Here is a 144,179-nt window from a genome sequence, read left to right as displayed (position 1 = left end):
GCTCAACCCACAGGCTCAGAAGCTAGGCAACATTTCATGCTTCCTCCTTATTTGGGCCAATATTTACAATACAAGTTCTGGTCCCAAGAAAAGTCTAAGTCTTGAAAACAGGTTGGTGTGACCTCTATTAGCAAGTGCTTTTAAAGCATTGATCTTAAAAAAAGAATTAAAAAAAAAAGGAAATCAGACAAAACTGCTTGTTTGAAAAAGGCCCATTTCCTTAGCTGAAGCATTATATCAATACCAACCTCTCTCATCAACTCCTACTGCATGCCAACCCCTAGTGGAAGAAATTCCTGACATTTCCTCCTTCTAGTCTATATTTAGACTTTATGCAGAAAGGCTGTTTCTGAAAAACTTAAGAAAATTTACTCAGACACACAGGGCACTGGCACACAAGGTTTCCTCTAGGAGTGTTCCAGAGCATTCATTGCCAACACTATTTCCATTATATCTAAATGCAGAATGAAATGTTACATTCTCCTCCATGAGACCTATTTCATTCTGGTAAATTGACAGATTAATTCTTTCACTTTAATGTTGGGAATCTGTCTTTGCAAGAGATTATTTTTTTTTAGCTCTGTCAGGGTTCCTTCCCCACTCTGAACTTTAGGGTACAGATGTGGGGACCCGCATGAAAGATCCCCTACACTTATTTACCAGCTTAGGTTAACAGTAAGCTGCCACCACCAAGCGTGTTCCAAATCTTAGGGGAGAGCCACTTGGAACTCTGCCTTCGCCCATATATTTCCCAAGTCCCTAACCCCGCCTTTCCTGGGCAGATTTGAGACTAATTCCTCCTCCCCAAGTCCTTACACCCCTTTTTCTGGGTAGGCTTGAGAGTATACCCTCACCAATTAGTCCTGGTGAACACAGATCCAAAACCCTTGGATCTTAAAACAATGAAAAATCAATCAGGTTCTTAAAAGAAGAATTTATTAAAAGAAAAGGTAAAGTTCATCTCTGTAAAATCAGGATGGAAATAACTTTACAGGGTAATCAGATTCAAAGAGCCCAGAGGAACCCCCTTTAGCCTTAGTTTGAAAGTTACAGCAAAACAGGGATAAACCTCCCTCTAGCAAAGGAACATTTACAAGTTGAGAAAACAAAGATAAAACACGCCTTGGCTGGCTGTTACTTAAAGTTTGAAATATGAGAGACTTGTGCAGAAAGATTTGGAGAACATGGATTGATGTCTGGTCCCTCTTAGTCCCAAGAGCGAACAACACCGAGACAAAGAGCACAAACAAAAGCCTCCCACCCCCCAAGATTTGAAAGTCTCTTGTCCGCTTATTGGTCCTTTGGGTCAGGTGTCAGCCAGGTTACCTGAACTTCTTAACCCTTTACAGGTAAAAGGATTTTTGGTGCCTCTGGCCAGGAGGTATTTTACAGTATTGTATACAGGAGGGTTGTTACCCTTCCCTTTATAGTTATGACAAACTCATTCTGGGATTTTCTTTGTTTGAAAGGACTGGCTGAGTCTTTATCTGACATACTGAACAAGGATGTTATCCATTTACACTGGCTGAGGAGGCTCACTCAAACTGTATGCAGGTGATCTGTGCAGAAAGTACCATGAGATTCTGAAGTGATGAACTTCATCTGCCCTCCTCCATCACAGGAGGGCTAGCTGCCAGAATGCTGAAAGCATCTCCAAGAGACCCCCAAAAAATCTTGGAGGGTACATATCAAAATACAATTCATAGTTTTATGGCTTGAAACAAGAGGGCAAGGCTATATAGAAACAGAGATTCAGAGAAATGTAGAGCTGGAAGGGCCCTCAAGAACTCATCAAGCTCAGCCCCCTGCACAAGAGCCCCAATGCCTTGCCCTATTGAAGTCAGTGGGAGCATTCTCATTGAGTATTATGGGGAGGAAGATTTTTGCCCTCAGTGGGCAGTAACTCTGTTAGTCTCAGAACTACTGGATCCAAATTTCATTATATCGATCATGAAAATAGTTTAAAAAAAGATGATCCAAGACCAGTCTTCACTTTGGAGGAACAGGCAGGGCCTTTGCCAAACATATCTTGGCTCTTGCTGCCTTAAGAACAGCCAGCCACACACTATTCCCACTGTGGCCAGGCTGACTATGCTGTAGATCTGCTTGGACTAGCTGCTCATCCTGATGGAGGCCAAACCTGAGTGCGCTGCAACCCCATGCACCAGGTTTCAATGTCACTCACTCAAATCTGGCCCAGTATCCCTCTGTCATGTCCAGCACTCGAAGCAGCAGCATGAGCAGCTGGTCCCAGCAGATCTACAGCATGGCCAATCCAGCCATGGGGAGTATACAGTATGGCTGTTTGTTGGGTCCTGTCCTGCTCCTCACCACTACCCATGACTCTGGGCCATACACCTGTTTCTGAGAGTAGAGGAGGAGTGGGTTTTGTTGAGAAATAGAAGAGTATTCCCATTTGAATAAAGTAGCAATTAAGGATAGAAATTGTAATATTGCACCCTGAAGAGAATGTATGGTATTTTGATGAGGTGGTTTTGTTCCCGCTGATTTATGTATGTTTCATATTGGTAAGACACTCATATCAATTTAGTTTTCATAGGATCTGACCCAGCACGGAGAAAGCTTTTTTGCTTTACTAGTTTTATTTCTTTGAAGTATATTCTTAGGAAATCTCAGAATTGAGCTAAACACAATGGTTTTCAGCTGTTTAGTAGTTATACATAGCCTACTGCTTTTAAAAGCTTTTAAAAGCAGTAGGCTGAGTCTTTTTAGAAACTGTGTTAATTATATTTATTTTATACATACTGTATGCAATTTAGAGCTTTAAAACATTAAAAGGTCAAAGCAGCACTAAGCCAGAAAACCATAATTTATTTATTAGCATAGGAAAATATATTGCTGTTTCATTAAAGAAAATGAACAATTCCTCATATCTCCATTTTTTCCTTACAAGCAAGAGGGTGTAGAGGAAGAAATACCATCTAGAGGCTGAAGAGACAAAAAATTGCATAAGTTCACTAGTACATATCAGTTAATGGTATGGACTTAAGTAACATATTTAATAGAGGGGGTACTCAGTACTTCAGTGTGTATTTAGAATTTATCCACTGAATTTACACTGTTTGGGTAGTAACAATAGAAGCATCACAACACTGAGCCACAAACCTCACTTGAAATACAGAAAGTGAAATATTACTACATTTTTATGCCTATTCATTCAATCCATAGACTCAGTGCTAAGACTGCCAACTAGGGACAGTTGGAAGAGCTGCTTTTTGTGAAGTGGCGATTTGATCAAACATATGAATACAAAACATATTAAAACATATTTGATCAAAAAGATATGAATATTTAATATGAAAGGAATTCACCTTTTCTTCACATGTGATAATGTGTCACAGAATTACACTTAGAAAGTGCTTTGTAGAATAAAAACTGCTCTTTTGGACCAATGTCCTTCAGCTCACACTTTATACTCTAGCCAATGGCTACTAGGTACTTTGTTCCTCCCATAATAATATTTCATTTCTTCCTTGTAGGAGGTACTCTGCCAGTGTTCTGTGGATCATTTCTAATTTAGCATAGATTTTTGAAATTGAGACACTGGAGAACATTTCCAGAATACATAAGTTGTCTTACCTCTGTAGTACAGTGTATTTATATTACTCCAGCACACTTAACTAGATCAAGTGTTGAGAGGTAGATTTACAAAGTTATTTTGTTTTCAACATCTGTATTTCTACAGGTCTTCATTAGAGGAAAACATGTTACTAAAACTACTGATATAATTGAAGAATCTCCCAGTCAGCTGAATCAACCGCATAAACTAGAAGCTAAACAATCAACTGATGCAGTCAAATTTGCCTGGTTTTAGCTGAAATTCTGTAAAATAGCCCATTAGCCCAGCTGAATTTAAACTGTGAATTTTGACCTAGCAGGCAAGTTAGGTTTCATTACAAAACTAAAAGTAGTAAGAATTTAACACGTTTTGCACAGTTCTACACACAGAAGTCATCTTTGTGTTAACTCCTGTAGTGTAAGGTTTTATAATTCCATCGTGCACCTGAGAATCTGTTATTGCATGAGACTACTGTACATGAAACCTAGGACACAGTACATGGAAGAGTAACATTTATTGTAAGGTAAGCTTGTTTCTCATGTCATACACATGTTCCTCAAAGCATGAAGTCATTAGGATGCAGATCTCTAGGAATGGTGCCATATCAGCAGAATACCCAGGTACTTATGAACTGAAAGCTGTATCAGAATTACAATATTTATGAAATCAGGCCTGTAAACATAACAAAATGTAACAAAACCTGGGTAGTCTTCTTTCCCTTCAGTGTATGAGTATATGCAAGAGACAATTTTACATTAGTAATATAGTTTCTGAAACCATTCCAAGAACTATATTAACCACAAGGCCAAGTTCATATCATACCTACTTTATTCAACAAGCATCCTTCCAAAATCACATGCTAGAGGAATTTCAGCTTTAAAATTTAACAATTCCTAAATAATCCCTTAAAAAAACCCTGATATTTGAGTCAGTATCACAATAGGAAATCCTTCCTAACCACCTCAAATACAAAGTTCCTACTAGCACATTTTAGTAATGTCCAGCCTAGAACAAGCACCACTCATTTCTCCTCAGGAACTTGCAAATGCTCCAGGTTGATCCTGTTCTTCTCACAGTCATCTTAGTCCTTTCAAACTTCCCCTTGCTATTATTGTGACTATCCTTCTAACATATTGGAGAAGCAGATCCACTATCCACCCAAATGATGGCAAAATCCCCATTAGCTCAAGACTTCATCTTGCTAACACTTTTTGTAACTTCTGACGACTAGAATGAATAGTAGAATTATGTTACTCTCATCCCTGTGTGTAGTATTTGCACAGAATTTAAAAAATAAGAATTAGAATATTGAAGTTTTTATCAGTGGCAATGCTGGGGTAATAAGCTGAGTGCCTCCCACACCATGGGATTTTATAGTTCACAGAAAACATGAGTAATTTTACAATTCACCCTGCTTGAAAACTCATTTCATTCACTAAACCTATCAAAGATAACTCATGTCAACAAAATATCACTGCTCCCATTCTCTCTATGCATGAGAACACAACACCCTCTGGGCCTCCCAGTGTGCTTGTTTAGTTTGAGTCCTAAACCATCTGCTTTTCAGGGCAGCAATTGTCTCATATGTTATGTATGCTTAACATGTAATAAGCAATTGGGGGGGTTGCCCCGGGCCCTGCAGGGGCCCCCACGAGAATGTCGGAGGCTCTCCCCTGCCCCGTCTTCCTCCTTCCCCTGGCGCCTCAGCTCGCCGCATCCAGGAGCAGCCCTGGACAGAGCTAAAGCGGCATGGCTCGGGCGGGGCCTGAGCGCCTCCCGCTTGGACCCGCATGTTAAGCGGGTGGGGCTGTGAGCTGTGGCCAACTGGCAGGACCTGAGCTCCCACCAGAGCCAGGCCGCTGCAGCGCTGTCCAGGGCTGCTCCTGGATGCAGCACACTGAGGCTCTGGGAGAGGGGGGAGGTGGGGGTAAGCAGCATGGTAAGGGGGCCGGGGGGGCTGGATAAGGGGCAGGGAGTCCTGGGGACAGTCAGGGGACAGGGAGGGGGCAGAGGTTCAGGGGGGAGGGTGGTCAGGGGATGGGGAATGGGGAGTTGGATCATGGTTGTTCCGGGGGTCTATCAGGACTCGGCGGGGGAGGGATAGAGATTGGGGCAGTCAGGGGACAGGGAGTGGGGGGTTGTAGGGAGTGGCATCCCGGGGGGTGGTTGGGAGGTCTCAGGGGAGTGGTCAGGGGACAAAGAGAAGGATGGGTCGGGGATTCTGAGGGGAGCAGTCGGGGGGCAGGAAGTGGGTGGGGGTCAGATAGAGGGCAGGGCCAGGCTATTTGGGAAGGCATAGCCTTCCCTACCCTAAAGCTCATTCAGCAGTTTGATGCTTGCAGACAGCTATTTAACAGAAAGAGCTATTTTTTTCCCTTAGGGCTATCATCCCTTTCACTTCTCAAATGTCAAATTATAGTCTATATTTAATTTTAGTGCCATAAGGAGATTCATGTCAGGGGAGGGTAGCTTCATTTAAAATTAGCCACTTTAGATTAACAGTGATAGAGCAAAGAGAGCCATGGGGGAGGGATCACATGTGAAGAGCAATATCCTACACCACCTACCTCCTTCCCAATCCTACCAAGGGAGACTCTCCTCCCCTGCATTCCCTGAGGCTCCAGAGGGGTTAATTCAGTGGTTCTCAAACTTTTGTCCTGGTGACCCTTTTTACAAAGCAAACTTCTGAGTGTGACCCCCTCCCCTTATAAATTAAAAACACTTTTTTATATATTTAACACTATTATAAATGCTGGAGGCAAAGCGGGGTTTGAGGTGGAGGCTGACAGCTTGCGACCCCCAGTAATAACCTCGTGACCCCCTGAGGGGTCCTGACCCCCAGTTTGAGAACCCCTAGGTTAATGTAATTTTAGCACCCTGTGTCCATTCACATGCATGTGCTATTTTGAGCATTTCAGTTTTCATAACATAGGCTCATCCCAGATTCTGGAACAAGCTCAAATGCTCAATTCGTGGAGTATGTACATAAGCTATACTAAAGACAAACCCACAGTAACTGTCTCCAGTTTGTGAGGGACCCCATGGAGCCAGTCTCTAGGAAACAGATATATTCATGGAGGTTAAGTCCATTAATGGCTATTAGCCAGGATGGGTAAGGAATGGTGTCCCTAGCCTTTGTTTCTCAGAGGGTGGAGATGGATGGCAGGAGCGAGATCGCTTGATCATTACCTGTTAGGTTCACTCCCTCTGGGGCACTTGGCATTGGCCACTGTCGGTAGACAGGATACTGGGCTGGATGGACCTTTGGTCTGACCCAGTATGGCCATTCTTCTGTTCTAACCTAAATGAACCCAAAATTATGGAGACAGACAAGGAAGCCAGCAGAGTTTGAGAAACCTGGAAAAATCTCTGACTGGATGGGCTCAGGCATTTGGTCACAAGCTGAGGTGGTTCAAAAGTTTTGGATCTTTTTTAAGCAGAATTTTTTTTATTGTTTCTTTAAACAATCAAACACAGCAAGCAGCAAATATTTGGCCACACACTTCTGAAACCCCAAACCATGTTCAGGTTTTGGCAGACTAATTTCAGCTTTTCAATTAAAAAAAACCACAACAAATTTTGAAGAAAAGCAGACATTGTCTGTGATTTTTTTTCTGCTTTTTAAAAAAACCTAGTTTTCGATCCAAAAAAAGTTTTGACGGCACATATTTGTCCAACCTTTTTAATGAGCTTTAGTGCCTTTTAGCACTAGCTGATGCTAAGAACCAGTGATACCTTGTAAAAGTGACTTGAAAAAAAGTTTTCTCAAAACTGGATTTGTGCCGAGATGCGGAAGGTTTTTAAATGTTTCTTTTTCCCAGGGCCACCCGGCGGGGGGGGGGGGGGGAGGCGCAAATGGGAGAATATAGTATTCTATAGTATTGCAACTTTTTTTATGGAAGGGATCCCTGAAATTGCTTTGCCCAGGCCCCCGAATCCTCTGGGCGGCCCTGTAAGCAATAGGATTATTATGGCCAAATTAGCTGCTGCATTCTGGCCCCTTTATCCTGCTTTAGAGGGTCTGGCCGACAGGGACAACCCTGATAGTAGAGGAAATTCACCAAGTGGTTTCAAAAACTCCATCCCACCTCCACAACCACTAGTGTAGGCATGGGGCTGAAGGTGAGGGGATGGTCTCTGCACTCAAGCTATACTCCACTGTTGGAGAAGTTTTTGGGGGCTAGAGGAAAAAAACTGCAATCAGAATGTTTCAGTACATATAAACTTAATACACACTTAGTAGAGAATGTGTATGAACATCACAGTGGTGGAAACAAGTGTAGTAAGTACATCTATTTTATGTAAGCATCCACTGAATGCAGCAGCTAGTTGACACCTACTTGAATAGTTAGAAGCACATTTTATTAGAAGTTGATGTGGAGGAGGATCCCCATCATCCTCCTAGAGGAAAACACACCTACAGCTGCAAGTGCCTTTAGCATGTCAAAATAATTGCACAGTTCATGAGGGAGGCTGGAGTGACAATATAGTGGTTTGTGTATATAATTTAGTTATTATGACTCCATCTCTAGATGAGCCCCACTTTCAGCTTCTGGAAGTATTTTTTAAAATCCTTTCCCCCTGTAACTATTAACATTTCAATAAGTTTATTTTAGATTAACTACGAATGCTGATGCCTACCTTATGAAAGCAGCTGCCTTTGGTGCTTTAAGAATGGCCGTCTCTAATGACTATTTAAGGCTGCATGCTTTTTCCTCTGACATTTTTATCACAGTAATAAAAGAGAAATGTGTATCTGTATTCTCAATAGGCTACTAAAAATCAGCCAATAGTTTTACTACTGGAAGCAACTGCTTATCAAACCCATCAGGAGAATTTGGAGATGTAGGAACAACTGTAATTCCCCCCACTCCCAAACTGATAGCTCTTCTTAGTTGTATATAATCTACCATTCCATTAATGGTGTCTGTGACGTTGTGCAGTCTATATGGTTTTATAAAAATTTAATAATAAATGAATAAATGTAACTGAGATATGCTTCATGCAAAAGGTCTCATGTAAGGTATCATTACAAATCTTATAATCTGAGTGTAATCATCCTACTTGTATAAATGTACCACTCTTGTATCTGAAACTAGAAATATGAAATAGAACTCTGAGGGCCTCTTGTAATTATGTAAAGTGTGGGCCATTAAAGGTGGTTGGAATCTTGATGACTCCCATTAACTAGGACTGTTGTCTGCAAATGGCTGTTTTACCTGTAAGTCTTCCTGTATAGGAGTGTGCTGGCAAGTGGGTAATGAATTCTTGCAGTGACATGTTATCATGTCACCTGTACTGGAATCCATCTTTAACCTGGTGTCTTTCCATTGAGAAGGAGGGGGTGGGAACTCAGAGAGGGACAAAAGGATTCCCACCTTATGCAAAAGATATATAAAGGGGTAGAACAGAACAAAGCAGGAGAGGAGCCATCATGAAGAATCCCCTAAATATCACCTGAGCTGGAACAAGAGCTGTACCAGGGGAATGAATTGTGCCCAGGCTTGGAAGGTGTCCAGTCTGAGGGAAAAACTTACTGAAGCATTTCTGAGGGTGAGATTATTTGTATTCAGTTTGATTAGACATAGATTTGCGCATTTTATTTTATTTTGCTTGGTGACTTACTTTGTTCTGTCTATTACTACTTGGAACCACTTAAATCCTACTTTCTGTTTTTAATAAAATCACTTTTTACTGATTAATTAACTCAGAGTATGTATTAATACCTGGGGGAGCAAACAACTGTGCCTATCTCTCTATCAGTGTTATAGAGGGCAAACAATTTGAGTTTACCCTGCATAAGCTTTATACAGAGTATAACGGATTTATTTGGGTTTAGACCTCATTGGGAATTGGGCATCTGAGTGTTAAAGACAAGAACATTTTAGTTAGCTGCTTTCAGGTAAACCTGCAGCTTTGGGGTAAGTAATTCAGACTCTGGGTCTTTGTTGGAGCAGACTGGAGTGTCTGACTCAGCAAGACAGGGTGCTGGAGTCCTGAGCTAGCAGGGAAAATAGGAGCAGAGGTAGTCTTGGCACATCGGGTGGCAGCTCCTGGGGGGTTTCTGTGATCCAACCCATCACAGTGTCAGTAAAAGTATATTAGTATATTAAATGATAGCATTGTGAATTTGTTATTTTTGTAATTACATTTTTTTTTACACTACAGCAAGCTGATTAGATAAATATATCATTTTTAGGATGAACTCTGCTTAAATCACATTTGTTTGATTTATCGGTCATCTCACCTGTACAAGTTTATCACCACAGATGAAATCCAACTGGATGGAATCTATCCCTGATATGTCATCTATTCATTCTCACATATGGATGTGGTTACAGATGGCATAGTTATATCACAATTCTAAGAATATCCATGTGCAGTAATTATGTGCCAGATGCTGGAGTGTGCAGCATGGTTCAGCTTTCTGCTACTCCTCTGTTTGATTTCACACATAGGAAAGACTCCATGACACAGAAACGAACATCATAGAAAAAGAGCAATGGACTATGCTCAACAGAATAGGAGGTTACCTATATTAATTTGAAAAGCTGCTAAGAAATAATTTAGGTATTTGAATAATTATGATCTACCCAGAGATATAAGTAATAGTTTGAGAACCCTCATTCCCTCTTCACATAACTTCACAGGGTTTACATGGAGAAGTGATGGCGTCTCACAGTTTAAAAATACTTTTTAAGGAACAGATCTCCATTCCAATAAGTTTCAGATTAAATCAGTGCTACACAAGTTCACAGAGTTGTACATAACTTAGTTTCTCATTCTCAGAATTTTCTGAAGAAACTGTAATTTCATTTTTAACAATTAGCTCTTTTAAAGCCCCAAAATGCAGTGTTCTGCTTTCTCCGTGTTCTGCTTTTCTGGTGTCTTGACGCCCTTGTGCCTGTCATTAAAGGGAGAATTCACTGAACGGCAGAGAACATAGCAGCATAAAACCATAACAGCATAAAACTATGATTTGAGATTTATTCCTAGCACAACTCCATTGAGCATAATGAAGGATAAATTTGACCCACATTCCTCTCCACCATTCCATTGATTTGACTGAATTTTCTAAAACATAAAATTGAGTAAAAAAAAAAAGCATAAGAATAAATAGTACAAAATACTGAGTATAGGCATTTTGACATATACATATAGCACTACTATATAAAACATAGAAAATTCACATTTGTCAACATAGCTAAGGCAGTAAGGTGGCCATTGTCTCCTGAAACTTTAGGATTAGTTTCTTAATATAAAATTTTATCTCATCTATTCCGCACCCACCCACCCCAATTATTACTACAAAGTTTTCCATAACTACTTGTCTATTTTACTTTGAGTTTCTATCTTTTGTAATAGACTGTTCCAAAACCCATTCAAATCAGTGAGTGTCAGACCATACCTACATAAAATATTTAGAACTGCAAACAAAAGTAAATATGTTGAGCTAACATTAAATTAGCCTTAATACTCCATCTACACAGATCAATATATTTTTTTCCTATGTTTATGCAAAGTACATGATTTTCAACAGCAATTTTCTTGGAATTTCTAAAGTCAGTCTCAGCCTTCAAATTTAAATAGATGTATTTTTCCACTTAATTACTATTGCCTTTAGCACTAATACATCAGCGCATTTACCCATTTGTACTGTGTTTGTATAGCTACTGTCTTCTGTGTTTGTTGGCATAGTGATTGATTTAAGAAAGGATGAGTGATCTTGTTTTCTAGTACACCTCTACCCTGATATAACGCTGTCCTCGGGAGCCAAAAAATCTTACCAAATTATAGGTGAAACCGCATTATATCGAACTTTGACCTGCCAGAGTTCACAGCCCCCCCCCCCCCCCCGGAGCACTGCTTTACCACACTATATTCAAATTTGTGTTATATTGGGTCACGTTATATCGGGATAGAAGTGTAAATCAGGGGTTGGCAACCTCTGGCACGCGGCTCGCCAGGGTAAGCACCCTGGCAGGCTGGGCCAGTTTGTTCACCTGCCGCGTCAGCAGGTTCTGCGGACCGCGGCTCCCACTGGCCACGGTTCGCCATACCAGGCCAATGAGGGGCGGTGGGAAGTGGCGCGGGCAAGGGATGTGCTGGCTATGGCTTCCCGCCACCCCCATTGGCCTGGTATGGTGAACCGCGGCCAGTGGAAGCCGCGATCAGCCAAACCTGCCGACGTGGCAGGTAAACAAACTGGCCCAGCCCGCCAGGGTGCTTACCCTGGCAAGCCGCGTGCCAGAGGTTGCCGACCCCTGATTTAAATGAATGATTAGATCTAGGTTCCAAGATATAAAAGTCACTGAATGACTACGTGGGAACGTATAGGGTAACAAAATTATCAGATATCAGAAAAGGGTAACCCAATCTGCTTCAATCTACACCAGAGTTGTTAGGTCTGACTAACAATATCCTAGAAAATGTGTCAGAGGACTTATTTCACTTCATAAAAGGTCCCACCCCTCCTAACTTTTCTGTCATTCTATTATGAATTTGTCTGTTAAAGAAGTTTATATAGTGTTTTGTTTGACTAGTCATACCTAAACTTTTAGGTAAATGGGCATAAAAAAATCCAAAATGTGCTTCAGTTCTGGAGAACAGTTTTCTTAAGTTGTTTTCTAAATGTTGAGTGAGAGTAATCCACATCTTCTACCAAAAGGATTATAAAATTAGCATCACTAACACAACTGTTTGAGGTCTTCACAACAAATATGACTGAATTCCAGATATCTAGTTAAATGTATCATTTAAAAATGGTTAACAAATATTCTGTCAAAATAGCTTCCCCCTCTCCCAAAGACATCAGGTTTATGACTAAAAAAGAATTTAAATGTCATAACTTTCTGTGGAAAACAGATTTTTCCACCAGGAAACTTCTACTTAATGAAAGTAGCATCAAAAATATTTGTTTTCAGTTTAACCAACAGCAAATCGACACAGTAAATTAACACAGTAAATCGATCCCCGATTGTTCTGCCGTTGACTCCGGAACTCCACCACTGACAAGAGGTGGAAGCAAAGTCGACGGGGGAGCGGTGGCAGTTGACCCCGTGCTGTGAGGACGCAAAGTAAGTGATCATAAGTTGATCTAAGATAGGTCAACTTCAGCTATGATATTCTCGTAGCTGAAGATTCATATCTTAGATCGATTCCGCCCCCACCCCCCCAGGGCTCATTGTTTATAAAAGTAAGCCACATACACACTACTTAGTTCCCAGGTCCTCCTCCTATCCCTCTCCTCTGGGCTGTGGATTTGCTATCAAGCAGCAACTCCTGCTTCCAGCACCTACAGAGGCTCCACTGCTCATTTATCTAGTCTGTTCTTTTTCCAGACCCCCCACCTCAATGATTTTATTCACTTTTAAAAGTGTTTTTATTACTCCTAAGGATTATCAAATCATGCTCTACTCACTGCCCGCTGGCCACATCTGGGGGATTAGCTCTACCAGAGCAGCAACAACACCCCTTCTTGCAGTTGCATTCTCTCTCTCTCTCTCTCTCTCTCTCTCTTTCAGGACTCAACTGCTCCCACTTCATGGCTTGTCCTTCAGCCAGATCACTGTGGCTTTCCCCTTCTGGGTAAATTACATACATGTAAGTGTCTCCAGACCCACTGCCTCCTTAATGGCTCCACTTCTCCAGGGGAACCCAGGCTCTCCCTCCTCACTGGGTTCTTGTCCAGAGACCCTATAACTAGCAGTCAAGGCCTGGCCAGTACTAGCCTTACCACTGTATTCCTGGGCTACTTGCAACTTTGCTTTCTCACCCTAACAGTGACTATAGCCTCACTCAGCTACTGGGATTTATACAGGCCTCTCTTGTTAATGGCCAGCTGAGCTTCATCTTTAATTAACCCTTATTATGCCCTGGGTCCTCCTCCAGGTGCAGCATAGGTGACTAATTGGCCTACCTAGCCACCTTAATCCCTTTGTGTTTTGTGTGAGGTAGACACCCTATTACAATGATCTTTCTTACAAGTGGACTATATTGGAAGTGATGTAGCAGCATTCCCATTTGATATTTCATGGATAAATCCCCCCCCACACACACACACACAAGCTGGCTGATGGATTAGACTTTAAGCATTCATCTGAGTCTGTTTTCAGTGAATCAGATGAGACCAAGGGGAAGGGATGCCTGAATTCACAACAAATAGCTTTCCCACTTTCATTTTTATTGACAGAGTCAGATTCGCTTTGCTAGAAATTGGTGCAATTCCCTTCAATTTAATTAAGTTTCACTTACAAGGACTGAACTTGGCCAGAATAGCTTACTGCATTTGAGAATTTCTTTAGCCAACATATTCTATGTTCCATCTCCCTTTCTTCACATTTTTACCAAGCCTGCCTTTCTTAACAAAGAATGGTATTGACAAATAAAATGACAATCATGAAGTTAATTCCTTTGCTACAGAAATCAGAATGATCTTGCTTCCTTTGCTAAAAAAAACAGCTGTAGCCCTTAGCCTTGTGTTGTACAATTACGTTGCTATTATTACGTTAGTTTAATAAGCTGCCCATTAAGCACATTTTACTTGTCACCTTTTGTTTTCTTTGTTAAAAGTGAACAGGCTTTGCGCAGCTACCATACTCTAATGAGATTATAAAGGATTTGAGAAAGCACATTTTTATAAATTTAAAATATTTCTCATTTATTTGTAATTGAGCTTTTTTCTAACGATCAAACAAAACATAACTACGTAATTAACAGTTGCTCTTCATGGCCCCTTCCGCCCCACCCCCAATCATTTTTCACTCCCACTGAATGGCTGAAATCATTAAGATGATAACTTTTAAAAAGCTTTTCCTACCGATAAAATTGCTGGGCACTTCCAGCTCCGAGTTTGTTGTAATTGCAGTACTACTCCAAAATGCCAGAGGCACTTAAGCTAATAAAGTCATTAACATGAAACAACCACCAAGAGACAAGGTTCATAAATGCACACTTTATTTTATTCTGCATTTTATTGTGATAATATGAAGCTGAATTCATTCCCTGTAGTCCTGATGGCAGCTGATAACAAAATAGTTCTGTAATCCCTATACATGAGATTTACTTTGCTCTTCATTTCTCTGATAAAGACCTTTGTCATTTGTTACATACGATAAGAACAACAGAATTTGTTGTATTACAGTCAGTAAAATTACTTTCATTCTTACTCTAATTATTTCACTCTGACAGTTCAGCAGTTACATATGAATAAAAGTAACAAACTAAACATTTGAGGCCGACTTTTCAGATCTAGTGAATGATCTTGTCAGTGTTTTTCTTTAAGACTGACCACACAGAAACATTCAGATTTGCAATGGAGAGTTATAGATTATACTGAGGGTTCCATGTATTGTATTAATCCATAGCTGCCAGATTTGTCACATAATCCATGTTTCATCACATAGTTGTGCTCCAGAATCTCAACTTTCATTTAAAGGAGGTGGGGGGTGAAGAGAGTATCACCAAAGTAGCCATATCTGCCTGAGTCTTCAGACAGTTCAGTTATATGATCTGTCACATTTCATATAATGGGCTATCACTTGATGTCCAGGTCAGCTTTTACTATATCAGTGCTTCATAAACTTTTTTTTACTAACACAATCCTTTTTTGTGACCCATCCACAGCCCAAATTTGTGGGGGTGCACAAAATCATAGGTCAACTTCCCCCTCCTCACTCAGCTGAAGGGGCACTGACCACTCACAGCAACACCTTTTCCCCTGGTACTACAACAATCCAATACTGTCCCAATGCAGAGGGAAAACCCCTGGGGTAGGACTGGAGAGCAAGCTCACCCCACAGCTGTAGCTCCTGTCCCACAGAGTGTTCCAGGCATTGCATCCTGGCTCATGGGATTACAGCATCACTCAGGTTTGGATTGGCTGCCCCTCCAACCTGATGACGGGCCAGCCAGGTCGAATCTGAGTGAGTAATGTTGTGACTTTGCACACAGGGTCAGAGTGCCACTCCTGTTTGCACCATCTGCCCTCCATTCTGATGGAGAGGTAGCTGGGCCAACCCTGAGTGGCTCTGCAAATCCATATGCCAGGTCAAAACATCGGGACAGGGGTGTTGGGCCCAGCCCCATGGGACAGACGCTGCGGCAGTGGGTTGAGTGCAAAGCAGACCAGGCCCATGACCCATCACCATAGGCGCCAAATTTCCCCGGCACCAGTGGGCGCTCGTGCCCCCCCCCAGCCCTGCCCCGACTCCACCCTTTCCCCACCCTGTCCCGCCCCCATTCAAACCCCTTCCCCAAAGTCCCCAGCCCAACTCCGCCCTTCCCTGCCCCTATTAGATCCATTCCCCAAATCCCTGACTCAGCCCCGCCTTTTCCCCGAGCATGCCGTGTTCCCCCTCCTCCCGCCAGCGCTTGTCGCGCGAAACAGCTGTTTCGCGGCACATGCGCTGGGAGCTGGGGGGGAAAGTGGGCATGCGGTGCACTCAGGAGAAAGCAGAAGTGAGCTGGGTTGGGGAGCAGCTGGTGGGTGCTAAGCACCCACCAATTTTTCCCTGTGGGTGTTCCAGCCCCAGAGCACCCACGGAGTCAGCACCTATGCCCATTGCAATTAGAATGGTTCTGCTTTTTCCAAAAACAAAGTTAAGGGAAAATATTTTCTTTGACCATATTAGAAAGTCTTACAACTATTTGAGAAGCTCTAACACATCCTTACTTTGGAGCAACGTCCTGATCTTTGGAGTAGAACTAGTGGGGCTGTAATGTGATGACATCAGTCTTTTGCTGTCCCCATGAAATTCACCCAAAGTTGGCCAACTTTTATGCCACTGCAAATCTTAGTTCGCACATGCTCAATTGAGAATTGTTAAAGTTTGACAGCTAAATTCTCTGCAGAGTCCTTCTTCACTGAGCCTACTCCATATCTCCCAGCTCATATGTTCTGACTGAACAGCTGCACCATCCTCACAGAGCAGCTGATCATGGTTTAACCCAGGACTCTTGGGCCAAGCAGGACTTTTCAGGCAAGCAGCAGACAACATATATTTAGTTGACTTACTCTATCCTCTGTACACAGATGCACATCAAACACTATTTGAAAGCTGATTATATCTACTTTAAGATGAGGTATGATGTGGAGATGTCAAGTAGTGCCATTACCATAGAAACTGGATTAAATGATGACACCATCAACACATTAAAATAACCACTTTAAATATTTGCATTCATGTGATAGTTTAATGACTCTATGTATTATTTCAAGACATAACATTGGATGTATTTGTGACCTCAATTCATCATAACAATTTAAAGGGTAAAAAAAATCTAATAATAATATTTATAGGTATTATTGTTGTGTAATAGAGCTGGTGACATTTCTAGGCACTATCATTATCTTATTCATCATTATGATTGCTGTTGAAGACTGTGAGTTACTACAGTCTTCATTGCCTTGGCAAGTGCACAGTTCCGTGCAGAGAAGATTGTTCTGAGAACAAACACAGTTGGTTGTGCAGCAACCCCATAGGCGGCAGGTTTGTATAATTTTTGGTGGGGCCCAAAATGGTGGTGCCCCCCCGCTCCCGCCCTGTAAGCCGATATAAAATGAAGCTACAATGCGTCAGTGCCACAAGATTACAAGGGTCAATTAAAAGTGGAAAGTCAGAAGCAGCACTTGCCTACTTCAATATACAGTATTATATTTTGTTGCACCTGTTGTGATGAAGTGGGAATGTTCTTAATATTTTCTCTGAATACTGTGTGGGTGCCTCAGTTTCCCCTGCAAGATGCCAACTGAAGGTGTTGGGGACAAAGAGATCAGGTGGCCTTCTTGTCCGGAAGAGACACAGAGGCCAAAGGAGGGAGTGTCAGTTTGGAGCTGGCTGGGGAAATGGGGAGAGACTCAGAACTTGGTTCTGGGCTCCCCACCCTGCAAGATGGACCTGACAGAAGGGTTTTGTTTTCTGTACCAACAAGCTCTGTTTAAACTGTGTTCCCGTCATCTAATAAACCTTCTGTTTTACAGTCTGGCTGAGAGTCACATCTGACTGCGGAGTTGGGGTGCAGGGACCTCTGGCTGCCCCAGGACCCCGCCTGGGCGGACTCACTGCGGAAAGTGCATGGTGTGGAAGGGCATGCTGAATGCTCTGAGGTCAGACCCAGGAAGGTGTAAGCTTCTTGCCCTGGAGACAGTCTGCTCAGAGAGGAGGCTCCCCCAGAGTCCTGACTGGCTTTGAAGGAGTGGTTCCAGAGCATCCCAGCATCCCCTTCCACCCCATGCACTTCCCAGAAGTCCGCAAAGGCACTAACACTCCCTCCTTTGGCCTTTGTCAAGAAGGCTAACAGCATTTTGGGCTGTATAAGTAGGGGCATTGCCAGCAGATCGAGGGACATGATCATTCTCCTCTATTCAACATTGGTGAGGCCTCATCTAGAGTACTACGTGCAGTTTTGGGCCCCACATTGCAAGAAGGATGTGGAAAAATTGGAAAATCCAGTGGAGGGCAACAAAAATGATTAGGGGGCTGGAGCACATGACTTCTGAGGAGAGGCTGAGGGAACTGGGATGGTTTAGTCTGCAGAAGAGAAGAATGAGGGAGGATTTGATAGCTGCTTTCAACTACCTGATAGGGGGTTACAAAGAGGATGGATCTAGACTGTTCTCAGTGGTAGCAGAGGACAGAACAAGGAGTAATGGTCTCAAGTTGCAGTGGGGGAGGTTTAGGTTGGATATTAAGAAAAACATTTTCACTAGGAGGGGGGTGAAACACTGGAATGGGTTACCTAGGGAGGTGGTGGAATCTCCTTCCTTAGTGGTTTTTAACGCCCGGCTTGACAAAGCCTTGGCTGGGATGATTTAGTTGGGAATTGGTCCTGCTTTGAGCATGAGGTTGGACTAGATGACCTCCTGAGGCCCCTTCCAACCCTGATATTCTATGATACTCTAAACTGACCACCAAATTTAAGTTGCGTGTTTTTCCCGTCAGGTGAGGACTCTGGGGCAGGGCTGGGGATAAGGAACTTGGGGTGCAGACAGGCTGCCCCAGGGCTAGGGCCAAAGAGGACTCCCCTCCACCCTCCCTGGCAGCAGCAAGCTCCAGGGGAGGGACCCCTCCTCTCCCCCGCAGTTCACTGCACATGCTCCTAGGTCCCTCTCAGGTCCAGAAAGCCCACTCGCCTCCCCTATGGTGGGTACCGAGGGGGGAGGTTGCCATCACGTGTGGCCTCCCCTGCTGCCACCCCTCACCATAGCCTCACTGGGGATGGGGCTGCCCCTTGCCCAGCATGGTGCAGGAGTGGGGACTGCAGGGTGGTAGCTGGGGAGGGGCACAGTATCACAAAATTCACCTAAGCCCCAGCTGCACAGGTCTAGGAAGCTCCCCTCCCCAGTGGTGTAGCCAGGTTCTAACATCAGGGGGAGCGAACACGTAAAAAAAGATGCCAGCCAACATATCCAATTACTAATCAGGTAGTTCTATAACAGGCTATAACAGGCTGCCCTGGACCCCATCACCCCCTGAAGCACAAGGTAGGGGTAGGCACCACCATGTTGTGCAACAAACACTTGACAAAATTACTGGACTTAGTGATGGACAATGCGGGCAGGTAGGTATTATGTCATTCAATCATTCAACCCATAAAATTGCACACATTTTGCCTCAGTGAAATTAAATATCCAGAGAATTACTGGGCCTGTGATGATGACCAGGGCTTGCTCACCTGTGGCTCCCCCTCCCTGTGCTGTGGAGGCACAACCAGGCAGGTCTGCATCTGCAGGCAGGCACCCTGCCTCAGGTGCAGCTCACATGGGCCCTGATAGCCACTAGACTGGGAGCCTCCCGGCCAATGGAATGTGCTGGGCTGGGGGGCGGAAGGCAAAGGGGGAGATTGTAGGGAGCTTTGGAGGAGGGAAGGCAGTGGGGGAGGGGAGTGGGCTGGCACAAAGGGGAGGGCTCTCTGGAGAGGAGTGACAGGGGCACAGGGGTCATTGGGAGTCTCTCGAGGGGGCAGAGGGTTGTATGGATCTCTGTGGGGCAGGGGGCTGTGATTGGCAGAGCCAGCTGCAACCTGGGTCTGCTCTGCGGGGGGTGTTGCTATAGTCCCCTCAGGAAGCTCCCCCCATCCTGTGTATTTTATACCAGCCCCGGGGTGCCCATTGCTGCTCCTTTCCCCGCCCACGGCTCCATCTGTCTGTCCCCACAACCTCCCAGCTGTGTCCTGGTGTGTGTCTGTCCCACAACCCCTTGGCTGTGTCCTTGTGTCTGTCTGTCCCACAACCCCTGGCTGTGTCTGTCTAGCTGCCCCCACCACCCCCGGCTGTGTCTGTCTGTCCCCACCACCCCCGGCTGTGTGTGTCTGTCCCACAACCCCCCAGCTGTGTCGGTTTGTCCCAACGCCCCCGGCTGTGTCTTTGTGTCTGTCTGTCCCCACCACCCCCGGCTGTGTGTGTCTGTGCCACAACCCCCCTGGCTGTGTCCTTATGTCTGTCTGTCCCACAACCCCCGGCTGTGTCTGTCTGTCCCCCCCACCGCTGTGTCTTTGTGTCTCTCTGTCCCACAACCCCCGGCTGTGTCTGTCTGTCCCCACCACCCCTCGCTGTGTCTGTCTGTCCCCCCGCTGTGTGTGTCTGTGCCACAACCCCCCTGGCTGTGTCTGGCTGGCTGCCCCCACCCCACCCCGCTGTGTCTGTCTGTCCCACAAGCCCCTGGCTGTGTCTGTTTGTCCCCACCAAACCCCCCTCCCCGGCTGTGTCCATGTGTCTGGCTGCCCCCACAGCTCACCGGCTGAGTCTGTCTGACAGGCACAGACGCTGCTGCTGCTCTGCCCAGGCCTCAGAGGCTGCCGGTGGCTCGCTCCCCCTCCCTGCTGTGGAGGCGCGGCCAGGCAGCTCCAGCACAGCCCCCGGCAGCTCCCATTGTCTGGGGTTCCCGGCCAATGGGCTGTGAGCCCAGTCGCTGCTGGGGCCTCTCCCGGGAGCTGCCGCTGCCGTGAGAGCGCCCGGCATTGCAACGCGGGGACCCCCAAAGCACAGGGCCTGGGGCCCAAATATTGGTGGAGCTGGGCCCACCTTCTGGATTATTGGTGGGGCCTGGGCTCCACGGGCCCACAGAACTCGCCGCCCATGCGCAACCCCTACTGGTACAGGCACAAATAAGATCTTGTAGAAGCTCAGATGTCATTTGGTCCATGTAGAATACAGGAAGCATTCTGCCCTATGCTCTCAGGTGCAATTTGAACCACCTATAGAGGAAACCAAACCAACCTGATTCAAAGCCTGTTGAAGTCAATAGAAAATCTCCCACATTAAAAAAAAATCAACATAGTATTTTCTGTATGTAACATAAGCAATAACCAGAAACGTTTAGTCATTTATCTAAGGCGACTGGTGGATTTCTTTTTAAATGGGGAACCACTATAGCAACAATTTTTAGTAGGTCTCTGTATCATTTAAAATATTCTTTAAGAGAGAAGAAGTATTTCAACCATAGCCCTTTAAACCAGTGAAAGACCTTCTGTTCAGGGAAGTAATGTTGCCTTGGCACTGAACCATACCTCTCTAATGTCAAACCTGACCATGCATGACATAAGTAAAAAGAAACGTGTGACAGTTGACCATGATGTAGAACACATGGATGTTCTTGCACATTGCACTATAAAATGACTGATGTTTTCTAGTGTCTTTTTAAAACAATTATGTTGTTTGTGAATTAAATGCAACATTTTTAAGGAAACCGGAAGAAAAAACAAAATTCTATCACAGGTAGCACCACCCTTGTGCATCATCAGCAGGGCTTGAACATAGCCTTTCATCAGAAACCTCTATCATTTGAATGAATGGACTTAACCTTTAAAGTAGACCAGGCACCAATTATGGGATGCAAAAATGAGAGGTTGAGACCTATCTGCATCCTCAGGTAGGGGTATGAGAACTTTTTGTGAACAATGACATTACTCATATGAATATTCATTTTTATGATCCTTTTCCTTCATTTTTGTGATCTTAACAAGTTTCCATTCAGACAAGGTATATGCATTTCCCTCTCACCCACATCCCTCCATAGTATTCAGTTGAAAGTATTTTTGTTAAATTACTATTTTTTAAAAAGAGCAATCATTCCCTCAGGAGACTATTTCACTCTAAAAGCTAAACAGATCTTACCCTTAGGAATTATTCTCCATCGTTCTATCTAAATTTCTTTTGTTATGCTCCCTTCTGCCATCCTAAATAAGAAATCTGCCTAGATAAATACAGCACAGTTTCTTTACTTCACTGTTCAGCTTGTGAAGGTACAGTAGAATCTGAGTTACGAATACCTCGGGAATGGAGGTTGTTCGTAACTCTGAACAAAACGTTATGGTTGTTCTTTCAAAAGTTTTCAACTGAATGTTGACTTAATACAGCTTTGAAACTTTACTATACAGAAGAAAAATGTGGCTTTTAACACATCTTAATTTAAATGAAACCAAGTACAGTAACAGTTTCCGTACCTTGTCAAGTCTTTTTTTCTTAGTTTTCCTTTTTTTTTGTAGTTTACTTTTAACACCATACTGTATTTGCTCTGTGTGTGTATTGGTGTTGCCTGGTTGGGTACTTCCGGTTCCAAATGAGGTGAATGGTTGACCAGTCAGTTGGTAACTCTGGTGTTCATAACTCTGAAATTCTATGGTATAACTAACTTGAAATTAGTGTGTGCATACAAATAAATTATTTTATACCAATTAAGCTGATAAAACCTGCTTGAGTTAGTTAAGATCTGTATAATAGATTGTCATAGGTTTATTTCCCACTTTGAACTTTAGCGTCCAAAAGGTGGAGACCTGCATGTACCCTTCTAAGCTAAAATCCTAGCTTAGATCTGATAGCGCTGCCACCAACCAAAAATATAGTGTTTTGGTACACTTTCCTTTCCTCCCAAACCTTTCCTGGGAAATCCAAGATCCAAACCCCTTGGGTCTTAACACAAAGGGAAATAACCCATTCCCCCACCTTTCCCCCCTCCCAGACTTTCCCTCCCTCGGTCGTCTGGAGAGACAACCTTGATTCAAACTCCTTGAATCTAAAACAAAGAGGGATTCACCTTCCCTCCTCCTTTCTTCCCCCCACCTATCCCTGGTGAGTCAGACTAATCCCCTGGGGTCTCAAACAAGGGAAAAATCAATCAGGTTCTTAAAAAGAAAAGATTTTATTAAAAGAAAGAAAAGAAAGTAAACACTATCTCTGTAACACCAGGATGAAAAATATTACAGGGTCTATCTTATAAAAACTAAAGGGACTCCACCCCTTCTAGCATAAACACAAGTAACACCAAACAGAAATAAAATATTCGTCCAGCAAACACACATTTGCAAATACAGAAAGCAACCAACAGACTAATCCGCCTTTTAACTAATACTCACTATATTGAATAGAAGAGACTATTTCAGGAAGCTTGGAGAGCCTGTAAGTACGTCTGGCTTCTCTTAATCCCAAGAGAGAACGGACAACAACACAAAAAGCACAAACAAAGACTTCCCTCCACCGAGATTTTAAAGTATCTTGTCCCCTGATTGGTCCTCTGGTCAGGTGTTAGCCAGGTTCACTGAGCTTGTTAACCCTTTACAGGTAAAAGAGACCTTAACCCTTAACTATCTGTTTATGACATAGATCATCAGTATGACTGTGAGATATGCTTTTCAAAACTAGAGTTTCTTCCAAGTCAGTGTTGCTACTGTATGTTGGAGTTATGGCAGTAAGAGGCAAGACAGATGACAGGCTTGTTTAATGCATCTTTTAACAACAAACAGCAGAGATTGCAGGCTGTTAGGGATTATTGGAAAGTTCATACTAGATAAAGAAGAAATGTATAGTCTTTTTATAACTGTGTACAACTTGTTGACTAGATACATAGTAAACTGTGTAATGTCTCATATCACAACAAAAATAACCTCAATAACTCCACTACCTCATTAAGAGATTCACCAAAAGAAGTGGTTTGTACTCTTTTGCTCATTATAACCAAATGTTTTCTTTAATCCATATGCAGGGATGAATTAAGTGGGCTTTGGGATCATTGAAATGTAGAGAACAGCCAGACTAACTGATTAGATTTTGGAGAGGATTTGGATACACTATTAATTATTACTTGTATAATGGTGATGCCCAAAGACCCCAATAAGAATTCAGGCCTTATTGGAACAGATGCTCTATATTTATAGAAAATGTACTATATTTCTAAGCAGAATGGATTATCAAGACCTAGGAGTGTCTAGTTTGATGAGGGCATGCTGAGTTATTCATTCTGTTAAATTCATGTATTCAAATGCTGTGAGCAAACTGTCTCAGTTCAGGGCAACTGCACCTGTTTCTCCCTTTAGTGGTCTAGCAAGGGCTCCCACACTCAGGCTTCCAGCTCACCCGACAAGTACAATGGCTGGGGGAGACCCACATCTCACTCGCTTCCAACTGGCTTATTTCCAGGCTGCACAGTTCCCTGCCTTCACTGTGTTACTCCCAGCAAAGACAGTCTGTCTAAACAGGCCTTCTTGCTTTTTCTTTAGAGACTGATAACAGAGTGATTGCCACAGAGATAAGTTACCACAGGGCTCTTCCTAAGCAAGCCTACTTAATTCTTAAGGTGAAAAGCATTACCAAGGAAACATTTTAAAAACAATAAGAGAACGGACACCCTCCCTAGCTGTTTCTTCGTGGTTACAAGTTCATGAGGGCTTCAGCTTTGAACAATTATCCCGTTTTATGAGCTGTCAGTAGGCCCAGTCCTTTCAACCCTACCCTAAGGATTGAGGCCCTCCATGGACCAGGGTCCTGTCTGCTTGCTGGATCAGAAAAAGGGCCCTGAGTCAGCTTAAAACTCAGGCTTTTATCCAAAAGCCGTCTCTTTATCTGTTGGCCTCTGGAGAATACAGTTTGAACTAGTACATGTAAACATCTCCCGGGTGGTGGCTCCAAAGCCTGATAATGGAGGATCCCTAGTTGTACTAGAGAAGGTACACAGAAATCCACAACACCACATGCACATTTGCATTTTTAATACCATGCACCCCAAAGGTGTTAACCCTAATTCAGTAAAGTGTAATTTAAATCCATAAAGTTCATCTTAATTCCATAAGGTTTGTTCAGGGTATTACAGGATATTGTCAGTCTGTCATATCTCCCCACTACAGAAGTGAGTGTAACTAGAGTGCTGACTGGCATCCTGAGGAGGACCAATTAACTTATTGCCAGGACAGGTTTATTCTTTGGATGGCAGCTTTGCCATTACGTTTCACAATTTCACATCTCACCTGTTCACATAAATATGCTCCAGTTGTAACAGCAGTATAAGGAGGAGACTCCCGGCTCAGTCTGGGCTGACTGCCAGAGAGGAAGGATGCTCCTTGCTGGCTCCTGCTCAGGAACCACTGGAGCACCAGACTGTGGAAGCCAGAGAAGCCCAGACCCACACAGATGGCCAGCTACCAGTGGACACCCCAGGGAAGTCAGAGCTACAGGGAGTTGCACCCGCCAAAGAACCCAGAGACCCCAAAGACGTCAGATCACTGACTGGAGTGACAAGGTAGGAAGTAGCCCCAGGCAGGACAACCTATTTTCCCGAGACCCAGGGACTCTGCTAACTTCAGCTTTTCTGGGGGAAGGAGTATTGATACCCCACCCCCAGTGGGGTAGCCTTTTGTTCCCCACAGACTGAGTCTAGGTGAGCAGAATTCCCTCTTCCGTGCGGCTCAGGATCCTTTACCATTTCCTAAGCAGTTGTCTTGCTCTCTACTTGGGTAATTCCCACCCTGAGGTGGGTGTCATAGATTTGGTAATGCACCACAGCTGCCTCTGTGTCCCTACTTTTGGCTGGAGACACTGCCATCATTGTGCCCTGTATTGTTCGTGGTCCCTTTGAATATAAAGGTTGAGAGAGAGCTTACTTCCCTGATCTTGGCTTTATGGCCCAGTGAATTTCCTTTTAAGTCAGTAGGTCTTGTCCCTTCTCCAGAACAGCTGGTGATCTCATCCCCTTCCTCCTCAGGTATTTGTCTGCATAGATTGGGGATATAACCTGACTCTTCCCAGACACTGGCAGGACAAATGTTAACCTCTTTCCCCCATAAGATGTTCTGTTTTAGTTTTTGCTCCTGCCTGCCTGAGGTTAACTGAGGTAGCCTGATTTACCTCTTCTGTTTTCAATGTTATAACATAATTTCCCACATTCAAAGAATATGGAATAACTGACAACACCCCTATACCCCGAATCCCCTGGCCCTTCCTAAGTCTGTACAGAAATCTGTGCTATAGGCAGAGCACAGCTTTTACACCAGGAGCCTTAACCCACATTTCACACCCTGGGTGTATTTGATGGAGTTTCACTACATAAAGCTTAACTATCATCTTAGCAGTTCCCATATCTCTACAGCCAGTGAATGTCTCTCCAATTACCACAAACTTCTGCTCCCACTGGCAGTCAAATGAATCTGTACCAGGGAGTTGCAAGGGATCATGTACATAGCAGTGGTATGGGCTGTGAATAGTTCAGCATGAACATTACATGTCATTGGCAAACAGTCTGTGTGACTCTTCCCCTCCCAAGGTTCAGTCACACAGTTAACTCTGTGAGTTGGGGTGCAGCTGGCCTTTCCAGGGCTGCACTGGGACTCAGTGGGCATTCTTTGGCAAAGTAACCCTACTGGCCACATATGGCACTCTGCTACTCCTCACCCATCCTAGGGCTTCTCAGAGATGGTTTCCCTCCCCACTGGTTGTGGGTATTGGCTTGGGTCTGGTCCCTGCCCTCTGATCCCATCCATCCCTTTCTAAACCAGGATGACTATCGACATACTCGTCTGCCAGCTTTCCACCTATCATAACATCTCAAAGATTTTTGTCTATCAACCGTGATTTCACATTCTGATGGCAGAGTTGATAGAACTGTTCTTCCCCCATTAACTCAGATATCTCTTCGAACATGGTAACACCCCAACCAGTGCCCCATTTTCTTACATGACCCCTAATTTGATTTGAAACCTCTGCACAGGTCATGTCCCCTTTTTCTCAAATCCCTAAAACCCTCTCCAATATACTTTAGGGGTCAATTAAGATTTTTGCAACAAAATGTGTTGACAATGATCATAATCTTTATAGTCCTCCCTTCCCATAAGGATAAAAATGTCCAAGTCCTTTGTCCAAGACAGTTGTGGTGTCAGGTACCATAACATACCATGTCCTCATTCCCCATCTTATTCAATTCACAGCTCTTTTCAAAAGTATGTTGAAACACATCCTTATCATACCCTTCCCTAAAGGGAGGAGATGATTTGAAGTCTATGTCACTCACCAGAACAGATACCTGAAGATTGGTTCCACCCACCGGACTCTGGTTCTACTGCTGTAGTCTCTCCATCTCGAGCTGATCCTTGATGCTTCCTGTCCTTCTCTCTATACTCGTACTGGCACTCTTCTCTCCTACTGACACTAGTGTTCCTTCTCTTTTCTCTCTTACTGGTGCTGCTTCTCCCAGTCTGCAAGCCGCTGGGTTTCCAGACACACTGGATCCCTCTCCGGCTGTAGCTTCTCTTGCTCCAGCTGTTGAGTTGTCCATTGCTGCAGTGGTGTACTTCATTTGGATGGAGCATAGTGTTCCCCTTGTCAGCCTCTTCCATGTTTCTCTCCAGGACATTGGCTCCAAGATTCTCTCAGTCTGCTGCTGGGCCCTGTGAACCTGGACCATCATTTCTCATGAGAATACAGCAAGTCAGCTAACTGATTTCATTCCATCTTCAGGGCTAAGCTCTCTTTATCTGCATAATTAAATCATCTGATTTTTTCTTCAGCTGTTTATAATTGATTTCCCCCATCTCTCTGTTCACTATCCCTTTTCCTGAAAAGACTACTGAGAGCTTTTTCTCTGTGTTTTTCCTTCTATAGTACTTGCTTTTATTGCTGTTGGCACTTATGCAATTCATACTGTTACAGATACCACACACACTGCTACCATACAAACCTTTATAAAATTGCTTACTTGCTACAAAAAAAAGACGATAATGGCTTTCCTTTAGTCAGTTAATAAATACTATGTTTACTACATTTAGAACATAAGTATATATGTTTAAAATTATATATACTTAAGAATATAGCATTAAGCAAAGGACATTTGTTTGACAGAGATTCTGGAGAGAGCTGATATTTTTTTCTATAATAAAGAGCTTCTTGTAGATGTCTGAATTCCTATTGAAATGATCACTTTATTACTGCTGAGATTTTTATGTTAAGATATCTAGGTACCTCAAGTCCTGGAAAGACATCTGTTTATCATTTAAAATCTAAATAAACATAATAAAATTAACAGTCTGAGCAAGTTACTATGACTTATTTAGCAAATATGTATAGAAAAGCAAGACAGGTTATAATTAAAGTTGAAGCCTGTGGGTAAATTATCCTATTAAACTGCAATGTTGTTTCACTCCTATCTTGTGGTGAATGTATATAAGGTAGCTGAATGAAGATGGCCAGCTCATGAGAAAGCTTGACTTGTGATATTACCTGGAGTTTATGGTGATATCAAGGATTTTTCCTGAGAAGTGGATACAATATTTCAAAGTGTCTAAAAACTGGATCATTACTAACAGAGTCTACTGAGATTATTTTGTCATCTCAGACTATAATACAATTCATGAAAAGAAATGTGTGCAGAAGACACATTCAAAAAGATATCAGACTGAAAATGTCAAACATTTGTGTCAAAGTGGATCAGGAAATAACTGAACAAACACTTGCTAGTTAATCTGTCAGTGAATGAACAAATAAAAAAGCTAGGTGAAATCAAGTCAGACACAGACCATGAGAAAACAGTGATAGTATTTAAAATAGTAAAAAAACCTCACATCGCTGGTCAGCAGGCAAAAGCGATACTCCAGCTATTATAGGCAAATACTGGAACTAATGGATGAATGGTATGAGATTGAAAGAATGAGAAAGAACAATGAAGAACAAGTGATTCCAAAAAATCAATTATAGAGAGATGGCTAAAGCTTCTAGCTACCCTAATACACTTCAGAACACAGAAATGTTAAGAGTATGGTGAGGGAAAAAAAAACATCTGCACAAATAAAAGCACTATTGTGTTTGAAAAGGAGACTTGTTACTAGCAGTCAACATTTTCACCCATAAAAGCAGCAGAGTCCTGTGGCACCTTATAGACTAACAGACGTTTTGGAGCATGAGCTTTCGAGGGTGAATACCCACTTTTTTGGATGCATGCAAAGTGTGTATTCACCCACGAAAGCTCATGCTCCAAAACGTCTGTTAGTCTATAAGGTGCCACAGGACTCTTTGCTGCTTTTACAGATCCAGACTAACACGGCTACCCCTCTGATAATTTTCACCCATGTGACATTTGCAACTTATGAAATGAAATGCCAGGGAGCACATTACCAATTTGGAAGAGACCTGGTCACATAAACTGGGAATGGAGAATTTAAGCACAGAGTCTACTACAAAGATATTGTTGTGGGTTTCCCTTCCACTACTAGGTTGCAGGTGGGCAGGGTCAGATAGGGGTTGGGGAAAAGAAAAGCGAAGGAGAGTGTTCTTGGTGTGGTGCTGTGTTGTTGACTCTGTGTTGCTTCAGTGTCTGTGTTGACTGTGGCTACATTCATTTGTTACCTCATTTGGAGATTAACCCTGACTCTACAACATTTTTAGTGTATATCACAGATATCATATGATGATGTGAAACATACATCCTTTAAAATCCTAAAACTTAGCCCAAAATTTTCAAAAGTGAGTTCTGATTTGCATGTCTCAATTGTGGGGTGTCCAGCTTAAAGAGGTTTTTAGAAAGCACTGAGCACCCTCCTCTGGAAGTCAGGCTGCTTTAAAATGTTTCAAGTTGGGCACTGAAAAAATCACTAGTCTGTTTTTAAAGAATTGGTAAATAGGCTGCAAAAATTAAAATTCTAGCACAGACAAACCCACAGGTTAGCTGAAGTAGCTTATTCAAAAGTAAGATCATGTGTAATGGTCTAGTATGATACAGGGAAACAAAATAGAGCCATGGGCACACACATATACTATGATTTTCAGATACACAGCAAACACACATGCACACTTCTGTTGAGAACCTCCACTAATCTAAGAGGGGCCCTAATCTAAAACTCTTTGAAGTCAATAGTAGCCTTTTCAAAGACTTCAGTGAGCTTTGGATCAGGGCCAAAATGAATAAAATATTACTGGAAATTTACACTTCTATGCAGACAAAGCCACAGGAAACAGTAAGACAGCTGCAAGAGTCTTTCCAAAGTTAATGAGAGGAGACACTTTTCATGCACAAAAATCAATTTAGATAGCAGTAATAGGAAAACTGTCAGCTAAACACACTGGAATATCATTGAAACACACGCACACACATTCTCTTAACTTCCATAAGCTATTAGATTTGCAGATGCTAATAACTGCAACAAACTAACATTTTATTCTCACAAATCAAAAAGTTAAAAGCAGTAAAAAGGGTTTTAACTTAATCCAGAGCAGCAACAGACAATTACAATAGTTGTATAAAAATGAATCACTGAAATCAGATGTAGCTAATTTGAACTTCCTTCCTTGTTCTTTGGCTAGGCAACATTTCTAAAAAGGAAAATTGTCATCATTAGAAAATTATGTTTGCAGTTTTGTAAAAAATGCAACTCACTGTGCAGTTTAAGAAGGTGCATGTCTACATTTATAGAAACAGAGATTCAGAGAAATGTAAGGCTGGAAGGGACCTCAAGAAGTCATCAAGCTCAGCCCCCTGCACTGAGGCAGGACCAAGTAAACCTACACTGTTCTCCTCACACCTTCTATGGGTCATCTCAATTATCACTTCAAAGGTTTTTTTTCTCCTGCTGATGATAGCTCATCTCAATTGATTGGACTCTTCCAATTGGTATGCATACTTCCACCTTTTCATGTTCTCTGTATGTATAAATATCTCCTGTCTGTGTGTTCCAGTCTATGCATCCGAAGAAGTGAGCTCTACTGCCACAAGGACTTCTGTTCTTTTTGCGGATACAGACTAACACGGCTGCTACTCTGAAACCTATCCCTAACAGGTGTTTGTCCAATCTGTCCTTAAAAACCTCCAACATTGGGGATTCTGTAACTCCTTTGGAAGCCTGTTCCAGAGATTAACTATCCTTATAGTTAGATTTTTTCCCTAATATCTAACTTAAATCTCCTTTGCTGCTAATTAAGCCCATTACTTCTTGTCCTACCTTCGTGGACCTGGAGAACAATTGATCACAGTCCTCTTTTTAACAGACCTATATCTTCACTGTATTTGAAGACTTAGCTGATTTCACCTCAGTCTTCTTTTCTCAAGACTAAGCATGCCCAGTTTTTTAAATCTTCCCTCATAAGTCATGTTTTCTAAACTTTTTATCATTTTTGTTGCTCTTCTCTGGACTATCTCCAATTTGTCTACGCCTTTCCTAAAGCATGGCACCCAGAATTGGACACAGTACTCCAGCTGAGGCCCCACCAGTGCCAAGCAGAGTGGGACAATTACCTTCCGAGTCTTCTATACAACACTCCTATTAATTTGCCCCAAAATGATATTACCCCTTTTGCAACTGCATCACATTGTTGACTCATATTCAATTTGTGATCTTCTATAACCCCCAGATCCTTTTCAGTTGTACTACTGCCAAGCTGGTGATTCCCCATTTTGTAGTTGGGCATTTGACTGTTCCTTCCTAAGTGAAGTATTTTGTTTTTGTCTTTACTGAATTTTGTCTTGTTGAGTTCACACTAAGGCCTGGTCTACACTATGAGTTTAGGTCGAATTTAGCAGTGTTAAATCGAATTAATCCTGCACCCATCCACACAACAAAGCCATTTACTTCGACATAAAGCGCTTTTAAAATCGATTTCTGTACTCCTCCCTGATGCTAAAATTGATATTGCCGGTTCAAATTAGGGTTAGTGTGGATGCAATTTGACAGTATTGGCCTCCAGGAGCTATCCCAAAGTGCATCATTGTGACTGCTCTGGACAGCACTTTCAACTCAGATGCACTGGCCAGGTGTACAGGAAAAGCCCTATGAACTTTTGAATCTCATTTCCTGTTTGTTCAGTCGAGCTCATCAGCACAGGTGACCATGAAGTCTGAGAATCAAAAAAGAGCTCCAGTATGGACCGTATGGGAGTTACTGGATCTGATCGTTGTATGGGGAGATGATTCCATGCTATCTGAACTCCGTTCCAAAAGACAAAATGCCAATACAGTTGAAAAAATCTCCAAGGGCATGATGGAGAGAGACCACACAGGGACTCAACACAGTGCCACATGAAAGTTAAGAAGCTCAGACAAGCGTACCAGAAAACCAAAGAATCAAACAGATGGCCTGGGGCAGAGCCGCAGACATGCCGCTTCTACGCAGAGCTGCATGCAATTCTGGGGGGGAAGGGGCACCACCATTACCCCACCACGACCGTGGATTCTGAGGTGGGGGTACTCTCAGCCATGCCTGAGGATTTTGTTGACAGGGAAGATGAGGAGGAAGAGGAGGACAACCTTGAGGACAGCACACAGCATACCTTTCTCCCCAACAGCCAGGATCTTTTTCTCACCCTGACTGAAATACCCTCCTAATCCTCCCAAGGCGGTATCCCAGACCACGAAGCTGGCGAAGGGACCTCTGATGAGTGAACCTTTGTATATATAATACATGATTTAAAAGCAAGTGTTTTTTAATGATTAATTTGCCCTGAGGACTTGGGATGCATTCGCGGCCAGTACAGCTACTGGAAAAGTCTGTTAACGTGTCTGGAGATGGAGCGTAAATCCTCCAGGGGCATCTCCATGAAGCTCTCCTGGAGGTACTCTAAAAGCCTTTGCAGAAGGTTTCTGGGGAGAGCAGCCTTATTCTGTCCTCCATGGTAGGACACTTTACTGCGCCCTGTTAGTAGCAAGTAATCTGGTATCATTGCATGACAAAGCCTGGCAGCGTATTGTCCCGGTGTTTGCTGGCATTCAGGCAACATCCGTTCTTTATCTTGCTGTGTTATCCTCAAGAGAGTCATATCGTTCATGGTAACCTGGTTGAAATACGAGAATTTAATTAAGGGGACATTCAGAGGTGGCCGTTCCTACTGGGTTGTTTGCCTGTGGTTGAAAAGAAATCCTCCCCACAGTTAGCCAAGCGGTGGGGAGGGAGGGGCATTGGTGCTGAGCTGTTAGCATTTGGCGGGATTTTCCCTGATTCCAGCCACGCGGTGGTGGGAGGGGTAAAGCAATCATCGCAGAGAATTGGATGGGGAAGAGTTAGTTTGGTTTCTGCTGCTGCACGTTAACATGAAAACCGCAGCACTCAATGGGAGGGAAAGGAGGGCACTGCTTTTATGCAGGTTGCAGAAGCCGAAAGACTATGGCTTACCATGGCTGCCTGCAAACCGAATTCTGTTGCCCAGACCTGTGTCTGTGATCTCTAATGCCAAAGCCACAGGCACTCAATATTACGATTTAAAATGCGACCTTATACCGAAATCACATGTGCTATGTAATGTGAAAAGTGTTGTTCACCTTGAAAGAGTATACCCATTGTTCTGTGAAATGTATCGTTTTAAATACTTCTCTCCCTTTTTTACTCTCTCAGCTGCAAATGTTTTAAGCCTCCCTCCTCCGTCCCAAACGCTATCTCAGATAAGGCGGCAAAAAAAATGCATGCGCGATGAAATGTTCTCTGAGATCATGCAGTTGACCCACAATGAAAGAGATCATCCGAATGTGTGGAAAGACACATTATCACAGTACAGGAAAGTGGCCAATGAACGTGAGGACAGAAGGGATGAACGTGAGGACAGAAGGGACGATCCAGATGAGAGATGGTGGCAGGAAGATCAGAGGAGGCAGGATGAAACGCTGGGGCTTCTGTGGGATCAAACGGACATGCTTTGGCATCTGGTGGAGCTTCAGGAATGGCAGCAGGATCACAGAGTGCTGCTGCAGCCCCTGTTTAACTGCCCTCTCCCCTCCCCAAGTTCCATAGCCTCTTACCCAGAACGCGGGGAGGTGGGAGGGGAAGGAGGCTCTGTGCACCCTGCCAATCCACCCCAGTGGACAGCCCAAGCAACAGAAGGCTGTCTTTCAACAAGTTTTGAAGTGGCCTTTTCTTTCCCTCTTCTCCTCCTCCCACACCCCACCCGGGCTACCTTGTCAGTTCTCTCTCTATTTTTATAAACAATTTAAAAAAGAGTACATGGTTTTTAAAAGATAGTGACTTTATTTCCTTTGCAAGCAAGCTGTGATCGAAGGTGGGAGGGTGAGTGGCTTACAGAGAATGAGTCAACCAAGGGGGCGGGTTTACATCAAGGAGAAACAAACAGAACTGTCACATCGTAGCCTGGCCACTCATGAAACTGGTTTCCAAAGCTTCTCTGATGCTCTGGTGTACTCTTCTAATCACCCTGGTGTCTGGCTGCATGTAATCAGCAGCCAGACGATTAGCCTCAACCTCCCACCCTGCCATAAACATCTCCCCTTACTCTCACAGAGATTGTGGTGCACACAGCAAGCAGCAATAACAATGGGAATATTGGTTTGGCTGAGGTCTGAGCGAGTCATAAAGTGCGCCAGCGACCCTTTACACGTCCAAATGCACACTCTACCACCATTCTGCACTTGCTCAGCCTGTAGTTGAACAGCTCCTGACTACTGTCCAGGCTGCCTGTGTATGGCTTCATGAGCCATGGCATTAAGGTGTAGGCTGGGTCCCTAAGGATAACAATAGGCATTTCAACATCCCCAATTGTTATTTTCTGGTCTGGGAAGTAAATCCCTTGCTGCAGCCATTTAAACAGACTAGTGTTCCTGAAGATGCGAGTGTCATGAACCCTTCCCGGCCATCCCACGCTGATGTTGGTGAAACGTCCCTTGTGATCCACCAGTGCTTTCAGCACCATTGAAAAGTACCCCTTGCGGTTTATGCAGGGGCGGCTCCAGGCACCAGCACGCCAAGCGTGTGCCTGGGGAGACAAGCCACGGGGGGCGCTCTGTTGGTCGCCGCAAGGGCGGCAGGCAGGTTGCCTTCGGCGGCATGCCTGCAGAGGGTCCGCTGGTCCCGCAGCTTCGGCAGACCTCCCGCGGGCATGCCGCCGAATCCGCGGGACCGGGAACCTCCCGCAGGCAAGCCGACGAAGGCAGCCTGCCTGCTGTGCTTGGGGCGGCACAATACCTAGAGCCGCTCCTGGGTTTATGTACTGGCTGCCCTGGTGGTCTGGTGCCAAGATAGGGATATGGGTTCCATCTATCACCCCACCACAGTTAGGGAATCTCATTGCAGCAAAGCCATCTACTATGACCTACACATTTCCCAGAGTCACTACCTTTGGTAGCAGCAGCTCAGTGATTGTGTTGGCTACTTGCATCACAGCAGCCCCCACAGTAGATTTGCCCACTCCAAATTGATTCCCGACTGACCGGTAGCTGTCTAGCGTTGCAAGCTTCCACAGGGCTATCGCCACTTGCTTCTCAGCTGTGAGGGCTGCTCTCATCTTGGTATTCTGGTGCTTCAGGGCAGGGGAAAGCAAGTCACAAAGTTCCACAAAAGTGCCCATATGCATGTGAAAGTTTCGCAGCCACTGGGAATCGTCCCACACCTGCAACACTATGCAGTCCCACCAGTCTGTGCTTGTTTCCCGGGCCCAGAATTGGCATTCCACGGCATGAACCTGCCCTATTAACACCATGATCTCCAAAGTGCTGGGACCCGCGGTTTGAGAGAATTCTGTGCCCATGTCCTCATCAGTCTCGTCACTGCGCTGCCATCGCCTCCTCCTTGCCTGGTTTTTCAGGTTCTGGTTCTGCATAAACTGCACGATAATGCGCGAGGTGTTTACAATGTTGATGACTGCTGCATTGAGATGAGCGAGCTCCATACCTGAGGTGGTATGGCGTCTGCACTGAAAAAAGGCGCAAAACGATTTTCTGCTCTTGCCCTGATGGAGGGAGGGGCAACCAACAATATGGCTTACAAGGAATTAAAATCAACAAAGAGGATGGCTTTGCATCCAGGAGAAACACAAACAACTGTCACACAGAATGGCCCCCTCAAGGATTGAACTCAAAACCCTGGATTTAGCATGCTGTTGATTTCACGGGGGGAGGAAGGAGGGAGCAAATGAATACAAAACAAATCGGGTCAATTTTTTGTTTTGATCCACTCCATCTATCTTTTACATCTTAGGCTGGCAGCAGATGGTGCAATACGACTGCTAGCCCTTGTCATCTCCTGGGTGCTCGGCAGAAGATGCTGCATTATGACTGCTAGCCATCGTCATCTCCTGGCTGCTCGGCAGAAGATGGGAATGACCTGGATGAGTCACTCCCATGTCTGCCCAGGTGCCCCTGACTGACCTCACCAAGGTCAGCTAAAAGATCACCCAGGAAAACGATGATGATGGCTACCAGGCATAATGCACCATCTGCTGCCAAAAGGCAATGAGTTGCTGCTGTGTAGCAATGCAGTCCCACGTCTACCAGCACCCAGGAGAGGTACTGTGACAGTCAGCTGAGCGGGCTCCATGCCTGCCATGGTATGGCGTCTGCACAGGTAACCCAGGAAAAAAGGCATGAAACGATTGTCTGCTATTGCTTTCACGGAGGGAGGGAGAGCAGGGCCTGACGACATGCACCCAGAACCACCCGTGACAATGTTTTTTGCCCCATCAGGCATTGGGATCTCAACCCAGAATTCCAATGGGCGGGGGAGACTGCGGGGATTATGAGATCGCTACCCACAGTGCAACGCTCCGAAAGTCGACTCTAGCCTTGGTACTATGGACGCACACCACCAAATTAATTTGCTTAGTGGGGATGCATGCACTCGACTTTATACAATCTGTTGCCAAAAATCGAATTCTGTAAAATCGGAGTAATTTCGTCGTCAGGGGCGGCTCTAGAGTTTTTGCCGCCCCAAGCAGGCTTCCCTCGGTGGCATGCCTGTGGAGGGTCTGCTGGTCCCGCGGCTTCAGTGGACCTCCTGCAGGCGTGCCTGCGGAGGGTCCGCTGGTCCCGCGGCTACTGCTGAAGCTGCGGGACCAGTGGACCCTCCACAGGCATGCCTGTGGGAGGTCCACCGAAGCTGCGGGACCAGCGGACCCTCCGCAGGCATGCCGCGGAAGGCAGCCTGCCTGCTGCCCTCGCGGTGCTGGCAGAGCGCCCCCCGCAGCTTGCCGCCCCAAGCACGCGCTTGGCATGCTGGGGCCTGGAGCCGCCCCGGTTCGTAGTGTAGACATACTCTAACTCTCCAATTTGTTAAAGTTGTTTTGAATTCGAATCCTGTTCTCCAAAGTATTTGCAGCATTCCCCCGCCCAAGCTTGGTATCATCTGCAAATATTATAAGCATACTGTCCACTCCATTATCCAAGTCATTAATGCAAATAGTACTAGACCCAGAACTGACTTCCTGCAGGAATAGTACTAGATACACCATCCCAGTTTGACAGGTAACCATTGATAACTACTCTCTGAGTACAGTCTTTCAAGCGGTTGTGCATACACGTTGTAGTAATTTTATCTAGACCTCATTTCTCTAGTTTGCTTATGAGAATGTTGTGTGGGACCATATCACAAGCCTTACTAAAAAAATCAATATATTGTTTCTACTGCTTCCCACCCCCCATCCAGTAGACCAATAACCCTGTCAAAGAAGGATTTGTTTTTGACAAATCTATGTTGGCTATTCCTTATAACCTTATTATCCTCTAGGTGCTTACAAACTGATTGTTATATAATTTGTTTCAGTATCTTTCCAAGTATTGAAATTAGGCTGACTGGTCTCTAATTTCCCTGGTCCTCTTTGTTCCCTTTTTTGCAGATGAAGAGCTTTCATTTTGCTGAAGAAAAGAAGAAACACATTTTCACAAAATTACATGTGAATACTCATGAAAATGCACAGGTTTGAAGTGATTGAAATAAAGCAAAGAAATTCACGTATATAGATGCTGCTGTACATTTATACTGTGCATACAAGAGACAGAGGATGTATGTACACAGATAATTCCTTCTAACCCTTTTTAGACTAACTAAACATTTCTAGCTGTCCTGTGTAGCTTTTCTATAATATTTATCATTAATAAACTTTACATACAAATGAACTCTCACAACACCCCTGTGAATTAAGTGGATAAGCTCTATTCCTGTTTTCCAGAGGGAGAGACAGAGAAAGATGAATTGACTTTCCTAAGGCAACACTGTAAATCAGTGGCAAAACCAGCATTAAAACTCCCAACCTGGTGCTCAGTCCTCCAGACCATTTTTCATTCAGACTACACATTCATCCACTGAACACCCCTTGAGTTCAGTAGGAAATCCATGTGAAGAATTTTTGAGGGCTCAAAGCTTCCACATTTTCCACATGGCAAATTTACAAAAACAGATACACATCTTCACCCTTGTGGTGTAATAGTTCAGGGGAGACCTTTATGAAGACTTCTTGAAAAAGATCCCTAATCCATGTTCACTGAACTAGCAGGAAGACAATAGTGAATTGCTGGTAGATTCTTGTTTAAAGCAGTCAATCATCGAGTTTTTATTTATTTATTTACCTTCCACATGTTCAGAAATACAGATAAAAAGGAACTGCAAGAAAACAAAGTTCTGTGGCTGACTCTGAGTAGCTGTGTTAAGTAACTCGTGGATCATTATTTTTCTCCTCTGGTATCCGGCTTTCTTCTAAGTCAGAGACTGTATGTCATGTTTATTACTACAGAAACTGGTGAGTTCAAGTTGGTTCAGAAATTAATGGAGTGATGCTCCTATTTTCAGAGCTATGATGTCCTCTGAGGGGCAGAATTATTTCTTCTCTGAAAGGAAAACAGTTTAAGAAAGTAATTTCTAAAAGGAACATTAAATACTTTTTATACTTATACTGTAAACATGAATAAAACCCTTCTGGCGCTGAGATGTGTAACTGTGCCTTTGTGGGTCACAACTGAGAATACCAAATTCAGAACAAACTGCTGAGAAATAGGGCAGATACACCCCAAAACTGGCAGTTATTCTCCCATAAAATATACCAAACCAGAAAAAAAAGTAAACTTCTGTTTCACCACACTGGCTAACAAGAAGTCAGAAAACGCAGTTTTGTTAGATATTCCAGTCCTTTAAAATCAATTTCATCAAATAAAAGGTTCTTCTGATCCCAAAGGACCAGCCACATGCCCCGGTCAGAATACAACTCAGCTCTTGCCCAACAATCACACTGTTGCCAATCTTTAGGATCTAAAATCTAAAGTTTTATTTTTAAAAAGAAAGGTGAGAATTCAAATTGGTTAAAGGAATCAAATGCATACAATAAACGCAAAGTTATTGGTTCAGGCTTGTAGCAGTGACGGAATAAACTGCTGGCTTAAGTCAAGTCTCTGATTGCTTCCAAATCATTGAAAGGTCCTCAATCCCTTGGTTAGAATGCTCCCATTAGTATAAATCCATAGTCCAGAGGTTTGAGCAGGAAAGAGGCAAAATGGAGATGTTTCCTGCGCCTTTTATAGCTTCTGCCATGTAGAGAGAAACCCATTGTTTCAAACAAAGCCCTCAGCACAGCTGGTGGAAAATCACAGGTGACAAGATAGTATTTGGAGTCACTTGGACAAGTCACACGCCCATGCATAATTTTGCTTAGTCACAGCAGCGGCGATTACCTATACTTCAGCTGGAACATTCACAGGAAAGTCCATTCAGTGTAGATGGGCATCTTCCATTATGAATGAAGTGTTCTTTTGATGGGCCACTTAACTTGAATTGTCCCTTCAAGGTGTGCTGGCTAAATACCTTGTGGGCATTACCACAGTAGCAAACAAATTTGAATACAGGTATAGAGACAATTTTCATAGCCTCAAATACAAAAATGATACATGCATACAAATACCATAACCATAAGCAGCAAATCCAACCCTTTCTATTGACACCTTACTTGACACACTTTGTATAAGATCCATAGTAATTATATAACAGTGGTAGCAACAATGATTTACATGGTCATATTTTAATCAGATAATGTCACAAGGTGATAATGCATGTAGCCTCCACATAAGCAGCCCAGAGAGAAAAAAAAATCTGTAAGAATGGGTTGGGAAAAGGCCTCTGGGTTCCCCCTGAAGATGCAATGCTATGAGGTGCTGAGTACCATGAGCTTTCTGTAAAAATCAGTCAAGGTCACTCAGCTCTGTACATGATCAGAACCAAAGGGAGATAAGTATGTCTAAGGGTATATCTTGACTGTAATTGGGAGGTCTGATTTCAGATCGAAGCTAGCTCAAATAACAATAGCTGTGAAGCTTCAGCAGCTACGCTTGTATGTACCCAGGATCTTGGATGTAGGTATGGCTAAACTGTGCAGCTGTAGCTTCCCTGCTATTGTTATGTCTACACTGACATAACAATGTTACGTTGGAGGTGTAACTGCAGATCATGTAGGCATACTCATACTAGCTTTACCAGCATGGTAAAAAATGGCAGTGAAGATGCAGTAGCTGTACAAGCTTGCTCAGAACCTTGGGGACATATTCACATTCCTAGCTCATGCCATGCTCCATGCCACTGCATTTTCACTGCTATTTTTAGCCACATTAGCTAGGTTAAAGCTAGCATGGGTATTCCACCAAAGCTGCAATCATATCTCTAACTTTAGTGCAGATGTTCCTTAAGGAAGGTACTACGTTACATGTCTTGTTTCCAGGGGTGAAAGTAAAATTGAACTCTTACTGGTATGGGGCCAGCTCCAGCCTCCCCAGAAGGGGTGTGGCCTTGGGTGGAAAGGGCAGCATCCCCCAGCCAGCCCATCTGCGTTGCCTGGCCCTCGCTGCCCAGGACTCCAGCAGCAATTTAGAGGTCAGCATCCCCCAGCTAGCCCATCCGCTGCTGCTCCTTTAAATCACTGCTCCTTTAAATCACTGGCCCCAGGGCAGCTGCTCCTTTTGCAGTAGCCGGGGAGGGGGAGGCAAAAGGGGCAACAGTGTTAAAGCGCTTCCGCGGCAGCGCTTTAAGCAGAATCCTTTGCCACAGCAGCACTTTAAAATCAGCTGTATGGGCTGGTATCAGTGACCAGTTTTTACCACTATGTCGTACCGGCCTGTACTGTCTTACTTTCACCCCTGCTTGTTTCTCATATTGGCATCTATCACTAATCCCTGAGCTGGCCCATTGTTCTCTTTTGTCTAGTGAAGGTGACAATGCAATGATCCAATTATACATGATGAGGATTCATTTATTGTTAGATATGTTTTCTTTTTTTCCCTGCATCTTAAAATAGCAAGTTTGTGCAATGTGATTTGCTGGGATGTAAGTTCCCTTTTATTATATGCAATAAATCAATCCACTATTTAATTTAATTTGGTTAACAGTGAGGTACAATCGGTACCTTTCATTGTACAGTATTTAGCTATTTTGGATGTATCTAGACTACTTTGTTTTCCCTGCACGGTAAACTTTACAGCCCCAGTACAGCCATTTGCTTTTAAGATAGATGTGTGACTGACATCTTTTATATTTTTCCAACATTAAAACAAATAAAAGGCAAGATGTTGTTTGCTTTTGCTTCCTTTCCAAAGGAGTGAATTGCTGCTCTAATTTATACTTTCACATTTCTGAGAAGACACGTGTTCTTTGAGGAGCACTCTTGATTATGTATGTAACTGTTTAAGACATTTATTTAGTGTGTTTGGTAGTCATTGTTGGTTTTACACTTTCAAAGAGTCCTTGTAAACAACACAATGATTCTTTCTTTGTATTTCAGAATGTTCTGGGCATTTATATTGTGGGAAGCAAATATACTCCTTTATTAATAAATTAATGGTGTTTTGTCAACATCCACACAGTATGGAAGAAGGCTGGAAGCTATTTAAATGTCCTTTCCACATATTTAAATGCAAGCACATCACATAGTGCCAGATCAACTTCAATGGGCCCAGTCCTGCTCTTTAAAAATCATAATCTCCAACATGCACAAGAAAAATCACATACAGAGCTGTAACCCGGTTCAAGAAAAAATGGTAAAAATTCATCTTCACTATAGGACCACAAGGTTATTGAATCTTTCAGGGGCCCAGTACAATATTACGAATGGGTTCCTCCGCATAGTATGAATTCAAGAAGCAAGATCCTAAATGCAGATTGAAGCTCATTAAGGGCTAGATCAGGGGTCGGCAACCTCTGGCACGTGGCTCACCAGGGTAAGCGCCCTGGCGGGCCAGGCCAGTTTGTTTACCTGCCGCGTTGGCAGGTTCAGCCGATCGCAGCTCCCACTGGCTACGGTCCGCTGTCCCAGGCCAATGGGGGTGGTGGGAAGCGGCACAGGCAAGGGATGTGCTAACCGCAGCTTCCCGTCACCCCCATTAACCTGGGACGGCGAACCGCAGCCAGTGGGAACCGCGATCGGCCGAACCTGCCGACACAGCAGGTAAACAAACTGGCCCGGCCCGCCAGGGAGCTTACCCTGGCCAGCCATGTGCCAGAAGTTGCTGACCACTGGGCTAGATCTTAAGCCCATTAAAGTCAATGTGAGTCCCTCCATTGACTTCAGTAGACATTGGCTCAGGTCCTATGACTGGAGTGAAACAGTACAAGTTAGGACTTTAAATCCAATTTACTATAGGCCAGCAGTTCTCAAACTGTGGGTTGTGACCCCCTTTGAATGGAGCCACCAGGGCTAGCTTAGACTTCTTGGGGCCTGGAGCTGAAGCCCGAACCCCACTGCCCAGGGCCAAAGCCAAAACATGGCTGGGGCTTGGGCCCCACTACCCAGGGTAGTGGGGCTTGGGAAAGCTCAGGCTTCAGTCCCCGCTCCTGGGGTCACGAAGTAATTTTTGTTGTTAATAGGGGGTCACAGTGCAATGAAGTTTGAGAACCTCTGCTATAGACTAAACATTATTTAGTCTATAGGCCAAGTGTTAAACAGAAAGAAGGGGTGTGGTAAACCATAGGTCTGTATTTGCTGGCCTCATATCACACTGAGGATGGTCAGGCTGGGATAGAAGGATCCATTAAGAACTTTGGCACATAGCCACAAAGAGACTTAGGCATCATGGTGCCCAATTTATAGGAACCCAGAAAATCATGGGAACAACACTGTGATACACAAAGTCTGATTAAGTGTCTAGACTCCCATTCAATGAAAGGGGAAAGATAGGCACGTTAGACATGCCAGGCCGGGCCAGCTCTTCTCGCAGCTCCCATTGGACGGGAACGGCGAACCACGGCCACTGGGAGCTGCGAGCAGCTGTACCTGCGGACACTCAGGTAAACAAAGCATCTTGCGGCCCACCAGGGGCTTACCCTGAACAAGCTGTGAACCGAGTCTGGGAACCCCTGCCTTAGACTGTAATCCATAAAGCCAGCATCTCTGGTGGGGAGCTACCTAAGCTAGCCAATGAGAGATGGTGACCATACAGGTGTGTCCTAAAACCTTCTTCAGTCAGGAGATAGTGCCTAAGTCCAGGCTGCATGGAGGCACCCATCTTCGCTTGCAATCCACAAACTGAGAGAAAATATGCATCTGCCACCCACAGTCCCACATGTGACTTAGGCAGCTGAATGCCTATCTTCCCCGGGGCTGTGAATCACTCTGGGGCTTAGACAGGAGATCTTGCAATCAGTGAAGTTATACCAGAGACTATTAAAAAGTCCTTGATCCAAATTCATCACAAATGTCATATAAGTGATGAGCTGCCAAAATCTTAACAACCGGTTCCCTACAAAAAGTTCTGATTTAAGGGGGGGGAGTGGGGGAGGGGCCAGGGAGAGATCGTCGTAGGGCCGGAGGCCCCTGCAGGGCCTGGGCCAATTGCCCCACTTGCCCCCTCCCCTTCCCTCTGGCCAGCCCTGGAGCTTGCAGCAGTCCCCGCCCCCCACCTTGCTGGGCCATTCAAAAAGTGGCAGCAGGACGACTCCAGAGCTCAGCTGAGCTGCACAGCTGGTGCCGGCGGCTGGCCATGCTGCAGCTGCAGGGAAGTGGGGGAAGGGCTGGGGGAGCCTCAGCCTCCCCAGCTGGGAATCCTGGGAGCAACAGGATGGTCCGGCCCACAGACCAGAGTTCTTTGCCCACCTCCTGGCCCTTTAACAACCGGTTCTCCACGGAGGTCTAATTTTAGCAACCGGTTCTTGAGAACCTGTGGGAACCTGCTCCAGCTCACCACTGCATATAACTAGCTATTAACTCCATGGAATAAGAACACAATGGTTAGAGGAAGATAAAGACCTGTACAACTGTCAAGATTAAAGTAGTCCTATTGTATGTGCCATATTTTCCTAGAGGGTTTTTCTCAGACTCCTCATACTGCATTTAAACTGTCTCATGGAACATAAGAGTACATTTGTTTATCTTGACAGATTGCCATAAATCTGGAAACTTTGTTTTCTAAGGTTGGTGACACGGCACTGTCTGCTGAAACTTGCTCTTCCTGACTGCCATTTGGAGCCTTGGGTCCTGATCCCACTAAGATTTATGCACATGCATGATCATAATTACACCAATGGTGCTAGTGACATGCATAGTGGACAAATATTTGTAGGAATGGGGTCCAAGTTTGATGAGCTACAGATCGCACTGCAGGACTTGTATGTTAATAATAAGTTAAAAAAGAAAAAAAGCTTGACTGAACAAACGAACTTTCCACACAATATTAACAACTTTATTTATAACATGAAATTTCTAACCTTTAAAAGAACTATTTGTGTTTGGTCAACTTTGTATCATTAGCTCTGAATGTATTTTGTTCAAATTCTAAAAGTTGTAACCATACATTGTAAAATGTACTTGTTCCTGGTACATAGCTGTCTGTTATGTTTTTCCACTGAAAGGATTTTGCATAGTTTATTTCTCCAGGACAGTAGTGTTGCAGGATCTGTCCTTTACAAAATTGAACGATTACACATCTGGCTGCTAGAAGTAATTGGGTTATTAATGGGACTTGCCTCGAGTTAATTACCTCCTTTGGACTGTAACCTAATAGAACCATTATGGGTAATTTTAATTATCTTGAAAATTCTGTTATTTTCTTCCAAAATGTTATGGTTTTAGGGCATTCCCACCATCCATGCAGAAAAGTCCACATCTCTCCACAATTTTCAACTCTGCATTTAAACCTGTAATATAGTATATTTAATAGTTTGCTTATCTTAAATAGAATCCGCAACTATTGATAAGTATTTCCCCCCTTCCACAGAGGCCTATAGAGTTTTCTTATTCACTCTGGAGAAATTATTGCTGTGACGCTGCACCCCATAATGCTTTATGGGAATATGCTTATGAATGTATATATGACATAAGTGGAATATGTTTTATGCTACACATGCCATGTAACATATCTCTGTAAATGTTATGATCTACTGAATACAGTCCTCTTATTTGTTTGCATGTATCATTTTTGTACTTGAAGTTATGAATATTGGCTGTATACTTGTTTGATATTAAGTAGGTTTTAGTGAAGCAGTTGGTCAGCTTCCTGAGAAAAGTCTGTTCTCAGTAAGTGCTCAGTGAAGAAGCCCTTAAGCCAACAATGAACTTGGAGACGCCAATCCACATCTGAGCTTTCCCAGGAATGTGGCTTGGCTGGTAAGGAACTCAGTCATGCCTGGACATGTGACTTGCCCATGTGACTCCAAAGCTGGACCCAATCTAGAAGGAGACTAGTCTGCAAAAGGAAGCTGACTGGAACACCTCTGAAGGTGAGGTTTTATCTGTATTCAGCTTTCTTACTGTATTAGGCATAGACTGGCATGTTTTATTTTATTTTGTTGGGCATTTACTTTGTTCTGTCTGTTACTACTTTGAACCACTTAAATCCTGCTTTCTGTATTTAATAAAATCACATTTTACTTATTATTTAATACAGAGTATGTATTAATACTGGGGGTGGGGGGGCCTAACAGCTGTGCATATCTCTCTAACAGTGTTATAGAGGACGAACAATTTATGAGTTTACCCTGTATAAGCTTTATATAGGGTAAAACAGATTTATTTGGGGTTTGGACCCCATTGGGAGTTGGGCAGCTGAGTGTTAAAGACAGGAACACTTCTTAAGCTGCTTTCAGTTAAGCCTGCAGTCTGTGGGATGTGATTCAGACCTGGGTCTGTGTTTGTGGCTAGCAAGCATGTCTGGCACAGCCAGGCAGGGCTCTGGAATGGCAAGCTGGCAGGGAAAGCAGGAGCAGAAGTAGTCTTGGCACATCAGTTGGCAGCCCCAAGGGGGTTTCTGTGACCCAACCCATCACAATTGCCCCAAACAAATTTAATAATTCTTGTCTGAATTTCCACTAGAGTTCATTTTGGTATCCGTATTGGTAGGGCCTGAAGTGGGAAATTAACCACCAATTAATTGTTACCACAGCTATATGACCAAGCCAAGCCAAATGTTTCTTTCAATCCAAAAGAGCTTTTTTAACTTTTGAAATAATTGGAGAAAAAATTAATTTCATATAGATGCTTGAGATTATGAGAAATACTGACTCCAAAGTAATTTATTTCTACACAATAACACAAATGCATTCTGCAGCTGTTGATCAGTGGCTCCTTGTCTTAGGGTGCTCTACTCACTGCTGGAGTGTCTCCTTCTGGCTGTGTCTAGGGATTAGTTCTTCCAGTCTGACACCTCTTCCTGCAGTTGTTCACTACATCTCTCTCCATGTCTCACTTGCTTGGGATTTGACTACTCCTGCTTTGTGGCTTGGTTTGCCAGCCAGGTCAGTGCAGTTTTCCCCTTCAAGGGAGGAGTGGGGGGGGGTTGTATGCCTCAAAGGACCCACTGCTCCAGGCCCCTTTCACTGCCCCTTAACAGTACCTCTTCCCCAGTAGTTGGTAGGAGAACTCAGGCCTACCCTGTACACTAGTTTCCAGCCCAGGGATCATGCAAGCAGTCAAAGACTGTACAGTTCTCAACCTTACTACTGTATCCCTGGGCTACTTCCTCCCTTGCCTTCTCTTGCCCTAAGAGTGACTATATCATCTCTCCCTCTGCAGCCTCCTTCTACTTGCAGCAACTGGGCTTTTACAGGCCCCTCCTGTTCTTCTCCCTCTGAGCTTCATCTCTAATTAGTCCTCCTTGCTCTATGGCTTCTCCTCTAGTTGCAGCCTAGGTGTTTAATTGGGCCACTTAATCCCTTCAGGCCTACTGTGGGGGGTGGACACCCCATCATACTTCTCCAGCCCTATATTTAGTATAACTAATTTAATAGCCTGATGTCATCAAACTGATTAGTTTCTTCAGAATATGCCATAGATTTTACTCGATTGGTAACCATGAGTACCTTAACATCTACATACAGTGCAATTTTATGTTTATTTATTAATTGTAACCTCTATTATGCTACTATTCTGATGTATTTTTTGTGCCAGGCATTCAATAAAGAGGGCAAACAACAGAGAGATATAGGACAACCTTGTCTGATCATCTTTGTAGCTGAAATTATTTGGAATATACCTCATTAACTCTTATCCTAGGGGAAGGAGGATGCAATATATTTATCCAAATCTTCAGAGATGGGTTTAGGAGGCAATTTGAAGACAGTGTTTTGAGGAAAGACTCGCTTCTTTATCAAAGGTCTTGGTATCTAAGGATAGCACTAGATTTATATTTTATTTTATAGATTTTAAATTATTTCTACAAGTCAGCTAATGTTATGACTCAATTATCACACTAAAACTGTTTGATCAATGTGTATTAATTGGGGAAGGGCTGCTTCTATTCCACAGGCAAGAATCTTTGAAAATATTGTCATGCCTACATTAAAAGTGGGCTGTATGAGCAAACAAGACATTCAATGAGTATGATTTAGAAGCTTGTCTTTTATCTACTATGTCCACCTCCCGTATTGGAATCTCCTTACTCTACATAAACAGAATGATTAGTTTCTTTGTAATAATTTCTGATGTTATTTTATAAAACCTATCTGGTTCCAGGTATTTTTGTGGTGGCATTGATTTAATCATGGCCACCTCATCTTCCATTGGTCTTTCTAATCTAACTGTTCCTGAGTGAACCTTGCCTTGTTAGCCTCATGGTAGAAAAGGGCAATTCTGGTTCATGGATAATTTCAAAATTTGGTTTCATTCGGATTAGGCACAAAAAAAAAATCTAAACTCTTTGCAAGAGGGAGTGGAGCCCTGTTTCTGAGTAACCTAGCCCTAGAGTAGTCCACTTGGCTGCCGAGGAGCTGTGAGTCTGAGCTGGCAGGAAAACAAGTATGGGGATTTCACAAAACAAGCCATCTCTGCAGAATGTCTCAATTCTGGCAAGTCCGCAAATTTTGAGAAAAAATGTTTGGTCACAATGTTTTTGACCAGCTATACTCAATATATTTTATAGTTTTCCTCATATTCTCTTTATAGTGAGAGGCATAAACAGTAGTATAAAACCTTCTGAATTATTCAGTAATCTCTCTAGTATAAAATTTATTTATTTTGCATTTTTGTTGCCTGTCTTTGACTCTTAGAATCATACCAGGGACCTCAAGCAGTCTTCTAGTCCAGTCCCCTGCACACAGGGCAGGACTAAGTATTATCTAAACCATCCCTGACAGGTGATTGTCTACCTTGCTCTTAAAAATCTTCAATGATGGAGATTCCACAACCTCCCTAGGCAATTTATTCCAGTGCTTAACTACCCTGACAGTTAGGGAGTTTTATCTAGTGGCCAACCTAAATCTCCCTTGCTGCAATTTAAGCCCATTGCTTCTTGTCCTATCCTCTTGTCCTTCTCTTTTCTTAATCTATTATGAGGTTTTTATTAGCCTGATTTCTCCTCTTATCCCCTGATCATATCATCTCTTTTTTCTGCTTCCCTTTCTTTCTTCCTCAGAATGCTAGCTAATTTATTTACCTCTTATTACTCCTTTATATACCTCCCAGACAATGTTTTTAGATGTTTGACCTTACCATTAGTATCAAAACAGAACTTGATTTCTATCTTTATAGAATCCAAAATAAATGAATCTTTCAACTGGGAGAATTATTCAGCATCCATGTATTTTCTGTCGGACCACCATTACTGATTTCAAATAGGGTTACTCACCTTGTGGCTAGGTATGGCATTGCAGTGTCTCTCTCAGTAGTCCTGCTGACTGGCCATCCGGGTCTGCTAGTGGTCCCCATTGCCTTGTGACATGGCCCTCCAGACTAGTTACTTGGAGTTCAACCTTTTCGGGATAAGCCAGGGTTTTAACTCAACAGTCTCAGAACTTCATGTCAGGTCTTGAGAACCTGTGGGAACCGGCTCCAGCTCACCACTGTTCCCATGTAACAAAGGAAAGAAAACTAAATTAACAAAAATTAAGCTCTACTGCCCTACTAGGATCACTCAGACATCCACCCTACTGCTAAGATAGCGTGAGTCTCTGCTGTGCTCCTCTCAGAGAGGTCTGTCCTCCTCTTCACAGGCTGGGCTATTCTGTACTGTGCTTCTCTCTTTTAGGCTCCTCCTCATAGGCCCAGCTGGGACTGCCTGAGTGGAAATCTGCTCTTCCACCCCTTCTTGCCTGATGTGGGGTTTATACACCCCTATCACAATTACAAACATGATATACATGATCTGTCCATATTTGGGGTATAGTAGCTGAATCTATAACCTCAGCTAACAATTGTGATGTGGCCTGAATGTAATCAATCCTGGTGTATAAACTTGCAGACAGCGATAAAAAGGTATAATCTGGCTGGTTCCTCCAGGTGTCATCCTGAAGCCACATTTGATTACATTTTCCCTTGACTGTAGGTCCTAGCCTATGGCTTTTTTATATTTATTAGTATCTGATTTATCCATTAGGAGATTTAGTGAGGTGTTAATGTCTCCTCCACTTATAATTCTTCTTATTACAAAATTTACGTTAGCCAAAAATTAATCAGCAAATAATTCCTGCCTAGAAATAAAATCATAGACTGACCTAAATGCATAGTTGTCTCCAGATATCATGATCCTTATCAATATAAAACTTCCTTCTACATCACACCTAATTCCTTTTTTGTAATGAATCACAGATTCTTTGATATTAAAGTTACTACTCCTTTAAAAAAAATCCATGAGTGGGAAAAACCAGTTTCCCAAACCAGTTGCATGTTTATTCATTTTATTTATATTCTTATAATCTATGTAATTATAAGATTGTCATATGATGTTGAGTGAATTTATTCCTAAATTTTCCATGATAGGTGGCTCTTCTCCACTGAATAATAGATACATTCCAATAAGAGCTGGTTAGAAAACAGCATCATCACCCTGGGAAAACTTTGATCAAAATGAAATGTCAGTGAAATATTGAAAACCAAAATATTTTAGCCAAACTCCCAAAATATTGTTATTCCAAATGTTGCCACAGTTCCTCATGGAAATTGTAGTTCGTATGCCTTATACTCCCATTCTTTTCTATGGCCTGGGGTCCCTGACTGGACTATAGCTCCCATGATACACCACTTTCTCCCTAGTTGGTGGGAGGAGAAGGGGGATATTATAGGAAACCCTGGCCATAGTGCATCATTCCCAGAGGGAGGATACCTAGCTTAAATGATGTGGTCATGTGTGGAGGATTTAATCCCTCTGTGGGGGAGAAAAAAAGAGAATCTATAGGAGGGATCGGCAACCTCTGGCACACGGCTCACCAGAGTAAGCACCCAGGCGGGCCGGGCCAGTTTGTGTACCTGATGTGTCCGCAGGTTTGGCCAATCGCGGCTCCCACTGGCCGCGGTTCACCGCTCCAGGCCAGTGGGGGTGGCGGGCTGAGGGATGTGCTGGCTATGGCTTCCTGCCACCCCCATTGGCCTGGGACGGTGAACCACAACCAGTGGGAGCTGCGATCGGCCGAATCTGTGGACAAATCAGATAAACAAATTGGCCCGGCTCGCCAGGATGCTTACTCTGGGGAGCTGCGTGCCAGAGGTTGCCGACCCCTGATCTATAGAAAGTGGTAGAGAGCATGAACTTTAGTGTAGAGTGAGCGTATGCACTTACTTTTTCTTCTCTAAGCAGAGTTCTCAAGTTCTTTTGCCATGTTTCTTCAGGCTGCAGGATAATTACAAATGCTACTCCACCAAAGAAAAAACACTTCTACCAATTTTAACTCCTGTGCTTAAGGCATTCGTTTTTTGTCTCCTCTACTAAGGTCTCTTCTTGCGTGGCCTGAGTGTTGGGATTTTTTAAGAAAAAACAACAGCAAGGATTTTATTTGTGTTTTCTACTTATAAGAAATTTGAAAGGGTCTTTGATACAAAACTAATCTAAAGCAATTAAAGGAATTAGACTATAATTAGACTGTAAATACAGATATTGAGTTTACTTTGTGGAACAAAAAGCTGATTGGAAAGCTGGCTCAGGGTTATAAAAGCTCAGCTTTCTCAATTAACTTTGCATTATAGCACTAGAATTCAAGCAGTGCACAGCTCTAGATAGGTGTTACGAACAAAATGGACACAGCTGAGATGGTGGCTTAGGAGGCTGCAGTTTTCTTCAGAGGAACAAAGGCAGTTAAAGGGATAATCAACCACTCCAACATGTTCTTTTGTTTAATTTTTAAGTATTCTTTCTACGATTATTTCTACTTGCTAGCATATACAGTATGATCCATTTTTAAAAATGTCAGTCTGGGTCAGAAACAACAGTTAAGGACCTTGCCCAGCACCCACAACCAAGCTCAGACATTCCTTTATCCAGGTCCTTTCATCGGTCTGGAAAAGGAACAGAGGCCACAGGGAGCATGTGATGTGAAATAACCCCAAAAAGTCAGGTCCCTGCTCTGAGTTTTTTTCCTCTGCTGCCTTTTCTGTGTATTCCAGTGCCAGAATTCCCAGTGGGAGAAGCCAGATGTGTACTGCAGCCCCACCAGGAGTCCTTAGTGGCAGCAAGGGTTATTGTCATTTAAGGACTTCAGCCACAATTGTAACATATTATTAGTGGAGGTTTACTCCACCAGATCCTCATAATCAGCTGCTCTTGAAGATATATGTAACTATAAATTCCATAAATAAATGTAGTGTAATAGACTAGGGAACATATATTTTTTTAAAATAATAAGTTTCTTTGCACTTTTCAAAACTAGACATCAATCACTCATTTTATTGAGCACTATTCCAAAATAAGAATTCAGCCATGTTTCTATTATGCCCTTTGTGCTCCTTCTCAGAGCTATTTCAAATAGTTCAGCATATTTTGTACAAACATACATAACAAAGAAAAGCAACTGGGCATAAACATTCAAGGGTCTTTTAAAAATAGGCTTAAGATGCAAGGCAAAGTAATTTATTTTTCAAATGATTGACAGTCAAATGTTATGGTTGCTTATTTTGCTAGCCCTGCAAAGAACTCAGGGGAAAAAAATACAGTCATGAGTGCACCCTATCCTTGTCCTACTAGCTTTTTACTGCTTGATCGGACCATTCTTGTCAGTGGAAACAGAGTTTTATATTTGCATTTTGAGAGCTTGTGCGGATTTATTCAGAATGTAGCACTTTGTGTCTTATTTGTGAGTCTAAGCAATAGTTAGAACACAGGTAGAAAAGAACAAGGCAATGACCAGCAACTGCATTTGTACAAATGGATCCCTTCATCTTCATGCAGCACCACTGAGTCAGTGGGTCTTCACATGGGTACAAGGGTCCACCAGCAGCATAGGGGCATTTATGTTTATATTCTCTTAAAATACTTTGGAGTAGTATTATTGAGAATACATTACAATGCTACATACACATTTATTAGTGGATGATGAGAGCTGTGTGGTATAAAGAAACATTGTTAGCTATTCAACACTAAGGCAGTGTTGTGTCTCAAGGATATGTTCCAATCATATATAAAAATATGAGAAATTAATTCAGTACATTTGCCCAACTAATGAATTCTGTTTCAACTAGGGTACTGTTATAGTCATGTGCTCAGCATTGTAACTATGCTATTTTGACTGCTGGACAAGACTATTTAAATTTCATGAACCAATATTTTGAAATCATGCAACATCATATAAAGGGGACAGTTCTCTTTTATGTTGGATGGGTGTGTTTAGGAGTGGTAGGGCACAGGAAGACTCTTTTCCCCTTAATTCACCCATACAGCAGCAGGCAAGATATTCACTTAGCATTAGGAGGAAAGCTCTAGCTAAAACACCCATCAGACAAGAGTTCCATGAGGGCATGGTCTTCTGTTGTGGGTTGTTTTCTTTGGGTGGGGGAAAGGGGGAGAAGAGGTTGGTGACTGCCAGGCCTGTTTGCTATAGTCAATAGTATGAGCTACCGGAGTACTGACTGCTGCTTTCCGGAGTAGCAGTAAGGTGTGTTCCTGAGCATGCCTCTGCCCACCTCCTCGAACCCTCTTACTCTGTGCTGGCAGGATTAATCAGGGATGCTCTTCATGTGGGCAGTAACAATCCATATCTCCCAATAACACAGCCAAAAGGGTGTATGGGAGGATTTAGGCTGCATTCTTCATCCTTCAAAGAATGGTCTTTTGATCTACAGTGATAAAATTCACATTCCTGTGCAGGTTTTAACAGATTGTTTTCTTCAGTACAGGAGTACTATGTTTGACCTACATACTGCAACTATGTACTTCTTCTGTAGATGTGGTAGAGAGAATAGAATGTATAGCTGGACATTTCCTGGACTGAGTTCTGAAAGTCAGGAGGCATTGTAAATTAAGATAAGATGGGTGGTTTTGTTATTTGGTGATATACAATGTACTCCTGGAGAAGGGCTATTATTTAAAGCATTTAAACATTCAAAAAATCCCTTTGTACTCTACAAACATCCAGAGAAAAGTGTTTATGCAAATAAATATTGATTTCTTGCACAGCTCACTTCATCTAGGTATATTGCTTTCCCTCCCACATCCTTGTTAACAATTTTTGGAGTCTGAAATGCAATGAGGAGAGTTGAACTGTCAGAGTGGAAAGGCAAGCTAGTGTTTTATTAAAAGTACATCTTGAAGTAAGAGCAATATTTATTTGTGAAAAAGTGTCTTTTAGGTTCTAGGATTTCAAGATATCCAGGCATAGTGTATACTTGAAGCATTAATTTATAAAAGCAGGGTCATACTGAGTTGAAGAAAGCTATTACACATAAAATGCATGCAAGGCAAGACCCACTACATAATGGTATCAAAGGATTTGGAGAGACAGGAAAGGGATGAAAGGAGGACTCAGCACCACACAAGTTAGGAGTAAATCTATTTATTTAGGGGCCAGTTCTACACCACTGAACTCAGTGGCGCAGGATCATGCTCCTAATGCATATATCTAGGATCTGACCCTGAAAATCACTCCCTATGGCTGGAGCCCTGTAACAGATGGAATGGTGTATCAATGGATCATCAGTCCACTGACAAAAGAGTGAAATACAGTTTTATAATCCTGGAACCTAACAGTACCCGTTTGATGTTAATTGGACCTCTCCTGCAATTTAGCAAAACTACTCCTTTTCTAATTTATTATAATACTAATTAACATTAAAATGCCCCTAACCATAATTATATTTCTGCCACCTTCTTATGGCTCTTTACATTACACATCTGCACTGATGTCCTTCTCATACTACCAATATAGATGACATTTTAATAAAAACACTCAATTCTTAAAAAACATTTATTGAAAACCTTACTCAAGCTACTATAACCAAAACATAATGATAACGTCCTTGCTAATCTTACTTTCCCATAACACTCTGCCTCCAACTTTCTCACACTACCAACTTCAATTTCACATACTCCTGTACATTTAAGCTAACTTAGGCCCCAAACCTAACTTCTACTTATTTCATTACCCAAACCATCCTATAGGCCAGAAGTTCTCAAACTGCGGTCCACAGACCACCAGTGGTCTGCGAGCTCCATTCAGGTGGTCCATGGAAAGTTCCACCTAAGGTGCGCGCCTGAGCAGTCGCACACAAGAGAATGAAGGGCCACCCACCTAATTTCTGGAGCCGCGCTGGCGTGGCTCCACTAATTAGGTGCCTAGACCCTGGAGAAGAGGCACATGTAAGGTGAGGTCGTGGCCTTAGGGGCAATAGGGGGTTGGTGGGAAGGGTAGTGGGGTGAGAACAGGGAGTGGGGGGAATTTGAGACTTGCAGGGCTGCGGCAGCCAGAGAAAGAGTCAACTTTCCCCAGCTCCAGGGCTGTGGCTGCCAAGGAGAGATGTCCCTCCTTCCCAGCCGCAGCTGAGGGGCTGCTGTGGCAGGGGAGAGACCCCCCTCCTTCCCAGCCCCAGCTCGGAGGCTGCCACGGTGTGGGAGAAAGGGCACATCCATCACATTAGCAAGGTAAGACTACTGATATTAAAATATGAGTTGTGTGCTTTTATTTGTAGAACAAAAAAAAACTTTAATTATTATTAAGTTTGTTTTTATATAGTGCTTTTATCCAAAGCGCTTTATAATAGTTAGCTAACGGTACAAAAAACATTTGAGAAGATCATTAAGTTGTCTGCCAAGACCCTCAGCAATTTTCAAGTGGTCTGCGAAAAAAAAGTTTGAGAACCACTGCTATAGGCTACACCTGCACCTACATGGAGATCATCTGACTACAGTGGAGGGCTCTGTTCAGGCACCAGGTTACACCTAGGAGGAATGACTAGTAGGATCAGAGCCGATGTGTACATAGTAAAAGTATTTATATTCCATCTTCATAACAGGAGTAAGCTCTATAGGTAGTGCTCTATTTTTTACAAAAGGACTAACCTGCACAAGTTATGCATACCTTCAACTAAATTGTGACTGTTCTTTTATTTGTAGAAGAGCTGGTCAAAAATTACATATTATAATATAACATAACCTAACAATATTTCAACAAAGTCATTTTGATATTTTCTTAAATGAATTATTTATGAAATTTCATGTTTTGGTAAATGTTGCCATTTTGACTTTTTGTTTGGATTTGGAATGAAAACAAATTCCAAAATAACAGAATTTCCCGAGGAACAAAAATTCTATTTTCTAACCAGCTCTAATTCCTACAGGCTTATCTACATGGTACGTTAGTGCACAGCAAGCCAGGGTTTGAATCTGCAGTTCATTAGCCTTCCATTCATTAAGTCACCATGTAGAGCCAGCTACTGTGCACTATAAGTTCTGCATTTCGGTTTGACATACTGTACAGGACTTTTGGTGTGCGGTAGCATGGCCCACACAGTAACTAAGGCCTTGTCTACACTTTCACTTTACAGCACTGCAACTTCCTCGCTCGGGGGTGTGTGTGTGTGTGTGTGTGAAAAAACAGCCCCCTGAGCTGCAAGTTTCAGAGCTATAAAGTGGCAGTGTAGACAGTGTGTTGCGCTCCCAGCGCTGGTAGCTATTCCCCTTGTGGAGGTGGGGTTTTTATAGCGCCGGGAGAGCTCTCTCGCAGCACTGGTGGCAGCTTTTACATTGCTAGTGAAGACATACCCTTAGAGTGCAGCAAGCTAGTACACTGTACATTCACACTCTGGCTCGCTGAGCAATACACTGCTGTGTAGATAGACCCGGAGTCTTCCTGAACACAAAATTCTGTTAAAGTCACAATGCCTCAATTGAAATTAACTAAGGGCTTGCCTACACAACACCAGCAACGTTACAGGGGTGCAATTTGGAGAACGCTCTAATGTGTTGCACTCAAACTGCCTGTCATAGCCCCTTCTGGTATTCTCTGAACGGTACCTAGTTTTCACTGATATAATTCCAGATTATGTTAACACAACATAGGTAACCTTTAGAGCAGGACTAATTCTACGTGGAGCAGTTGGGGCTCAGAACATTAGTGTGCTTTACAAATGACACCTTCTGGTGCACTTTGCTGCCTTGTGTAGACAAGTTCAAAAATTGAAGCAGATGCTTATTATTCAGTTATTTTAATGAGATTTTTTTTATTTAAACAGAAGGAAATATTCTTATTCTTATTAAAATCTTCTCCAGGTCTACTTACATTACTGACAGAGAAGTGCCAATAAAAGCATCTTTTTCTCCTAGTTACAATCTCCTTTGAGGCTTTATATTCTAGGAACAATGAGGAAGAAATATATTTTAAGAACATAGCAAAAGCCAAATTCTATGTGTCTATAGCTGCCAAAATTATTTCCTATGTTTCTTTAAATAAAATCCTACATGATTTCCCTTATGCATTCTATGTTTTGGTAAGTTCTGATACTGAGACCTACCTAATAGTTCCCAATTGTAACTTTTATTGGGCAAGGATCTTGTCTTTCTATATGTTCTATAAGACATATACCACATTTTTATATGATGTAAACAGCTCTCTACATATCCAAGGTGACTGCAGTGAGTATAGGTTTCTCCATCTAAAATATGGGATTAGAAGCTGTTGATAATGGCCAACACTCCTAATACAAGACACTGGACTAGATGGGATCATTAATCTGGACTATTGGGACAATTCCTATTTTGAGCATTTCTATTAATATTGTGGGCTATCCACTATTTGCCAACCCCAATCATTCAGAAACTATCAGGCTCCAAAAAATCATGAGATTTTGAAATGCAATGAATTTGGGGGTCTTTTCATTTGCATTTTGAGACTTTAGGATTCACATTTTCAAGCTTTTCTCTGCAACTATGAGGGCTAGAAACTCACTTTTAAAAAAAGTGGAAATTTTCATGTAAATAACATGACTTCAGGATCTGGGACTTTACGAAAAATACCAAATATAGGAAGAGTCATGATAAAAATCATGAGCTGGCAACACTGCTTATTTTGCCAGCATCAGAGTATGGCTGTGCCTCATTTTCCCCCTCACTGACCTTTAGTCTCTTTATGATGGTAGGTTGTTTATGCTTGGTTCTCTAGGGAAGAAGTGCCTCTCTTAGTGGTTGATAGTTTAATTCTCAAGTGAAGTTTAGGAGCCAATCCAACAAAAATTCAGGCAACGTGAAAATGAGTGGATTGCCCATTTCTTCACTGAAGGTCATCTCTGGTCTTTCAGGTGAGCAACAGGGGTCTTCCAAGGACGTAACATAAACTCCTTAGGACAGAGCCAGAAAACCAGATCCTCAGCCTGTGTAAATTGCTGCAACTTACTTGATTTTAATGATGCTACATCAATTTACACTAGCTGAGGATCTTGCCCCAGTCTTTAAATTACCTGTAAAGTGCTGCGCTCAATTATAGCATTAAGCAACTAAAACCATCAACAATAATGAGGACAGTAAGGGTGGAGGTTAGTGGGTAAACAAAAGTCTGTTTAAAAAAAAAAGATTCTACTATTTGTTAAGAGGAGCTATTTCTTGAGCTTCAAGGTTTTGGGTTCATTTTATTTTGTTTTATGGGGTTTTGGGGGGGGAAGGGGCTGAAAAATAGCAAAGGAAAGCAACAGAAACAATTAATTACCTCTGAAAATAAGTGCAATAAACTGTAGATGACTAATTTGACAAGTGGAATTACGCTTCTTCACAACTATTCACTTTTAACAACGCCCAAATAACAAGTGAGCAGAATAGTCAGTGTTGTTAGACTAATGTATTATTCATCCTGAATAATAACATAATAATGATTATGTAGTACTTACACATTGGTACTTAACACTTATTAGTAATAACAGAAATCAGGTCAGGGAGTATGACATGGTAACTAGGAGGGGGGTGAGGAAAGGGAAATAATTCTGTTTATTCACTAAGTATATTTATTAATCACAAAAGGAGTGGGTGAGGAAATCATTTTGCAACTCCTGTAGAAGGAAAGAGGGAATTGAAGATGTTTAATACAAAGAGAATGCCTATCTGACAAAAAATATCTTTGGATTGGAATATCTCCAACTGAGAGGAAGTGGGAAATGGAGATCATTACACATATAAGTCTGTTGAATCAGCATAGTGGCTTGGCACTGTGTCTTATAGAAAGAAAGACTTGGGCTGGGTTTGCCTTCAGCTGTCCCCTAAGCATTGCCCTGCTTCCCTTCTTTGTTGCACTGGTGAAAAATCAAGACAAACTCCTTTTAAGTTCATGGTGGTAATATCTGTGAAAGTGAGAAGAGAATCAGCTTCATTGTCTATACATATCCCACAATCAGGCTGATGGTCAATACTAACTACTACATAATCTATCCTGAGGAAGGGGTAGCATGCACTGCACTGCCCCTGGAGCAGGCCACAGAACCTACATGCATTTCTCAAAGACTTGGGTGTCACTGAACCTGCATTTTTTTGCCAAAAAAATTAACCCAGCACTACTTATAGGCTCATGTTACCATAGTATCTGAGTGCCTCCCTATCGGGGATGTATTTATTCTCACAACACCCCTGGGAGGTAGAGAAGGGCTATTGTCCCCATTTGGAACTGAGTCATAGAAAGACTACATGACTTGACCAAGGTTTCACAAAAAGCCACTGAACCGTAGTCTCCTGAATCCCAGACTAGCCCCTTTACCGCTGCTCCTTCCTTTCAGGGGGCTGATGGGATCCTTACCCTTTCCCATTATATTTCCTCAAAAGCCCCAAACAGAGGAATCATTTGTCTGATACAAGGGGGTGAACATGGCATCACCTTTTCCCACTCCCCCAAAATGCGCACCCAGCACATGCATCACTGTTAAGAAGACTGGCATTTTGTTCAATATCTAATTCTCATTACTGAAAAATCAGGTATTAAGAGGTGGCATTTAAATCTTTGTAACGACTACGAAAATCAAAGTGCTATTTCTATATAATTAATTCTAAATTCTGGTTGACAGCTTAGTTAACAATCTGAGTTCCTAGTTAATGAACTAGCAATGCCATGGTATTTAAAAGGGAACTTTACCTTTTATAGTCTTTCAGAGCTCATCCTAGGCTTGACATTTCTATTTTAATAAGATATTTTACATTCTGATTCCTTTTTGAAGTTGCTAGGAAGTCAGATAAACAATGGTAACTGTATTTTACTTTTTCTTTTATCCCTCCAGACAGTCTGTCCTGCTAGGAAAAAAAATACATTTTGCTATGTTTGTCAATTATGGAAAATATTTGTATCATGTTTTACAATATCATTAAAATTCTACTGTGAGGGAGGGTTCTAAGGAGCAGAATAGCTGCAGGGTAAAGATTTTAAATCAGTATTGGATATTTTTTCTACAAGGTATGCTCCAATAATTATTTTGGGCAAGTTCTATGGCAGGGATTCGCAACCTTTGGCATGCGGCCCATCAGGGAAATCCGCTGGCAGGCCGGGACGGTTTGTTTACCTGCAGCATTTGCAGGTTTGGCTGATCGCAGCTCCTACTGGCTGTGGTTCTCTGTTCCAGGCCAATGGGGGCTGCGGGAAGTGGTGGCCTGCACATCCCTCGGCCGGTGCTGCTTCCCATAGCTCCCATTGGACTGGAGCTGCGAACCACGGCCATTGGGCTCCATGATTGGCCAAACCTGTGGATTCTGCAGGTAAACAAACCATCCTGGCCCACCAGGGTCTTTCCATGATAGGCCGCATGCCAAAGGTTGCTGATTCCTGTTCTATGGCCTGTGTTATACAGGAAGTCAAACTAGATGATCACAGTGGTCCCTTCTGTCTTTGGAATCTATTAATTGTTTGCAGCTGGAACTGTGTGAATAACTGATATTTGGTTCACTGGCCACACTGAAAAAAAATTACAAAATAATTTAAGATCAACCTGGAGCATTTAAAAAAATGGCAAACTAAAAGGTATGTTTCACAACAAACAAAATGTTTTGTTTTTGTTTTTTAAAGACTTTGGAAACTTAAAAACGATGTAAATTTTGAAACAAATTAATTTTGAATAGAAAAATTAAAATGTTTCATACAAAGATGCTGAAACAAAACATTTCAATTTGGGGTGGGTTTTTTTGGTAGTGGTGGTGGTGATGGGGGGGTGTTCAACCAAAACAAATTTGGTGAATCCAACATTAATTTACAAAATATTTTGGTGGACCTAAATCAGCATTGCTTGGCAAAAGAATTTGGGGTTGAAAAATTTCACCGAGCTCTAGGTGTAGTTAACCTGATTCATTGCCATATTGCCTCCATTCTAGGCCACAGACAGGGCTCTTGTCTCTCCCTGTACATACATGAGAGGATAGTGGCGAAATGGCTTAGGGAGAAAGGAGCTAGGCTGTTGTTATACTATTCCTAGGCAGCTCATCTGCAAGGCATAACCCTCTCTCTCAAATGCCTCATGACAACTGACTTCTGCTGCTACACCTACCAGAAACTAGATGATGAGAATGGCAGGTTTGAAGATGAATTGGAAATTGTTTATATATCCCATTGTATGGGGATGGTGAGGGGGGGGAACTATGTGAAAAGGACATTAAGCTTTCAAAGTCTAGCACTCAAAATTCTAGAATTAAGTTTGTTCATGAACTGTTAATTTTGATCTCTTGTGCATATGCGTTACTCTAACCTTATCCAACATCACGTAGGAAGTCTGTAGCAAAGTCAGGAAGAGAGACAGCTTTGCTGGGTCCTAGTCCAGTGCTTTGAACACAAGAAGACATCAGATCTCTTTTTGAAATCCTCTGACTCATTCATTGTCCATCCAATTTACTGAACGAAGCAGGTTTCCTGTAGAACAAATAGTGTGTGATACTGTAATTACAGACTGTATCAGAATGCATATACTTAGGCTGGCCAAGTTAAGGTTGCATGGTCAGAAAACGGTTTGGTAGCTTGCTGGTCCCCCTGAAATCTCACTTAAGATAACAAGAAGTTAATAAAGCATGAAGCCACGTTAACTGACAGTGGTTTCCCCTCCATGTGGGACACAGACATCCTTTTAAATGGATGAGGGCGGGGAGGCTAGCCACAGTAGCAGGAGCCTCTTGAAAAATTACATGTGCAGGTGCACCACTGCTAAGGGAAAGGGCATTAGTGTGTATGTCCCTTACCTTTTGCAGATCCCTGAGTTGTACCAGTAAATGGGGTAAAGTCTTTGGCTTCTTCTAAAAAATGGGGAGAACTGGTCCCTAATGGAAGAATTCCTAGGGAACTTCCAAACTGAAACTGGAGACGTTTTCTCTTTCTTAATTGGAGTTATTTTCACAGCGGGCAGCATGAGGCTATTAGTCATTTACTTTCCACCTGATTTAAGGATATGAGATGTTGAGGGGTAAAGGAAGTAAAGTCAATGCCCCTGGATCTTAATGTGTTGAAAGAGTTTATTTCCTGTGCATGAACCTGAGTGTGTGTGTTGACTCAGGAATCAATGCCAATTAATGAAAGGTAATATCCCTTCACAAGGTCTTCTGCTGTGTTGTGTGAGTTGCTGTTGTATCTGCTGCTATAATAGATATTTCCAAAGACGCCAATGTTTGAAGAAAAGACCTCTAAACCCCAAGGGCCAGATGTGACTTACACAAGTTAAAAGACTTCTGCGGCCAGACCCTTAAGCAAAAACTACTACTGGAAGTATGTTCTTAAAACAAATATTGGTAGAGAGAGTTTATTTTCCTTTCAGTTCCCTTATCACCTACCATCACAGACAGGATTTAATTTAAATCAACATAAAATGAAGGTCCTTCACCACAACAACATTCAGATAAACTTCTCTCCCATTATGATTATGGCTTATATATTAGCTGCCCAACATTAATAATTAATATTCAGATTCCCCCCTCCCCTTTCTTAGGGGTGGCTCTCTCCTTCTGGCATCTGGGTCACTGCCCCACTCAGATAAATAAAATCAAGGTAAAACCAATTTTCTTCCATGTCTTGCACCGTGGTTAATGTAACAGAATAGCTGTACAGAAAAAGGATGAAAGGGGTGCTCCAAGGCACTGGGTGATGTTGCGCACATAAGTCAGATTCCAGAAGGAGTTTCCAAAGCAACAGCAGCACTCCATCAACTAACCTGGCAGCTAATGACTAGGGTTCATATTGTACAGCATTTGAACTAGGACTATATCCTGCAGGATGGAAATTGCTACTGCAAGAAGCATGGATGGGTGCTCACCATGCGGGGATTGCTCAGCACCCATGACGGAAATATGTACATTGTTCACATATGAGCAATCCTCTCCATTTGCACTGAACAAAGGCTTGGTGAGTAGCAGACAAATAGGGGCGATGGGCGTAGGATAGGTGATCAACTATACGCCAGTGCATAATGAAGTACTATGTTCAGCAGCCCCCCCCCCCCAAGTATCTTTGGTGCAACACTATATCTTGCCCCTCATCCACTTTGCTCTGGAACAGAGGCCTTAATAAGCACATTCTACAGTGTTTTACAATGCCCCCCCTCTATTTATGACGTAATACCATTGCCATCTTTTTCCTCTCACACAATACTCTGTTTCCTATAGCTAGCTACTATAATGAAAAATAATTACATACTGCCCTCCGTCTCTGGCACATTAATATCAATCAGAGCTGCATATGTACTCAATGAAATTATATCCAGCATTTTCAAAGGCACCTAAGTGATTTAGACTCACAAGTCACACTGAAATTCAGAGACTTGTATTCCAGAGACTTAGGTGCTTTTGAAAAAACCCACTCCGAACTTCCAATGCATTTCAGTAGGAGTTGGGCACCTAACTCTTACTCATGTTTGTAATTCCCAGCTATAACTTTTCATTTCAACTGCCTATAAACCCAGGTGCATCTTGATCACATAGAGGCCTGAAGTATGTGGATTTTTTAGGTACACACATCCGTGTTTATTATAAAGTTGAAAGAGAGGAGCTAGGAGACAGCATAGAGTAGACTTAATGAGACTGCCTGACCAAAAAAATGTCACGGGAAGTTGGCAATTTTTTCTGCCAGCACTGTGTGACCCTTATAAGTTGTGGTCTCATTTACTTTAATCATTTATAATTACTTGCAGTACAAAAGTGTATCTTAAATCATCTTCCATGTAATGTGCTAATTGAGCCACAGACTCAATCCAGGCAAAGATATTCAGTGACAGTGAATATTTCTTCAGCCTAAGATTATTCTTTATTTCCCTCCAAATGTTCCCATGATCTTAAATATCATCTCCTCAAAAAGTTTACATAACCATGGGGGTAAAGCACAAAACACTTAATTCCCCAAATCATAAGGGTTGGAAGGGACCTCAAGAAATCATCTAGTCCAAGCCCCTTCTCAAAGCAGGACCAACCCACAAACAGCTCCCTCAAGGATTGAACTCACAACCCTAGGTTTAGCAGGCCAATGCTCAAACCACTGCACCATCCCTGGCCCTCATCCCCCTACTGAGGAAAATGTACTGATGAAAAGAAGAACTATGACTCTTTTCACAGCACAGGATAACAGACACGAGAATAAAATTCAATAGGCTAGCGTCACCATTTTGTGTGATGTAAAATATCTCTTGGGATAATCTAAAACACAGGTCAAAAGAACAACAGTAATTCTATGATTAATGTTTGATCAGGGTTTGAATTTTAAATTTTGGGGGTTAATATCCTACCATATTAATTTTTCCTGATCAATTCACAGGTCTGCCAATAATCACTTGACATGTATCCCCAGTTAGGAGACAGCTGGACTTGTGTCCCTGGTGTCAGGAAGGGTCTAAGAAACCCCAAGCAACTACATTTTTATATGCACATTTTAAAAGGAGGTGCTGTAAGTTTTTAAATCTGCCCACTGGTATGGAAGTACTCATCTGAAAGGTGTTTGAGAGGAGGGAAAATGTCTCCATTCCACAGTTGCCTGCTTGAGGCAAGAAATGATGTGCTAAGAGTGAGGAAAATCAATACAGTACTGAAGAAAGGTTATTGTTGGGGGCAAAGAGTGGGAAAGGCTGAAGTGCTTTTTATTTTGTGATCTCTGCACCCTGTTGGTTTTTTTAACTGCAATTATACTGTGAAAGTGTGCAGCACATAACAAAAAAGGCAACGGTGATTGCACATTCCTAAAAGCTTCCCCAGTGCATTTGACGTGGATTTTTCATTTCATACACTGAGCTTGCAGTTACTATGATTTGGAGTGCTCTGGGGTATTTTTTGAACAGTATACCTATTTTTCTAAAGTACCTGCCTAGCAGGACTCCAGGGCACTTATGTTTCTAAAGTACCTTTTGAGTATTTTAAGTCATCTCTGAGGCATTTACTGGTATCCTCCATTTCCCCTTCTCTTTTTTATTTAAGCTCTTTCATGCTGCTCCAATGTGCTCCTTTAGAATCACAGCAGCCTGCAAAGAAGAATCTAAGAAAATAAAGGGGCAGAGGGAGAGATAGGGACATGGAAGTAAAACAAAACATGAAGAGAAACACCAAGGGGACAGAAAAAGAGGCTAAAAGAAAGGGAAGAGAGAGAGAAAATGAAGGAAATAGATACAGAAAGAGAAAAGCAGGACAAAACACCAAGAATGGGGGCCGCACTAGACTTCAGTCCAATAAAGCACTTAAGAACATATACCTAGGTGATCAGACAAAGTCAGCTGGGAGACTAAGTCAGCAGGTTAATTTTGCCTTATTGCTTTTGTGCAATTTGCAGAGGCAAAATTGTGCTGTGAACTTGCCGTTGGATTTGGCAGGACTATCAGCTTGTTTGCAGTGTTTGAAATGTGGACTTAGCCCTGGTCTACACTACGATTCTACACTAGTGGTCTACACTACACTACAATTCAAGTTAGGTCGAATTTAGCAGATTTAACCCTGCACCTGTCCACATGAAAAAGCCATTTTTCTTGACTAGAGAGCTCTTAAAATCGATTTCTGTACTCCTCCCTGACGAGGGGATTAGCGCTGAAATCGACATCGCCGTATCGAATTTGGGGTAGTGTGGACGCAATTAGATGGTATTGGCCTCCAGGAGCTACCCCAGAGTACTCCATTGTGACTGCTCTGGACAGCACTTTCAACTCAAATGCACTAGACAGGTACACAGTAAAAGCCCCAGGAACTTTTGAATTTCATTTCCTGTTTGGCCAGCATGGTGAACTCATCAGCACAAGTGACCATGCAGTCCCAGAATTGCAAAAGAGCTCCAACATGGACCAAACGGGAGGTACTGGATCCGATCGCAGTTTGGGGAGACAAATCCATGCTATCAGAACTCCATTCCAAAAGAAGAAATGCCAAAATATTTGAAAAAATTTCCAAGGGCATGATGGACAGAAGCTACAACAGGGACCCGCAGCAGTGCCACATGAAAATTAAGGCGCTCAGGCAAGCCTACCAAAAAACCAAAAAGGCAAACGCAAGTCTGGGTCAGAGCCCCAGATATGCCGCTTCTATGATGACCTGCATGCAATTGTGGGTGGGGGGGGCACCTACCACTACTCCACCCCGTCCATGGATACCTACAAGGGGGGAGTCTCATGCAACAGGGATGAGGATTTTGGGGACAAGGAAGATGAGGTGGAGGAGGATGAGGATAGTGCAAAGCACACAGGAGGAGAAACCATTCTCCCCGACAGCCAGGAACTGTTTATCACCCTGGAGCTAATACCTTCCCAACCCTCCCAAGGTGGGCTCATGGACCATGAAGCCGGAGAAGGCATCTCTGGTGAGTGTACCTTTGTAAATATAATGCATGGTTTAAAAGCAAGTGTGTTTAATGATTAATTTGCCCTGAAGACTGGGAAGCATTCATGGCCAGTACAGACCCTCCTTTTAAATAGCCAATCCAACTGGTGCTTGGTATAGGAAAGGAGGGTGCTGCTGTTTGAAACCATTCCCACATGTTTTGAAGGTTGAAGAAGCTGAAAGACTGTGGCTTACCATGGCTGCCTGCAAACCGAATTCTGTTGCCTGGCCCTGCGTGTGCGATGTCTCACACCAAAGCGGCAGGCCCTCAGTATAAGAGGTAAAATGCGACTTTGTACTGAAAGCACATGTGCTATGTAATGTTAACAGCTTGGTTCACTGTGAAAGTGTCTACCCATTGTTCTCTAAAAGTGTCTTTTTAAATGCTACTCTCCCTTTTTTTCCTCCTGCAGCTGGAAATGTTTCAATGCTAACCCTATCATCTCCATCCCAAAGGCTAGTGTAGATAAGAAGGTGAAAAAAATGCACTCACGATGAAATGTTCTCTGAGCTCATGCAGTCCTCCTGCACTGAAAGAGCTCAGCAGAATGCATGGAGGCAAACAATGTCAGAGTCCAGAAAAGCAGAAAATGAATGCGAGGACAGAAGGGATGAACGAGATGAGAGGTGGCGGGAGCAAGAAGAGAGGTGGCGGGATCAAGATGAGAGATGGCGGCAGCGCGATGCGTGGAGGCACGATTCAATGCTGATACTACTGAGGGATCAAACGTATATGCTCCGGCATCTGGTGGAGCTGCAGGAAAGGCAGCAGGAGCACAGACCGCTGCTGCTGCCCCTGTGTAACCACCCGCCCTCCTCCCCAAGTTCCATAGCCTCCTCACCCAGACACTCAAGAATGCGGGGGACAGTTAGGGTTAGTACCCCTTTTAGTTTATGTACTGGCTGCCAAGGTGGTCCGGTCCCAAGATAGGGATGTGCATTCCGTCTATCGCCCCACCACAGTTTGGGAAATGTGCAGGTCATAGTGGATGGTTTTGCTGCAATGGGATTCCCTGAGTCACTACCCTTGATAGCAGCAGCTCAGTGATTGCACTGGCTACTTGGATCACAGTAGATTTACCTACTCCAAATTGATTCCCGACTGACAGGTAGCTGTCTGGCGTTGCAAGCTTACAGAGGGCTATTGTCACTCACTTCTCAACTGTGAGGGCTGCTCTCATCTTGGTATTCTTGCACTTCAGGGCAGGGGAAAGCAAGTCACAAAGTTCAATGAAAGTGCCTTTATGCATGCAAAAGTTTCGCAGCCACTGGGAATCATCTCCAGACCTGCAACACTATACGGTCCCACCAGTCTGTGCTTGTTTCCACGGCATGAACCTGCCACATTACCACCATGATGTCCAAATTGCTAGGGCTCATGCTTTGAGAGAAGTCTGTGTCCATGTCCTCATCAATATCGTGATCACATTGTCATCGCCTCCTCGCCTGCTTTTGCAGGTTCTGGTTCTGCACATAACGCAGGATAATGCGTGAGGTGTTTACAATGCTCACAACAGCAGCGGTCAGCTGAGTGGGCTCCATGCTTGCCGTGGTATGGCTTCTGCAGGAGAGCAGAGTTGCAGCGGAAGTGGTTGTTGGATGACAATGATTAGCAGTCCTACTGCAACATCTGCTGAAAGCGGTATGGCGTCTGCACGGAAAAAAGGTGCAAAACGATTGTCCGCCTTTGCTTTCACAGAGGGAGTGGCGACTGACGACATGTACCCCAAACCACCCGTGACAATGTTTTTGCCCCATCAGGCATTGGGAGCTCAACCCAGAATTCCAATGGGCAGTGGAGACTGCGGGAACTGTGGGATAGCTACCCACAGTGCAACGCTCTGAAAGTCGACGCTAGCCACGGTACTGTGGACGCACTCTGCTGAATTAATGTGCTTAGTGGGGACACACACAATCGACTGTATAAAATCATTTCCTAAAAATCGACTTCTATAAATTCGACCTAATTTCGTAGTGTAGATATACCCTTAGTTTCTAACTGACTATCTAGGCTACAGTGACCTTCAGTTAGGTGAGTAGCAGTTTTTTTTGTTTTTTTTAAATAAGCCAGAGCCAGCTGAGTGAAAGGGGGTGGAGGGGAGTCACCTTTTCCACCTGTAGCCTATACTATGAGTGTGGGGAGGCTTTAAAAAAATAATCAGAGGCTTCTACTGTCTTGTAAGATGAAGGAAGCTGGGAGAATAAGCGAATTGGCCATTTGAGTTTGCTGGCAGAAGATGTAGTCTTTCTTCACAATACAGATGCTCCTCAAGCAAGAACCCAGAATAAGAGGAAAATGATATGGTCATCAACACCACAGCTAGATTTCCGTTTGCCTGCATATATGGCAGGGTTTCTCACACAGGGGTCACTGCTTGTGTAGGGAAAGCCCCTAGGGGGCCAGGCCGGTGTGTTTACCTGCCCCGTCCGCAGGTCCGGCTGATCGCGGCTCCCACTGACCGCGGATCGCTGCTCCGGACCAATGGGAGCTGCTGAAAGTGGCGTGGGCTGAGAGACTTACTGGCCGCCACTTCCAGCAGCTCCCATTGGCCCGGAGCAGCGATCTGCAGCCAGTGGGAGCTGCAATCAGCCGGACCTGTGGATGGGGCAGGTAAACACACTGGCCTGGCCCACCAGGGGCTTTCCCTACACAAGCGGCGACTCCTGTTTGAGAAACCCTGATCTATGGGGCTCCAGGCCAGACAGGCATCCTGATCCTAGAGGCCTCTGCTCAGGTCCTGGTTGTGATTTGCCAGGAATGCAGCCTGCACAGCCCTGCCATAGATAGCCAGGCAAGGGATACCACCTGGTGTGAGAGGCGTCTGTTGGTGGAGTCCCTCAGTTAGTTGATAAGAAAGCTGCAGGAGGAGGTGATTAATCTGCACAGCATTCGGGACTATGAGGACTTATTTGACAGGATGCACAAGGGGTGTCTAGGATGGAGGTTATTAGCTTAACTAAAGACTGCAGTGGTAACAGAGGAGGAAGGAGAACGAGCTGCTCTGCGAGGGTCTGGGGCGGAGGCAGGGTGGGGGGAAGATTTTAGCTGCTGGCTATCCAGTTCTCCCATACATTGAGTTCAAGAACCAATCAGTAGTATTGGCATAAAGAGAAGAGGAGCAGACCCTAATGGCTGAAGAAGAGGAGCCACCTGACCACAAGGCTGGGAGGCGCACAGCCACCGCACCAAAGAGGAGGAGACAGAGGATGATGGTAGTTGGAGATTCCCTTCTGACGAAGACAGAGGCATCCAGCTGCCGACGTGACATCCTGGGAGGTGTGCTGCCTGCCTGGAGCCTGTCTTTGAGATATGGGAAGGTTGTCATGGCTCTTCTGTCCCATATTGCTCATCCACTTGTGATACTTGTGAACTTGTGATACTTCCTGTTATGACCCTGAGCAGATCAGCAGTGACTACAGAGCTCTGTGAGCAGTGGCACAGAGTCAGGGGTGCAGCTGGAGTTATTGTCTATCCTCCCAATTGAGGGTCAGGGCCCAGGAGGGACAGACATCCCAGAGATGAATGCACAGTTTCACAGATGGTCTCAATAGTGGGTGCTTTGGCTTTTTCGACCATGGGATGCTGTTCTGGGAATGAGGACTGCTGAGAGGAGATGGAGTCCACCTGACCAAGGAGAAGAGCATCGTCAGACACTAACTCACCAACATAGTGAGAAGGGATTAAAAGTATGTAAAACTTTAGAGCAGGGATCGGCAATCTTTGGCACGCGGCCCGCCAGGATAAGCACCTGGGCCAGTTTGTTTACCTGCCATGTCCACAGTTTCGGCCAATCGCGGCTCCCACTGACCATGGTTCGCCGCTCCAGGCCAATGGGAAGCAGCGTGGGTCGAGGAATGTGCTGGCCGCCACTTCCCGCTGCCCCCATTGTATCTTGAATACATTTACCCATAGCTAATCTGTATATTATTTAAAACATACATTTGAAAAAAAATCAAATGCTGAACACCAGTATGCTTCTGAGCCAGAGCCTGATTAGCCAAGGTTTAGATTTTGGTGCATTACAGATACATAGACCAACATTTGCAAACTTTGGTGCATAACAATAGGACCCTAGATCCTATGATCTGATTTCCAACCCACTAAAATCAATGGGCATGTTTTCACTTCACCTGGACTTTAGATCAGGCCCTAAAATGTTTGGCCCGGTTTTTAGACACATTGAGCACTCAAGACTCCTATTGACTGCTCCCTCTTAGAGTACAGAGCACTCTGAAATCAGCCCACTTTTTGGCAGTGATAAAATTCACCCTTGGTCAGAGGGATAACACAAGTTATATGCATCACTTAGGTCCTATTTGGATTTAGAGTCTACTGTTAGGCACTCATGTTTGAATATGTTGTCTATAGTTTTTTGTCAAACCAGATCACAAGACTGTGTACTAAGTGTTGCCTCTGGCTATAACCAATACCTGAGAATTTAGAGGAAATAGAACACCCCCATAACACACTTATCTAACTGAGCAATGCTATCCACAGGGAACACATATCTTTCTGACCCCCTGTGGTTTTCACTTTGGTTCATAATATTTTATTACTATTGTTAATGCTAGATTGTCATCAGTGCTCATAAAATTAACCAGCTGTTTAAAAACAAATCAAAATCCATGTTAATTATTCACTAGATATTATGTAATTGAAAAATCCAAAAATTATGAAAGCAGAATTAGATTTAAAAATAAACATGAATGTTACTAAGGAAGGCTTTAGGAGGAGAAGAGTTAATACAAAAAGTATTGGTTGGCTCAGTTCTGAAAGATGCAAAGTGCTCTCTGCTTCTGTTGCCATCATTTGGGCCTTGTTGCTATTTTTAAATGTAATCTTGTAAAATTATTATAAAAATGTACCTTCTCTGCTACAAACCTGTTCACCCAACTTTATCATATCAATGCAAATGGAGAATAAAATAAATATTTTACTTGTCCAGAAAGAAAATTAACACAGAATTTTGTGAGGCTATTTTATTGTACACACACCAGTTCAGAAAGGATTTATATTTCCAAATAGGCTGAGAAAATACAAAGTAATCCAATGGTAATGGGAGGATGGCATCCTATCTTCTCTTTAAGATGGAGGCCAGGTCCTTCCTGTTACTTTTTTAAATTAATCTTCTCCATACTATTCTAGAAATGGATTTCAAATTAGAATCTAAATGGTTGAATTCATCCCTGTTCAGAGGGCCAGATCTAGGTCCATATACCATTTACATCCCATTGATACCCATTCTAAGGGTTTATAGGGTGCATCGGCCTTGTGCTGGCCCTGTACAAATTTCACTCTCGATGTCCACAAGAAAATCTCTCTAAATTTCCATCCACTTCAAATACCAACTGATCTTCGTGACTCAGCACTGAATGAACTCCCTTCAGACAGAAATAGATAAACCTGTGAGGTGGGGAAAAAAATCCAAAATCATATTTACAGGGATTAATACAGAACTGGGGCTGAGTCCTACCCCTACTAAGTGTTTTGTCAATTATTTCAATGGCACGGGATCTGGTTCCTGAAATTGTGTAAGGATGCTGTATGATAAATCCATTACTGATACCAGTGAAGATGAAACAGTACCTGTTCAAAGACCAAACATAGACAAATGGATAAAAAGTACTTTCATCTCAGTGTAAATAACGTATTTTTTTCATTTTCTGTGTGTTTGTTGGGGTAATATTTTAACAGTGCTGGTAGATGTTTTTTGATCGCAGCTTCTCTAAACTGTCAAAATCACATAAGAAGGTAGGATTCAAGTCACAGTATTCTTCAATTAACAAACACTATATATTTATACAATTATGAGAAATCTAAGGTTTTATTTCCATTCTCAGCATATACATTTTTTCATGAAGGAATGGGAGAAAACAGAATCCGTCACCTAGTGATCTGAGAGCTCAAGAAAATTTCAGCAGCAGCAAGAATGATAGCAGTATTAAGTTAAGGGATATGTTTTTCTTTGTGTCATGCATTGTTTCAATACAAATAAAATACGTTAGAATACCAAGTTAGAACAGCAGTATTTTATAGAAAGCTTTGAAAAAAAATGTGTTAAGAAATAAGAAATCCTGGCTCCAAGGCAATCAATAGAAAAACTCTCATTGACTTTAAGAGAGCCAGGATTTCACCCAGGATCACTCAGGAGACTAGTAATAGCTAAAAGATTTTTACTTCTGGTCTGAATCTGGTCTAAGTTTGAACTGACCGAAAATATAAAACCAATCTGATGGCTAGGCAGTGCTTTCAAGAAAGAATGATTTGGTGGATAACACCCTGACCTAGGACTGAGGAGGTCTGGGCTCCCTTCAGAAATCTGCCATGGACTGCCTGGGAGACCCTCAAGTCACATCAGCAAATTAATCTCTCTTCCTCAGCTCCGCATCTGTAAAACAGAATTAATAACAGTATTTCTTTTCTCCCAGTCTTTGTATTGTCTATTCACACTGTATGCTCTTTGGGGCAAGGATTGTCTCTTGCTATGTTCATCCAGTGCCTAATACAGAGAAGTCCTAGTCTTAGTTGGAGCCTTTAAGTACTATAGGAATATAAATAAAAATAATTGAGGTGATCTGTTTGTGTAGTCCAGTTACAAGTGGACATTTGTCCACATCAAAATTGGCACTACTTGGTCTCTTTGCTGGTAAGTGCAGTTAAGAGACTAAGGCAGAGATCAGCAACACTTTTAAAAATCTAGACCTTAGTCCAGGGATCAGCAACCTTTGGCATGCGGCCCGTCAGGGTAAGCCCTCTGGCAGGCCGGGCTGGTTTGTTTATCTGCCAAGTCCGCAGGTTTGACCAATCGTGGCTCCCACTGACCATGGTTCACTGCTCAAGGCCAATGGGGGCTGCAGGAAGCAGTGGCCAGCACATCCCATGGCCCGCGCCTCTTCCCACCACCCCCATTGGCCTGGGAAGGCAAACCACAGCCAGTGGGAACCTCAATCAGCCAAACCCGTGGACACGTCAGGTAAACAAAACGCTCCGGCTCGCCATGGGGCTTACCCTGGCGGGCTGCGTGCCAAAGGTTGCCGAACCCTGGACTAAAGTCTAGATTTTTAACAGTGTTTGGGCATTGCCTTGCTCAATGTTGTAAGGCCTAAGTAGTTTAGGAGCTTAAGTCTCATTTTAAAAATGCAGAATTGAAACCAATTTTGAAATCTTGGAAATTATCATCAGACAGAATAGTTTTCATCTGGGTAGTTCTAGTTACAAATGAGTTTAAGAAGGCGATTCAGCAGCATGAGCTACTGGACGTCTAAACAATGATGATCCTCTTTTGTCAGAAAAAAAAGGAAAAAAATAAATATCAGAAGAAAATACTGAAAAATATGACCTAACAAAATAGTCTGGAGAGAGAAGTTTAGTTCAATTTTTTCAGTTTTCCATAAGAGTCCAATGGTTCTTTAAGGGAATTACTATAGAACTCAGGCTTTAATTTGAATCATCGAGACTATCACGTATGTGTATATTACTTTTATACTGGAATTTTTATGTCTTTTTAGCATACACAGTGTAGCTGCTCTTTTTTCCTTTATGAAGGGACATTTTTTGTACATAAAATATTATGTGTCAGAAATTCAGAACGAGTTTTGTAGTCATTTTTCTCTGTGCAAACTATAAAATACCCTGACCTACATTTCTGTTATAATTATTTTCTATATGGAGAAAACTGCTGACTTCACTATGAAAGATTTGTTCAACCTCTATAGAAAAATCTTAGCTTTTATTGATGTACAGCCAGCAAATGAAATAGCAATTACCAGTCTCAAATGTTGATACAGCAACATTTGTGGCTTTGTGAAGTAACAAGTGGAAATTTTAATTAACCATTTTTAAAAAAGGGAATGAAAAAGGGGGACAGAAAAGAAGCTGGCAGATGAGAGTGCCAACATTTAAGATTAACTATGAGGTTTTTTTATGTTTTGTTTTGTTTTTTTGTTTGTTTTTTTAAAATCAAGACAAGGAAATAAAGTTATTAGAAGTGGCAGTGTACCTTTCTCATGTGAAATATGGGGGGTAAGATCCTCACCGCTTCAGTATCACTCCATTGCGTTCATTGCTAATTTACAGCAGATAAGGATCTGGCCCATGGACATTTGTGCTCCAAGTGATGAACATTTACTTGCAAGGGTAAAAGGGCTCCACAGGTGATCCTGGCAATTACAGGCCTGTAAGCCTGACTGCAGTACCAGGCAAACTGTTTGAAACTATAATAAAGAACAATAAAGATATATTGGAATTGGAAAAGGTTCAGAAAAGGGCAAATGATTAGGGGTATGGAACAGCTTCCGTATGAGGAGAGATTAATAAGACTGGGATTTTTCAACTTGGAAAAGAGACAGTTATGGGGAGATATGATTGAGATCTATAAAATCATGACTGGTGTAGAGAAAATAGATAAGGAAGTGTTGTTTACTACTTCTCATAACACAAGAACTAGGGGTCACCAAATGAAATTAATAGGCAGCAGGTTTAAAACAAATAAAAAGAAGTGTTTCTTCACACAACGCACAGTCAACCTGTGGAACAACTTGCCAGAGGATGTTGTAAAGGTCAAGACCATAACAGGGTTAAAAAAAGAACTAGATACATTCATAGAGTATAGGTCCATCAATGGCTATTAGCCAGGATGGGTAGGGATGGTGTCCCTAGCCTCTGTTTGCCAGAAGCTGGGAATGAGCAACAGGGGTGGATCACTTGATGATTACCTGTTCTGTTCATTCCCCCATGGGCACCTGGCACTGGCCACTGTTGGAAGACAGGATACTGGGCTAGATGGACCTTTGGTCAGACCAAATAGTGCCATGCTTATGTTCTTATGAGTAATCCCATGAAAGTCAAACTGCTTCCCAATAGGAAGAAAGAGTTCACAAGCAGAGGAAGAAGATGGCACACACAGACAGTGGGATAAGAGAATTTCAATCTTATGTTGATGGTTTGAGTAAAGGTCAAATTGTAGATTATCTGCCGGACACCGTGGAAGGTCTGGATTCCTGGTGGGGCATAGCTTCACTTGTGTCTGATAATCAGCTGCCACTGGAACTATGCTTACACCCCATCTAGTCCTCGGTCATTGGCTAGATGAAGGATGAGAATGATGGAGGATGGGAGAGGGCAGTATTTAGCAGGTACTGTTGTGCAGGGTCTCATTCTCTAAGTCTATGTCTACACTGTGCTGGAGTTTGGACACTGGGGATGTGAATACCTGTGCACACTGAAGTGCTGTGCGGTAACTCCCCTGTGAACTTTGTGGGCATAAACTAAAAGAGTCCTAGTTTGCACTAATGTAGTCCTGTTTGAAGATGATTACATTTATGCGGAGCAGGAACCTTTTAGTTCACGCCCACAGTGTCCACCTATGGAATTTATACTGCAGCCACTGGTGCTGGAACGGAGGGCTCTGGGGGTGCTGCCCCACCCCGTGTCTTGAAGTAGTAATAACAACCTGTAAGGGAGTGGACTCACCCCTGCGGCACCTCCTGCTGGTCAACCATGGGAATTAGCTCTTCCAGCCTCCTGGAGCGCCCCCTGCAGGCTGGTGATCCACCTTACCACTGAACCCGTGTCCCTCCCAGGACCCCGGTGCCCCTTTCTCTGGGTTGCTGCCCCCCTGGCAGTACCCCCACATTCTGGGTCTCCCCACCCAGGTGAACCCCCACCCACTAATCCCACCTCCCCTCAGTGTAAGACTACTGCCAGACACCATCTAGCCTCACTCCCTGGGGCAGACTGCAGTATACGCCACTCATCACTGGCAAGGTTGGGTTGGATCTGCCACCTCTGTCTATAGCTGGGCTGCCCCTCTGCAGCCCTGGTACTGGTCTTAGGCCCTCAGCTAGGCCCACAGCCTGGGGCTTTCCTAGGCCAGAGCTCCCCAGCTCCTTTACCCTTCCCCCCAGCCCTGCTCCACTCCCAGTACCCTGCTCAGCTCCCTAGCAGCCAGGCCCTTCTCTCTCTACAAGCAGAGAAAGAGTCCTGAGCTTCTGGCTTCCCTGGCCTTCTTATAAGGAAGGCCCAGTTAGCCTGTTTGGAGCGTGGCCCCAGCTGCAGCCACTTCCACCAATCAGCCAGGGCTTTGCTCCCTTCCCCAGCCCCAGCCCTCTCCTGGGCTGCCACCCCACTACACAACCCAAATACATGGTTTCTGTGGTTTCCATCATCAGCAACCCCCCCTATAAAAATTGTTCCAGCACCCCTTACCACAGCATGTTAGTGCACACTTCTGTTCACAACCCGATGGTCTGAACTGTGGGGCAGTGTAGCCAAGCACTTAGTTGTCTATATCCAAGGTAATAAGAGTCTTACTCAGCCTGTTCCATACAATTGTTTATGAAAATCAGCAAAAATTGGGGACAAATCCATACAAACTCGATTGTTTAAAAGAAACGTGATAAGGGGTCTTTAAAGTGCCTAGTAAGGTCACAGTTTGGCCTGGCAATGAGCTGAAAGATTCTAGAAATAGGAGAAACATTTTAAAGCTGAAATCACTTAAATTTGTTTTGACTGGTTAATGGTAATGGCATGAACATGAGGTTGCCATCCTTTCTTAGTCATTGTTAATGTATGGGTCACTAAATGGGACCAGTATGCTGGAGTGGCACCAGAGTTTCTGGCGCCCTAGGCAGAATTTGGGGGGCAGCATTTTGTGCGCTCCCCATGGGGCTCACGGGAGCTTCCTGTTCCACTCCCATCGCACCGCCGAAGAAGGACCCTCCGCTGAAATGCCACAGGTGACAGCGGCAGTCACTGAGCTGCTCAATTGTCTGCCGCTGTTTTCCGCGGCACTTCGGCAGAAGGTCCTTCTTCGGTGGCATGACGGGAGCAGAACTGGAAGCTTCCGTGCGCCCCATGGGGAGTGCAAAAAATGCCGCCCCCTGAATCCTGGCACCTTAGGCGACTGCCTAATGGAAGCGCCGGCTCTGCCAGTGTGACAATTGGACTGAAAGGAGCAATTTTCCATTCATGGCTGTCACTCCCATCATCTCCTGGGATCCACCATGACACCATAATTTCAGGCCATTGTTGTCCTGCTAAAAGGCATCCTGAGCAGATCACGGACCTGGAACCAGATGACATAATCACTGCCTCCACCAGCTTTGGCTACATTCCAGACAACACATGGAAAGAGAGACTCGGGTTCTTGTCTCACCCAATGTCGTGTCTTTTTTTTCCTTTTCTTATTTTTCCTCTTTCTCTTCTTTTGCTTTCTGTCTAGTAATAGTCTGACTTAGACACTGACAACTCCTTCCTTTGTGACACTGCTGTAAATCTGTGACCAGAAAGGCAAGCTAAAAAGCACCATATTAGACTGGCCAGCACTTGTACAAGTTTGCTAGGTCACAAATTGTCTAAGTGCACTGAGCCTGTGTTATGCAGCAATGAGAATATACGTGAAAGTCAGCACCAGAACCAAAAATGGTGTTTTCTAGCTTGGTATTTCTTTTCTCTCTTCCTTTGTGTGTGTTTGTCTTGTTTTACCTTACAGACAGCAGGATCAGACTCGAACAGCAGCAGAACAAAACCATCTAAGCTAACTGTCTTTTGCTCCCAAAGGACAGTTAATACCATCTGAAATGATCAAACAGGGATTGTCCTTCTAAGAAATCTATTCAGCTAATGGGAAAAGGAGCAAGGGCTATTGTTAAAATGAAAGCCTTCCTTAGTGCTTTACATTTCAAATGCTTTAACTCTTTTTCCTTCTTTTGCTGTTTCTTTAAAAAACAAAACGAAAACATTGAACATATTTTAATGGTGATTGTTACCAGCAATAGCTTGATGTGACATGCGTCTGACAAAGTGGGTATTCACCCACGAAAGCTTATGCTCCAATACATTTGTTAGTCTATAAGGTGCCACAGGACTCTTTATTGCTTTTTACAGATCCAGACTAACACGGCTACCCCTCTGAAGCTTGATGTGAAACTCCAAACCACACTTCACTATTTAATGATGTAACAGTGAATGAGGGTTTCATTAACATCTTCTCCCTTTTGGGGCCTGAGACATCCCCCTTACCAACGAAACAGCGTGAATGAATGTATAAGTGAGTCATGCAATTAGGCAATTACATGAGGCAGTGAGATGTGGATGTCAGCTGCAGCTCCACCATTGTTCTGAACACCAGAGCTGATGAGCACATCTGTTTTCTCTCCCGATTTGTGCTGCAAATGTTGTAGAATGAAATAACACAGCCTTACTTTACATGGGATTCAGTGTATTTGTTTGGTTTCAGAGTAGCAGCCGTGTTAGTCTGTATCCGCAAAAAGAACAGGAGTACTTGTGGCACCTTAGAGACTAACAAATTTATTTCAGCATGAGCTTTCGTGGGCTACAGCTCATTTCTTCGGATGCATAGAATGGAACACACTATGCACTATGTTCCATTCTATACATCCAAAGAAGTGAGCTCTGGCCCACGAAAGCTTATGCTGAAATAAATTTGTTAGTCTCTAAGATGCCGCAAGTACTCCTGTTCTTTTAGTGTATTTGTTTGAACCCTAGAGAGGGGTCTGGCCTTCAAAGCCTGAGCTCCAGGCCAAAGTGCAACTTCAAACAGTTGTGCAAGCAGGGCCACCCAGAGGATTCAGGGGGCCTGGGGCAAAGCAATTTCAGGGGCCCCTTTCATAAAAAAATTGCAAAACTATATTCTTGTGGGGGCCCCTGCGGGGCCCAGGGCAAATTGCCCCACTTGCTCCCCCTCACGGGCGGCCCTGGGAAAAATAAACCTTCCGCATCTCAGCACAAACCTAGTTTTGAGAAAACTTCTTTATAAGGTATCACTGGTTCTCAGCATCAGCTAGTGCTAAAAGGCACTAAAGCTCATTAAATGGGTTGGACAAATATTTTCCATCAAAACTTTTTTTGGTTTGAAAACTAGGGGTTTTTCAAAAGCAGAAAAAAAATCATGGACAATGTTTGCTTTCCTTCAACATTTGTTGTGGGTTTTTTTAATTGAAAAGCTGAAATTAGTCTGCCAAAACCTGAATATGGTTTGGGGTTTCAGAATTGTGTGGCCAAATATTTGATGCTTGCTGTGTTTGATTGTTTAAAGAAACAGTACAAAAATTCTGCTTAAAAAAAATCCAAAACTTTTGAACCACCTCAGCTTGTGACCAAACGCCTCAGCCCATCCAGTCAGAGATTTTTCCAGGTTTCTCATACTCTGCTGGCTTCCTTTACTCATATCTGTCTCTATAACTTTGGGTTCATTTAGGTTAGAACATAAGAACGGCCATACTGGGTAAAACCAATGGTCCATCCAGCCCAGTATCCTGTCTACCGACAATGGCCAATGCCAAGTGCCCCAGATGGAGTAAACCTAACAGGTAATGATCAAGTGATCTCTCTCCTGCCATCCATCTCCACTCTCTGACAAACAAAGGCTAGAGACACCATTCCTTACCCATCCTGGCTAATAGCCATTAATGGACTTAACCTCCATGAATATGTCTGTTTCGTAGAGACTGGCTCCATGGGGTCCCTCACAAACTAGAGACGGTTACTGTGGGTTTGTCTTTAGTATAGCTTATGTACATACTCCATGAACTGAGCATTTGAGCTTGTTCCAGAATCTGGGATGAGCCTATGTTGTGAAAACTGAAATGCTCAAAATAGCACATGCATGTGAATGGACACAGGGTGTTAAAATTAAATTAACCCAAGGGTTCTCAAACTGGGGTTCAGGACCCCTCAGGGGGTCATGAGGTTATTACTGGGGGTCGCGAGCTGTCAGCCTCCACCTCAAACCCTGCTTTGCCTCCAGCATTTATAATAATGTTAAATATATAAAAAAGTGTTTTTAATTTATAAGGGGGGTCACACTCACAGGTTTGCTATGTGAAAGGGGTCACCAGTACAAAAGTTTGAGAACCACTGCATTAACTCCTCTGGAGCCTCAGGGAATGTAGGGGAGGGAGGTCTCCCTTCATAGGGTTGGGAAGGATATTGCTCTTCTCATGTGATCCCTCCCCCAGTGGCTAATTTTAAATGAAGCTACCCTCCCCTGACATGAATCTCCCTATGGCACTGAAATTAAATAGAGACTATAACTTGGCATTTGAGAAGTGAAAGGGATGGTAGCCCTAATGGAAAAGCTAACAGCTTGGCTCTTCTGCAAGCCTCAAACTGCTGAATGAGCTTCAGGGTAGGGAAGGCTGTGCCTCCCAAACAGCCTGGCCCTGCCCCCTATCCAACCCCCACCCACTTCCTGCCCACCGACTGCCCCCTTCAGAATCTCCGACCCATCCTGCTCCTTCCTTGTCCCATCACCATCCCACAGAGACACCACCATCACCCCGGGATCCCACCCCTCCTCCCTGTCCCCTGACTGCCCCGACCCCTATCCACCCCCCGCTGAGTCCTGACAGACCCCCCAGAACACCCACAATCCAACTCCCCTGTTCCCTGTCCCCTGACCGCCCCCCCAGCCTCTGCCCCCTCCCTGTGCCCTGACAGTCCCCGAGACTCCCTGACCCTTAGCAACCCCCCCGGCCCCAGCTTCTTACCCCCGGCTCCCCCCTCTCCCGGAGCATCAGTGCGTTGCACCCAGGGCCGTCCCCGAACAGCGATGCAGAGTGACTCCGGCAGGGACTGAGCTCCGCCCCACTCAGAGCCCCAGGGTAAAGGGGGCAGGGCTGTGAGCTTCCTCCACTCAGCCCGGAGCTCGAAGCCCCGCCCCCTTACCACGCGGTTCTGAGCGGGGCGGAGCTCAGGCCCAGCCGGAGTCAGGCTGCAGCTGTTCAGGGACAGCTCTGGATGCGCTGAGGCTCCAGGAGAGGGGCGGAGACGGGGTCGGGTCGGGCTGGGGCAGGAGCCTCAGCCGTTCTCTTGGGGGCCTCTGCAGAGCCCGGGGCCTGGGGCAAATTGCCCCACTTGTCCCACCATCTGGGCGGCCCTGGGGTGCAAACTCTCAAATTTCAAGTGATTATTCTGTCCTGGAATAGCAACTCTCTAACTAAACAATTTATAAGTTCAAGCACACAACTGATTTTCATACTTTCTTGTAATAACATGATGATGGTAGCATGGCAGTGTCCTGAACAACAAGAGCAGTAGGTGATAAGGAATCAACAGGATCTTGTACCAAAGTTTCTCTCAACAAGCCATCAAAATTACAAGTTGTAACAGAATGAGGTTTGATCGAGCAATAGAAAGTCTGCCTGGAACATCCCCAGTCTCCAGTACTTGTCAAAGCTGCAACTGGTCCATAAGTTGTTTCCATAAAATACCACTGAATCGTTTCACCACAAACAAAATTTGGTCCTATGCATTTTACAAGTTCTCCAGGTACTCATCTCACTCCACAACTGTAGTTGTGAGCCCACAATAAGTCTCCTACTTGAAAAGAGTGATAATGAGTCTCTCTCTATTAATCAATTTGCATAGTTTGCAATTTGGCAACATCAGGATGTAGAGGTCCCAATAGGTACGCAAAGATCTCTTCAAAAAAAGAGATGCAGCTGACTCCTGTGTAGTAGTATGTGCTGTGTTCCTGTAGATAAGTGAGAAATTTTCCAATTTCTGCTGACAACTTAAAATAGACTTGTTAGCTCTTAAGGAATGTTTTAAGTGTTTGTACAATGCCTTCCTCTAGTCTATTGTAGCAGGGTGGTATGGAGGCAGACATATGTGCTGAATTCCATTTGAAGCTTGGAACCTCTGAAATTCTTCCAAAGAGAATTTACGTCCGTTGTCACTCACTAACTGTAATGGTAAACCAAATTGGGCAAACAAAGAACAAAGATGTCCAGTGGTCCTGGTAGTTGTGGTAGAAATTCTGAAAACTTCCGGCCATTTTGAATGGGTGTTGACTACAAAAACAAATAGCTTTCTAATGGTTTGGTAAAGCCCATGTGACTATCTATCCCATGAGTCTAAAGCCGTAATTAAGGGTATAGACAAGCTCAGCCATGATCATGCTGAATTTGCTGATACATAGTACAGTACTTTGCCTTCCTCTCAATATCTTTTTTTTAATCCCCAGCCACCAGACCTGCCTCTGGGCTGTAGCCTTCATCCATAAAATGCCAAAATGAGCTTAATGAAGAGCTGCTGAAACCTGAGATTGAAGTGATGTCAGAATGATCATTCACATGCCACATAAAATGACATGAATTGTGTCAACTGGGGATTCTTTTGATTCAACTCTATACCTTGTAGTGCCATTTCCTGCACAAGAAAGCACATCATCCATAGTAGTTTTTTTGTTGATGTCTGTACTAGTAATGGCTAACCTATTAATCAAACTGGTTGATGGGAGCTTGGGCCTGGCAGGTGCAAAAGCCCACCAGAATTGCTGTGCTGGATTCCTTTATGGAATTGAATAGTATAGGAATGAACTGAAAGTAGTAATGCCCATTATGGCAAACGAGCAGCAGCTAATGATGGAATTCCATGTTTCAGTACAAAAATTGAAATTAATCCATCAAAAAAGTAACATATCTACCATACAGATTATATATATCTTCCAAGTTCCAAAGATAACGTTGAGGGCTTCTTGCTCTATTTGCACATAGTTCTTTTTCAGAAGTAGTGAGCATTCTTGATGCAAAAAAGTGACTTGGTTTCTCCATGGCATTATGAAAAATGTGGGGAAAAACGGAACCCATTCCAATATAGAGAATTGCAATGGTAATGAAGCATCAAAGCACATAAAAACTTTGGCTGATGTCAACAGTTTCTTTGCTTCATTAAACGCACAATCGCACTCTTTGGTCCATTTTCATTTTCCTTTGCTTGTAACAGTTAATGTAAAGGTGTCACTATTTTCACCAGATTAGGCAGAAATTTACAGTAGTAGTTATGCAGTTCTAACATTCTCTGGCAAGGGCACTTGAACTGCCTTGTATTTCTCTGGTGATTTCCATGACATTAATTACATGTGCAATGCATTAATTACAAATCCAAAGTATTCAGCTGTAGGCTTGAAAAACTCACATTTGTCTCAACACACTCTCAATCCATGGTCTTCCCAATGTTGTGAAAACAGTGACGAAATTTTGAAGAGGATCCTCTTGATCCTTCCTGTAACAAGGATGTCATCCAAAAGGACTCCATTCAGCCCCTTCAGGATCTTATCCATATCTTCCTGGAACAGAGCAGGTGCCAACGTGATACCTAAAGGCAACTTGTTGTAACAAAATAAGCCTTTTCTGTGTTGATTGTAAGATATCTGCAAGATGCTGGATCAAGCTCCATTTGTAAGTATGTGTTGAGCAAATCCAGTTTACTGAAACACTGTGCACAACTAAGAGAAACAAACAAATCTTCAATATGAGGTATTGGATACTGGTCTGCACATAAAACTGGATTCAGTGTCACTTTGAAATCTTCACAAATTTGGATTGAACCTTCCTTCTTGATCACTAGTACAATGGTGTAGTCCACTCACTATGTGAAACAGTGACAGGACTCCAATGTTCACTAAATGGTTCCAAACTGCTTCTCCCAGAGGCTTCAGAGCATAAGGCACAACTCTGGGCTTGCAATATTTTGGATGCCTGTCAGAGTTAAAAATGAGCTTCACTGACGTTGCTCATCTATCCAAGCTCTTTTTCTGTCCAGTATTTCTTGAAGATTTCAAGGTGCTTTTGTAATCACCTTGATCTTCTTAAGCCAAGATCTGCCAAATAATGGTGGATACTTTCTTTCTATCACATAGAAGGGTTAAATGACTGATTGTCCCTCTAGCTGAACTTTCATCTGGACTACTGAACTAACTTTTGCCCAGTAAAAGTCTTCATAAATATAGGTGTTTCTTCCAAAGGAACTTGTGACAAAGTCTGGTGATAGGTAACAGCAGAAATCAATGAAACTGCAGCTCCAGTATAAAGCTCCATTCTTGTAGCAACTCCTTTGATCAAGGATGTAACCCTGATGCTATCTCTGACTCCAGCTTCTGATGAGATGTATAGTGCTAGATCATGGCCAGCATCACTAGAGTTCTTGTCTTTTTCCACATTCTGAAGTCCCAACTTCTGTCCTTCCTTAGGTTCAATCTTCACAGGTATTTTCTGGTGTTGCTGGTCATTAAACTGTGCTACAGATTACGTGTCCTTTCTTCTGTCATTTCCTGCAAGAAACCTGGCATGTCCAGTAGTCCTTTTATGCACAAACCACACTTGCTGAAAGAAATTCCTTATGTTCCTGCAATCCTCTGTCTTGCCAATTCAGGAGATGAACTTCTCAGTTCACACTAAACGCCAGAGAATCCTTCTCTGCAGTTGCCATTGCAATGCTACTTCAACAGCCAGAGTGTAAGCACTGATCCAGTCAATAATTTCTTCCAAACTTGGTCATTGTGTAATCTAGAAATTACTTGGTCACAGAGGGCATCACTTAATGTTTGTGCAAATGACAGTCAGTTGCAGATTAGACACTGAGTCAAAGGGCCCATGTGCAGGGACCCTAGCCAATAGGGATCCCCAGAAAAATAAGCGCCCCCATACCCTGACCCACTCTGCCCAGCGCTCCTGCCAGGGAGCGGGGTCTGGGCACTGGGAGGGCAGGTGGAGTGGGGCAGCCCCTGTGCCTCCACCCTGCTCCCCAACAGGAGCGATGGGCAGGCAGAGGGGGCAAGCCCCCACACCCCAACCCCATTTCCCCAGCAGGAGTGCCAGGGTGCAGTGGGGCGGACTGCAGGCAGAAGGGGTGGGGAGGGCCCCCCCTTGCTCTGCCCAGGGCCCCACAAAATCCTAATCTGCCTCTGCTGACAGTGCTCTGACAACTTCCTCAGAGCAGCAAAAAATTGTGCTCGCCACTTCCCTGATGCAGCCGATGAAATTGATATTGTTCTGCTATCATCAATGGGGTAGGAAAAAATGTTCCTGTATTGCTGGAATGATGGCAGCATACGTGGCAGTTCTGGGCACAGCTGGAGAAAATAGATCATGCAGCTGTCTATATGCCTTTGGACCCAACACTGTCAGCAAGATTGAAACTCGTTGTCCATCTGGAATGGTGTTGCAGGTAACAAATTGCTCAAAATATTCAGTATATACCACCTGGATTTGTGATTGTCGTCGAATTCACCAACTCTGACTACAAAAATTGCCATTTCTCTGCTCTCCTTGTAGTCTTATTGATAGATAGGGTGTATGGATGATTAATTGTTGATAATCTTTTAGACCACAGTCAAAGATTTGGTGTCCTGCTACAGCATCAGGAATATTATTATCGGTACCATTAAAAAGAAAGACCCTAGACGCACACGAGAAACAACTGCAGTTTTCACAAGTCCCTTTATTAACAAATGCATTAAGCAGATAACCATTTCCACAAACACTAAAATACAATAGGAGATGGAAAGACAGTGCAAAGTGTTTAGATCTATGACTGGCATCACTTACATCTCACAAATAATATCTCCTGCTAGGGGACTCTAGCGTGTTAGTTGTTATCTTCCTCATTATCATCTTCATCATCATTATCATCATCCATAGTTGTCATCCTGGAATTCCCCTGTGTGTTTGCCCCCAGCACACAGGCCAGCCAATGCCTTTTATCATGAGTTACTAAGTTTTATACATGAACATACTAAGGCTCATGGATGTGCATATCCTTATTTGCACTTCCACATCCCATGAATTTTAGGATCCCCCATGTCTCAGGCTACCCCCTTAATTCAGGGCCACCCAGAGGGGGGGCAAGTGGGGCAAGGCCCCCACGAGCATGGCTGAGGCTCCCTCCCCTTCCCCACCCAGCCCCGTCTCCTCCCCTCTCCCGGCACCTCAGCCCATCCAGCAGCGTCCCGGACAGCTGCAGCATGGCTCCGGCGAGGCCCCTCAGCCCTGCCCTGCTCAGAGCCGCGTGGTGAGCTCCGGGCTGAGCGGAGGGAGCTGAGCTCAGCGTGAAGCTCCTAGCCCCTCCCCCTGACCACGCGGCTCTGAGCAGGACAGAGCTCAGGCCCCGCCTGAGACACGCTGCCTCTGTCGAGTGAAGTGCTGATAGAAACACTGTCCTCCGCTGTGCTCATTCTATTTTGTTCTGGCTGAAAAACTGAAAACCACAGGTAAGTGGGGCTTCGCACTGGGAGTGGAAGGAGTGCTTGAACATTTAAAGGGACAGGACATCATACTTCTGGTATTTGACATCATTCTGAAAGTGAGCAAACAGGGAATAACGAACAAACCAAACAGTCATATTTCAATAGGAAGAAGGAAGAGAGAACAACTGGCTTCTTTTTCTGAAAGTATGTCTAGATATAATTGAATAGTTTTTTTTATGCAAATAAACCGACATAAAACAAAAGGAATTGCTAGGAGAGTTAATTTCCCTTGCATGGACACAACAAACAAGATACTTCCAGTACAGTCACATCATTTTTACTAATTTCATACTGGTGTGACTGACTTCAATGGAGCTACTTCTAATTTACAACAGCCTGACATCAGAAGCAGTCTAGACCAGGGGTCAGCAACCTCTGGCACACAGCTCACCAGGGTAAGCCCCCTGGTGGGCAGGGCCGATTTGTTTACCTGCCATGTCTGCAGGTTCGGCTGATCACGGCTGCCACTGGCCAAGGTTCACCGCTCCAGGCCAACGGGGGCAGCAGGAAGCTGCGGTCAGTACGTCCCTCGGCCTATGCAGATGAGTGGATTGAAGTATGGGAGGGGCTCAGGATGAGACTAGGGGTGTAGGGAGTGAGAGCTCTGTCTGGAGCTGGCAATGGGGGGTTTGGGGTGTGGGAAGGGCTCAGAGCAAGAGTAGGAGTGTGGGGGTGAGGGCTCAGGCTGGGACTGGGGATAACGTGTTTGGGGTGCTGGAGGGGCTCAGAGCTAGGGTAGAGGGTTGACGGTGTGGGGGGTGAAAGCTCTGACTGGGGGTAGGGGTGGTGCAACCATTTAGGTGACCTAGGTGGTTGCCTAAGGCACTGGGATTTGGGGGGGGCGCCATTTTCTTCAGCAGCGACTGCGGCGGCCGGACCTTCAGCCGCCCCGGTCGCTGCCGGCATTTAGGTGGAGGGAGCTGGGGCACTGGATCGCAGGGAGGGCCGCCTGCAGCAAGTACGGGGGGGTGGCACACAGGGGGGCACCTCAGGGCGGGGTACAGGGGGGGGCGCAAGGTGGAAGTTTCGCCTAGGGCACGAAACAGCCTTGCACCGGTCCTGACTGGGGTTGTGGGCTCTGGGGTGGGGCAGGGCTAAGGATGAGTTTGGGGTACAGGCAGGCTGCTCCGGGACAGGGGCCAGAGAGGATGACTCCCCCCAGCCCTTTCCCTGCCAGCAGCAGCAAGCTCTGGGGGAGGATCCCCCCTTTCCCACTCCGCAGCAGCACACTCACCCCCACCACTGTCATTGCATGTGCTCCTAGGGCCCCTCTCAGGTCCAGGCATCTCCCTCGCTTCCCCTGTAGTGGGTGCCAGGGGGCGCTGCGTGCGCCTCCTCCCCTGCTGTTGCCCCTAATTATAGCCTCACAGGGGGCGAGGGATGGGGCTGCCTCCTTGCCCAGCATGAGGCAGGAGCGGTGACTTGTGGGGGGTGGCTGTGCTGGTGGAGGGTCCTGCCGGAAAAGGGAAGGGTCTGAGGGGGAAGGGCAGGCTCAGAGTCAGTCTGCCCTGGCAGTTGATAGGGGGCACTAGGACCTTATGGCAGCAGTCTCTGCAAGGAAGCAGCCTGGAGGAGACAAAGTCAGAGAAGCTCTGCTCCGGGCCTGGGAAAGGCGAGCAGGTGGCAGGGGCACCAAGTCGGGGCCATGGGACACTAGGGGGCGCTACAGGGGGGTACTCTGGCTTCAAATTTTGGTGGAGCTGGGCCTCTGGCTCTGAATATTGCTGGTGCCCAAGCACCACATGGGTATGGAACTCATCGCCTGTGTGGTTGCCAGAAAACTCGTCCGTCTTTCCACTGAGAATGGGGGAAGTTGCAAAAAGGGATACTTAAGCTAAGGGGGAACCTCCATTCCCTACATGAAAGTCCCTGATAAGAACACAACCTCACCCACCCCGAACCTCCAAGAAAAAAATGGGGAACTGTTCCCTGTCTAATATTACAACTGTACAACCTGTCCATACACCTTCTCATACATAAACATTTCAATCCCTCTCCCCCCACCCCCAAACACACCACAGAAACTTATCTATATCTTCAATTGCCTCCATTCCCATAACAATAAAACTCACACACGCGACTGTCATCTCCCTCAGACCTCCAAAAAGCAATCAAAGGCGCTGGAACAGGGTGGCAAGGAGGCAATGGCTCCTCTACTTTTTACCTTCTGTAAGGGCAAGAGATGGCTGGGCCGGCGGGAAAGGAGGCAGAGAGGAGTGAACTTGGGGAAGGGGCAGCATGAGGGGGGGGGAGGCTTGGTTCAGGTACCAGTGGCCCCCCACTTTTAGGGACCTTCTGCCGCTCCTCAGTGCAATTCCTCTCAGAGTACTGGGTGAATAGGGGTGTAGTCAGGCTGCTTTCTCTGGAGCCTGGGCTAAGGTTTGGAGGCATCTCAGCAGAGAATACTTCTCAGTCTTACAGAGAAGGTCTGATTTTGAAGCCTCATGCCCTTCCCCCATGCTCAGAAAATACTATTGCTACCATCACTGCTGCCTTATAATGTCTCACCTTTGAAATACACTGTCTGATAACTTAATGGTTGTGAAATATTTGTTTGAATTTGCTAGTTAGCAATGGGATTTTTGCTATGTACATTAAATATATGTACCTGCCCCCTTGGCCCCAACAAATTAATTTGTGAAGCACACAGATCTATGAAAGTCTAAATCCACAATACCCTGGATTTTGTTCTGTTCCCTGAACATACTCACAGGTGTATATAAGATCATATTTAAGGCCAAGCTTTCTAATAATTAACCCCAGAAGGAATTCCAAGGAATTAATCAAGAAGATATATTAAATAACAAATTAACTATGCACCAAGAAGAATGATAATTCAGTTCTTCGGAATGTTTCATGTGACTGAATTTACGTGTCTGTCTATTATAATTAAAGTCTGGGTATTCAAATGATCAGGCAGTGACCACTGCTACAGCAGAGTAAATCTGTGAGAAAGCACAGATTTTATTAACTTAATGCTCTTTAACCTCTTTTTATTGTCAGTGGAGAGCTCATTCAGACCCTCCTTAACCAACCTGAATTTGTCAAGCTTCAAACTCCAACCACTGGATCATGTTATACTTTCTCTGCTAGACTGAAGAGCCCATTGTTTACTCTTTGTTCCCCATGTAGGTACTTATAGACCGTAATCAAGTCACACCTTAACTTTTATTTGTTAATCTAAATAGATTGAGCTCCTTGAGACTATCACTATAAGGGATGTTTTCTAATCCTTTAATCATTCTTGTGCTGCTTCTCTGATTCCTCTCCAATTTGTCACCATCCTTCCTGAATTGAGGGCTCCAGAACTGGATAAAATATTTCAGGATCCATCACACCAGTGCCAAATACAGAGGTAAAATAACCTCTCTACTCCTTCTCAAGATTCTTCTGTTCGTGCATCCTAGGACTGCATTAGCTCTGTTGGCCACAGCATCTCATTGGGAGTTCATGTTCAGTTGATTATCCACCACAATCTCCAAATGTTTTCCAGAGTCATTGCTTCATAGAATAGAGACACCCCCCCCCCCGCCTGTAAGTATGGCCTACATTCTTTTTTCTAGATGTATACATTTAGTTGCTTAAAATGCACGTTGTTTGTTTTCCCTGTGTTTACCAAGCGACCCAGATCATTTTGAATCAGTGATGTGTCCTCTTCATTATTTACCATTCCCCCAATTTTGGGGTTATCTGAAAATTTAATGAGTGATGATTTTATGTTTTCTTCTAGGTTATTGATAAAAATGTTAAATAGCATAGGGCCAGTCAAGAACTGATCCCTGCAAGACCCTACTGAAAACAGACTTGCTCAATCATGATTCTGCATTTACAGTTACATGTTGAGACATATTAATTAGCAAGTATTTAAGCTATATAAAATTAACATGCACACATAATATTGTTCTAGTTTTTTAAACAAAATGCTGTGCAGTTCAAAGTCAAATGCCTTTCAGCAGTCTAAGTATACAATCAACTCCTTTATCAATCAAACTTCTTATCTCATCAAAAAAATCAAGTTAGTTTGACAAGGTCTATTTTCCATAAACCCATTTTGATTTTGATTAATTATATTACCCTCCTTTAGATCATTATTAATGGAGTCCTCTATCAGCCACTCCATTATCTTGCCTAGAATCAATGTCAGGCTGACAGGCCTAGAATTATCTGGGTCTTCTCATTTACCCTTTTAAAGAATTGGCACAACTTCTTTTAGTCTTCTGGAACTTCCTCAGTGCTCTACGACTTATTGAAATCAACATTAATGACCCAGTGAAATCCTCTGCCAGCTCTTTTAAAATTCTTAGATGCAATCTATCTGGACTTTGTAATTTAAAATGTCTAATTGTAGTAGTTTCTGTTTAACTTCCTCCAGAGATATTAGTGGAATGCAAATAATGCTATTACCATATGGTGAGACTATATCATCTGTTTTTTCCCCAGATACAGGACAGAAATATTCTATATTTTCTGTATCATGATGGATAATTCTATAATTTCCAACAAGTGATGGACGAATAACATTTTCAGTATTCTGTTTGTTCATGATATATTTTAAAATCTCCTCCTTATTGTCCTTAACAATGCTGCCCATAGATTTTACCTTGAGTCTCTTGGCTTCCCTTATCAGTTATCTACAAATCTTACTTTCTGATTTATACACCTTACTGTCAATTTCCCCTTCTTCCATTTCTGTTATTATATATATATATATATATATTTGTATAAACAAACAAACACAAATGGAAGAAAGGACAGCTGTCTTTCTGCTCCCCTCAGTATTTTAGGTTTTTAAGGATTGCTCATTCTTGATTACACTGATGACAACTCCAATTTTATAAAGCTCCTTCATTTGGATGACAGCGATCAAATCTCAAAGCTCAACTGTAGCAAAATGAATGCAAATGTACATTCCACTGAATCATCAATAAAATCCTTCTGCTACTGTCAAATAAAGTGCTTGGGAAGTTTTCTGATATAAGTATTGAATGCCTTGTCACTTTATAATATTATTGGATGTGACAGCACATGCTATAAAAAAACAGAAATTTCTCTGCTGCTGCCATGTGGCTAAAAAGCCAGCAATACAGAAACAAATATTTGGTTTGTATGAAATAGCATCCACAGAAACTAGCCCTTTGTTGGGGATTATTGAAGTATGTATTGCTTCACAGTACTTTAACCTTTCTAATAACCCCTTCCATGTTTTTCCCCCAGATATGCAATATGAAATGTAGCAGTGTGTAATGATTAGTGGCATCTCAATTGTACTGGTGCTGATATAACACGGTGGTAAGCACCTTAGAGGAAAAAAAAACATAAAATAACACGTGATATTAATGAAGAATGATGATTTGCTAAAATGCTGTCCAATCAAAAATGTATAAAATGTCTTTTTCTGTAGACTGTGCATGGCCATAAAGAGGACAACATTAGCTCAGCCACTGTATGAGTAAGAGCAAAGCAACGTAACACTTGTAGTCCCTAATGAGATAAAATATTTGTTATAGATGGACAAGGTTTTGGATAAGCTATCTTAATATGTGTTTGTTTCTCAGGTGTCATTACAGAAACAGAGATAAGATTGTCACAGGGATACGTGTTAATGATTGGTGTGAAAAGCTTTTGTTCAAAATAGTAGAATGAGGATGGTGATTTCCATACATTTTAATGACTGTTTGTTTATTTAATCACATCTGTTATGGCCTAGCTCTTAGCAACTGTGTTAGCAAACAAAGGTCCAAATCTTGTCATGAACTCCACACAGGAGGAACCTTGCCCTTACATAAAGACTCATTGATTCTGAAGGGTCAAGGCTCTGCCTGTGGGGAGCTCATTGCAAGAGCAGGGCCAAAGTTTCTGATGTTGCAATTGATTATGACTGTGTCTGACTCTTCACTGGTGTGCCAGGGGGTGAGGAAGGAAGGAAGCAGAAGGCGCTCCTACACCTGTGCTTGCACCCTACAGAATCACAGTCCTTCTGATTCCACAAACTCTGAAGCATTTGTGAATCCAGAGAGTTCATAAACAGTGGTAATGCCTTCAAATTGAAGGACATCTGATAAGATCATTCATCTTTGTAATATCTAACAGAATGACAGTTTTACAAAACTAGCTTTTTTTCTTGAGCTGGAACAAATTTTAAGAACTGCTCACAAAATAGGAAAGTTGGCATATCATATAAGCACCATTTTGAAATTTAAAAATTGCCAGTTAAGTAAATCCATATTAAATGCTTTTAAAATTTCTTATTATTGACCCCACTTAATAACAGCAGCTCCTTTAAAACAACACTCAGGTATGTGTTTTTAAAATAGGAATTATTCTTCTGTGGAAAAAAGCAAGCTGTCCTGTAGAGTACTTTTCAGATTTTTGTCCAACCATGTACAAATAATATAAAATACACAAGGAATAAGTAAAATTTAAAAAAATATATTTTTTAAAAAAATCTTAAAATACACATTTAAAATATATGGAATAAATCATAATAACTTTATGACATTAGTGCAACTTTTGTCAGTATAGTGCCTTCAAGATTTGACCCTTAGTATGCAAAATAAAGTAAACATAGCTTTGTAATATATTTTACTGTTTTTATATGAGCCAGTTTTATCTACACCAGTGGTGAGCAACCTGCAGCCCACAGGCCACATGTGGCCCATCCGGGTAATCGGATTGTGGGCCGCGGGACATTATGCTGACCTTGACTGTCCACAGGCACTGCCCTCTGCAGTTCCCAGTGGATGCAGTTTGCTGTTCTCGGCCTGCAATCCGATTACCCTGATGGGCCACATGCAGCTCCCAGGTCTCAGGTTGCCCATCACTGATCTATACTTTTCTTCCTTCCTCTGAGATATTCAAATTCTTCCTTTTTCAATGAGGCAGGACCATGTTCTGACTCATGGTAGGGGATGCATTTGCCAAGTGGATCAGCATTAAAACTTTTCATTTCCATAGTTTTTTGACATCTCAAGATCTCAGGTTCTGCCCTGTCCAACAGTGTGCTCAATGAAAGTACTAACAATCAAATATACATTGGATTACATTATAAGTTGGTCTCAAATATCTATCTCTGACATCTGCAGACCCAAATGATTAATCTTTCTCATGTGACTCTCCCTTTTCTCAGTGCATAGATATGGTGATTCAGTTCATGTTTGAAAAGCCATGTTTGAAAAAAAAGAAATGGATGCAATCTATGAAATTCAGATTTGACAAATGAGTGGCAAGAAAAATCTGAAGGTGGCTGTTTTCCCTTATCCCTCTGTGAGAATCCCTTTATCCAGCTCTGAAAAGCATTATTATGTCATGTCCCAGGTCTTACTGTATAGTGTATTTAGATTTTCAGAAAGTCTTTGACAAGGTCCCTCACCAAAGGCTCTTAAGCAAAGTAAGCAGTTATGGGATAAGAGGGAAGGTCCTCTCATGGATCAGTAACTGGTTAAAAGATAGGAAACAAAGGATAGGAATGAATGGTCAGTTTTCAGAATGAAGAGAGGTAAATAGTGGTGTCCCCCAGGAGTCTTTTCTGGGCCCAGTCCTATTTAACATATTCATAAATGATCTGGAAAAAGGGGTAAACAGTGAGGTGGCAAAATTTGCAGATGATACAAAACTTATCAAGATAGTTAAGTCCCAGACAGACTGCAAAGAGCTATGAAAGGATCTCTCAAAACTGGGTGACTGGGCAAAAAAAATGGCAGATGAACTTCAATGCTGATAAATGCAAAGTAATGCACACTGGAAAACATAATCCTAACTATATATATAAAAATGATGGGGTCTAAGTTAGCTGTTACCACTCAAGAGAGATCTTGGAGTCATTGTGGCTAGTTCTCTGAAAACATCCACTCAATTTGCAGCGGCTGTCAAAAAGGTGAATAGAATGTTGGGAATCATTAAAAAACGGGTAAATAATAAGACAGAAAATAACATATTGACTCTATATAAATCCATGGTATGCCCACATCTTGAATACTGTGTGCAGATGTGGTCGCCCCATCTCAAAAAAGAGATATTGGAATTGGAAAAGTTTCAGAAAATGGCAAAAAAAAGTGATTAAGGTTATGGAACAGCTGCCATATGAGAAGAGATTAATCAGACTGGGACTTTTCAGCTTGGAAAAGAGATGAAGAGGGGAAAGTGTTAGAGGTCTATAACAATATGATAGAGGTCTATAACATCATGACTGGTGTGGAGAAAGTAAATAGGGAAGTGTTATTTACTCCTTCTCATAACACAAGAACCAAATGAAATTAATGAGCATCAGGTTTAAAACAAACAAAAGGAAGTATTTTTTCCACACAATGCACAGTAAACCTGTGAAACTCCTTGCCAAAGGATGTTGTAAAGGCCAAGACTATAATAGGGTTCAAAAAAGAACTAGCTACATTCATGGAGGGTAGGTCCATCAATGGCTATTAGCCAGGATGGGCAGGGATGGTGTCCCTAGCCTGTTTGCCAGAAGTTGGGAATGGGCAACAGGGGATGGATCACTTGATGATTACCTGTTCTGTTCATTCCCTCTGGGGCACCTGGCATTGGCCACTGTCAGAAGACAGGATATTGGGCTAGATGGATCTTTGGTCTGACCCAGTATGGCTGTTCTTATGTTAGTTACACTTTATATGAGGTATCACATGTAAAATAAATGTATTGTACATTTATTATTTTTGCTTAATATAAACAAGCTCATTTTTCCTATGTTCCTCTATAACATGGTTATATACATGGGCCAGATCATTAGCTATTGCAATTGTCACAGATCCATTGACTTCAACTGCTCTACAACAGTTTATACAAGTTGAGGATCTGGACAATCTCTTTTAATTGCACCTTTGAAGGCATTCATCTAATGTGTAAATATCACAATTTATGTGACCATTCAGGATAGTTTTGCACCTTTGTACCAGGCACTTAAAGAGACAGATTACTATAATAGGTGACACTGGTCTGAAATGGCAATTCTTATGTTCCCATAAATAAAAAACACTTTCCTCATGTATTTTTAAGCTGCTCAATCAATTTCCCTCTCCCTTCCTCTGTTTTTTGTTTTGAAATTCAAAATTTCATCAATGTTTCAAAATTGAAAAAATTTCAATCAGCTCTAATGTGTTCCAGCTGAAACGATACACTTGCAAAATATAGAAATTTTTATCAAGCAATAATAAACATCCCAAGGTTTAAGAAAGTCAGCTTAGTATTTTTAAAAGTAGTACATTAAAAAAAATGTGTGGTCCCACGATAGGTTAAAGTAATTTAGAATGCTAGGCCTACACTGGACACTTTAGCTTTGAGTTACTCTTCCTTGCTTACAGTCCCCCAGAGTTGTTAAGACCAAGTTGCTACAGCGATTTAGCCAAACCAAGACGTCTCCAAATTGCTTTGATAGTAATGAAATGTTTCTAACATATTTTAGCAACCTGTCTCCTCCCCAAAACCACCACCTTTTTGCTTTTTGCCCATGCAAAACATGGACGTTAAATGCAAAAACTAACTTTGCTGAGTCGTTAAGGATGATGAATCAAGTACACAAGAGCAAGGTAATTCGAATGAGAAAAATTACAGCAATATTAACTCAGTATATTTCACACTATTACTCTCAAAACTCAGTGTTATTTGTCTTATTTTTTGAAGCCACAGCATGTCTAGACATTTTATGACCTGTGTTCCATTTACACTTCGGGGTTGACTATGGTGTCAATCTAGTGCACATCACTTGCCATGCATTAATGTCCTGTACTGAAAGTCCCATCAGCAGCTTGGTGGACTACAACTTAAAAGCATAGCTGCAATCTGAGACTTTCAGTGCAGTATAGTGGTGTCCATATGGGAACTTACTGTGTGGCAAGCTGATACAAAGTATAAATAGGATCCTATTTATACTTTTCAAAAAAGAAGGGATATGATCTTCAAATGGTCAGCAGTTTTTTTGAAAATCAGACCCCTTTAAAGTGAGGCACCCCCCAAAAAATGGAGGCACCCAAATTCACTAGTTATGTTTGAAAATTTAGGCCAGTCTTCTGTATGAGAATGCCATCACTGAACATAGGCAAAGAAATATTTACAATTATATGATAATGGAAAGATTATTATATATAAAATTTGGTCAGTAGCCAAAGAAGAATTTTCAACATAACACAATGGGTCACAATGGTACCAAAACATTATGTAAGGTAGTTTGGTAGCCTGTGCATCTGAGTTGGCAATGTTTAAAGAAAGAGAGAAAAAAAAGACAATTGCAAAATTGGCAATTTCTGTCATGTTTCATGCACTTATAGTTTTCATGATTAATATAGTCCATGCTGTACACTGCTCATTGCCTCGTGCAAGGCAGAGGTGTTGTGCTATTAGGATGCAATAGCAAATCTGGATGTAATCAGTTCAATGTGCAGAAGAACATCCTGTGTTCTTGATGGGATGACATCATCCACACCAAGTAAAGCAGTAATTTCTACATGGGAGTCAAGACTTTTCCATTACAAACCTCCTCTGTAATGACCAAGATAGATCCTCAGCTATTATAAATTGGCATAGCTCATTTGACTTCAATGCAACTATGTTGATTATGCACTAGCTGAGGAAATGGCCCAATATATTCACCATACATAAAATACATTGTGGTTAGTCTCTTTTAGAATATCTAACTTCAAAAATTAATGGGTTAAAAAAAAAAGAAGAGGTGGAACAACTAATGAGTGGTACAGCTATGGGATAATTATTCTGTCTCATCACAAATGAAGATGAATGTGAAAAGAATCTCATCACCAATAAAAATGAATATTGAAAGATCAGATATCTGGTGCTATTTACTGTATCTATGAAATACGCACCTTTTCAGAATCTAGCCTTTTTCCTGCTACTATGAATGAATTGACATATTTTAGATAATAGTCATTTAAAGAAAATATAGAATGACACGACTTATATGTGAATACATAAGCCAATAAAATTATTTCACTTGTTACACAGATCTTCCCGGTTTTAGCTTTTGTACCTTTTTTGAATGCAGTCAAGACTTTGGTAAATAAAAAGAATACAAGGGACCCAACATATTATGAAATATCACAAATTATTATAATGAAATGGAATTGTCTCAGCCAATCAGAGTACATGAATGCTATAGAGTTACTGACTTACAGTTATCCACTTATTTCTCAGGTATAAAATTCTCTATTTTTTTTTTAATGAAGTGCTCTGATTTGCAAAATGACTATCTTCTCATCTGTCTCTTTAGATGAAAAATGTGGTATAATGGACAGGGGAAAGGACTGGAGAGACCTAGGGTCTTGACATGACTCAAAGCTATTGTGTGACTTTAAGATGCAAGAGCCAGCCCATCAGGACATAGGTAACTGCTCTAGTTGCAACAGGAATGTTGATCCTGACTGAAGAGCAGTTGGTCCACAAGATAATCTTTCCACTAAGATGTGGCCCAGACTCTGAAAAATGTTTCCTAACTGCTGATCTGCATTTTTTCAGTTAAAAATTGATCTGTGATGCCAGTAAAAAATAAGTGTATGATCCTTATATTCAAGAACTGCAGTTAAGTGTAATATATGTGTACATTTTTATGTATAAATTCATATATACACATACTTCGACCAGTGGTTCCAAAACTTGTTCCAACTCTTGTGCAGGGAAAGCCCCTGGTGGGCCGGGCTGGTTTGTTTACCTGCCGCGTCCGCAGGTTCGGCTGATCGCAACTCCCAGTGGCTGCGGTTCGCTGCTCCGGGCCAATGGGAGTTGCTGGAAGCGGCAGCCAGTACGTCCCTTGGCCCACGCTGCTTCCAGCAGCTCCCAGTGGCCCAGAGCAGTGAATCGCGGCCAGTGGGAGCCGCGATCGGCCAGACCTGCAGACGTGGCAGGTAAACAATGTAATTACGTTCTTATGAATTCTTTGCTTTTTGAGAATTTAAATGGGGTATAGCCTCTCCCATTTAATTTGCATTTTAGGATACAGAGCTCTAGAAATACACAGTGGTAAATCACTGATAAGGGCCAGATTCTGCCACATTTACTCATTGAAATCAATGGAACTGCTCATGGAATAAGGTGATATTCTATGTGAGTAAGCATGGCAGAATCTAAGCTGTTATGTAGGACCTGATCCTGAAACTTTTACACATCTGACTAGTTCAAAAGAGGTTTTCCTACACAGGTCAATGCGATATTCAGGGCTTTGTCTTACATAGGCACCTACTCAGGCAGGGAATGGGCTATTTATGGGCAAGATGATCCGTTTATGATCTAATCCATAGTAACAGGCAGTACATTTTGTATTATCCCCGAAGCAGCCTGAGAGGGAGATTGTGAATCTTTTTAGGCCTGGACTAGGGCAGCTTATGTCGACCTAACTCTCTAAATGTCTACAGTACAATGGTGCGTCGCCTGATTTAATTTGCCCACTACACTGACCTAATAACTCCACCTCTGTGAGAGTCACAGTGGTTTAGGTTGATGTAGTTAGGGCAACATAGTGTCTGTGTAGACACTGCATTATTTACATCACCTTTTGGCTGTCAGCCCTGCAGGGAGCTCACAGCCTGGAGCCACGCTGCTGCCTCCCGATACAAGATTGGGGGTGGGAGAAGTAGGGTGAGCAGATGTCTAGATTTTATAGGGACAGTCCCAATATTCAGGGCTTTGTCTTATATAGGTGCCTATTGTTCCCCACCCCCATTCCAATTTTTCACACTTGCTAACTGGTCACCCTAGGGGAAGGAGAGAAGCTCAGGCACTCCTTCCCCCCTCCCCCAATCCCTTACAGAGAGGTGGTAGCAGGGCTCTGGGCTGTCAGCCATGGGATGGGATGGGCAGGGCTCCAGATGTCAGTACCCCACAATGCCCCTCTTCAGTCAGTGGAAGTGCTCCTGGTGAGGATGCTCACCGCCGACAGAAGGCACTAGTGTAGACATAAAAACTCACAGTAATTACTGTGGTGGCTTTAGGTAAACCTAACTTAGTCAACTCAATTGTATAGTGTAGACAAGGCTTTAGTCTCCCTACTGCTCAGGGAAGGAGTAAACTACAACAGGACTACACCTGTCTCATCATACATTCCCTGAAGCACTGGGATAAGCAAGGCTCCCCAGCTCCATGCTAACATGCATGAGGGAGAGACGGAGGGGCTCAGTGAACCCAATAACTTTTTTTTCAGATCATAACTATTTCATATTGAAATTATATCCACTAGTATATGCATTCCAATTTGTTTCCAATTTACATCTTTCAAAATAAATCTTTGTAGATAGATCAAATTTCCTTTTAATAGGAGAGCTGAACTCTTTTGGAATTCACACATATATTAGCAGATTCATCTATAAATCAATCAGTGCTACTTTGTTTTATGATCATTCTTATTCAATGACAGTTGCCAAAGCAGGTGCTAATCACATGCAGCATTATGGAATTTGCATTTACTTCTGTTTTCAATTTACATTGCAGGGCTCCTTTCTCAGCCAAAATGCCACATTATTCCATTCATCAATCAAAACATCAGACACATTTGTGAACGGCACTGTGGCCTCAGGCAAAGGATGTCTGAACAAACTATTGCCTTAATACACAACAGACACTTTCATAGTTGTATTTTTTCCTGAATTACAAGATGTATTGCTATCTTTACACCTCAATAATTCTGACCAGGCCTATATTGGGATGTAATTTTATTTGTAAGACGTGTGTGTGCATGATATTTTAAGCAAAAATACATAATAAAAAAGTTTAAATATATATCTGATAAAGAGATATATTTTATGAGTTCAGTACCTGTGATGGACTTTCTTTTCCTATTAAACCTTCTCCTTAACCTACTCCTAACAAAGGGCAAATACATCTCAAACTTACGACAGGTTACAATTGTGTTATACTTTGGAATCTAAAGTTAAAATTTTCAAAAGCACCTGAGTGATTGAGGAGCTTACATTGGCGCCAGCTCTGTGGGTGCTCTGGGCCGGGAGCATCCATGGAAAAAAATAGTGGGTTCTCAGCAGCCACTAGTCACCCGCCGAACAGCTTTTCAGTGGTGGGCTGGAGGCGCTGGGGAATGGGGATGGAGTGGGAGCAGGAAGAGGCGGGTCGGGGGCAGGGCCTCAGAGGTGGGGGCAGGGTAGGAAGAGGCAGAGGGTGGTGCCTTGAGGGAAGGGGTGGAGTGGAGGCAGGGCCTCGGGGTACAGGGGGGGTGGAGAACCCACCCAGAAAGAAGAAAGCACCTGTGTGAGCCTAAGTTCTATATTCAAAAAGGACTTCCTTGAAAGTCAATAGGATGAAGACTCCTAATGTCCTGACCCTACAAACACTTACTGATGTGCTTAACTTTACTATCCTGAATACTCTTATTGAAATCAAGTAGATTAGTGTTACATTTCCAGAGTTAATAACACCTCTAACTGCTTCATGGCCTCCTTGAGGGCACCCCACTTAGGTCTCAGGCCTCTAGCTGTCATCTTTCTCAAAGCAGGATCCCATGATCCACTCCCTGCAGACCATGGACTTGGGCTGCAGACTCCTTCAATTCACTGTGATCATCTTAGCAGGTCTGCGTTTAGTTGAGCACTGATAGTCCTGCTTTCTCAAGGGCAATGACAGGGTTATTTGGTGACCAATCAGCTCTCAAAAAAGAAAGTACAGTAAAAGCAGTGTTATCCGGCCCAGTACCAACCAGAAAGCTCTATAAATCAGCATTTCTAATCTTCATAGAAAGTCCAGTTTGTAGTCCAGTTGGCACAGGGTCAGCAGGCTTCCTACCTGGCTCCACCTGGCTCCCCGCAAGTGGCAACATGTCTCTGTGCTCCTAGGTGGAGGCGCAGCCAGGCAGCTCTGCGCGCTGCCTCCACCCACAGCTGCTGCCCCCACAGCTCCCATTGACCTTGGTTCCTGGCCAATGGGAACTATGGATCCAGCACACAGAGCGGGGGCAGTGCACAAAGCCTCCTAGCTGCACCTCTGCTAGGATCAGCAGGGTCAGGTTGCTGCTTGCAGGGAGTCGCCCAAGGTGAGCGCACCCTGGATCCAGCACCCTGAAACCACTCCAGCGCCCCATCTCTCTGCCTCAAGCTCCTTTCCAAACCCAAACTCCCTCCCAGAGCCCACAACCCCTCCCACACCCCAACCCCGTACCCAAACTCCCTCCCTCTTATTTAACCGGCATGTACCGGCACACACGTACACCCATTTCCCCATGCCAGATAAAAAAGCTTTTACTGTACTGTTTATTCAGGATAAAAGCATTTCAGAGATAGCATATCTTTAAAACAGTAATCAGCATATATTCATTTCTAGCTTACCAGGTGATCACTTATGTTCAACATGGTGATGTTGATAGGACTTACATACCTCACACCCTCTCACAGGACCTGTCTATCTTAATCACAGCCTCATATCAGTTCTCGGGTCAAGTGTGAGTGATCCTCCCCTACAATCAGGGTTCCCACTTTATTCAGTTTCAGGTCCTTTATCTGTAAAGGCCTTTGCACCAGGCCAAAGCAGACTACATTGTTTCCCCACGTTGGGGACCACGGTGAAGCTTCGAAAAGACAATTTTACCTGCATTGTTTCAACATTGGAAGACTGCCTTAATTACCGCCCCACCCTACCCCATTGAATGTAGTTCCTGTGAGAACCAGGCTTAGCTCACCCATTAAACCAGGAATACCATCACTAGTTGACCCATAAAGATACACATGCCATTTATAAAGTTGATACAACAGGTTTTATTTTAATATTTCATTTGTCCATAGCACCTGTCACATCTCAATATAATAGTATTTGACTATTCCATAAAAAAAACAGGAGTACTTGTGGCACCTTAAAGACTAACAAATTTATTTAAGGTGCCACAAGTACTCCTGTTTTTTTTTTGCGGATACAGACTAACACGGCTGCTACTCTGAAACCTGACTATTCCATGTTTCCAAAGCATCACATCTGTCACAATTAAGACTCCTAAGCACCAAAGCCACTTTAGAGAAGGGCACTTTGGCTCCTCAATCACTTGGGTATTTTTGAACATTTTATTCCTGATAACTCCTTGTTGCTACCAAACCAATATAAAAGATTTTGACAAAGAAAATAATTAAATGGGAAGACAAATCCATTTGAGTCTAAACTGGGAATTCAGAACTAAGGTTAAACATGGAAGAAACTCAACTACTTGAAAGTATGGAAATGCAGTTAAAGCTGTCATTCTGTCCGCCGCACTTCCCCGCCGACCTCCCATCTTCACTTATTTGCTCATTACATATCTAATTTGTAAAGCCAAGGAAAACTTCATGGGTAGACTCCTGCACCCACAGAGAGCCATTGCAGTCAATGGGACTTAAGTATATGTGTCAAGTTAAGCATGTGCTTCAGTGCTTTTCTAAATTAGATCTATAGTCTGCTGAGGACTGAACTAGTTCAATGTCCTTAGTAGAACCATGCTTCTGGGGTCCTGACAGGAAATCCTTCATTAAAACGAGGTCATTCCAGCAAAAGGTTTGGGAACCCCTGCTTTAGTGAGTTATACTCTTAAAGAGTCTGTAGCACTCTTAAGCACAGCAGATTCTACATGTATGCCCTCAAAAACATTGCAAACTGTCTGTATACTTCACTGCATATTACATTTGTTCAGCCTTTCAGTTAAAAATTTTAAAATTACCTTTATTCAAAATGCAGTTATGACATTCTATTTTTCACAAAAAGACTTTCGCTTCTGTAGTTATTTGTAATCAAATTGCCCCATGTAGAGTGTCCAATAGTTTGCTGTTCATTAAAAGAAGAAAAACTGACCATTGACAGGGAATATTTTATCTAAACGTCAAAGCTTCAGCAGTGAAAAATGAAGTCAGCAGCATATAAAATACCTATCATCTGAAGAGTCTAGATTGTGAGCTGTGGGATTTGAACAGGTTCAAATTATATTTCAGATTCCTTTTTTAGTCCCACTTTCACCATATATGATCCTAGCACCTTTGTAAATGTGAGTTTCTGATTAGAACTGGATGAATACAGAGTTAAAAAACAACAAAACAAACAAAAAAAACACTTGAAAGTAAGACCTATTGATTCACTCCACCAATCTTAGCAGCCCCTTTTATTCATGACCATTTAGGTGAGCAAGCTTTAGTGTGCAACAGTTTTCATGGGAAACAGTTCATTCTCACCTGATGGGATACCTTGGCCGTTATGAAAGCTCTTCTTTGTGGGTTGAAATGGGAAGGAGAGGGGCTGGTTGGGGGAAGTAGGGTGTGTGTGTTAAACTGTGCCATAATGAGTCACCACTTAAGGATCAGGGGGCTGCTCTAGATGCCAAGTGACAGTGAGAGAAAGATGTGGAAGTGGGCAATAAACTACAATCACAGCAGGGAAACCAGGGCATTCAGCCTGATTCAGCAAATCACCTGAACATGTGTTTAATGAGCAGCAGTGTGAGTAGTCAATTGTGAATACACACAACCACCATTTTCTGAACAATCCATAGTCTAAACGTTTGTGAATAGCAAACAACTTAATGAAAATTGGCAGCTCATTTGTGGGTATTTCACAAGGAGAAATAGGAACAGAAGTCAATGCATACATTATTTGTTGAGCTGTTGTTCATCCAGCTCTACTACAGGCAAGGTACAGACTCAGTGGGCTGAACAGGACTGATTTGTATCTGCCTTTTTAAATAAATTTGAGATAGCCACTACACTTGGCACCTTCCTTTCTGGAAAACACTTCAGAATTATTGAGCATGCCATGTACTTCATTATCATTTGGTTAAATGAAGTCAGCAATTATAGGCAAAGGATCAGCACTCTTTGCAAATATACTGGCACCAAGGAAGATTTCCTGGGGGAGATATAGCTTTAATCAATTTGCAAATGATTTTTTTTCAAGTTATAGTATATGCAGCAAGGAGATGAAGTACTTACTTGGCCCCTACTATAGAATATGAGTGTTTCAAACATTAATTCATTTATCCTCACTGACACCCTGATGAGTAGGAAGTATTGTTATTCTCATTACACAAATAGGGAACACAGGAACAAAGCCCCCAATTCAGCAATGCATTTTTTTTTACTTGACTGGGGTTATTCACATATTTAGAGTTAAAGCATATATGTAAGTGTTTTGCTGGATTGAGGCAAAAAGATTAAATGACTCACCAGTGTCACCCACAAAGTCCATGGCTGAGTCAAGAATTGAACTCGGAACTTCTGAGTCTTACACCTAAAACTGCAAAATGAGGTACTCTATGTTAAAAGAATAAAAGAGAAATAATATTTTTCCATCATGAGGGCAAATACATAGGTAATGGTACAGTTGGTTTAAAGATTTAGAATTTTAAAATTATTCAATGAAAAGCAGAGACTGTTTTCCCTTAATTTACATGATACATTTCCTCATTTTTCAAACAGCTCTAGTAACAGGTAACACAATTACAAACACATACATTAGCATTTTCAGCATAACAGCAGTAAAACTGCACATGTAGTGAGGTTTTCTGTAAGCAGCGTTTCACAGAAGCTGAGAGTATGGTATTAAAAGTTGACACTTTCTGATATGGATGTAGAATTAGGGAGGGAGAAACAGTTCAAACGTAACATTTAAATTAGTTTGCTACTTTGCAGCCCTTACCTCAGCAGTCCCACTGAAGTCAGTGGCTTTTACTTACTCACATTAGTAGGGGGCTACAGGATCTTAGCCAAAACACCTATTTTCTTAAATAAAACACACACACACAGCCTTCTGCTTTACATTGATTCAAATTTTATCACAGAACTGTTCATCCTTAATTTAAAAAATCTTTTGCAAAATAATAGCCATGGCTAGCAACAAAGCCATTCAGCATGTAGTGACAGCATGTGCAGAAGGAATGAGTCAAGTGGCTGCATCCTTTCACCATTCATTTCCATATTTGCACATTTTGGGGGTTAGAAAAGTTCTATAGAAAATATAATATATTTTCTGGCTGTTAGTTCAGGTTGAAAGTATATATCAATGGAGTTTACCGATATATCCTAACAATGAATTTTGTTTACTAATCTGCTTAAAACACAGTTCTACCATGTTTTACCGTGTTCTACCAAAATGGACGCTATAAATGCCATTGTGACACTTTTGTCATCTTTCAGTTAGTTCTGTATCACTCAAGAGCCCCCATTTTTCCTCATTTCCATACTATGTTGCCCCTAGCAACATTGTGGAATGGCAGAACCTATTAGAAATAGATATGTGCTATATGTGTATTAGCCACAGGACTATCATGTAGTGGAGTTACTATCTGCTGTCTATCTTCATGTACTCAAGAGCATTTCTTGTAAGGTTCCTCTGTGGGGGTCATGTTACCTCTTCCTCCATCAGACTTTCTTTCTTTCTTTCTTTCTTTCTTTCTTTCTTTCTTGGAAGCTCTACAATGTTTCTAATGTTTATTTTCACAGTCTTCTTTTTATGCCCTCCTCAACAGAATCATAGAAGATTAGGGTTGGAAGAGACCTCAGGAGGTCATCCAGTCCAATCCCCTGCTCAAAGCAGGACCAACACCAACTAAATCATCCCAGCCAGGGCTTTGTCAAGCCTGACCTTAAAAACCTCTAAGGATGGAGATTCCACCACCTCCCTACATAACCCATTCCAGTGTGTCACCACCCTCCTAGTGAAATAGTGTTTCCTAATATCCAACCCAAACCTCCCCCATTGCTTCTTGTTCTGTCATCTGACACCACTGAGAACAGCCTGGCTCCATCCTCTTTGGAACCCCCCTTCAGGTTGTTGAAGGCTGCTATCAAATCCCCCCTCACTCTTCTCTTCTGCAGACTAAATAATCCCAGGTGCCTCAGCCTCTCCTCGAAAGTCATGTGGCCCAGCCCCCTAATAATTTTCATTGCCCTCTGCTGGACTCTCTCCAATTTTTCCACATCCCTTCTGTAGTGGGGGGACCAAAACTGGATGCAATACTCCAGATGTGGCCTCCCCAGTGCCAAATAGAGGGGAATAATCACTTCCCTCAATCTGCTGGCAATGCTCCTACTAATACAGCCCAGTATGCCATTAGCCTTCTTGGCAACAAGGGCACACTGCTGACTCATATCCAGCTTCTTGTCCACTATAATCCACAGGTCCTTTTCTGCAGAAATGCTGCTTAGCCAGTCGTTCCCCAGCCTGTAGTGGTGCACTTCCTAAGTGCCGGACTCTGCACTTGCCTTTGTTGAACCTCATCAGATTTCTTTTAGCCCAACAGAACCTGTTATTTAACTGTTGCTTGTTTTCTCTTTTGGTGATTTGAAATTCAGAAATCTATTTCTGACACCTGACTTCATTCATGTTGGGTTCTGTCTATTTCTGCATCAGCATGTTTGCCATATTAACATTCACCCTCACTTGGTTCCTTGTAAGATTATATAAAAAGTGATAATTGAATATATTTTCTATTATAGCCGTGGTTCACCTGGTAACAGACTGTAGGATGACCTAACAACCTCATAAAAGTAAAATAATAATAATTAAAAAAAATAAGATTAACTAGGTGGTGGAACATTTGCCTCCCTCTGCATGTAATATATGTTTAGAATCCTCTATGCCCACCTTCCTAAAAACCAGTACAATCTACATAACAAATAATCAAGAACAACAATGCACAGTTCCCTTGAAACAAACAGTACATCAGAGGATAAGTGAGACTGAGATGCTGAGTTATGATTCTTACATATAAATTTAGTCACAGTTGCAAATGTTTAAAAATATAGACAAAACACTTTCAAAATATTTTAAACTGTCATTCTTTGTTCATTTTAGCCCCTTGAAATACTCCTCTGTCCTTGAAGATTGCCATCTAATATGTTTTCATTTCATTTATTTTTCACAAGCAGTATAGCTGATAGGACAATTAGTGTTTATATCAGATATTTCAGTGTCATCAGTATGTGCAAACAGATTTGAAGGAATAGAAATATGCTGCTGAATTTAACTCTGACACAATTACTTCTAGATACTTAGAATCAGAGGGCATGCCTAAAACAAGCAACTACCTTCTTCTTTATGGAGCAGAAAAACCATATATGGGAACCATATATGAGGTTAAGTAAATATTAAATGGAATCTCAATGTAAGCTGTTCATTTCTATTAGGAGATTACAAAACCAATGCTATCTGTGTGGGTTTTAAATCTGTAAAAACCTATCCCTGATATTATCACTAAATTCTGAGACCAAAGTCTGGTGGGCTTCCATGACACATTTTTTACTTTTACTTTGCCCTGGTGGAGGGTATCCTTTTACATGATTCCACCCTCCTACAGTAAATTTGAGCTAGTAAGTGCTAGGCACTAGAGTAAATTTGTATTATAATTACATAGCCTGTCATTTTGTTCATGGTCATTGTGATATGAAACAGATATTATCTTGGCTGTTACCCTTCTTCAGGCAGTTATCACTGAAACCTAAACATATCTTTCTGTTTGTTTCCAGAGGTCAAGATAGACACAAATGTGGTACAAAAATTGGATTTAGAGTTGACAAAAGCTACACGGCATCTTAAAATCCTACTCACTGCTCTGTGTTCCTCCAGGGAAAAGCGTCTAATTCCCTTTTCTTTTGGTGCTCTATCATCTCTCATTTTCTTTTCAAAATTGACTCATTTTCTTTTGGGGATTAGCTCCTTGTGACATAGCTGCAGGTCACAATAACTTTTATAAAGAGAAAATCAGAGATGACTAAAATGTCCCTTAGTAGTCTTAATGAAGACATGGTAATAGCAGTAATTTACATTCAATTTTAGTAAAGTACCTCAGCATTTACTGAACCTCTAAGTAGCTCTCAACTACTGTAACTTTTTATTCACCTTGTCTAATTGTACAAGTTCCTATTAAGAAATGTTCTTAATGTTTCTTACAAAAAATGAAATGTTATAGAAAAAATGCTGAAGGCTATGCAATACCCTCATGAAAGTGGATTTAGAACATTGGACTAAACCATTTTTTTAAAAATAAACTGAGGTTATACACGTTAATGATCATTGTTTTCAACAAGAAGTTTTAATTGCTCCATTTTCTATGAAAGAGTAATTAATTCAGAACTTGCACTATAATGAATTTATATGATTAATTTGATTGAACCAGATGTATAATGTTTCAATACTTTTTAATAGTTAAAGTATATTACTTCTACTATTCCTTTAAGGTGGGTGGAATTCAAGTGGTATAGACATTGTCCACCACTTGTTAGTATACAGCTTCAGGAGTTTACTTGAAAAATGAAATCTTAAATTTTAAAATAGGGAAGAGCACATCAAATAATGCAAATTATTTCTGGAATGTATTCACATTCCAAAACTGTTGTAGGTAAGCATCAACAAAATGAGTTGGATTGTCACAATAAGGAAATAAGTTACAATGGAGGTTAAAAAGAGAAATCATTCCACAGTTTAACTCCTTGATGTTGAATTTATTGATTCTTAATGCAGGTTCAATTTTCTTTCAAATTAATGTAATAGCAGGATACCCACTGACTTCAATAGGTGCAGGATAAGACATTCCAAGAGCAAAAACTATGAAGCATGATATGTGTTACTGAAATGTCGGGTCTGCCTAGCTGAGAGCTAATTACAGTTAGACAGGGATAAGGAAAGGTTGCTTTATTTTGCAGAAGAAAGGAGAGTTTTGTACCTTGGTACAAAAACTCTACTTTATACAAAAACTAAGAATTTTTTATACACACTTACACACAGGCTTTGGTTGTGTTAGCATTTGATTGGTGGTTAGCAGACCCTGCACTTTTGCAATTTGCTTAGCAAAAACGGGCTTAGGACCAGCTTTAACTGCTTTAAGGCTGATAAGGGAAGACAGTTTAAAAGTTTAGGCTACTATTTCCGTGAGGTGTTTAATTTTTTTTAATGGTTGCCAGCTATTATAAGGCTACTAGCTGTTAGGGGGTTGCTGCTGACTGTTACAGTCCTCCCTTCGGGCCTGATAATTTAAATTGTCAGGCCCGTTACGCAATTTGCGATAAAGCTGGAGGGAGAGATATTGTGTTTTTCTGCGGACAGTAGAGCCCTTAGTAACAGCACTATACAAACATTTTGTACATTGCAACATTACTTAAATGACACATAGAAAGAAAAGAAAGAAAATAATTTATTTGACAATTTTGCGGAAAAGGCCAGTAAACTATGACTCAAGGTCTGGGAGGAGGTTTTTAAAATTAAGGGTATGATTAAAAGAAACAGTGTGGAAAACAACAGCTGCATTTTTGATGGCCTGCAATTTCTTTTAAATTAAACTAGAGCGATTAATATAAAAACAGCATTTTTTTTAATGCAAGCACAGGCCCCCTTACTTTAGTATTTCTGACATTTAGCACACACTTATTTTACAGAGTTACTTTTGCTATGTTATTGATTTTTTGTTGTAACTTTTGGAAAGTGTTTAAGGAGGCATTAGCTGCCTTTTCAAGTTCTGCAGAAATGTTTACTACTTTTTTTTTTAGCTTTGCTACTTTTAGTCCAGGAATAAGTTTATGTATAAAGGAATGAAATTTTGTTTGCCTGATTACTAAGAGTTTTTTTGGCACGTTTAACCCAAGCCCCTTTTAAGGGTGTGAAAAGCTTGTGAGAATAAGTCTTCAGGTTGAGGATTTGGCGTGGGTCCAGTGTGGTGTTTACATGAACGTCTGGTAATACTTTGGCCACACCACACTGGCCATGCTAACCCAGCGGGAGGGCTTTATAAGCATTATGGCCACAAATAAAATACAGACCGGGGCTCTGTAAATAAAGAGTGAGGGAGCTTTTTGCTACTCGGTGGCGCTAATTTATCTTAACATCTTGATGTTTGGAGTTGCTAAATACCTGGCCCCGGCACCGCCAATGGGATGCATTTAAATGTTTTATGGCATGGGTGTTGTTTAAGATACCCCCACAGTATGTAACAGCAAACAAGTGTGATGTAAAGCTTACTAGCGCCCTCTGGCATTTAGAAATTTTTATAACCAGGTAACCAGAATATTGCCAGAACCCAGGAAGTGTGTCCTTATTCTATTAGGGCTCACCTTATCAGAGCATGGACCCCAGGGGCCGCGGTGAAGTGAGGAAGAAGGGCTAAGCACCCCGGTGGCGCCGCTCCTAGTTTGCCGCAGCCGTCAGGAGTCCGATGTCCGAGCTAGGAGGGTCCCATCTGGGTCGCCAGAAACTGTTACTGAAATGTCGGGTCCGCCTAGCTGAGAGCCAGTGACAGCCAGACAGGGATAAGGAAAAGTTGCTTTATTCTGCAGAAGAAAGGAGAGTTTTGTACCTTGGAACAAAAACTCTACTCCATACAAAAACCAAGAATCTTTTATACACACTTACACACAGCCTTTGGTCGTGTTAGCATTTGATTGGTCGTTAGCAGACCCTGCACTTCTGCAGTCTGCACAGCAAAAATCGGCTTAGGACCAGCTTTAACTGCCTCAAGACCTATAAGGGAAGACAGTTCAAAAGTTCAGGCTACTGTGTCAATGAGGTGTCCAATTTCCCCTAATGGTTGCCAGCTATTATAAGGCTACTAGCTGTTAGAGGGTCGCTGCTGACTGTCACATATGTATTATTAATGTGCTAATGTCTCCCTTACTATATTTATTGTAAGCACATTAATGAAAGTGCCATAAATATTAGGGCTTAAACAGTGGGGGAGGGGCATTGTTTATAGCCAAATTACTTCAAGAAGGAAATATTTTATTTAATTAAACTATATACATTTGGGATTTATTCAGACCCTTGAGGGAATAGTCTCTATTTAAAAAAATCAATGACATTTAGGTTTATGAGGTTTTCTTCTTAATCTCAGAATTGTTTTTTTTCCTCCACATTTTTATTGATAATCCATTTTTTAATACACCTAACTTACCAAATAAAACAAATATATTGTTACATAAAGTATTTAGAGATAATGGAATGGGTTTTAATACTACGAATGTGTGTGCATGAGTACACACACACAACTAATATAAATATAGGCCCCAATTCATCATTCATGGAGTCACCATTCTTACCCCACTCACCAACACATTTGAAACCATAATCTTGCCTAGCAGATTTCTCATAGTATACTAGTTTCTCAGAGAGTTTATGGATAGAGGTGATCATTGCTCTATTTGTCTATATGGCCTTTCTGACCAAGGCATGCTTTTAAATTTAATGTTACCTGAAGACATTTGTCAGTTTCTCTCAATTTTTCCTGCTCATAATTTTAAAGGAACTATGTTTTCAGTGTCTCCATAGTCTTCAATAATACTTATCAATATCAAGTATTATTACACACACTGGACAATCTGTTACAAAAGTGATTTTTCCCCCATGTAGGGGTGAAGAATGAAGAAAAGCCTACTTATTAGTCATTTCAGATCTGGTAACTATTTCCTAGACCAACTTTCTGAGGTGCAAACTTACTTATAGCCTGATCTAAAGGTCAGTGAAGTTGGTGGAAAGAACTACACTAGGCTTTGGATTGGGGCCTTTCAAATACCACATATCATGTATATTTGGACAGTACAGTCTGAGACTGCTGAACCAAAATTATGACTATTTTAAACTAGAGTGGGAACCAATAGGAGCTGTCCATTTGATATAACGTGACTTTTGTTCGATAAAACTTTCACGGAGTATAGTACGTCAACCAACATGGCAACTGAGACATTATTAAAATTCTAAGCTTCTGTGTTGTTCTTTTTGCTTTCTTATGAACAACAACACACTAACAATATCCATAATCACATAACTCATGTCACATACACAATAAATGCAAGTACGTCTCTATTCCTATATGTTAGTGCTGTGAGGGGGAGATTCTGATCTGGGATCTGATCTGATCGCAGTATTAGTTAATTCCAGTGACTTCAGCAGATTTGCACCAGTGTTAATGACCTCCGAATCCATCTCTGTGTCTCCTTTCGCTAGTTCCTCCTCCTGTTTTGTAGATATTAGTTACACTTTGGAGCATCATTATTGTTAAGGGACTTCCAGCAACTATAAGTCAAGATTTTAAAAGTTTAAATTGGGAACATTTTAAACTGGGTTACTGGTATTGCAGCAAAAACTTGATAATGTAAATTTTGGCATTTTTACACTAAAAACTGTTTTTAAAAAAATAGAAACAGGGTGAAAAGATTAAAAGGGCTACTTGCTTGAATTTGCAATGGCTGAACTGTATATTTGTTCTGTAAATAAGGACATTAAATTGAAAGCCTTTCTTGTATTTTTCCTAGGCATTAACAATAACCCAAATCATTTTTTTTATATAGAACTGGGATCTAACAACTAGAACTGAACCTCTAGACCAGGGGTGGCCAACCTGAGCTGAGAAGGAGCCAGAATTTACCAATGGACATTGCCAAAGAGCCACAGTAATACATCAGCAGCCGACCTCCTCCCCATCAGCTCCCAGGCTCCACTACTCCCAGCGCCTGCCACCCACCAGCAGCCCTGCTGATCAGTGCCTCCATCTCCCTCCCCCTACCTCCCAATCAGCTGTTTTGTGGCATGCAAGAGGAACGGGAGGGGAGTGGGGCAGGAGTGAGGGCCGGAAAGGCTCAGGGGAGGGGGTGAAAGGGGTGGAGCGGGGGCAGGGCCTGTGGCAGAGCCAGGGGTTGAGCAGTGAGCACCCCCAGCACATTGGAAGTTGGCACCTGTAGCTCCAGCCCCAGAGTCGGTGCCTATACAAGGAGCCACATATTAACTTCTGAAGAGCTGCATGTGGCTCTGGAGCCAGAGGTTTGCCACCCCTGATCTAGACTGAAATTGTCAGGATAAACTGTTCTTAAATTTGCAATATTTCCTAATGTGAAGGTGAAAGAAGTTTCATGTATCTATCAGGTGTTTGATGTAAAATGTGACACAGACAAATGTTTGGTAAGTTTGATTTAATGAACATTATCCTGGATATTGCAACAAATGTTTTTTTCTCTCTGTCTTTTGGAACAGGATGCATGACAATTTTATCTAGTTAATACTACCCAGCATAATAGGTATTTTAAAAAGTTATGGATGTGTGGTTAGAGAGAAACACAGACAGTGATTCACATTGATAAAAAAGATGGGCAGCCTCAAATTACAGACTCAAAATGATACAAAGGAGAATAAAATCCTTAAGGATATTGATTTGTGACTCTCACTACAGACTATTAACCAGAGGGTTAGTGTTAGAGCTGGTTGATAATTTTCTATGAAAACTGTTTGGGTGGAAAATTGGGTTTTCAATTAAATAAACTTTTCACAGAAAATATCTAGTTTCCACAGAAAATTATGGTTTTTTTGGTTGAAAAGCTAAATCCCTGAAAAATGTACCAAGAAACGAAATATTTTGATTTTGATTTCCTATCATGGTGCCTCATGGGAGTTGTAGTTTGATGTTCTCATGTTGCCATTCTCCTCTATGAGTTTGGCTCCATGGTACATCTCCCATGTTCTTTCATCTCTTTTGTACGGGTGCGAAACATGGACAATATATAGGCATCACATCAAGCAGCTCGAAGCATTCCACATGCGCTGCCTCCGCAACATCATGAAGATCTGCTGGCAAGACAAAGTGCCCAATCTTGAGGTCCTCGAGAGAGCCCAGATGACAAGCATTGAAATGATGATCATGAAGTCACAGCTACGTTGGATCGGTCATGTCAGTCGCATGGATGCCAACAGAATCCCCCACCAGCTTCTGTATGGTGAGCTCTCCCAAGGCATCCAGCATATAGGTCGTCCATGGAAATGTTACAAGGACACCATCAAAGCCAATCTGCAGTGCAGCAGTATCAAAGCTAGGGACCTTGAGGACGCCGCCAGCAACAGAACACAGTGGCGTGCAACAGTCAGAAATACCTGCATCGCCTTTGAGACCGCTGCCGGCATCTACAAGAGGCACATGAACGACGTTACAGAGCACCAGCAGCGCACAACCCACTGACTGCAAACTTCCCATGCACCATCTGCAGCAAAATGTGCACCTCTAGAATTGGCTTGTATAGTCATCAGAGGGCACACTATGAGACCAACAATAGATGATCTGCACAGATTTGTCATCATCGGATTGATGGACTACCAAGAAGACATCTCCCATGATGCACCATGGCCAGAGACTCTCATTATGCAATCACTTTCCCTCACCATGAAAGGAGACAATGTTGCATCATGAAAGGCATAATCTAAACATAGGGAGGCCAGCCTATAGAGTAAAATAGGGGCATGAGGCAACTGAACAACACCTTCCGTGAGGCACACGGCAGCATTTCTGAATCAAAATAGTTCATTTTTGGCCAACACATTTTGGCTTTCAATTTTTCACCAGACATTAAAAGTTTTCTGTGGAAACATTCAACAACAATGATTTTATTTTCATTTCCGTTGAAATTTTTCAACAAGCTCTTGTTAATATAACAATAGCTGCTTGTTGATAAATTTAAAACCGTGTATTTTTAAAAATAATACAGGAGTTCTTTAATGAGCAACCAAAACTATTAAAGCACTAAAGCAAACCTCATCTCACCATGGAGCCATTTTATCTAGAACAGATAACTGCAAATAGATTAGAAGATACCAAGGGTACATGATTAAAAAGAGATGAATTAGGGTTCTTAATTTATAAAATTCTATGGCCTTTCAAGCAGCCAGCAGTATAATCTGTCATATTGCTCTCAAGATTGATTGTCATTCTCTTAAGAATTGTGAGCTGAGTTGTATATCTTTTTCATACAATCTTGGGAAAAAAACACACTTTTCAGACACTTAAGGTGGGGAAAAAATTGAGCTTCTGATTAACCTCATGTCTACTTAAACCTTGTAAACACACCTTTAAGAACATTTACTGAGAGTTAGGCTTTGTCTACACTAGCACTAGTTGGCAAAACTTTTTTCGGTCAGGGGTACAGAAGAGCCGGTGTGGACAGTGCTATGTTGGTGGGAGACACTCTCCCTCTGACATAGCTACCACTGCTCATTGGGAGGTGGTTTAATTATGCCAGCGGGGGGACAGCATAGAGCAGCTACACAGGAGACGTTACAGTTGCACAGGTCTGTAGTGTAGACATAACCTAAGATTCAACCATATAGTGGCTCTATCATTCCTGACCTTGTACTCAGAAATTACTCCTGGTTTTACTTCCTCTGTTGCCAAGAATCTCTAGTGCAGACTTCAGCTAATCAATAAGCTATGACAATTTACACTACCCGAGCACCTGCCTTTCTCCTGTGAAGCTGCTAATCTCTCTCTGCCAGTGTCTAAACCCTGCCAAATGATATCCAAGTACCCAAGTCATGTTGGATAACATTTTCAAAATGGATGCCTAAAGTTAGGCTTCAACATCCACATGTAAGAAATTTTAAATGAGTGATATAATTTTCAAATTTGCCGAGCCCAAAGCAGTTTTAATTGACCTTAAAGGAATCTGCTGAATGCACTGCACTTTTGAAAATCAAGCAGGTGCCTAAATATGGGTTTAGGAGACTAATTTAGGGCTGGTCCACACTAAGAAGCGGGGTCGAACTAGGGTACGCAAATTCAGCTACGTGAATAGCGTAGCTGAATTCGAAGTACCCTAGTTCAAACTACTCACCCGTCTAGACGCCGCGGAATCGAAGTCCGCGACTCCAAGGTCGACTCCGCCACCGCCGTTTGCAGTGGTGGAGTACCGGGGTCGACCGCGGCGCTTCCGGAGTTCGAACTATCGCGTCCACATTAGACGCGATAGTTCGAACTCCAAGAAGTCGAACTCACCGCGTCGACCCGGCTGGTAAGTGTAGACTAGCCCTTAGTCTACTATTTAAAAAAAAATCTTGGTTCCTCAGTAGCAGAAAGATATTTGTGTAACTTTATTGGCTAAATCCTTTCAGCCTAAATAGGCCTTTGGATTATAGCAATGTCTATTAGAGTTACCTATAGTGTTGAATTTTTTAAAGGAAACAACAAACATAGCCTCTGAAAAGAATTTTGATCTCTCCCAGTCATTTTCTGACACCCTCTCCCTCCAAAAACGTTTAATAAATAAAAATATTCAGTGGGGGAAAATTGTTTGTTTGTCTCCCATTAACATATTTTTGGCAATCATTGCTCACATTTTTAATGGACAAGATCCTTAGCCGATGTAAATCAGCTTAGTTCCATATAAGACAATGGAACAACTTTGATTTATGCCAAATGTGGAGCCAAAATACACATGTGGTAGAAAATTTCAGATGTCTGATAAAAATGAATAGTTTGTAAACAATTTACTACAGTATTACCCGTGGCATTTTTACATTTAATTTTCTTACCAACAGTATTTGTGAGGTTTAGCCCCATTAGACTAAAGTTTTATGAACCTTATTTGCCTCTTCTTTAGTTGTTTTTGTCATCATTTATCTTTAGAGTTTATATACAAGTTTCATGTCCTCTGTAAAGCTCCTTCACTGTCTTCAGTGGGTTCTGAAGCATGCTCACAATGTCAAACAAGTACTAAACTCTTGCATAAATATCTGTTTAGAATAAACTATAAAAATCAGCATTTCCCCCCATTGGTGCTACTCCAAATTCATATGCTATTGCTTGTGACATTTCACACTCACAAATTCCCATGTTTTTCCAAAATGTTATGTGGTTTGATGTTGCTACATGTGATGAACTAGGAAATATCTATTCTTTTCAGAATATGGTACATGCCTCTGTGTGTTTGTTATGATGGTTTATTTGTTATGTAGTTAAATGCAGATGATACTAAACTTCTCAAGATAGTTACGACCAAAGCAGATTGTGAAGAACTTCAAAAAGATCTCACAAAACTAAGTGATTGGGCAACAAAATGGCAAATGAAATTTAATGTGGATAAATGTAAAGTAATGCACATTGGAAAAAATAACCCCAACTATACATACAACATGATGGGGGCTAATTTAGATACAACGAGTCAGGAAAAAGATCTTGGCGTCATCGTGGATAGTTCTCTGAAGATGTCCATGCAGTGTGCAGAGGCGGTCAAAAAAGCAAACAGGATGTTAGGAATCATTAAAAGGGGATAGAGAATAAGACTGAGAATATATTATTGCCCTTATATAAATCCATGGTACGCCCACATCTCAAATACTGTGTACAGATGTGGTCTCCTCACCTCAAAAAAGATATTCTAGCACTAGAAAAGGTTCAGAAAAGGGCAACTAAAATGATTAGGGGTTTAGAGAGGGTCCCATACAAGGAAAGATTAAAGAGGCTAGGACTCTTCAGCTTGGAAAAGAGAAGACTAAGGGGGGACATGATAGAGGTATATAAAATCATGAGTGATGTGGAGAAAGTGGATAAGAAAAAGTTATTTACTTATTCCCATAATACAAGAACTAGGGGTCACCAAATGAAATTAATAGGCAGCAGGTTTAAAACAAATAAAAGGAAGTTCTTCTTCACACAGCGCACAGTCAACTTGTGGAACTCCTTACCTGAGGAGGTTGTGAAGGCTAGGACTATAACAATGTTTAAAAGGGGACTGGATAAATTCATGGTGGCTAAGTCCATAAATGGCTATTAGCCAGAATGGGTAAGAATGGTGTCCCTAGCCTCTGTTCGTCAGAGGATGGAGATGGATGGCAGGAGAGAGATCACTTGATCATTGCCTGTTAGATTCACTCCCTCTGGGGCACCTGGCATTGGCCACTGTCGGTAGACAGATACTGGGCTAGATGGACCTTTGGTCTGACCCGGTACGGTCTTTCTTATGTTCTTATGTTCTTATGTTAAATCAAAAGAGCATGTTGAGGGAGAAAACAACAGGAAATGGAAGAACAGCAAAACTAAAATACCTGGGTTAATAGCTTCAAAGGAGTTATGATAATAATGGCTGGGCCATCAACTGGGAAATAGCTAATTAGCTGGTTCCATCCAACGTAGAATGAGTAACTCTTCCAAGACCAAAACCTAGGATCAAAGATGAACCTAAATCTTAAAGTTGCTGGCTTCAGAAAGAGGAGGGAAGCTGCTTATCAACAGACTGAAGCTAGCACCCAAACTGACAGCAACGGAGACAGGAGTTACAGGGACTTCAGCAACCAGGCTGGCTCTCCCAACCCAGGGCTGGAAATAAGCTTGAACTACCTGAGCTGTGGATAGAGTGGTGAAGGTTAGATAATGAAACATTCTTATAGGACTCTTTTGTTTTAACCCATTTTCCTAAATGCTATGTTTCTTTTGGCAATTAAAAGCTAGCTAATAAAATAAAATAGTAATAAGAATGTTTTGAAGATGCTGTTTTTGAGTAATTTTAATCAGCTGTTATCACAGGCACCCGGAGAGATTAGGGTTTAAAGATGACTAACACAGTTGGCCAGTCACATTAACATGGTTGGCTACAGGGGACTACTGCTGCCCATAGATCCACTCTAAGAATGTTTGAGTTCCATCCACAGAGAGGTGCAGGGAGCCATGCCTGTTGCATCTAAGTTGTAGTTTGCCCTATAACCACAACACTATAGCAACTTAACAGTGCATACAGAACATACTGTAACTTCTCTCTGTCATTGTCTCTGACCTACGAGCTATAGATTTAGAAAGAAGTGGATTCTCCTAGCCTGCGATAGTTACTGCACTAGATCATTGCTTTCAATGGGGAAATCAGATTGCTTCCTGAGGACAGAACGTTGTTATCATTAACTTTATCGCTGCAGCTAGGTGTCATTCATAATGTATTCATTAACATTCTCCATATTATTCATTACTATGGGCAAATCACAGAAGAGTCCCTTGGAACTGTTAACTCTGATTTTCATGGGAAATAAATTTCATCCTGCTCTCCTGTATCTTTGATTTCCCAATAAACTCTAATACTTAATTGTAGTTAATTAAGTGGACACTGATCAGGATAAATTTTAGATGATCCTACCCACAAAGAACAAATCTTGAGGAGTAATAAATAATTAAAGTTCTGGAGAATATGACTGAATGAGGAACGGTTATTGTGCTATACTGGGATGAAAATGAAATGAGGGAATTTGCTTAAAATAACTCTGCTAATCTGGAGAGACACTTTCCAAAAATAAATGACAATCATTCTGGGTGTGATGGCGAGTGGCCCTTCCATATCTATGCAGGCCTAGAAGGACTGACTTAGAAGCTTGTCCTGCCTTAGTTGTGCAATTCCTGCACTCTGGAGATTTCAGGTGCTTTGTTTCTGCTTCTCCTTGCTGAAAAGTGAGCAGCAGAGAGAGTGTCGAGGAAGGGTGAAGTGGAGCCATGGTCCTGATATCAAATGTCCTTTCCACACATGCCGGAAGAGCAACAGGACTGGATAGAGATGATTGCTCATCCTATGGGAGAGACTGTCTGCCTGAGACACCATCTCTGATCTTACTCTTGGGGTGGTAGTCCCCAAACAGAGCTATTGCTTAAATACCACAATCTTGCTCCATTATATATTCTCAGACAAAGGCTATATTAATATGGGGCTAAGGTTGAATATACATATCAGTAAAATAAGGTAAAATATATTCATGGGTGTTGCAATTCTCCTAAGGTACAATCTAGCATCTTAACCACAAGACCATCTTAATTTTCACAGGAAAAACCATTAAATAGGGAATGAACAGAACAGGGCAATTTATTGAGTGATTAATTCTCTGTCATCTGGTCCCAGCTTCTTGCAGTCAGAAGTTTAGGGACACCCAGAGCTGAATCCCTGACCATCTTGGCTAATAGCTATTGATGGACCTATCCTCCATGAAATTATCTAATTCTTTTTTTAACCTAGTTATACTTTTGACTCTCACAACATCCCCTGGCTACAAGTTCCACAGGTTGAGTGTGTGTTGTGTAAAAGAACTTCCTTATGTTTGTTTTAAACATGCTGCCTATTAATTTCATTGGGTGACCCCTGGTTCTTGTGTTATGTGAAGGGGTAAATAACACTTCCTTTTTCACTTTCTCTTCACCATTCATGATTTTATAGACCTCTACCAAATCCTCCCTTAGTCATCTTTTTTCTAAGATGGACAGTCCCAGACATTTTTAATCTCTCCTTACATTAAATACCGCTCATCATAGGTGCTGGAATGAGGGATGCTGCTGCACCTGGTGGCTTCAAGTGGTTTCCATCATATACAGGGTTTAGTTGGTTCAATGTCTCTCAGCTCCTCATCTATAAACATTGTTCCAGCACCCCTATCGCTCACCATTTTTGTTGCCCTTCTCTGTATCTTTTCCAGTTCTAATATATCTTTTTCTCATATGGGGCAACCAGAACTGCATGCAATATTCAAGGTGTGGGTAATACCATCAACTTAAACATTGTCATTATGATATTTTCTGTTTTATTTTCTCTCTCCTCCCTAATGGTTACTAACATAGTTAGTTTTTTTGACTGCTACTACAGATCGAGCAGATGTTTTCAGAGAACTAGATACAATGGCTCCAAAAATCTCTTTCATGAGAGATAACAGCTAATTTAGACACCTTCATCTTTTCCAATGTATATTACTTTATATTTACCAACATTGAATTTCATCTGCCATATTGTTGCCCACAACACACAAATCCCCCCTTCCTCCTGCACTCCTACATTCCCACATGCATAGTGTCCCCACGTACTATTTGAGCTAGTAGATCTGGTTCAACAGATTACTTTTAATAGGAAATATTTAAAATTATGATATTAAATTAATATTTAATAATTTTGCCACTAATTGTCATAGCTGAACCTTGAGCTGTCTGCAGAGGTTGGTTCTTAAAAATCTGGAAAGACTCAAAGAATTGTCATCTTCAAAATGGCTGCCACCTCCCATTATTCTCAAAGGGATGGAGACCATAGCTACTCTCTTTCAAAATGGTCACCACCACCTGTGATAGCAAAGCCAGGAGCCATTTTGTCAGAACAATGTGTTGCTTTAGTCTATTGAGAACAATGGGTGATGGCAGCCATTTTGTAAGCGTCGTTCAACTGAAATACAACATTATTCATCAACTCTTAGTGAAAAAAATATTTCAATTATGTAGAATAAACAGGAAAAATATCATTAATGCTAAGTGTGATTTTATTGACATAAACGGGGACTGTATAGATCAGTGGTTCTCAAACTAGGGCCGTCGCTTGTTCAGGGAAATCCCTGGTGGGCTGGGATGGTTTGTTTACCTGCCACGTCGGCAGATTTGGCCGATCGTGGCTCCCACTTGCTGCGGTTCACCGCTCCAGGCCAATCAGGGCTGCAGGAAGTGGCGCGGGCTGAGGAATGTGCTGGCTGCCCTTCCTGCAGCCCCCATTGGCCTGGAGCGGCAAACCGCGGCCAGTGGGAGCTGCGATCGGCCAGACCTGCGGACACAGCAGGTAAACAAACCAGCTTGGCCTGCCAGGGACTTTCCCTGAACAAGCGGCGGCCCTAGTTTGAGAACCACTGGTACAGATCATTGTGGCAACCGAGGTCCTGTAGTGGCATTGAAGGGGGTCAAATAATGTGTCTAAGACAAGGTTATGGTTTGCTGGTTATGATTATGCTATCTCTATGCATGTATCATTTTTGTATTTAAAGTTACAAGTATTGACTCTATACTGTCTGTATTTCAAACTTGAGCTATGCTTCTGGGTGACACCCCGGAAAATTTGGCATCAGCACTGCCTAGCCTGCTTGATGGCCCATTAAGGACCATCAGCTGTACAATTAACCCATTGAAAGAAGGCAGATACACCTTGTGACTCAGTCAGGCATGCAGGGACATGCCTATGGACAGAACTCTAAGGTTTTTTTCATGCCATGTGCTGGAATGCTTGTCTTTGGAAAAAGAAAGAAAGGACACATGACAAGAGACTATAAAAAGGTTGCTGCAGCTCCACCATCTTATCTTCAATCCTGCTTCTTACCTCTGGAGGGACTTTGCTACAAACTGAAACTCTGAACAAAGGACTGAATGACCCATCCCAGCTGTGGATGTACTCCAGAGACTTGATTTGAACCTTCAGTTTATTCCATCACTGCTACAAGCCTGAACCAATAACTTGGCCATTACTTAATGTAATTGATTCCATTTAACCAATTCTAGCTCTCATCTATATCTTGTTCCTTTTATTAATAAACCTTTAGATTCTAAAGGATTGGCAACAGCATGATTTGTGGGTAAGATCTAACTTCTATATTGTCCTGGGTCTGCGGCTTGGTCCTTTGTGATCAAGAGAACCTTTTTTCTTTTACTGGGGTATTGGTTTTCATAACAATTCCTCCTCATAACGAGTGGCACTGGTGGTGATACTGGGAAACTGGAGTTTCTAAGGAAATTGCTTGTGTGACTTATTGTTAGGCGGTTGGGTAAAACCAAAGTCTTCTCTGTTTGGCTGGTTTAGTTTGTGCTGGTGTGCACAGGAACCCCAGTCTTGGGCTTTTATTGCCCTGCTTTAAGCAATTTGTCCTGAATTGGCAGTCTCAGTTGGGTCCCACCAAAGGCAGCACCGTTACACTAAGAAAGAATATTCAAATGCTGCCTGTGCACAAGATTATTCCTTTTGTTAAGATCACTGGGGAGAAAGAAATAGCTGGACAACAGGTATGAAATTTCTTAAGGCCTCATGCTTTCATTTAATTCATAAACTAATTCCCAATTTATTTACAAATTCTTAGAGAATACATTCTGTATTCTGAGTCACTGCAATACTTTTGAGGAGCACTACTATTTTCTTCATATGTAATAAAGTGGTTGAATTTCTGCTTCAAGTGCAAAACTCAACTCAGCCTTAACTGTGGAATTGAGAAAAGTGCTTCTGTAATAATAGCAGAAGTAACAGTGAGTGCTATCATTAAGGCTGCATAACAGTTTCTACTTTCACCCCACTATCAGACACTTATAGCTTTCTGACATGTTTAAGCTTAAATGTTTCAGTCTAGTGTATGACTAAATTTGATTTAAAAAAAACCCCAACAACAACAAAAAACAGCTTAGGCCATTTTTTAGTAAGACATTTGGGGGTGACAAAGATGAGGATTTTTTCCCCCATTATAAAACATTTGAGACCTTTTTCTGGAACAGCTCTACAGCTGAAAAAGGCTGAGTTTTGAAAACTGAAATCTGGCATGGAAATAGGTCTCACTGAAGAGCAGAGATGAGTAGAATAAAAAGATGACATAAAATGGCAATAGATAAAATAAGGAAAGGTGGAGGAAAATGTCAGATGGGCTCTACTATTCAAACTTTTTACTAATACAAAAACAAGGGGACTACCAATGAAATTAGAAGGCAGCACATTTAGAAGTTATAAAAGGACTTTGTGTATAAAACCATGCATAACTAATGTATGGATCTCACTGCCACAATATATTATTTTGGTCATTCTTAATGAATAATACTAATATGATACACAGTTATAGCACCTTGGACAAAAAATGTATAATGATTATAAACTCATGTTTCAAGGCATAAGACAACTGTCAATGACTTAGGCTTTAGGCATGCTAGTGAAAATTTATCCAATTTATAAGTTTCATACTTTCCTATGAATCAGCTAATCACAGACACACAATATTAGGCTACATGGATCATCGCTCTAAACTGGTATGGCAATTCCTTTGGCTACAAAATAATTTTAAGTACCAACTTTCCACCAGAACATTGCCACTTCAGTAAGGCTATCCTACCAATAGGTGGCAGCACTGGAAATTAGTTTCACCCAACATATCTGATACTTTCAATGGAAAGATTAAGTTCTAGCTTTTAGTCTGCTTTTCTTTAGTACATTTGGGTGGAGCTGGCAATTCACCATTATTTTATTGCTGGACAGATTCCCCCCACTTCCTAGAGAAAATGTAGACTGACAAAAAAAAATTGAAAAATGGAAGTTTTGTGCCAAAAACAGAAAACATTTTTTTTTAGAAATATCACCATGGTTGTAATTTGGATGCCTCATGTCCCCATTTTCATCTATGGGCTGCGCTCCATAGCTTGTCTTCTTCTCCCATGATGTACCATGGTCTTTCCTTTTGCTAAGTCACCATAATGTATTATGGGAGTTCCCAACTGTAGAGGATTATGGGAGAGGTATCAAATTGGAGACCTTAGCCCATAGATAAGAATGAGGCCATGCCCTATCTGAACTACAACTTCCACTAGTCACTACAGCAGCATTTCTGAGTCAATTGTTTTGGTTTTGCATCAACATGTTCCACTTTTAGGACAAGAATGTTTTGGTTTCTGGTTTTTGTTTGCTTTTGTTTTTGACAAGTCTAAGTTCTCCATGGAAAAAAGACACATCAAAAAATCTTGTCTACATCTATTTTTCCATTGAAAAACAAGTTAAACACTAAATTTTCTACCAGTTCTAATTTAAATGCATTTCTTGGTAAGTAAAATTCCTTTGCATTCCAAATTACAATGGTAGCGAGGAGAGGGAAAGAATGAAAAAAATATCTCCTGGACATCTGTGGATGTTTACAGTTTAAAAAATTGTTGAGAAGCATATTACTTTCCGTAAACACTCACTGTAATGTAAACAATCTTTACAATGCTGGCTTATTCATCTACCATAGCAGCCTGCATACTTAAAGTGTTTCTCCAATAATGAAAGTTCTGGTTAAGAAGGCCCCTACTGAGAACACTTAGTTGAGATCATTAGTGTCTTGTATTTTAATTTAAAGAAAATTATCTTTTTAGCTTCACTTCTATTTTTTTGTCAGCACATTAAAAAGAAAACGAACAAGCTCCAATCAAAGAGAAAAAATACAATATTGCTCCTGAAAATGAGTGTTAAATACATTTCTTTGTAATATGCTCGTTTTAGCCTCTTAATGAGGGGAAAAAGGATTGTTATTAATAATATATTACATTTCAGATCAAAAGCATCTGCAAATTTCATTACAATTAGCTTGTCTAAGATTAACTTTGTCCATGAAAGTAAAATGTCATAAAAAAATTACACTTTGAAAAGTTTCAATTCTATAGAAAAAGGTGATCCCAACATTAATATATAACAGGTTGTAGGTAATTTTTAATACACCTTCCACCTTTATATAGCAAAAAATATTTGTATTAAATTAGGTGTGATACCTAAATTATTTCATTGCAAACTATTAATTTATCAAGATTCAAACATGGGGGAAAAAATAAAATAAAACAGCAGTATGAAATGCAAATGGAATAATAAACAATCCTGAACAGATTATGGGAAGGCTTTTGTCTGCTGAAAGAATACATATTCTGTGAAGCAACTTAAACAGTTCAAAATAAAACAGAAACTAACTACAAGTGTGGGAACTTGGCAGATGGGTATGTTAGAAGCTAAGTGTTTAGCCTTCAAGGACGGGCTAATTAGGCTGCGAACTGTGTAGTGAGATGCTGGCCTTGGGCTGGTTCTCATCTGCCAGTAGGCAGTAAACAGGATAATAAATCAGAAAGTTGTACAGGATGACAATTACCCTATGAGGTAATTCATAGTTATAGCTGTGCCTGTGTGTATCTTATTAACCAATTAGCAATTGCTTGATTGCTTGCCATAATTGTATATAAGAGCATGCTGAAGAGAAATAAATGACTTTGCTACCAATCACATTGATTGTTGGGCTCTGTCCATGCCCGCCTGAGAGGCACTGCAACGCAACATACAAGTGCTTATAGAAAATACAGGGGAGTTGTTATACTGTAGCTCTAATTATTTTTATCTTTCTTATATCATTCTTTCCCATCACTGTACTAACAACCATTCATCTTCATGAAGAAAAATAGGTCAACCATTTGCATGACCTTTGCTTTCAGGAAGTTTTTGGGGAAGCGGGGGTAAGGGAAAGTGTCTGACCCCAGAACTAATATAAAGGCACAGGAATTCTGTATAGACAGCCCTGTGCATCCAGCACATCTCAGGGCCCATGGAACCTTGAGGACTTCCCCAGTCTGGAATCCAGGAGTCAAACCTTACTGCCCTAACAGAAGAATTTGGAGGCAACTCTGTAAAATCAATCTCATGGAGACCTTCCTTCCTTCAGAGAGTGCACAATCTGTCCCTAGGCTTCCATCATTTAATATAGTGCCATGTGATTCAATGTCTAATTCCCCTCTATGGTAATCCAGGATTTATCACCAGATTTAAAAAAAAAATTCAAACCAAGAGTACACTTTTCAGCTGAAACGGGGAAGGCGGTGTTATTTGCAGGGAAGAGGGATAATCCAAAGCTAAATTTCTCAAGGTAGAATGTTTAATATGAACCTTATTTGTCCACTCAGTCTTGCTACAATGTGGTCCTGAGGACCCACTCCGTCTCTCATGAACAGCTGACATATACATAAGTGAACTTGATGATGCTTTATCTACTATCATTGCTGCCATCCAATATTCACTCCTTGTCTTGTTTAGACCTAGAGTAACTTAGTAAATAACTTAGTAAATAACTTAGTAGTACATATCTGGCTTAGTCTTAGAGCTAGTTAAAATAAAGCATCACATTTCTTACACTAAGAACAAATATAAACTCACATGGAACTGGAAACGTTAAAGAAATAGTTTAATACCCAAAAACTTCTCATCTTACCCAGCCTATGTGAGTCAACCTAGAGCTTCTTATTTATCTAGAAATGTACATACATATTGTGCCATGATCTGTCTGTGCCCAGTGTCACTTCCCACCACCAACCCTTGCTGCTGGGTTAGTAGGATGGATTTGGGAGTCCCTCACTTTCTCTGAGCTCTCTTCAGCATCTTCAAGTTCCCTCCTCAGAGTTCTACTAACTCTTCTTCAATTAGCCCCCTCTCCAGGCAAGTCTAGCCAGACCTTCTGTCTGGCCCACCAACTGCCTGTGGTGGCCCCATCACCATTCCCAGATCTCCCTTTCTTGAGATCCACTCTGCAATTGTCACCAGGACCAAAAAACCCAGAAGCTCCACCCCCTTTTGTGACATCACTATTGCTGATGTCACCAGCCTCAGCAATTCGTTTACATTAGGCAGAGGACCTACCACAACAAACTGTTATTTGTGTATTCAGTCACTTTGTATTTGTCTAAGAATCAACATTATAATAGGATTTGGACTGCAGCACACAGAGTTATTTGAATCAAAGCTTGGTGGTAAACACCATTTCTGGAACAATGGTTTTCCACACACTTGTAGAAGAGTCACATTTGCTTTTCTTTATGAAAGCTGCAACTATACCTATAAAGTGTGAACATGATTTACACTGGTGTGAGAGAAGGGAATCAGGTCCTTTGTTTTCCATTTCCACTGTGTGAGTCTCAAAGGAACCTGTGCATGGAGCTTCCTGCAGACAATTTCCTATATGTGTGATGAGGTGGTGGGGGAGCAGGGAGTTTATTTTCTGCAGGGCAAGGTATGGGAGAGTGCATCTCTAATCTCCAAGTTTCCTCACTAGCTGTTGTAGTGGAGTTGACAAAAGATATTGGTTCCATATCCATTGTATCTTCAGAGCAGAATGCTATTAATGCAAAAACAAAAACAAAAAACAAAAACCCAGCAACTGATACTGCTCCCAAGAGACCATATTGCTTCACAATAATACATTTTCATAAACTAATTTACATACTGTACCTGCCAGCTCTTGTTAATACAAACTGAGAATGACTCACTTGATTTGGCAGGTTGTGATTCCCTACACTTCACAAAGACTCACAGGTTTAAAAATGTCACTCTAGATTTGTTTTCTATAAAATGCATGTCATGGCATCCAACATCATTCACTGACTCTGGGATTAAAATTAAGGGCAACTAAATAAAATATATGGATGTATTTCCATAGCATTAAGTATTTCTTTAATTAGGCACTGGTGCTACCAAGTAGCCTATGGTTACAAGTAACTCTTAAAAATATTAAGAGGAAACTTAAGGATTTGGGTCAGGGTTCAGATAGTGTAATTAGGGTTCATTATATTTAGTTGTGTATCCATAGATCCATGCATGAAAGGGATTGTCTCTGCATGAATTTCTCCCTTTTGTATGAAAGAGGATACTTAAAAACCTGTTTGGCATCATGTGTCTCCCACCCATGCCCTAGCCTCTCCACACAGTTCGTCATTTGTGCTGATGCAGGAGGCAGTGTATGGGCAGACTTGGGAAGGGGTGGACCAGGAAGAAATAAAGGATTATACCAGGGTTTCTCAAACAGGGGTTGCCACTTGTGTAGGGAAAGCCCCTGGCGGGCTGGGCCAGTGTGTTTACCTGCCCCGTCCACAGGTCCAGCCGATCGTGGCTCCCACTGGCCGCGGTTTGCTGCTCCAGGCCAATGGGAGCTGCTGGAAGCGACACGGGCTGAGGGACTTACTGGCCGCTGCTTCCAGCAGCTCCCATTGGTCCAGAACAGCGATCCATGGCCAGTGGCAGCTGCGATTGGCCGGACCTGCGGACGGGGCAGGTAAACTCACAGGCCTGGCCCGCCAGCGGCTTTCCCAACCCAAATGGCGACCTCTGTTTGAGAAACCCTGCTACAGATGGACAAATTCACAGTGCAATTTCACCTACTAGTCCTCTAGTTTCATCTTCTTATGCTTCATTTGTTGCAGGTCATCTATATACTAAGGTGACTTGTGAAGTTGCCACAGAGATAAGGGCATGAAGGAGCTACCTTATTGATAGCGGTGGACACAAGATGATTATAATGCCTTACAAAACTATCAATACACTTCTCCATTAGCTGTTATGCGTTCTCTGTTAGAACAATAAGGCCATTAATCTCTGAGGGAAGACCAATAAAATAGGTTTCTTACACATACTGGGAACCTAGGTTGAAAACTTTCTAGTTTTATACCATCATGAGTGTATATTTGAATATGACTATTACAACAAGAACAGTGCAAAGTAGAAGATTTGTAGACTTAAAAATTCAAGAGAACATGTTAAGTTTCTAGCAGCTACAAAATATATGTTGAACATGGAAAATGACTGAATATATAAAGATGAATACTAATCACATATGTTTCCGTAACACACAAAGCAGCAGCAGCTAAAATTACCCATTGTCAAAATGCAGTCACAAGTGCATAAATAAAACATGTATTTATATGCTCTGCACAAATATGGCATACTTTTAAGTTGAAACACCTAGCTATCCTACAGCAATCTTCCTGGAATACTGAGACACAGTACATAATTTTTTATCTCAAGCTTCATAGATTATTATCTCAACCTTTTAAATGGTAAAGACATAATAAAATTGCTCTTTTTAATACCCATAAACAGGCAATGTTTTAAATTTAAAACTGCAAGGTTTCTTAAGGTAACCTTTGCTTTATGTGATATCACATTATAGTCTCTTTCATCTATAGATCTTGAAATGTTTTATAAAAGGTGGATAAGCATGAATATCCTTGATTTACAGAGAAGAGGATAGTGACACGGAAGAAGTCACAAAATGAGTGGGAAGCTGGGAAGAACAAAGGTCTCCTAACTAGAGCTGGTCAGGAATTTTCTGATAGAACAGTTTTTCACTGGAAAAATACCAGTTTGTCAAAACTGAGATGTTTCATAGAAACTGTTTGCTTTGATGAACTTAGACTTACAGACTTTAAGGCCAGAAGGGACAGTCATGATCATCTAGTGTGACCTCCTGCACATTGCAGGCCACAGAAACCTTACCCACTCACTCCTATAGTAGGCTCATAACCTCTGGCTGAGTTACTGAAATCCTCAAATCTTGATTTAAGCACTTAAAGTTACATAGAATCCATCATTTACTCTAGTTCAAATCAGTAAGCAACCCATACCCCAAGCTGCAGAGGAAGGCGAAAACCCCCTAGGATCTCTGCCAATCTGACTTGAGGGAAAATTCCTTCCCAATCTCAAATATGGGGATCAGTTAGATAGACCCTGAGCATGTGGGTATGACTCACTAGCTGGACACTCGGGAAACTATAGTAACTCACACTCCTCGCCATCTAGTGTCACATCTTTTACCACTGGGAATATTTGCTGGGAGCAGTTGCAGATGGGCCATATGCCACTGTAGTCAACAGAGCTACCCGGGGGGGGGGGGGGCAAGAGGGGCAATTTGCTCCAGGCCCTGGGCCCCGCAGGGGCCCCCACGAGAGTTTTTCTGGGTCCCTGGAGCAGGGTCCTTCACTCGCTCCGGGGGACCCGGAAAACTCTTGCGGGGCCTGAGCCCCCGGAGCTTCTTCCGCTCCGGGTCATCGTCGGCAATTCGGTGGTGGGGGTCCTTCCACTCCAGGACCCGCTGCCGAAGACCCCAGGCCCCCTGAATCCTCTGGGCGGCCCTAGTAGTCAATCTCATCATACTATCCCCTCCATAAAGTTGTCAAATTCAGCCTTAAAACAAGTTAAAAAGTTGTTCCAGAACTTCACTCCTCTGATGGTTTTAAACCTTTGTCTAATCTCAAGCCTAAATTTATTGATAGCTAGTTTATATCCATTTGTTCCTGTACAAACATTGACCCTTAACTCATCTCCCTCCCTGGTGCTTATCCTTCTGATGTATTTATAGAAAGCAGTCATATCTCCTCCCACACCGGCAGTTAGTTCAGAGTACTAGAGCACTTTGAATTCATACCCTAGCTTGCTGCTCACTAACTTCCCAGTGTAGACAAGCCAATAGTCCCATTTCAAACAGCATTGTGTTAATGTACACTAGAAAACTTTTAATGCATGCCAGCTGGGTTCACACACGCCCATTAGTATGTGCCACCCTTGTGGAATTTACATCTGTCTAGTGTGGACTAAGATACAACCAAACATCTATGATGAAAATACGGAATGTGCACAGGATGAGTAGCTATATGCTGCCAAGAAGCTCACTCTGTTTCCCTTTTTCAGAACAACACTGGTTCAGTTTACAGAGTGTACAAAGTTCATACTTTAGATACAGTTAAAAAAACAAACAACCCCCCAAAACTTGTTCTCTTCCTCACTGATGCTTGCAGCTGCCATCTTATACTTTGAAGCCCTACAGCACCCTCATGTCCACAAGTTGACATAAACTGGAAATCTTTGGCTGATAAAGCACTATCTGCTGCTGTTCTGAAGCAGGCATCAGGCTCCTAGTCCTTTTTCAGGCAAATTTTTACTTGACGTGAGCAATTCACAAATTCTCTCAGTCCAATAAACTTGAAGGATGTACAAGTAGCATTTTAACTTTTGTCTTTTTGAAACTGTTACACACTACAAATTGATTGAGTTTGGAGAGAATCAAGTTGTTCATTGAGCCTTGAACTTTTTATTAGTCAGTACTATATTGAATGTCATAAAAACAAGCAAATGTAAACTTCTGTTTTCTGGAGGTGAAAATATATATAAAGGTCACTGTTTAATTTAGTTTATTTTTAGCCTCTGGATCAGTCACCAGCTTGTGATGAATATGATGTCTCAACATGCACTCAGAGACATGACACCCATTATGAAAAAGCACTGGTGCATGCATGTAGAGTAGGGCTGGGCAAACTATGGCTCGGGGGCCACATCCAGCCCTTCAGACTTTTTAAACTGGTCCTTGAGCTCCCGCCAGGGAGCAGGGTTGGGGGCTTGTCCTGCTCCGTGTGTGCCGTGGCTCCCGGAAGCAGCAGCAGCATGTCCCTCCTCCAGCTCCTATGCGTATGGGCAGCCAGGGGCTCCACATGTTGTTCAAGTGCCACCCCTGCCAATGGGTTTCTGGGCAATGGGGAGCTTCAGGGATGGTGCCTGCAGACAGGGCAGTGTGCAGAGCCGCCTGACCGTGCCTCCATGTAGGAGCCAGACGGGGGACATGCCGCCTCTTCTGGGAGCTGCTTGAGATAAGCAATCCCCAGATCCTGCCCCTGACCCCTCCTGCGTCCCAGCCCCCTGCCCCAGCCCTGATCCCCCTCCTGCCCTCTGAACCCCTTAGTCCCAGCCCGGAGCACTCTCCTGAACCCCCAACCCTCATCCTTAGCCCTACCCCAGAGACTGCATCCCCAGCCGGAGCCCTCGCCCCCTGCTACACATCAACCCCCAATTTTGTGAGCATTCATGGCCTGCCATACAATTTCCATACCCAGATATGGCCCTCAGGCCAAAACATTTGCCCACCCCGATGTAGAGGAAAGGTTCATTCTATTGGCATTCCAATATTTTGTTGGTTTGTTATAATTCAGATAAGGAATACAAATTACGAATATTAAAACAGATTTTACAGAAATGATGATGTTCGTCCATCGTTTTCGAAGAAGACCTTGACATCTAGCAGGTTGTGAGCTGTCCAGAGTGCGTCTGCAGGTGGCTGATAAGGCCAATACGGGCACGAAATGTTCTGCCACATGTAGGGCAGACATGTGTGGGCACCACTGTTACAACATTTACAGCTCTGGCTTTACGGAGTGCTCGCTTCTCTTGTGCTATAATTATCCTTCTGGCTTCAGATGTCTGGCAACCTTGATGGATCAGCGTATGCCATGTCGATCGGTCTTGTGCCAGGGCTTCCCAGGAGGTGATGTCAATATCCAGGGACTTAAGAGAGGCTTTCAGCATGTCTTTGTATCGCTTCTTTTGTCCCCCGTGCGATCGCTTTCCTTGAGACAGCTCACCATAAAAGAGCTGTTTGGGGATGCGGTGGTCTGGCATTCTTACAACATGGCCTGCCCAGCGTGTCTGGGCTTTCATAAGCAGAGTGTAAACTGACGGCAGGCCTGCTCTGGAGAGGACTTCTGTATCTGGCACCTTATCCTGCCACCGGATCCTCAGAAGTCTGCGGAGGCAAGTCATGTGGAAGTGGTTCAGTTGCCTAGCGTGCCTCCTGTATACAGTCCAAGTCTCACTGGCATACATCAGGGTAGTTAGCACTACTGCTTGGTAGACTTTAAGCTTTGTAGCAAGGCTTATTCCACGGTGGTCCCACACATTGGTCAACAGTCTGCCAAATGCAGAACTTGCCTTAGTGATTCTGCAGTTGACCTCGATGTCAATTGTCACTGCGCGAGAAAGGGTGCTGCCAAGGTATGTAAATTGGTCCACTGCTTGCAGCTTTTGTCCCTTCACTATGATGATAGGCTCTTGGTGTTGGGCTTTCAGAGCTGGCTGGTGCATCCTTATGTTGATGAGGAGGCCGAAGTTATCGCATGCTGCTGCGAATTTATCCATGCTAGCTTGTATTTCCTGCTCTGATCCAGCATTCAGGGCACAGTCGTCAGCAAAAAGAAGGTCTCGTAGCACAGTCTCCTTTATTTTGGTGACAGCCTGGAGTATTCACAGGTTGAACAGTTTCCCTTCAGTCCTGTATCTCAGGCTGATTCCCAAGGAACTGTTCTGAAAGGCGTCTGACAGCATAGCTGAAAACATTATGCTGAACAGGGTCGGTGCCAACACACACCCTTGTTTGACGCCGTTTGTGACGGGAAAGGCCTCTGAAGCTTCTCCGTCGTCCAGAACACGAGCCGTCATGCTGTTGTGGAACTGACATACCATCAGGATGAATCTGTCAGGGCACCCAAACTTCGACATGATGCGCCACAGACCTTCGCGACTGACAGTGTAAAAAGCCTTGGTAAGATCCACGAAGATGGTATACAGTTCACGATTCTGCTCTTGACACTTCTCTTGGAGCTGTCGAACTGCGAAGATCATGTCCACAGTGCCACGCTCTTTGCGGAAGCCGCACTGTGTCTCGGGTAGTAAACCCTGTTCCAGGTGGTCAATCAGGCGATTCAGCAACACTCATGCAAGGATCTTACCTGCGCTAGAAAGCAGTGATATTCCTCTATGATTATCGCAGACTTTTCAATTTCCTTTCCTCTTGTAGAGGTGTACGATGGACGCGTCTTTCAATTCCTGAGGAATGGACCCTTGATTCCAGAAGGACTGGAACAGCTGAGTGAGTTTGTCAACAAGCATTGCACCACCATCCTTATAGATTTCTGCTGGAATCGCATCAGATCCTGAGGCCTTACCACTGGACAGCTGACTGATGGCCTGTAGGGTTTCAGTCTCTGATGGTGGAACATCCAGGCTGTAATTAATATCCGCCTGGGGCATTCTGTCAATTGCCTCATTATTGATGGAAGATGGGCAGTTCAGTACGGTTCAGTACGGATTGGAAATGCTCAGCCCAACGCTGTAGAATCAGAGTCTTCTCAGTAATGTAAAAGAAGCAGTGAGAGATAAAAAGACTTCCTTTAAAAAGTGGAAGTCAAATCCCAGTGAGGCAAATAGAAAGGAGCACAAACACTGCCAACTTAAGTGCAAGAGTGTAATAAGAAAAGCCAAAGAGGAGTTTGAAGAACGGCTAGCCAAAAACTCCAAAGGTAATAACAAAATGTTTTTAAAGTACATCAGAAGCAGGAAGGCTGCTAAACAACCAGTGGGGCCCCTTGACGATGAAAATGCAAAAGGAGCGCTTAAAGATGATAAAGTCATTGCGGAGAAACTAAATGGATTCTTTGCTTCAGTCTTCACGGATGAGGATGTTAGGGAGATTCCCAAACCTGAGCTGGCTTTTGTAGGTGACAAATCTGAGGAACTGTCACAGATTGAAGTGTCACTAGAGGAGGTTTTGGAATTAATTGATAAACTCAACATTAACACGTCACCGGGACCAGATGGCATTCACCCAAGAGTTCTGAAAGAACTCAAATGTGAAGTTGCGGAACTATTAACCAAGGTTTGTAACCTGTCCTTTAAATCGGCTTCGGTACCCAATGACTGGAAGTTAGCTAATGTAACGCCAATATTTAAAAAGGGCTCTAGGGGTGATCCTGGCAATTACAGACCGGTAAGTCTAACGTTGGTACCGGGCAAATTAGTTGAAACAATAGTAAAGAATAAAATTGTCAGACACATAGAAAAACATAAACTGTTGAGCAATAGTCAACATGGTTTCTGTAAAGGGAAATTGTGTCTTACTAATCTATTAGAGTTCTTTGAAGGGGTCAACAAACATGTGGACAAGGGGGATCCGGTGGACATAGTGTACTTAGATTTCCAGAAAGCCTTTGACAAGGTCCCTCACCAAAGGCTCTTACGTAAATTAAGCTGTCATGGGATAAAAGGAAAGGTCCTTTCATGGATTGAGAACTGGTTAAAGGACAGGGAACAAAGGGTAGGAATTAATGGTAAATTCTCAGAATGGAGAGGGTTAACTAGTGGTGTTCCCCAAGGGTCAGTCCTAGGACCAATCCTATTCAATTTATTCATAAATGATCTGGAGAAAGGGGTAAACAGTGAGGTGGCAAAGTTTGCAGATGATACTAAACTACTCAAGATAGTTAAGACCAAAGCAGATTGTGAAGAACTTCAAAAAGATCTCACAAAACTAAGTGATTGGGCAACAAAATGGCAAATGAAATTTAATGTGAATAAATGTAAAGTAATGCACATTGGGAAAAATAACCCCAACTATACATACAACATGATGGGGGCTAATTTAGCTACAACGAGTCAGGAAAAAGATCTTGGAGTTATCGTGGATAGTTCTCTGAAGATGTCCACGCAGTGTGCAGAGGCGGTCAAAAAAGCAAACAGGATGTTAGGAATCATTAAAAAGGGGATAGAGAATAAGACTGAGAATATATTATTGCCCTTATATAAATCCATGGTATCCCCACATCTCTTATACTGTGTACAGATGTGGTCTCCTCACCTCAAAAAAGATATTCTAGCACTAGAAAAGGTTCAGAAAAGAGCAACTAAAATGATTAGGGGTTTAGAGAGGGTCCCATATGAGGAAAGATTAAAGAGGCTAGGACTCTTCAGCTTGGAAAAGAGGAGACTAAGGGGGGACATGATAGAGGTATGTAAAATCATGAGTGATGTTGAGAAAGTGGATAAGGAAAAGTTATTTACTTATTCCCATAATACAAGAACTAGGGGTCACCAAATGAAATTAATAGGCAGCAGGTTTAAAACAAATAAAAGGAAGGTCTTCTTCACGCAGCGCACAGTCAACTTGTGGAACTCCTTACCTGAGGAGGTTGTGAAGGCTAGGACTATAACAATGTTTAAAAGGGGACTGGATAAAATCATGGTGGCTAAGTCCATAAATGGCTATTAGCCAGGATGGGTAAGAATGGTGTCCCTAGCCTCTGTTCGTCAGAGGATGGAGATGGATGGCAGGAGAGAGATCACTTGATCATTGCCTGTTAGGTTCACTCCCTCAGGGGCACCTGGCATTAGCCACTGTCGGTAGACAGATACTGGGCTAGATGGACCTTTGGTCTGACCCGGTACGGCCTTTCTTATGTTCTTATGTTCTTATATGTTAATGAGAGTTACACCATCTAAGTCCAGTAGAGGGGAACTCCCTGAAGGCCGAGGTCCGTACAAGGATCTAAGGGCTTTGTAGAACCGTTTGGCATCGTTTCTATTAGCAAACTTCTGGATTTCATCTGCTTTGGCACTCAACCAGGAGTCCTGCATCTTATGAAGCTTGCTCTGTACGGTCCTGCGAATGTTGTTGAAGGCATTTTTCTTAGCGGTTGACGACGGGTCGTTCTGATGAGCACGGTGAAGGCAGTGCTTTTCAGCAAGTAAAGCCTTGATCTCTTCGTCGTTTTCATCAAACCAGTCCTGCTGTTTCCTGTATGAGGGTTCAAGAACCTTTAGTGCAGAAAAGTGCACAATATTTCGGAAACGTTCCCAGTTTCTCTCAACATTTTCCTCTAATTGCAGCTCTGAGAGTTCGTTGTCGAGATCTTCTACTAGTGAAGCTGCTGTGTTGGGGTTCCTCAGTTTACTAACGTTGATCTTTTTCATCACAGCTTTGTTTCCCTGTGGACGTCTCTTTGGCTTGATGTGAAGGCTTAATTTAGAGATGATAAGTCTATGATCAGTCCAACAGTCAGCACTCGGCATGGCCTTGGTCACCCTTACATCCTGTCTGTCTTTCCTCCGCACGATGACATAATCAATGAGATGCCAGTGCTTGGAATGTGGGTGCATCCAGGACGTCTTTTTACGAGTGGGCAGGCGGAAGATGGTATTGGTGATGATCAGATCATGAGCCGCACATGTCTTCAATAGTAGTAGGCCATTGCTGTTGCATTTGCCGATTCCATTTTTTCCAATGACGCCATCCCAAGCAGAGTGATCAGATCCTACTCTCGCGTTAAAATCGCCAAGTAGAATCAGCCTGTCGGTGCACTTCATGGATGAAAGTAGGGCATCGAGATCTTCATAAAACTTGTCCTTTACTTCATCCAGATTCGTCATTGTGGGTGCGTAAGCGCTGATTAGTATAACTCGCTTTCCTCTCGGTACTGGAAGATGCAGTGCCATGAGTCAATCATTCACGCCCTTGGGAAGACTGGCAAGTTTGCGGACAAGATGATTCTTAACCGCAAAGCCAACTCCAGATTCACGACGTTCGTCACTGCTACGTCCACACCAGAAGAATGTGTAGCCACCTCCTGTTTCTGTGAGCTGACCTTCGTTGGCTAGACGAGTTTCACACAGGGCCGCAATATCGATGTTAAATCTTGCGAGCTCTCTGGCGACCAGAGCTGTTCTTCTTTCTGGTCGATCTGCTGAGGGGTTGTCTTGAAGTGTGCATACATTCCATGTACCAATAATGAGTGGTGTCACCTTGCGTTTTGTTGTTTGAAATTTTGTTATTCGACCGCATAAGATGGGATCCCCTCCAGCCGCGGTAAGCTGGCCAGGGTTCTATGAAGCAAACAATGTTTAGGGTACCTTTTCTAGCCCCTTCCTCTTACTACGGAGGTGAGCAGTGAAATCCTAAAGAGGGCTGCTCATTCACTCAGGTAGACGCCGAATCCAGCTGTTGCTTCGGTCAGCAAGAAGACGACCATTAGACCTGAGCTGCCTGTGTGCAGGTCCGCGGCTACAGCTCCCAGTGTATCCACACCTGCTGCTTCGTCGCTTGCCCATCGCCACAGGACTTTAAGGTTTACAGAAATTGGAGGGATGTCAAGACTTGCACGTGAATTTGGATTAAAGTGAGGGAGAGGTGCGAATAGTCAGCCTCACTCTCTCTTCCCAGATTCCATCTTGCTCCAATGGCAGGACAAAAGTCAAGACGGTTGGAGATGGACTGGGCGCAGTGGTTGATTAGGGCGTCTTTCGCGTCTTGCCGTGCTCTTAGCGTACCACCTCGCTTGCAGAAACCGCCTTCATGACCGTTGGTCCTATTCCAAAAGGTCTCATCCGCTCAATCCGCCGGAGTCTGTCTTCACATGCTTGGGATAGACAAGGCCCTGTCTCACCGAAGGTCTATGCCCGACGGCTACCCTCAACCTGGTTTAGCCAGCCTGTCGAAGCTGTTGCCCGGGGTGTGGCCGCTGCGCATGCTACAGCTACTAGGAGCCACAGGTGAGAGCTGAGTGACAGGTGGGGACCAAAGGTGGACAAGCTGTCCTGAAAGGACATGACATGCCCCTACACCAGAGGTGCTACCCCTCCCTGAACACCCCATACACCCCAGAATTTTATGAATTTTACAGAAATACATAGTAATGGAAGGGGGAAAAAAACTTTCCAAGTTCATATGGAAAATAAAGCATAAGAGAAATGTAACTTGCCAAAAAAATAAGAACAACCCAATCTGTAATAAATTTGGGTTTGCTGCATAACATCATTTATCACGCATCTTACTCTGTCTCTGGTAGAAGCCAACACTTGCTGTTGGAGATAGCTGTTGTGCTATCACAAAAGTAGAAGTTTACTGAGTGAACATTAAACCAGAGACCAAGGACTTCTCTCAGTTACTCCTTTCTAAATATTAATTGTGGAAACAAGCATATATCTACAGGCTCCCTGCAGCCGGCATTATCCCCCTCAGCTGCTGAACCATGCCTTCCACATTGACCTCCACCTCATAACTACTTTTTGGCTATTCTCTGCAATACTCTCGGGCTGCCATTTTAAACTGTTCAACCTCACTGACTTATTGGCTACACCAAACTGTGTGACTGCTTCAAATATTGCTCATTGGATTCAACACTTGCCTGCTTACTTAATTGTGTAGATCACCACATAATTTACTGTTTAATTAATAGATGAATCTATTGATTCTTCATCTAATTAATTCACTGCTTGATTAATTATTTAACTAATTCCCTGATTGCCTGTTTAACTGTTTACCTGAGTCTCTGCTTACCTTATTGTTTAGTTAATTCATTGCTCAATCAATTGGTTAACACATTATTGAATCAATTCGCTGCATAACTAATTGACTAATTCAGAGCCTACTTGTTCCAGTGATTCTCCCCTTTCAATCATTAGGTTCATTACACTTAGCCTCTGCTCCATACACTCTCCCTACTTCCCCACTCAGGTGCTCATCTCCTTCCTCTGCATATCCTCCTTTTCCTGCTTGCTTCTAGTGGCATCTTTCTCAATGTTACTCCATTGTCTGTCCACTTCAACCAAACCCTTCCCACTCATCTATCTTGCACCCCTCTAAAGCATTAGGAAATGAGAGAACTAAGGTTTGCGAGCAGTCTCAGAGCAGCCACTCGTGTATGTATTATGAAAGTATCGTCCAACATCAGAGTCTACGATATTACAAAGAATATATATTTCCGGAGTCCCAATCCAATGCCTTAATAATATATATACAGTCTTCAAAGGGCCATACCAATATTGGTTTAATCTAAAAGCAAAAGTCTGCTAGAAAGCTAGATGCAAAGTTCCTCTTGAAAGCTGTGCAATTACCTTGAAGGATGCAGGGAGCAAGTTGTGAAAGCATTCCATGCAAAATAAATATTTTCTTTGTTCCAGTATTAATAAATAAATAGGATACAAAGTCTGAGACTGTATAGTAATAAAATTATAATAACTTTCAGCTGAAATGCAAAGAATATACAATTGGCAAAAATGAAAGGGTTTTCTCAAAAAGAATAAATGCATTTCAGCTATGTGTCCATAAACAGGATTAATAAATAGAAAGCATATTTTTGTGGACTTTCCCATATTCATCAAAAGAAGAATTGTATTTGTCAGTGTATTGGAAGTCTTAATTATCTAAAGATACCACAGGCCTTATAGTCCTATCATCTGTTTGGCACACATGGGAATGGAAATGTGGCAAACGTATAAAATACCCCCAAAATGGAATTCTTCCCTTAGATTCACTAATGTGAGTGCCGTTCAGTGGCTCATCAGAGAAATGATGTGTAGTCATAGAAACAGGAACGAGGAATCAGTCACTATGATATTAATTTTATGCATATAATTTAAATAAAAAAAATTGTCTCTCCAAGGCTCTAGGTGCCCAAACACACCGTTAATAATACAGATAAAATCCCAGCATATTAATCATTTCAACATTTCAACAGCCAGACCAGCTCCTATAGAGACTCCTTTCCACCCTTTCATCATTGTGGGATGCATACCCTCTGCAAAAATTAAATAAAATAAATCTCTTTTGCAGCACGTCCAGAAGGTCATAAAATTTGAGCTGTGAGAATAAAGTTCCAGAGTCTGAGAGCCCTTACACAAGACACCCTGCCAGCCAGCCACTCTCTGTTATATTGAGGGGATCCAGCTTGAGTGCCTCTGCTGACAATAGCTAGGGCACTACATTGTATGATTCTCCCACAATGCCCAGGGAGAACAAGTATTTCAAAAAGATCAATTAAGATAAATTAAAGCTGCCAAAGGAATCTTTAAACACCATAATGAGAGCACCTATCCTTAAGAAAAAGTGGCCCAATGACCCTCTTTTGCTAATATCATCAACAAAATATTGGATAGCCTAAGAAAATCTCTGCCTATTCTGCTGTTTGAATAATGGGACCGGTTGGCTTGATATTTGCCAGTTATACTTTGTGATGTGATATGTGGGGGATGCAAGTGGCATGGAGTCATCTTGTGTTAAGCATATGTGAATTATACAATTAAGTTTCTAAACAATTAAACCTTGATTGTTGTAATGGTGGGTTTTTTTTCCCCATTCTGTTTTATTCAAGTTCTTATACCCCGCCAGTCACTGTGGTCTTTGAGTGACTAACTGACTGACTGTTGTCTGACTTTATCTTCATTCTCCTGGGTTGGTTCTATGGAGTTGTTTCCTGCCACTGGTACTCACTGTGCTCTTACAACACTCATTCCTGTGAGTTACCCTTACTAAGCATTTTCTGCCCTGATGCATTTTTTTTCCAAAGGATGTTTACTGATTTGACCTTTTTGCTCCTGTTTTTGTCGCATCCATTTTTTCCCCCTCTCTGTTTCTGACATACACCCTTATTCTTATATATAGTTATTCATTATCCCACATTAGCCAACACGCAGGCTGACTTGAGTGCAATTCACTTGTACAACACCAAGTAAATCAATGTTCCCATTTGGATCATTGTTTTTGAGTTTATTCTTGCCTTCTCTATAAGGGACAATTGAGCAGAGTTAGATGATGCTGTTGACTAGGATCATGATTTATGGATTAACTAGACGTTATTTAATGTACCCAAGGGCCAGTATTATGTTTCATAGTTCTTTTATGGTTCTTTCTTGTGGCCTATATTTAAACCCTTAATAACCACACCATGGTAAACTTTCTATCTGTGTTTACCTAATAACATAGCCAAAAACTGCAAGTTACAGAAGCAGCTTTACTGGTTTTATTATATGATGGAAAATATTAACTGTGTTATAGTGAAAAAATCCTCAGCTTAGTGACAAAGCCACTCAGCTACTACAGTGCTGAGGTCTAGACTAGACTAGACAAAAACGTTTTGTCAAAAACGTTTCTCCAAACTAAATTTCACACAAAGAAAAAAATGAAAGGAATAAGAGAAGAGAAAAAAATGAATACTTAGTTGTTAGCCAATATATATTTGTTATACATATGGCATACCACGTTATTATATATCACATGAATGGTTTTAATATTGTACACATATCATATATTAATGGTGGGTAGTTATGCTAAACTATACAATATTGTGAGTTGTAGTGTGCTTTTTCCAATATGATGTCATTCACATTAAAGTATATCCCATAATACTCTGAAACTGTTGAACTCAGGCAGATACACAAACCATCAGAAACAAGATGTGTGAATGTTATGTCATGGTACAGTAAGAAGGTGCCGCCACAGCCCACTGACAGCTGGAATGTGGCATCCAATATAAAGATAAGGAAGGCACAAGACAATACAGAAAAACAAGATAAGAAACTTTTACAGACTTGTGGGTAAAATCTCAGGTGATGTATTAAGTGCTTTTATCCTGTAAACAACTACAGTATGCTGAGTGCATATTATAATCCAAAGCAGACCTTCTGTGTAAAGTGACCACCATGAGATCACATCCCAAGAAGGGTGGTATTTATGTCTCCTTTTTACGGTGTATTACTTCATCTTTGACTAAGAAACTGACTGGGATTGGATATTTGGTCTCTTGAATATTTTATTATTGAATCACAGGTATAGTCAATTTATTTGCTATACTTTAGCTCAGTGGCTCTCAACCTTTCCAGATTATTGTACCCCTTTCAGGAGTCTGATTTCTCTTGTGTACTCCCAAGTTCCACTCACTTAAAAACTACTTGCTTACAAAACCAGACATAAAAATATGAAAGTGTCAGAGCACACTATTATTGAAAAATTGCTGACTTTCTCATTTTTACCATATAATTTTAAATTAAATCAATTGGAATATAAATACTGTACTTACATTTCAGTGTTGTTGGCTATCCCTCAATTTGCATTTCTGTATATAGTATATTGTGGGTATGAAATTTTGGTTGGATTGACCACTGGTGCTTTTTATGTAGGCCATTGAAAAACTAGGCAAGTATCTAGATGAGTTGATGTACTCCCTAGAGGAACTCTGCGTAGTCCCATGGGTACACGTACCCCGATTGAACCACTGCTTTAGCTATTACAGTTATTATTAGATAGTAGGTGTGTCAGATTTTGTAGGGTGAATGTAATGCTGTAAGCAACTCTGTTATGATTATGGCCACCTGAAGGCCAATGTGAGAAGAGCTATTTATTCTTAGAAGCCCTAACGTTGTACTGAGCATGCTCTAGCATGTTGCGGGAGAGGAAGTTTTTCCAAGATGGAGGCTATCTAGTTATCTATGTGAGTGTGTACGAGAATAAAAAGCTCCTTATTTGGGCCTTTACATTCTACCTTGGTGACAAGAATAAACTGAAAACGACCACCAGCAAGTTCTACAGAATGGGGGAGTGAGTGAGTGTATTTTTCAGGCTGCTGGAGTCATTTATCTGGGCTACAAAATTGATGCCACTGTCTTGCATCCAATATAGGAGAAGGTAAAGGTTATTACCAAGGTGCCACCGCTAAAGTCAGTGTCTGAACTGAAATCCTTTCTAGGCCTGCTAAATAATTATGGTAAATTTTTACCTAATTTGGATTCCATATTGGCTCCATTACACAAATTCCAGTGGGGTCAAATACAAAACAAAAAATAGCTTATGCAGAATCAAAGAAAGTGCTAACGTCATCAAATGTTTTAGTTCACTAGGATAGCCAGAAAGAACTAGTATTGTCTTCTGATGCCTCACCATATGGAGTAAGCTTGGTATTATCCCACCAAATGTCAGCTGGATCTGGGTGTCCCATCAGTTGTGCACAAAGGGCACTAACTCCAGAAGAAGAAAATATTCCCAACTAAAACAAGAAGGGCTAACAGTGGTTTTGTGGGTAAAGAAGTTCCATTCTTACCTACATGGCAGACATTTTGTTACACACTCATATCATAAACCTCTGAAAGGTCTGTTTGTCGACAGCAAACCTGTGCCTCCTATGGCATCTGCTAACATTCAGAGATGGACTTTCACCTTATGAGTTTATGACTATGGGTTTGATTATAAACCTGGAACAGCACTGGTAATGCAGATGCTCTGATTAGACACCCAAAGTGCCCCACCCCAGAGAAACCATCCTCTTCATTGAACTACTGTTCACTTCTCTAATCAATGCAGCACGGATAAAGAGACAGAGAAAGACTCATTATTGTCTTGAGTGCACAGAATGCTTACAAGTGGCTGGACACAGAGGATAAGCACAGAGCTCCAACCTTATTACTCTCGAAAGGAGTCTTTAAGTGTCCAGGATGGGTGCTTATTATCACAGTCCTGGGTGATGATAACCTCCAGCAAGAGGACCAGTGGTGGTAAAGTTATTACATGAAGCACATCCTGGCATTGTACTCATGAAAGGGCTTGCAACAATTGTGTGGGGTGACCAGGAATGGATTGGGAAATGGAGACTGTTGGGCAAAAATTTGTGGTTTGCCAATCCAACTTCCATACACAGCCAAAAGTTCTTTTGCACACGTGGGAGTGGCCCCAGTGACCCTGAACAAGGCTTCATGTAGACTGTATTGGTCCATTTATGGGGAAATGTTTTTAATAATAACTGATGCTCATTCAAAATGGACTAAGGCACATGTAATGCCCTCCTCTATAGCCAAGGTTACAGTAAATAAACTTCAACTTACC

The 144,179-nt window shown here is 42.4% G+C and overlaps 1 long non-coding RNA gene across 5 annotated transcripts; it reads right to left on the bottom strand.

The window, feature by feature from the left end:
- Nucleotides 1-38,249: 38,249 nt before the first annotated feature.
- Nucleotides 38,250-126,699, bottom strand: LOC120390673. 5 transcript variants are annotated; one of them, XR_005591112.1, is made up of 5 exons: nt 126,434-126,699; nt 104,084-104,153; nt 60,831-60,991; nt 48,562-48,775; nt 38,250-38,361 (listed from the first exon to the last, which is right to left on the bottom strand). It is a non-coding gene; the product is annotated as an uncharacterized LOC120390673 (long non-coding RNA). The 5 variants fall into 5 exon arrangements; XR_005591116.1 differs by lacking the exons at nt 38,250-38,361; nt 48,562-48,775 and adding an exon at nt 58,155-58,454; XR_005591114.1 differs by lacking the exons at nt 38,250-38,361; nt 48,562-48,775; nt 60,831-60,991 and adding exons at nt 71,097-71,308; nt 72,190-72,293.
- Nucleotides 126,700-144,179: the final 17,480 nt, after the last annotated feature.

Source organism: Mauremys reevesii, linkage group 1 (assembly GCF_016161935.1).
Source record: "Mauremys reevesii isolate NIE-2019 linkage group 1, ASM1616193v1, whole genome shotgun sequence".
NCBI lineage: Eukaryota > Metazoa > Chordata > Testudines > Geoemydidae > Mauremys > Mauremys reevesii.
Note: the sequence above shows the minus strand (reverse complement) of the source record. Positions and strands in the feature narration are given on the sequence as shown.